This window comes from Acomys minous, assembly GCF_964271855.1.
Source record: "Acomys minous genome assembly, chromosome: 1".
Taxonomy (NCBI): domain Eukaryota; kingdom Metazoa; phylum Chordata; class Mammalia; order Rodentia; family Muridae; genus Acomys; species Acomys minous.
Window position 1 is genome coordinate 51,706,745 of NC_140483.1, and position 144,179 is coordinate 51,850,923.

Consider the following 144,179-nt stretch of genomic DNA (forward strand, 5'->3'; position numbering starts at 1 on the left):
CTAAACAAGGTAACAATTACTGCAAAGAGGGCCAAAATGTCACTGGACTAAAACTTGTAGGATCTTTGATTTCTTCAAAGAACTTAGGTAATGGTAGAGGGACAAGAAGATGACAGACGGTGATGAGGAGCATAGTAGGGTCTTGAGGCAGACAAGCATCATCTGTGAACTCTCTTGTCTTGAGAAGACCATGGTAAAAACTAGACTGAGCTGATGTCTATGAGACTGGGATGAAGGAACACGAGGACTGTGAGAGCGGGAGCTCTGATGGAATGGAACAACGATGCTAAGCCCAGTGGCAGGAAATGTTGAGGACTTTTATTGATCAAATCTTGGAATTGTTTCAGATGTATACTGATATAAACCACTGTGTTTATACCATCCAAAATCCACATACTTTTTCTAAGGTTCCTAAGATGGCATAGCTATAGAATGTTTTATATACTTTCTCCACACTTTACACTATGAAATACTATTCAGCTATTAAAAATAGGAAATCCTGAACTTTGCAGGCAAATGGATGGAACTGGAAATGATCATGCTGAGTGAGTTAATCCAGACCCAGAAAGAGGCACAGGGCATATACTAACTTATAGTTTCTCCACTTTAATATGATTACATATCATGTGCTTCTCATTGGGCCTCTGTGTTCTCAAAGACTATGAATAAGACCAAGTTAATAGAATACAACATGGCCAATTCTCAGAGCTGGTCATTACAAATGAATTTTAATAGGCTTGTATGAGTATGTCAAAGGAAGAGTTCTTATTCACAGTTGATGTGTTGTTCAACTAGGGCAATCACTGTTGAAATAAGTGTTCTTGTCTCTAATCAAGTGTGGGTGTTTGAATAAGAATGCCTCCCCATAGGTTCGTATATTTAAAGGCTTAATCACCTGAGAGTAGAACTGTTTAAAAGGATTAGAAGGATTAGAAAGTGAATCCTGTTGGAGCAGGTGTGCACTTAATGAAGAAAGACTGTACACTGGGAGTGAGCTTTGAGACTTCAAATTCATACGTCAGATCCAGTCTCTTTCTCTGGATTTCTTTTCTCTGACATACAGATCAGGTTGTCCCAGCTACTGCTCCAGTGCCTGCCTGCATGCTACCATACTCTTCACCATGAGAATAATGAACAAAACTCTATGACCAAAACTATAAACAATGCCTTTCTATCTTATTAAACGCTTTCTTAAATAAGTTGCCTTAGCAACAGTGTATCTTCATAGCGATAGAACAGGGACTAAGACATCAAGCCAGAACCGGAGCCACCACCACATGACCCAGCTATGCCACTTTTGGGCATGCATCCAAAAGAATCCAAACCCATGGAGTCCAACTTGTTCTGCCCATAACTCCTGAATGCATGGCTGTTCACTGGGACATATTTGATTTACCAGAGCCCACACTTTTAAACTAACTTTCCTTTTCTCAGTAGTCATCAGTTACCAATATCTCCTCAGCTAAAGATGGATCTTCTGCACCTGTAAATCTGCTCTCTAAACATTTGTGTCTACACCCACAGCCTCAACCCACATCCATTGGTGGAGCTCCTGAACAAGTGACCGCTACTGTTGCATGGTGACCTATTTCTTGGCCATAGGTGGTACCTTAGTCACTGTTCTACTGCTGAGAAGATACAGCATGACAAAGGCAACTCTTTCAAAAGAAAGCATTCAATTGGGGGCTTGCTTACAGTTTCCGAAGTTGAGTCCATTATCACCATGGCAAGGAAGATGGAGGCATGCAAGTGTGGAGAACTAGCTGAGAGCTACATCTTCATCCATAGGACCAGAGAAAGACTCAAGGCTTAGCATGGTTTTTGAAACCTCAAAGCCTACCCCCAGTGAGTGACACACTTCTTCCAACAAAGCAACACCTCCTAATCCTTTTCAAATTGTGCCACTCCTTGATAATTTGGCATTCAAATACATGAACCAATGGGAGGCATCCTTACTCAAACAATCACAGGTGGACATCTATAGTCATGACCTTCCAAGCCTTAGTGATCAATGTGGAAGAGAGGGCAGAAAGAATGTAAGAGTCAGAGGAAGAAGGGGTGGCATGTTTTGTAATGGTTTCTTCTGAGATTGGCACATTCCTTCCAGCAGGGAAGCTTCCTAAGCAGTAAATCAAACAACTCAAAATATCTTCAAAAATTCTCTAAAACTGACCAGATTCAAGCTTTGGTGGTGCAGCTAGCTGTCTTTGAGTCATTTCTGTTCCAGTAAACAACCCCTCACCCATACTCCTGTAAGTAACCCCAATAAAACTCATTGATTCGCAATATTGGACTTTGGTGGTATCCACACTTTGGTCTGCTGTGAGATCCCTACCTGTGTTGAGTAGACGTGTGTGTTGTGTCTCTCCGGGGGAAAAATTGTCATATAACATGTGAGAACAGCCTCATTGTCCTTTCCAGGAGCCTGTCTCACAGCAGATATCTTGGTCCTCTGGCTCTTACACTATTTCTACCCCCTTTTCTGAGACATCCCTTGAGCCTTGGCGCAGGAGTTTGTGTTGTATTCATCAAGCTTGGGCTCCCCGCGATCAATTTCTCTCTGCATTCTGACCAGTTGATGAAGCTTCTTTATTCAAGATGAGAGCTACATGTATCTAAGGATAGGTTTTAGCACACAGGAGCTAGGAACTATTTTGCTCTACTAAAGTGGTAGTAGTAGGTTGCCCTTGAAGACATATGACCTCATGTAGGCCAGGTGGTTGGCAAGGTTCCAGTCATGAGGCATAATTTCCCTCCTGATGAATGGGCCTTAAGTCCAATGATACTGCTGCTGATACCATCAGATATGAGTACCACTGTTGCATCTGGAGGGCTATCTTGCCATGTAGCTCATTATTGTGGTTCATAGGTTCCACAGCTGGCTGGTTAGGACTATTTATTGCTTCCCTCCCCAGGCAGATGGTACAGTGAAAGCTAGCCCACAGGAAGGAAGCCTTCAGATTGGATCTAGCGTTTCAGATTAGATCTGAGCCCTGTATCCAAGGTGTGTGGTACATTCAGCAGTAGGGACTTACCTTCAGCCTCTAGGAGGCAACCAAGGGTACCAGCAATAGCCTGTACTGTTCTGGGAATCACACTGACTACCCTGACCAACCCGGATGGAGAGTTCTCCACTCTTGTATTGGAAGTTTTGTGAGATAGTCTGTGGCATAGCTTATATGTATTATATATAATACATCCCTTGAGACTTTAAAAATGTCTTATCTAGAGTTTAAGTTGTCAGGTTTTCATGTAAACAAAGGGGAATGCAAAACTGATCCTGCAGCTCCTTGAAATCAAAGTAAGAGGAAAACAGGTAGGTTTTACCTATCAAAACTCTGTCTTCCGGGTGCTGGGGAGATGGCCCAGTGGGAAAGGGGCTTACTTGTGCTACCATGAGGACCTGAGCTCCCAGGCTCCCATGTAAGAGTGGCTGTGCATGTATGTAACCCCAGTGCTGGGGGCTCAGAGACAAGGGTTCACTGGCCACAGTCTACCCTGAATGGTGCTCTCAGGCTCAGTGAGAGACCCTGACTAAAAAGTGTACATGGTCAGCGATAGAGGAAGACACCCAACATTAACTTCTTGCCTTCACATGTGTACACAAGGATGAGCACAGGCACACCCCTGTACCCCACAATCCCACATACATACATTTATAAAAATACAAAACCTTATAATATTTCCTAATTAGGGATTATATAGTTGCTTTGGGGCCTCTGACTGCCTACCTGTCTTCCACACATTATCTACATATTTCAATCAATAAGTTATGAGTGTTTTATTAAGAGCAAGGAGATAGCATAATAGTACTAGATGCATTTAATAGTACTGTTGAATTCATAGTGACTCATTTTTAAGCCAATAGTCATGTTTGTATCAGCAGATTTCTTAAGGATGCCATGACAACATGAAAAATATTATATATTAAATTCCTAATTGCATTTTAAATAGAAATCTTTATACCTGCAGCTAAGTGGAGCATTCATTCATCATCAAAGATGTTTCATTTTGCAGTAGATGGAGACATTTATAGGAAGCCACAACTGGTCAAATGTAGAAAATGGCTGATCTTGAGGTGCCCAGTCGCAATCAATGAATCTGTAACGCAACATCCATACCTGAGGCTCAGGAGACCTCACAGATGAGGCAAAAGGAAGACTGTAAAAGCCAGAGGACAAAATGTCTGCTGCAAAACAGTGTCTTTTAGATATGCAGGAAAGGTATACTCATGAAACCTCAACAATGGCCTGTTTCCTTACTAAGCTCTGATCAATGACAAAGTCAGTTGACATGCTAAGGTTCATGGGGGGAAATCTCAGCCTCCCCTACCCCAGATGAGGCACTAAAGGTGGTTAACTACTACTGAGAGTGAAAGCTAGTCTTTCCCAGGATAAGCTCCCTAGTTATGCAACACCAAGTTGTAATCCCTTAGCACACATAGACAAACATAGATACACCCACACTCACCGACCCACAAACACGCACGCACACACACTGCTAAATAAACTCAGTGGGTTGTATATATCTGTGCATATGTGTGCTTATGTGCCTCTGTGCGTGTGTAACAGTATTAATAAAGGAAAAAGGCCATGAATTTGAGATGGAGCAGTGTATTGGACACAGGAGGGGCTTGGGGAAAAGAGAGAGTGGGGAGAATAATGGAAATACTGTAGACATGTGAAATTGAGCAAGGGCGTGTGTGCCAGGGCGAGAGAGAGCTGTGATCAAAAGAGACAAGTTAGCTTTGGAAAAGATAACACTTGCTCTTCATTGGTGAATAGCACAGAACAACCCAAATGTTGAGGCATTCCCGTGTAGAAGTAGAATGCACTGAGGAAGAAGGGAGATTCTCACTCCAGTGCTCACAGAGATACCTATATAAAACCAAATGAAACCACTACCCCCCAACACACACACACACACACACACACACACACACACACACACACACACACACCACACACACACACACACACACACACACACACACACTGGAAGGCTTTTTTAAGCCCAGTTGGGGTAGTTTTGCATAGGAAAGCCACATAACTGAGAAAACTGGCATATCATTTGAGTCCGAGATCCTTATGGTAAATAGCAGAAGTTGGCAGACATGAGCAGAAAGGCAGTTTGTTAGCTTGGTTCACTTGGTCACCTTAAACTGACTTCAGAGTCTCATACCAGCTTAGTCAGTGCGTTATCTTGCCAACCCCTATGTCGTTATACCCATGTGGAATCTGTTTTGTCATATCTTGGGTAAGAAAACTATTGATGACTTGTGAGGAATGTATCAATTTTGAATAAAGCTTTCTTAAAAGGAGTATATAAAGGAGCAATATGTATGTAGTTTAAGACTGTTTTCCTTTAGAGGAAACTTGAGAACTGCTAACAGTATAATTACTTGAATTAAGGAAGTAAGAAGCTATTGCACTGACTATGAACAACTTTTTTTTTTACTTCCTGCAAAGAGGACCCTTTACAGTATTTTTGGAGAAGTTAGTAAAACCGAATCTGACATCACCATTTAGCAGTGCATGCAGCTAGCAAGTGGTTTGTTCTTAGGGTAACAGAGAAGGAAGCCTGCTCCCCATCTGATAAGACAGAGTGCAAAGTATGCATTCATTTCTTTTACTTTTTGACTTAGCTTTACAGAGACAGACTTCTAGAGAGATAACCATAATTTTGCCTTTCAGGGGGACTCTCTTTCTTGGGGATCCAGCTGATCTCCAGATATGACCATGTATTTGTGGCTGAAGCTTCTGGCATTTGGCTTTGCCTTTCTGGACCGAGAAGGGTTTGTCACAGGTAAGCACAACGATACTAATTTTTACTTCCTTGTGCTTTGTTCATTTTTCAGGGAAAGCTTGTTGGAAATGGGTATTTTTTGAAAGTTGTGTGTGATGGTCGTGGACAGTAAGGAGGCTCGCTACTCCATGCTCAAGCATCTTGTGGCTCAGAGAAACAAGACCTAGTGGAGGGCGGCATGCATTGTTTTGTTCAAAAGACATAAATGTTTAGGGGGAAGCTGTCCTTGTCTCTTTATTTTCAAAATGTTCAAGGATGTTACTAAATCAATAGCCCTGACCCCACATCTGCTACAGTCAGAGGGATTGTTAAATAAGTCAACTTTTATGCTTTTGATCAAAATATGAATGGTTTCAAATCATGAGATGGCTTTGGTTGTGTGTAAGCCCGTGTCTTCAGAAAAGAAAGAGGTCGCGTCCTCCAGTGTTGATGATTATTAAAATATGGTTTAGAATGCTTGGATTCAGAAAGGCTCAAAAAAACGCATCAGGTTAGGGGCTTCTAAAAAGCGGTTGACTTTTTTACATTGTCTTATCACAGAATGTGCTTTGAATTAATTATGTTAGTTCCTCAACAAAGGTTCTTTTGAATTTCGCTGTGGAAATTCTGGTAGAGCCAACGCCCTTCCTGGGTGATGGTGTAGATAGCACCACCTTAAAGAGGCAAAAATGTTAAAATCCCTAAGATTCACACCACCACTGTGTCCTTCAGGGCAGTGTAGCCAGGAGGACTCGGGTCCAGGTCTTTCCACGCTATGGTCTGCTCAATGGCTATTTCTTGACTAGTTTCAGTTTGGCATGTGAGTTGGCTGATAGCGTTTGTCCTCTAATGTTTAATCTAAGATAACTTAAAGTAAGAAATAATTATCTTATCAGAATTCAATTTTAATTTTTTCTTATGTTTACTACTCTCCTTTTCCTCTGAAACAGAGAGCACTAACATGGCTAATGTATGTTTTGTATCATTTATGGGCCTGGAAAACAAATACAGCCTGAGATAACTTTTTCATTGATGTTATCACAATAAGTTTGTTTTGCTTTTTAATTGGAAAGATGTATCTTTAAAAATCCATTTAGATAAGTTGTGAACTTTTTTTTGGTTTAGGTTTCTAGCACAAAAAGGATTAAAAAAAAGAGCACGTAGTCACAGAATTCTGTTGCAATGCACAAATTACTTCTCATGCTGTCCTCCCTCTACTGCTTTTGTTGAAAATCTAAAGAAAATCATGAGGAAGAATTTAAGGTTGTGTATTTGTATTTTATCATAAATCAGCATATTTCCACTATAAGTCTCCTCTCACAGAAAGTTACCAATTCTTCTTAAATGAATGTAAAAAGAACATTGAGAAGTCTTCAGGTCACAGAGCAAATCACCCCCAAATTATAAATCAGGCTATTTAGTGGGGTTTTTCTTTTGCATAAGAAGCATCTTTCAATTCATTATCAAATGTGTATAAAGGAATCTAGCAAATTTTAAATCAACTTTGGCAAATGTTATTCTATAAATAAATAAATATAGATAAATAGAGAGATGATTATTAATAAATATGGGGATAGCTGATAGATAGAACAGATTTAGGAGATCGAGTTTACTACGATTGCTCTCACAATACTGAGGGCAAATATTTTTCTACAGGACACTGATAGTTTTCCTTAACATGTGTACTTATTGTTGGAAACACACATATAATCATTTGTATTTGAAAATGGTGCCTAGCCGGTAAGGACACATTTTTGATTTAGCGTTGAGAATTTATTAAAGCTTTAAATTATATACTTTTCTTTATTAAGCAATGAATGACTCAGGTCCTACATTTTGTTTTCATGTAGTAAATTAATTCACTATCTACAGGAAATAAACTTTCAGGCAGCAACTTTTTACTACATGCTTTAGAAAAAAATTGAAGCAGTATAGTAGAACACAAGGGAGACACCGATGGGAAATACACACCACTCCCAGCCGTGTATTTAGCTTCTGAAATCCACATGAGACCAACGTCAAATTCAAACGTCCAGGGCAACAGTGATGCTGTGTTCGCATTGACAAAATGTCTCTGATCCCTTTGCTCTGTGCCGTGACAGTTAGACACTGAACACATGTTTACGAGTCATAAGTAATTCCAGGGCACAGGGATGGAGCAGAGAGTGGAAGTGGAGCGCATGCTTTCCACCCAAGTCCTAATGCTAGGCCTATCTACCGCACGGCACCCAACGGCTTCATCTGTGACGCGAACAGTGTGCAGTGAGTTATGTTATGAGTCATAACAGCGAGAACCCATTTCCTGAGCACAATTCTTAATTTTTCCATCAACATTAAAATATCTCATGCAACAAGTATGTACTTGGCCTTGCATAGCACGAGCATTTGATGCAAATTATTTATTGAATTGGACAAGCACTCCCATTAAGTTCTAAAAATAACAGGAGAGCCTAGGCTATGGGAATGGCCACTTGCTACTTAAAAAAAATTTCTTTTGATTTTTTTTTTTACAACTAACACATGTTCTGTGACCTTTGTCATTGCTACAATTTTAAAAGTGCTTTGTTAAAATGTGAAAATTATTTTATTAGAGGAAAGAAAATGGGTACTGGAAATCATGTGTTCCTCTGTCTTGCTTGGCACTCTGAGTACAGGATCAGAGTGGTGAACGGCAGGCAGCTGCCTTCTCTAGTCAGCTGGGTTTCTTTCCAACAGTGACAAGCAATGAGTGTAGCATGCAGACGTTTCTACATTGTTCGTGTGCACATACATACCCATGTACGCAGGTCTGCATGTCTCTGCATACTGGACCTCTACACACACTTGCCCGTTCAATACTGCGGTTCAGTGAACACAAGTCCTTTAGCAGGTTTATTTATTTATTTATTTATTTATTTGACCTAGACTGATTACCTCTGTGCTCATGAACTTATTTTATTTCCCACCTCCATACTAATCCTCCAGAAATGGAAAAACTCTTTGCCTATGTGCAGTTGCTGACATGCTCCACAACAGCTTAAAAACAAATCTGCCGCTTCCCTCATCTCTGTGGAGATCACCTCAATTCCAGGCTTCATTACTGTCTGTCTGTGCCATTATTATAGTATCTTTTCCACCAGTCTGAATCTCATTCCTTATATAACTTAAAGCATTAAAATGGAGAGGATCCTCCTGAGATTTTCCTCAACCGCTGTATCCTCTGTTTTAAAAGGCCAGCATCCACTGCGTGCAGTTGTGACATTCATTCTGCCATGTGTGCAAATGGCGGTGTTGGTCTTACTCCCTCTCCTCTTCTCTTCCCACACTCCTCTTCCTGAACACCTCTTCGCTTTTCTTCTCTCTTTTTCTTTTTTCCATGAACAATTTAAAGGGAACAAGTGGAAAGTGGCCCAACATCCATTTTCTCTACGTCCTCCAGGCCTTTAAAGTTTTCCATGAAAATCCCGTCTCCCCTCTGACACTTTCTAGCACCTTTCCCTAGAATCTGTTAACGATTATTTCAATTATTGTGATGATGATGATGATGAAGATGAAGATAAATGAATTTGTGTTTTTAACTGCCTGCTCTCCACATGAGAGCAGAAACTATGTATTGTGCCTTTTGGAAATTCTGTGTCTGAATTTAGATCTGAGTTCTGCTTAGTTTACGGGTGTCTAATGGAACTCCTTGATAAAGCTCCAGGTAATAAAGATGATGACTTTCGAGGAAGAAGAGGGAGAAGGAATGAGAGGAAGAAGACAAGGACGAGGACAGGGAAAAATTCACAGAGGAAGGCCAGGAAGAGAACACAAACAAATAAAAACTATCAAGAGGCAAATTGGGATAGAGGAGATAGGAATTTTGTCATGGTTACATGAATTTATTTTTAATTAGTGTGGTTACAGTTTGACCCTTTTTTGTTATTTACCTCTGTTATATGCACCTCATTTCCTGTTGGGAATATTCTTCCCAACTTCTTAAGGATTCGTGGCTTTGAGAATATTGTTCTCAACGCTTCCTTGGAGGGCTCTTGATGATGTTTTAGAGGATGAGATTTGTTCTTCAGACAAAACTGCCTTTGGGAAGGGAAGTCAGGCCAGAAGAGGGAATTGCACGTACAGCACCACCAGGGCCGGATGACGAGGGGCAGCCTTCGCAAACACTGGTTTCGATGCTCGTGGCCTGTTCCCTCAGAAGTGGAACATACTGGACACACAAGATCTGCAGGAAGCCCGGGAGTCATTTCTCCCCATTTAGTGGGACAGTGAACTCTAGTCAGAATAGACAAGAAGTACATACTCATAATCAGGGTGATTCATTTTGTTGGTGAATACAATATTAATGAAGACAAAGCTTCGTGTGCAGGATGTGCATGTTGAGCTCAGGGTGGTAAAATGAAAGGGGATTTTTTTTCCATCACCTCAGACATTAATCTGTCTAGTCATCATACTATTAAATTATTTATGTAGACAGAAACTGTGATGAACTTCATTTCTGGCCAGACTTAAATTATATATGCCTTTTCAGTGCTGAACACCCAACCCCATAGCAGTTGCATGTCACTGAAGGATCAGGCACAGTTCCTGCTGACACATAGATGGAACTTTTTAGAGATGAAGCCAAACCAAAGATTAAACATTTCAGACAATTCACTTAGCAACACCATATAATATCTGTTAATAGCAAATATGCAAATACACAACACCAAATATAAAAAATAAAATTTACATATAAATTATATATAAATATACAATACCAAATATAAAAAAATAAATTTTACAGTGGTCATTGTGTTTTGTATATACAGCCTTTACCAATATTTAGATTTTAAAATATCTGATTGTTATTGAAGGACTTTAATTCATTCCTACTTACATGTTGGTGACTTACTTTGAATTTTACCTGCCAATAAATCCTTAGAGATGACAGTTATAAGCAGAAAACTACATTTGGGCACCACACAAAACAGATGAAGAGTAAATAGAGACAACATATATCATTTCTTCTTATCCAGGACTACTGAAAAATGTATACAAAGCTAATACTTGGAAAAAGAAATGAGAATTTTCAGTGTCCAACCAGAGTTCCTTCAACTGATTCATTTGTGAAAGATAATAAACAAGCTTTTCATTTTTTTATTTAATTTTTTTATTATAGACTCAAGCTCAGACAAATGGGAATGTGTGTTCTGGCACTTCCCTCTATTATATGTGTAAAATATTTGATTCTTGTTCTTTTTGTTTTTTGTTTTTGAGAGACAAAAATATAAAGAGAAAAAATATAATTTACAAACTAAATTGACCTAAGTGTATCATAGACATGATGAAAATTACAATAAAAAATAACTATTTCCCACTAAAACTGTAGCAACTGCAAAAAGAGAAAAAAACAGGAGAAAAAGAAAGAAAGAAAAAGAAACAAAGTCACCCTCTCAAATCAATCCTTAAAAACCCTGATCTGTTGCCACTAGACTGAAGGCAAGAGTGGAGAGTAACTAACCCTCCCCACTCACGTGTATTAGTTAGTTGGCTAGGGGAATGCACTGAACGCCACTGATTAAGACAACTCTCTACAACTAACTAACATTTGTCTTCCTATACAAACAGTTTAGCGACTCCTGATTAAATAACAGCTGTGCCAAGAGGCATTACCAAAGCTAAGGAGATAAAATACGCTCTGTATTTTAAGTGTCCTCATACAGAGAAAAACCCACAAGAGCTCAACTTCTGATCAGAGACATCTTGAGCACGATGTGCTGTGCACAGCAGCCACTCCACACTGAGAAATGCCCTCAGACTTGGAGAAAGGAATATTTTGAAAATTTATATAGATCCTATAATATATATATATATATAATTTTTGGACACTTTCCTCATCTATAAAGTTCCATATAAGCATTAAAGCCATACTGTTTATGAAAATGTCTTGAAAACTGTGCAACATTTTATGACCTTGTCAAGGATATCCATGTGCCAATAAAATCACAGTGAACATCTCTTTGGCCCATTCCCATGCAGCTGCCTCCAAAGTAGCAGAGAACATTAATGCCATATCACCTTGGTAGTAAGGATGCTTTAGCTTGACTTTTTTTATAAAATAAATTCTTTTAGAAAATACCAACACATTTGAATTTTCTTTAAACTACAGAAGAAATTCTCATTAAGTCAATTTAATTCCCAGGGCATTTAAAAAAATAGCCTATCTCCATAATAATCAAAATTTCCATTTTTATTTTCCTGAATCATTATTCAACAGCATAGCTTTCACCTAAACTTTACAATTTCCTGTACCATTGCATACCTGAATCAATTTTATTCACCTCAAATTGTGCCAATTGCAGCTTGTGCCTCTGGGGACTTTGCTTGGTGGCCCTTAGTTTTCTAAGTGTAATTTTGCTAATCAAGCAATAAACATAATTTAAAATGTATTTTAATTCTTTCTCTTTTAACAAGAAACACTTCTAAGGGTTGACTCATCCACTGTTTGGTTTTAAATTTTATTACTGAGTTTCAGTGTCACACAGAATATACAAAATCCAATTTTTCACTTTTGTCAAGCTTTGTTGGGGGGCAGTGCGAGCATCATGAAGCATTTGTTGTTACTTCCTGGCCATACTGTGAGGCAAGAGCTCCTTCAACCAGATTCATCTTGAGTTTTCTCTTTTTTTAATTTGTTCACTTTACAGCCCAGGTAATGAGGCCCCTCCCTCATTACCTCCCAGTCCCACCTTCCCTCCCCTATACCCTCTCCTTCCCTCCCCTAGTCTTCAGAAAGGGGAACCTTTCTCCCCTAACACCTGACCTCAGCCTATCAAGTCTCAGCTGGACTGCCTGTATCCTCTTCCTCTATGGCCAGGCAAGGCTGCCCTGGCAGGGGAAGTGATCAACATATGGAGGCCAGAGTCCATGTCAGAAGCAGTCCCTACTCCACATTTTATGGGACCCATATAGGGACACTGTGCTGCCTATCTACTGCATCTGAGCAGAGGGTCTACGTCCACACCATGCTTGGTCCGTGGGGACCTCCTCCCTGGATTTGCTGTCTTCATTGGTCTCCTTGTGGAGCTCCTGACCCCTTCAGGTCCTTCTATTCCCCAACTCTTCTTAAGACTCCCTGCGGTCCCTGTGTGTCTCAGCATCTGCTTGGACCTCCTCCTGGGTGGAGTCTTTCAGCGGACCTCCCTTCCTGTTCTTTCTCTTCAACTGCTTCCGGTGTCTAATCTATTTGTCCTTCTGAATGAGAATTAAGCTTTCTCCCTAGGGTCCTCCTTGTTATTTGTTTCTTTAGGTCTGTGTATTGTAGTGTGGTTGTCCTGTATTATGTGGCTAATATCCGCTGATAAATGAGTATATACCATGTGTGTCTCTCTGGGTCTGGGTTACCTCACTCAGATGATCGTTTCTAGTTCTATCCATATGCTTGCCTTTTTTAAAGAAAGAATTTTAATTGTTTCTTAGGTAGCTAAGGAGACCGTCATTTGTAAGACTGCTCTCAAATCAGCCAGAATTAGTTTGGTCAATGAATACTCATTTGCATAGTATTCTGAGGAGTTTTGGCACCTTAGACTACCTCCTTATTCCTCAGTGAAACAGTGACTAAAGAACAGGGTCCTGGTATAAAATGATTGGTAGGAAGCATCAAAGCCACTGTGGCTCCTTGTGCTTAGGAAAAGTGGATGCAGTTAGCATTGTGGACGTAGCTCTGGTTGAATCCGTAACCATACTATAGTTGTAAGTCGAATTTTTTTCTAAGAAATTTCCCTGCCTCTCAAAGATTGACCATGCTCCCATTTCATATGTGTGTGCTTTTCTCAAGTGAACAAATTATAACTGCTTTTCAATTTTTAGCTCAAAAGTCCTATTCCTGGAGCGGTTTCACCTCCCCACCACGCTCCATGCTATGAGCATTCTGTGCTGTAGAGAGTCTCTAGGAGAGCTCTTCCTGCCTGCCTTTCCTCCTCCCCCACCCCTCTGATCCCATTTCTACCTCTTTCTCTCCATACCCATTGTGACTCTGAATCTCACTGAATGCTTTCTTATTTACCAGTGTAGACTAAGTCCCCCTCCCCCAGTGCTCGCTTTGTGAAGGGGTGCGTAGTCTGTGAATGTCACCCTGCACCGTGGCTATAAAGCCCTTGCCAATCGTATGAATCCTGCCCATTTATTACTGTTGTTTATGTAAATTACACAAAGTGAGATTTTCTACATGGTAGCAATGTCAAGAAATAAAAGACTCTAAAATTATGGTGCCCCTCTTTTCATCACGTGCTATGAATAAAATCCTCTAACGTTTTCCCAACCAAACCATCATTGTTTTAGACATATTAAAAAGTGCGGGAATAAATAAACAGATGCAGAGTAGAGTCAAGGTGAGATTTCCCAAACAAAGAAAAGTTGTAGATTATGGGCACTCTAGGCCTGATTTATTCCTCAGTATCGCACGTGGCCATGCCAACTAAATCTACTGATTCATTTAAATTGTGAATATGATGATCAAGCATTTGGTGAGTGATTTCTCCACATAACATCCTGGACTACTGTGCGTTCCACTGTTTCACAGGAAATCTGCAATCTGCAGTATGCTGGCTAAGACGAGGTTTTTAAAGTCCTTCCGGTCCCCCCCACCCCACCCCCCCGCAGACTCAAAGGTCCCTCCTCAAAGTAGTAATGGGCTTTGCTGCAGATATGTATGGGTGGTGATGATTTTTACAATTACAATTTATTTTTAAATCACTATTTTATGACATAATTCTCCAAAAAGCAAGCAAACAAACAAAACTCACTCTATCCTTGTAAACTATCTTCAGAATGCCAGTACAACTAGGTTCCTTTTTCCTGTAGACTTTTCAATGGAAGCGGTGTAGAGGTTCCAATATATTGTGCAGATGATTGGCCAACTAAGAAAAAAAAACCAGTGGAAATCACTAAATGAAACTGGGCAATCACTGTAATTTGCTTTATTTGTTTTGTGATTTGTTCTGAGAAGAAAATACATTGAGGAGAAGCTTATAACAGACATCTGTCTATACTATCACATAACAGATCTTGCCTTAATTTGAATTCCAGAATAACGTCCCCAAACCATCAGCTAGTCACAAGTTAGGGCTAGGCCAGGGGGAGGCTCCTACTTTAACCCTGGCTTATCTGTTTTTCAGTTCTATTTATTTAGTGTTACCTCAGTCTTGCTAGCGTTCCAGCATGGTAACCAGACCTGACAATATTCATATGTAAAACACAGCAGGAAGAAATGGTAGCTGACCATCTCAGAGGTCCTCTGTGTGCATTACTCACCACAGGCTCACCCACTTGGCTCACCTCCTTCCATGTGCTCACTGAGTCTTGCACATCTTTGACAAAATCTAATTAGTGTTTTTCTGATAAAAGCACACACACACACACACCAAAACATCTTTGATTAATATGTGTTTGCTACAAATGCTAATGCCACCCAAGTGATAGAAAAGTAAGATGCTGAGAACTTAGGAGGCTGAAGAAGCACAGTCTGAGTCTGTCTTAAGGTGGTTGATGTGAGAACGCTGGATTGCCCCCACCACTTAACTAGCTTTTGATATTACACAAGGTGAAAAGCATTGAGTAATTCACTCAAGTGCCTAATTCTTTGTTGTTTTGAAGTGCAAGGGAAGTAGTTTGACCTTTGTTAAATCCTTTGATCACAGAAAACACAGGATGCTCTCATCTCACTCCAGGAAGTACAGGCACAAGCTCATCTTTCCAGTCAGCCCAAAGCATAGCAGATGCATCCCCCCAGTGGCTTTGCCCACATTTCCACTCCAGCAAAGTGTTTACTGATGCTGTAATAAGTTAAATATATATATTCAGTCAGAAAAGTTTAACTCACATATGTTGATATTTTAGACAGGGATTTCCAAATACCCTTCTAACTTGTAAGGTCATGTACTAACTTATGCCCTATGCATCTTGAATAGGTCTAGTTTACAGTGACCTGGGTTACTATGCTGTAAATTTTGTTATCGGTACTTTCGCTGTGATCAAAACATAATGGCTAAAAAACATTTAGTGATGCCCAGGCTATCAGTTTAGAGTCTTGATTGTGTGAGAAAAAGACACACACACAAGCATAGTAGATAAGCAAGTTTGACAAAGTCTGGGAGTAGAGCAAAGTAGACATTACTAATGTCAGATTCAGTCGTGTGCTGGCAAAGCCAGTCTTAAAATATAACCAAGATTCCACTCCGTGTCTGCTGCCATGAAACACTGTGGAAATTACAAATAAAAAAAAAATCTCAATTTCTTCAGATGTGAGAGGGGAATAATAACAGGAAACATGAAATCTGAATCAGTTGCTTGCTGAATCCTCCCTATGAGGTGGAAAGTGTTGTGAAGAAGAAAAGGCCCCACACTTCTATGCGAAAGGTGCTCGCGTGTGAGCGAGAAGAAATTATTGAGAAAGATTCACTGTTCCTAAGTGCTAAAGAGAAAATGAAACAGTGTAATATGGGAGAAGTTCCAGATCCAGAGGGCATGTTTATTTAAATGGAGTAACCAAGGAGAATTTTCTAGAGCACAAGTCACTGAGCCACTTGGTGACTGGCACAAAGAGGAATATGGTGTGACGGGAGTTTGGCATGTGCCTCTGTTAAAGCAAACAAGGTCCTGTGATAAAAAAGTAAGGTGTCTAAGGCACAGAAAGGTCAAGCACAGTGTCATGGTGAGCAGAAAGACTGAACAGGAGACATGTCTAGACTTTACCATAAGCTAGGCGTGGTAGCCCAGGAATGCCAGCACTTAGAAGGCAGAGACAGTCAGATATCTATGAGTTTGAAGCCAGCCTGATCTACTTAGTGAGTACTAGGACAGCCAGGGCTATGTAGTGAGACCCTGTCTCAAAAAATAAAAAATAAAAATAGAATTCATTGTACGTATAAGGAGAAGATGCTATTGGGCATCTTTAAGAAAAGGACCATTTAATCTTATTATCTATGTTAAATACACTATCCTGGCTGCTGAAAAGAAAAATAGGTTGAATGTAAATCAGTCCTAGAACATGAAGAATTGGACAAGGGGAGCTGAATGGTAAGAAAGTAGACATTTACATAGAATCAAGGAAAATAGCATGCTGAAAAGTACACAGCTGTCATAGGAAATGATGCTGAAGAGGAGTGATGGGAAGACTAGACAGCCAGTGAAGAGAAACAAATGTCTTTGCCTTACACGAGTGTGAAGGACTTAGCACACTTGCTGGTGTGCAATGAATGATAAACCATTTAAGTGCACACCAAAAATCCCAAATCCTGGCCCTTGTTAAAAGATAAGACAGAGGAGTAATTGTGATTCCCCTCTGTAGCACGTGTTTTGTCTTCATGCACTCAGATGAAAATAGTTAAAAAAAAATCTTTCACTCAACACGTGGGACTTGAACTTTGTTGTAAGGTTACTGTTTTGTTGTTACTATTGTTTTTAAAGTTTATTTCTAATCCAAAATTTAAATCTTCCATTTTGTTGAAAAAATTGAAAGCCAATTAGCTATCAAGTTGGCAGGTGTTAGGTAGAAACTAATGCCCTTGATAATTATATATTGTGCTCATGGAAATAAACTGTTTAACAGGTGACTAATGCAATACAGGTGTCATTTTGACTGAAGGCATGCTAGGTTTTTATTATTTTATTTTTGTTTCATCTTGGTTGGTCTGAAGTTTTTATTTTAGTAAAACTTGTTTTTTTTGGGGGGGGGAGTGGGGAAGAGAAAGAGTTCTTATAATATCTCCATTCTACAGTGCTACCTTATTGCTTTTAATATAAAGAATTCTTCTACTTACAGGTTCAGATATGTAGACAATGTACCAGTAGCCTATCCTAAAAGGAAATAGCTATATTTAATTTTCCTTGTTCTAATATTAAATACTAAAATTGAGGAAGAATAAATAAGGAAAGGGAAGTAGCACTGAGTGTCTGTGTGCCCGGTTCTCTACAAATCGCTTTCTGTGCATTTGCAGTCTGGCATTGCTGGGCATCAAACCCAGCTCTGTATGCACTCCTGCAAGGTTTATACCACTGAGCTAAGTTCCTAGGCCCTCGGCCACTAATTTCAATAAGGCAGCCTTCTTTAAACCAAAGAAGGAGTAATCTAGATGTTTGGGGCACTTATTTTACTTATTGTGTTTTTAAAGTTGAAAACAGACACTAAGTGCTTTGACACGTTTCTGTGATGTCTGTAGTGAGAATCATGAAATGACACTGGAGAAAGAAAGTAAGGCTGCTTTCTCTTCTTGCCTGTTTAATTTTCATATAGCCATAGAGGAGCAACCTGGGTACATCCGCTTAAGCTCCATTTGAAAGAATAGCCAGGGTACCAAATGGAAGAGGGACGGAGGGAGACAAATAACAGAGTGTTTGAGGAATAGACCATCACACATGTAGTCCTTGCCATCTGTTTACCAGAAAGTATATGATTGCTTCAAAGTCGAGAAACCTACAGCACTTAGCATAAAGTATATGTAAACTTAGGAAAGGCAAGCAATCTTTTCTCAAAAGTGTTAGCTCAGTTTACATGCACAGCATCAGTTTTTGTTTTTGTTTTTTGTTTGTTTGTTTTGTTTTGTTTCAGGGATAAGAGTGTGAGGCAGAGATATCCTTCTGTTGGGATGATAGAGGAATGCACTCTTTATAATGCGCTCTGGGTGGCCATCCTAGCACAGATGGAACCCACCAGACCATCCAGAGGCTCGGGGGAATGGGTGATGATGAAAGATACAGATTGACGTATAAGAGGAAATGACCAAAGCCTTTGCAACAGCAATTTTTCCCCTTTCTGAGCATAGACGGGCGGTTTGTGAGGGCCATTGGGAAGGCATGGAAAAACCAATACGGAGGATGGCCAGTGATAGATCAAAGGCAAAGTGGAGCCTCAAAGTTCTGGAAGTGGAACAAATCAGATACAAAATGAGGAGCACTTCAAAGATGGGGAACAAGATCATAAAAATAGTTTGAGTTGTCAAGTCTAAGATGTGTGCCAGTTTTGTCACATTCTGTTTCCGCGGGTGCTGTAAGAGTGGAGGATAATTTTATTCATGTCTATTCAATTATACATATCTTCCTGTGTATCTCAGCTAATTTATATATATATTTAAAAAAAAGGTATATACTATGCTCAAACACAAATCCCTTTCCTCATCCTTTTGATAGAAGACATTCTCAGCATCAGTTATAATACTTACACTTTAAAATTCAAGGGTGCTACAGAATATCAATGCTGAAGCATTTCTTTTTAAAAATATATTTTATTAATTTATTCATATTACATCTTAGTTGTTACCCCATCCCTTGTATCCTCCCATTCCTCCCTCCCTCCCATTTTCCCCTTACTCCCCTCCCCTATGACTGTGACTGAGGAAGACCTCCTCCCCCTGTATATGCTCATAGGGCATCAAGTCTCTTCTTGGTAACCTGCTATCCTTAATGAATGGGACAATACAGGGATAGTGCAGTATTTACATGTGTGGAAATTTGTAAAGGGCTTTGGAATTCTGTCCTAACTAATATATGCAACTTCCATTTGGTTCTTCAAGAGTCCTGGCATAAGCTGAAATCTTGATTTTAAAAACAAGCAATCGTTCATATGCTATTCTTTAAATCAGAGTATAGAAAAATGGAATGCCCAGCCATTTTAAATGCATATTCCTATCTTGAAATTAACTTGTTTTTAAAGTCATTTACATCTGCTAAAGAACAGCAGGTAAGAAAAAAAAAGACGAATACAACTCATAAAACACAGTTTTGTACAAACTTGGCTCCGGTTCATGTTTGGTCAGTGTTTAGAAGAAAGAAACTTCTCATGGATGTATCATTCATGCAGAGACTATTCGTTATAATTTAGGAGCAAGTGTTTACATAAATGTATTTGTGGCAAAAAAAAAACAAAACACAACAAGAAAAACCACACACAAGCCTACATTTTAATTCAGCTGTTACTGTATCTCATATTGTTACGCTGAAACAGAAAGTTTAGTATTTTAAAAACAAAAGTAAGACATATTTCATTTTAAAAGTCTCTTTTGGCTGTGAATTTCCTCAGACAGTCACACTGGTAGGACTGTCAGGCACCAGGATTTACATGTTACTCTAGGCCCCCATTTTATGGACTGAACACCTGGATCTGATAGAAAGGGGGCACTTCCTCCCCTGCCTTTTCTAATAACCCTTGCTTACAGATATGTGCACTTCATGCTCATTAAGAAAGTGGCCAGAGTTTAATATCTACCATTATAACACATAACTAATTGTGGCATTCTCAATGGCTTTTCAAATTAAATACATTTTTAATTTCTTTAAAAAACAATATTGAGAGTTACCCTTAAAGACATTTTAGGGCTACAGATGTTTTTCTTTATTGTGTTAATTGATTTAAGGTCCATCAAAATGTTGTTAAAATGCCCAGAGGTTTACAATAATGATGACACATGGATCAGATTAAAATTCTTTTTATGCAGAAAAAAAAAAAACAAATCAATAACAAGAAGAAAATAATTTAGTCTTCTCTGTTCAAATAAATTTGGTGAGTGGATTCCAACAGTCAAGTCATAGTTAAGCTTTTATTCTTAATTATTTATTCTCTTAATTCATAATAAATAAACGATATAAGGGGACATATAATACACCATAAACTAATGCAGTTTCTCAGTACAAGTTTGGTTTTGTGAAGACACACAGCTATACGTTTTCTGTTATAATTTGTCTTTGTGTCTTAGAACTGTCCAATTGCTAACTTTTTTTTGTTACTTCTTTTAATTTTGAGATGATAATACAATTACATCATTTCCATCTTTACCTTCTCCCTCCCATCTTCCCATAAATCCATCATCGCTTTTTTTTCCTAATTCATGGCCCCCCTTTTTTTGGTCATGAATTGCTATTACATGCATCTATGTACATACCCATGAAACGCTATATAAATCCTGCTCTGTCTTTGTAATGTTACTTGTGCGTTTGTTTTCAGGGATGAGCGTTTAGTTTTGCATAACCTATTGCTGGGCTTGTCCCTGGGGAAGACTGTTTCTCCTGCTCTCACATTCCTTAGTGGCCTGCAGTGCCTTGTGCATGGTGGCTGAGGCCTTGTGCCTTCCACGCCATCTATTTGGCCTGTCTGTTGTTTTCCTTGTTCATCGCACGTTAAGGCTGTTATGTTGGTGATACTTTGTGAATCTACTTTCAACTGATAAAATACAGTGCTATTTTTCAGTCCCTTGGCTGGCCCCCTCTCTAAAGATATTTTAATTTCCTCTTACCATGCTTCTGTGGTATCAGAGAATAAGTGATATGCCCTGCAGCCTGAGAAAACCAGGTGAAGGGAGGCCTCACCAAGTTCACACGTGTGTGTATAATCGTAGTGTTTTAAATGTGAATTTTTATAGAAAATCATGAATATTAAAATGAAAATTTTTAATACTTAGTTCTAAGTTAAAGTTATGATGAGTTACAGATGTGATGCATGAGTGCTGAAGAAAATTTATCTAAGGAAAAATTGCAATGGACCGGATCCATCAAAACAATTCAGTTAATTCAGTATAGTAGTGTTTTGTTTTCATGACCTATTTCTCTTTTATTTGCATGGAGTTTATATTATGTCTATGTAGTCAAAATAAGGTTTTTATTTTCTTTTTTCATATAAAATATAATAGGATAGGAAGGAATGGGAATGCCCTTTATTAGTATCATTATTTTTAAATGGCAAATTTGCATGAAGTCTGTTGGGTACTGTGTACAGTGTTCAAAGGGTACATCATACCATTTATGAAAACTTCAAGAGATCAAATACATTCACAGGTGAGAAATATTGTCAGTTGCAATGATATATTAACTGTTTAAAAAGTAAAAGGAGGGCTAACAAATCAGTACTGATATTCATTCGCTGTGAGAATTTATACATCTACCCATAACTGTGTGTTCTAAAGACAGTTTGCTTGTTGTTTCAGAGAGAGAGACTCTAAGTCATAGGTATCCATTAGGCTGTGTTCTCCTTTCAAAGAGACCCCTGCAACTATGGAGCTAATGACGTCAGATAAGGTTTTTTAGGGAACGTAAACAGTAAGGGTTACAGACACAGTTCTACTTTTTGCAAATGGAAGAAGTGGGATCTGACATTTTCAGTTTTTACACTAAAGATATTGTTGCTTTTATTTCTTTCCTACCTCTGCTTTTCCTACTTCCTGTCTCTTCCTGGTTCTGGTCCCTGTTGCTAGAAGATGAGGGTCCGTGACAGAGGCAGTGGACTGTGAAGGGGCTATGGAGGCATACATATTAGCTACTCTACTAGCAGCTAAGGCCAGAGCAAAGAGCCTGTCAGACCTCTGTTAGCCAGCACAGGGCTGTCTTCTCATGGGTTGCTTCACCTTCCTTAAGGAAGTTAGCTGACTTTGTGTTTTGCAAGAAAGTCACGTCATGGAGACGGGGTCGGGAGTGGGTACGTAAGGGGAGTTTAGTTTCTGTGAGGTGGGAGTTGAGAGCTCAGACATTGTTCACACTCTTCTAGAAAGACATCACAACCAAGGCACCCCAACCCGTGACTAAGACTTGTTAAAGGGAGCGATCATGTTTCTCAGAATAACAGAAAAGAACATTATGCAAAAAGATGAAATCTGAAAAGGGAAAAAAGCCAATTTTTCTTAAAGTGGAAGTTCTCTTGTTTGTGTTTATAGGATTGTAAAGTCTACCATGAGATGAAATGAGACTGTTTACTCAGATTTCATGTATGTGTGTATGCATGTCCTTGTTAAATGCCTTGGTTTACCTTTTATTATAGAGCAAAGTTATGCACTAATCTAAAACATATAGTTTCCAGAGCAGTGAAAATTACCCACGTGTTCTTGTTAATCAATTATTCTTATTTAACTATAAATAAATTTCTTGTAGACGTTGCCTGAAAGTCGTACACATACCCAGGAAGAAGGTGTGTGAGTGTACCTCCCATTTACTGGGAAAAATCACTTATAATTTCAATAAATAGTGTTTTCATTTCACACTCTCTTGCTGCTTCTGGATTCTAGCTAAATCCAGAAACAGAAGTTACGAAATATTATGAGAAATCTTTTTGCTTCTATTTTTTTTCTCAATTCCCACCAAAATAGCAGAAGTCTGTAGACATTCACTCTGGTTGAGCTCTGGCCCTGAGGCTCCTTCTCTGCTGTAGATCTCCAGGCACGGGTTCACAGGGAACCTCTGGCCAGTTTCAATGGCTATTTGACAGCCATCATCCCTCAGCTCTGCCCTCTCCCTGAATGGGCACAGATGCCCCTGGCTTTCCCCTACCATTGGGTCTTGTATACCAATTAAATGTGTATGGTAGCATTTCTTTTACAATTAGACAGACATAGCCCAGCGATTGTAGCTTAATTTAAATTAAATTCTAGGTGGTGTGTGTGTGTGTGTGTGTGTGTGTGTGTGTGTGTGTGTGTGTGTGTGTGTGTGTGTAATTTATAAGACAGTGTTCTAGATCTGGAAAATTTGTGGCAGCAACTAGAAAATTTTGAGTCTTCTTCATACCTAATAGCAGATAGCTTTCTAAAAAGCTGTTTCCCTTTGTCTGTCTGGCATAAACCTGAATTGCCCTTCACATACAATTTCATCTTCTCAAACAAGTTACTTTCATAGGCAAGACTACTGCTATTTGTTTAATAAATTCTTTTGCAGGTAGTTTCCCCTGAGTTTTTGTTGAATCCCACTGTGTTGTAGATGTTTCCAGTTTGGGGTGATGTTGCCTGAGTCCAAGGCCTCCCGTTTGCTGAGCACACACTCTGGTCGGAGCTGTTTCCCCAGCTGCAGATATATTTTTAAACCATGCATTGTCCCTTATCATTTACATTTTCTCTTCTGTGAACATGTTCCATGTTATGGTAAAACTTTCTTAGGACGCTGTGTAAAAGATGGACATGCATCTGAGGACCAGGTAAGACAGACCCACCATAATGACCAGAGGACACAAGGTGTTCTGCTGGGTCAAAGCCTTAGGCAGCTTGTTCCAGCCTCCATTTTCAGAGAAAACTCTTGAGGCTAACCTAAGACTCCATTGTCCTTCCTAAGAAGCGAGCCCACTCTAACAGCCTAGATGACATTTGCCCTGGAGCATCAACAAGGCTGTCAATCTCGCATCTTCTGCCGGGGGAGTGATTCAGAATGTGTTCCACCGCACCCGAGCCCTGCACCTGCTGCTCCACCCTCTAACTCACACCTCTAACCACACTCTTGCTCACTACCTCTCACACCAGGCAGCTGAGAACAGCACATTCGGTAAACTCCCCTGCTTTCTTGATTCCTTTCATGAGGCCCGCATTAGGGCCTACAAACATCCTCAGATCCACCTGCACTCATTTTTTAAAGGCTGTTTTAAAAGGCCTGGATTCCACCCTCCAACCGCTCAAAGGAACTGAAATTTGTCTTCAAAATCGAATGCTGTAACTAAGCCCGAGGATGCTCTCAGCCTCTCGTCAGTATTCCTTGAGCAGCCTTCAAGATAGTTTCACCATCAAAGACAATTTGGACTTTGTTTCCACGTGCACTATGTGTGCTTTTATCATAAGGATAACAGTTAAGATATGTATTTTGATACTAAAATATGTGCTAATAAAAATGAAAAAACACTCAGTAGAAATAGTTTAACAGTTCTTACAAGTCTTTGGGTTTTTGTTTTTGTTTTTGTTTTCCACAACAGGGGTTCTTTCTGTATTTCCTAACAGTTCTGGGGTAGTTCTGTAGACCAGGCTGGCCTTGAGCTCACAGAGATCTTCCTGCCTCTTCCTCCTGAGTGCTGGGATTAAGGGCATACACCACCACATCTATCATTCTTATGAGCTCTTTTAAAGTCGGCCTACTCAGAGAAGTGCCAGGGTCTCTCACTTGTTTTGTATCCAGCTTGCTGCAATGGGTGATGCTTTCCAGTCTACGGAGTGAGAGATTGTGAATGAGAGAGACAAAAGTGATTTTTTGGTATTGTCACGAAAACAATACCACAAATACTACACAATAATCTTTTTTTTTTTTCCAATTCAGACATTCCAGGAGAGGCTCCTTGGGGCACCATGAGTGTCCAGGACATGTTTTGAAAGCACTGACTTTAGCCAACAGGGAAGGGTTTTCCCCTCAGAGCAACATGGGATACAGCTCCTTCTTCCTTATGACAATACCGAAAGCATTTTTGCCATGTTTATGACATCCTCACCAATCCTGTACTTTCCGAGAATAAAACATCCTAGTTTCCTTTTATTTTCTATTCACTCGGTATCACATCTTCTATGCCTACTTCCCCTTTCCCCATTAAGCTACCTCTACTTGCTAGATTTCATTTTCCTTGCCAGTGAGTGTCACACTGCACTAGAAATTGTACTTTTAGGACCTGGTAATTTGACTCAAAAAAGCAAAAACAAACAAACATGTGTCTTTCCCAAACTGGCTATTGAAAAGTTACCATGTCCATATGGGTTGGTTATTCATTGTATACATGTAATTATGAGACACATTTATGGAATGCAGTGGGATGGTTTGACTCATGCATAAGTCATATAGTTATAAAATAAGAGGAAGTAGCATATACACCAGCTCATACAACTATCTTATTTTACGAGATGATCACTTCCAAAACTCTCTTCTGCTTATTTGGAAATATGGAAGGGAGGCATTGCCATTAGTTATAATCACCTCCTTGTGTAACAGAACACTGATCTTTAGTCTCATCCCATGTACTTGTAACCTTGTGCCTGTCAATCAGCCTCGTTTCTTTCCCCGTCATCAGTATTCTACTCTATCCTTTTATAAGGTCAACTTTTTAAAAGTGCCGTATATGAATGAGACCATGTGTCATTTTTGTGCCTGGCTTATCACCCAATAGGTCAATCCATGTTGCCATAAACCATAAAATTTCATCCTTTACTGAATTTGTATAACAAACCAGTGATGCCACGATCAGTTTATGCATAGTTAAGCATATGCTTATTCCATGAAATATTGGCTGTTTTAATAATAGTAATGACATAAAAATAGTTATCAAAACATTTGATAATAATAAGCATTTACTGTACTAGAAGATGCTTTTTTAATGAGTATATTAACCCATTCACATAATCTTACAATATCTCTATGATGAATACACTGTTTTTCTTCCTGTGTTCTATAATATGTAGTTCATAAAAACTACACATTTGAAAATATATAACTAATAAGAGATGAAGATTTGATCCCAAAACACTTTAATTAAAGAATAATCATCAGTCTGAAAAGCTTTGTAAGATTGTATTTTGATATGTGTGTGTACATACGTAAGTGTAAAAGTGAATATTTGCATAATTTTATAAAATATTTTATAAAAGTGAATGGATTGTCTACCGAAATGTCATAATTGGACTAGAGTTTTCATAGAAATGAGAAACATGGAGGGAAATGGAAAGAGACAGAAGAAAGGAGAAATTAATTATAACTATTGAAATCCATAAAGTGTAATTCCCTTCTTGTATAGGTCTGGCTTTCAGTGTTCAACCTAGATAACGTGACACAGACCACTGTTTTCTTCTCTCCTTTCAGGACAATGTTACAGCCTCAGCTGACACCTCTAGCTACTTGTCAGTTATGTTTCTACTCTTTTAAAAGTCTGTCTGTGGAAGCATAGCATCAAACTACTTCAGTAGGGAACTGTGCAATTTAAGGTTTCATCCTCAATTTTGAAGGGTGCATCTCAAGCCCTCATTCTAGGCCAATGACTCTCCTTGTGCAGCTGGTGCCGCTGGGCAGCATGGTCATTGTGTACACTTGTGAGGGACAGTTTGAATGAGCCTAGCCTCGGGCCAGAGCAAGAACTGCTTGCCAAGAGGTGTGTGTGTTATGGGGAGGGAAGAAGAGGGGAAGAGAGGGAGGGAGGGAAGGAGGGAGGGGAAGGGAGAAACAGAAAATATGTGTGTGTGTATATATATTTATACATGTGTATACATATATCCCTGTATCTGGAGAGAGAGAGAGAGAGAGAGAGAGAGAGAGAGAGAGAGAGAGAGAGAGAGAGAGAGAGAGAGAGAGAGAAAGAGAACACACCTGTGTCCTACCTTCCAAGTCCCTGTACTTCTGGAGTGTGACAGACCCCTGAGCCCAGGATCACCTTACCCATGAATGAAGACACTCTGCGGGTACAATGGCACTGCAGGCAACACTGAACTTACCCGGCTTCTTTTGTGTCCTTGTGCAGTACCTGGGCCTGAGCCCCGCTGAGTACACCTGCTCCTTTCCATACCTAGCTGAATTCTGTTCTTTTCAGGCTATTAGCAAAGCCAAAGCAAGCTGCCAGTGGTTACAATTTGAATAATAATGGTCTTTAACTTTTTTCTGTTTTTTTTTTTTTAAATGTAGAGCTGTCAGGAGCACTTAAGCTATTATCTAATTAAGCAAGCTTTAAAGTGCTCGAAATATAAAAGGGCACAGATGGGTTTGCTGAAATAGAGTCACTCAGTCTTCAGTCTGAGTAATTCCAGGTACTAGCAAGCATCTGGGAAGAGCTGAAGGAATCAGTCACCTTAGAAGCTTGGGCTAATGACCGTTAGAGACACCGGGCCCTTCCAGCTGTGCTCAACCCAGATCTGGCGTGGTGACCGTAGTATATAATTTTCTTATGCAAACTAGTTTGTGGCCATTGAAACAGCAGATTTTAATGGCCAGAAATCTTGAATCAGATCTCAACTCTGTCTCTTCCTTTCTTTGGGGGAAGTTAGTTCAAGGCTTTATGTCCCAGTCACACTAGCTGTAAATGGGAATTATTTGACAGTCTACCTCACAAGTACTAAAAAGTAAAAGTGTTTGGCCATGACAACTATTGAATAAATGTTACAAATTATTATAACAATAGTATATATTATTATTCCTTTAAGTGCAGCAACATGTTACCTAACTAATAACACACACACACACACACACACACACACACACACACACACAAATTGTTTGTTTGAGAGCATGACAGCACAAGAAATAGAAAAGGTTTCTGTTTTACTGACCACAGTAAGCAATAAGTATTGTCAAAATCCACATTGTTTACACTGCACATGTTCTCCTGTCAAATAAGAAAATGTTTGTGTAACAACAGGAATACATGGGGGCAACCAAAAAAGTGAAATAAAATCACTTAAGGTCTTTTCTACTACAGACTTTATATATCTGTATGAAAGTAAAGGCATATAAATATACACAGATACTGTCAGAGGATTGTCTGTGGATCTTTTAGTTCTATCTGTGGGCAGCGGTGAGAAATACGGAACAGGCTGTGTTCCCATATTTAGAGGGAACTGTACGGAGAAGAGAAGTGTTTGCCTGAAATACAGGCTTGCAATCAACTCTGCCAAGTGAATAAACAAATACATTCATGTAAAAAAAAAATGAACTCTGCCATAATCGTGAAGCACGTTTATAGCAATAACATTTGTTTTAACAGGAAGAATAGATCTAAACATGCTGTGAGTGAGGAAAGTTAGGTCTCTTTAGAGAGCAAGTCTGTGTGTTCTTGTAAGTTTGTAACCATGCCGTGAGGGCAAAAGGCAGGCCCTGCTTGCCACTCACCTTTCATGGGGAAACAACTGCTTTACCCTCTTTTTACAATTAGTGTTTTTAATAGTAGTTAAGATGTGGACACGCTGAAAAATCATCACATGACTTGACACTGTCTGTTTTAAAAAAAAGAATAAATGTATATTTATTTAAAAGAAAGAAATGTTTTAGTACGGAAAATGGAGTATACTTGTGTCTCCTGAAAGGGTAGCGACCTCGCTGACTCGTGACTAACTTACATCCTGTGGGCACCTTTATCCACGCTGAGAGTCATTTGATGTAGACACTGTCAGTCTTTATGTTGCTTGTTCAGAGAGCCCAGGACGTTCTGAGCTCCATGCGCAGAGCTGCGCTCATCTGCCCCTGAGATGTCTCCTGCAGCCATGCCTGTATGGAAGACAGTGAGCTTCCTCGCCCCGCGCTCCCCCCCCCCCCCCCCCCGCTTCCCCGCCGCCCCTGTCCCGCCCCCTGTCGCCCCCCCCCCCAATACCCGCTGTTGCCTTTGGCCCTGGTGCTTAGCTTGAGAATCAACACCCCTTGTTCGCTCTGCTCCTGCCTTGAACTCCTCATAGACTCTAACACATTCTGGAGTGGTTCTTTCAGTTGTGTGTAACGCATATCCGTTGTGAAGAGAAGAGCCCTCTGAGGATTGACTTAGACCTCTCATTTGGAAAATATATTTCAGATCTGAGGGGGTTAGAGACATACCAAGGAGATTTTTTTTCTAGAGAAATACATTTTGTTATTCAATATAATTTTAATGAATGTCATTTGGTGTTGTGGGAACTCTGCGGGTTAGGTATGTAGGACATGAGGGAGAGCTAAGCAGCGGAATCGGAAGCTCCCCCATGCAGCAGATTCCTCTGGAGTCCGCAGCTCCCTGAAGCCGGACCCCACCTGCAGGCACACTGTGTGACTACAGTCATGACCTCTCATGAAATGTGTCTCTGAGAACAAATGAATCATCTTCCTAGTGGATGTAACCCTATTCCCTGGTTCCTCACTGTCTGAATGGTAAACACAACAGGAGCGTTCAAGGGTGATTATGGCTCAGCAACAGATACTACAGCACAGATGGTTATGTATATTTGGCAATGTGAGGTAAAAAGTTCTGACTGACATTTAATGAGGATAAACTCACAGAAGGCACAGCCAGAGGATTGTCTATATATTAGCCAGTCTAGGCTAAGATAATGATATCTTCTCTTTAAAATAAGATAAAATTATACTATGAGGTAATATGGATTAATCTTTTCCTTGCCTAGAGGTGAGTGTGTGTGTGTGTGTGTGTGTGTGTGTGTGTGTGTGTGTGTGTGTGTTTGTGTGTTTATCTACATATGTCTCTTCACTTTGTAGGAACAAGCCCTGTGGACATGTGTACAAACCACAATGCACAGCACACCATAAACTATATAAGAGTGTTGATAAGAACTACAGTATCCAAGGAATAATATAACTTAACTGAGGTTGCAAGGATTACCTAGTCACAGGCATTGTAGACATTAGCCAGCACGAGAAAACACAGAAAGGAAATGGATGCTAGAGAAGTGGAGCTATCGGGCTTATATCTGTGTGCAGAATAAGGAAAGGGGGTGTTCGAACACACTGCATAGGAAGTAGCTTTGTTGCTGAGCCTTAATGCAAATGTGAGTGTTAAAATATATTGCCCTAAGAGTAGACCATTGACTGCTAAGCTGGTCAGGGATGACCTTAAGAGGAAACATTAAGCAAAACCAGACTGATATCATAGTGTGACATTTATAAAAATATATGGACAAAGTGTTATAGTGGTTAAAATTATTGACATGTAACAGGGCTTTTAAGACTGTGTCAGAATTTGCTTCATACACAGAGAGAAAGGGTCTAGGTTACAGCGGAAAAAAGTGAGGCATCACGAGTGCAGACTTTTGTACAGAGTGAAAGGCTCTCTATTAGGCAGAGACAGTGAGTTGGGACAGAGTGCTTTACAGAGGCCCCTGGGCTTGGAAAGTAATGGATAATGAATCTCATCACACAGTTTGGGAGAAAGACAGATGATCAAAGTTAAGGTGAGGATGGATCATGAGGAATTAGGAAGGCTTGTACCAGGAGAGGGGGTAGAATAGGAGGAGGAGGAGGAGGAAGGAAGGAAATAAGAAAAAAGAAGAAGAGGAAGAAGAAAAGGAGGAGGAGGAAGAGAAGGAGAAGGAGGGGAAGGAGGAGAAAGAGAAGGGGAAGAAGAAGAAGAAGAAGAAGAAGAAGAAGAAGAAGAAGAAGAAGAAGAAGAAGAAGAAGAAGAAGAAAGAGAGTTTCCTGAATATTCAAATACTTTTCAGGTTAGATGACAAGTGTGCATGGCTGAGGGTGAAACAGGTAAGGCAGAGAAAAGCAATGTATGGAAAGAAAGGAAGGGGAGGCCTCTGGTTCAGACTCCCAGACTATCTAGAACTATATTTTTTTTTGTATGAAACAATTAAGAATGTCCCAAAGGGAAATTAAGAGAACAGAGAGGAAAACAACCATCTGTGTATGAGAACAGCAGAAAGAGCACCAGAGAGCTCTGGCACATTTCACTGGGAGCTGTTTCCATAGGTACAGTAGACAACACAGAGCATACAAGCTGAAGAACATGGATTCTTGATCAGTGGCCTTCTACACAAAGGTCTGTGCCTTGTGGCTTCACCTGACTACGTGGGCTTCAGAAGGGTGTGCATAAGCCAAGAAGTGGAAAAGGAAAGGTGGTACTTTGGGGAAAGCGGTTCCGTCACTATTTATGAGAATAACTAAGAAAGTGATGGTTTATATTTTAAAATACCTTTTAAAAATTATGCACGTCATCTGATGAGTTGCAGATTCAGCCTTGTGGCGGAGCACGTTTTAAGAGAAAAGAGGACAGATATCCTAAAAGGAAGGCACTGGGTGTAGGTGGGTGGGTGTGAGCCCAGAAAAGGCCAGCCAGCAATCAGAGCCAACACATCCAATGACAGAGGAAGAATCTTCAGCATCAGCAGTAAGAATTAGTCATTGCCAAACAAACTCGCAAATCAACCATAATTTGAACCTTGATAATGAGCTTATTCATTTCTGTGGTTACTATGTAACCATTTGCATATTTCTTTGTAACATCTGCCTAGTGTGCCAGTTTGGGATGCTATCTCAAACATGGTATTGGAAGCAGAACCTATTTCTAATCCAGGGTTTTTCTCCACAAAGCAAATGATCAGCATGCTTCTTTTGTATTTGCTCAAATAGTCACAACCAAGATAGAGCTGAAAATGTCAGGGTTCATTTTAATGAACACAAGGCTCTTCATTGTATTTGAATCTTAAAGCCTACTAAATGACTACACTTCTTTATCCAAAGTGCCCCCTCTTCCCCCTCACTTCTTATGCTCATCATCCTGAGAGTCTTATTGGTACAAAAAGTGCATTGTAATCAGGTATGCACTTGGACTTTCTTCCAGACTTTACTGAAAGGATGCTAGCCATGCTCCAGTAGATGACCTTATATCCAGGCACACACTGGCAGCACCAAGTCAGTTGGGTGGGTTTTAAAGCAAAACAGATAACACATGAAATTGTGAGGGAGGTGTAGAGAGAGAAACTGGGAAGGAAGGAAAAGGGAGTGGACCTGATCAAACAGTTAGTATGCATGTAAGGAATTCTCAAACAATAAAAATAATTCCCCCAACCCCTTCCAGATCCTCCCCATGTCCACATCCACGTAAGTCTACACTCTTTCTTTCTCTCTCTCTCATTAGGATAAAAAATAGTTACTAAAAAAAAAATTATAAGAGAAAATAAAAACAAACCAGAACAGGACTTTCTAATTACTACCTTGAGCTTTTTCTTGTGTGTCACAGAATTTTAAGAGCTCTTTTGTTCAGTTGGGTACAGTGGCACATTCCTATAATGCTAGCAGCTGACAGGCAGAGACGAGAGGATCTCTTGTGTAGACCAAGGCCAGGGTGGTCTACACAGAGTGCCAGGCCTGTGGGAGGTTCTGAGGGAGACTCTGTTAGGTGCCTGCTCTGTAGCTCCTCCTGGCAGGACCCTGAGAGCCCACAGCAACAGCATCTCACCTGGATCCTTTCTTTAGTGCATTAAATCCATGAGACCAAGCTCAAGCATCTACCTGACATCACCTTTCAAAGGGGTTTGACCTTACCAGTAACTTCCTTTCTGAAAGTCTGCGCTCTCCCAGCTTCTGCCCAGAACCTTAGCTTATTTACCTCTAGCTCATGGGCTTTGTGTTGCTATGATTCTCCATTCCAGGGGCCCGTGCCCTCCTCTCCTTCTACACTGCGAGAAGGACATCGTGCACTCCACTGCTTAAATTTGTTTTCTCTAAGCTGGCTGCCCTGTCTGTCTCCGGCTCTACTCTTTCTTCTATAGCAAAGAAAGACGTGTTTTTCCAGTGGTATACTTGACACCTCCAACACATGTCCCATTGATACCACGGATTCAGTTTTATCAAAATTGAACTCAAAACTTGTGTTAACCTGCCTTTCTCTATTGGATTCCACCCACTCGCTAGAGCTGAAAACTCAGGCCATCTTCTGAATTGTTACACCTTCCGTAACGCTGTTTTCAGCTGTAAAGTACTAACTTTTTTTTTTTCTTTGAGCATGTCCACCTCTACTTTCACTGCCACAACTCTGACTTAAACCACTTACATTTCCACAGCTGTCTCTGGGCTCGTCCTACCCCACAGATCTGTTCTTATTGCTAAGGAAGCGCCAAATTACAAATGAGAACTACTTGTGTCCCTCCTCTTGCGAAATTCTAGTTGGGTCTCACTGTTTCCTTGGAACCTGAGTTTCAGTTCTGATTGGTCAGAATCAATCCTGAGGAGTTTACATTCTTTAGGGCAATGAAGCTGCATAGCCCAACAAGACATAAAAGCATCTTAGGAAAACTGTTCCTTCGTTTTAAAAACAGATAAATCCCCAGGCTAGATTGATGTGTCCTATCTCTAGTGCTGTTCTTTGAGAACGTAACACTCAGTCATCTCGAGATCAAGCAAGTGGCTAGACCATTTGCCCTGTAGATGTCAGAACAAAGCTAAAGGTGGAATATTTGTTTCATTAATTAATTAATTAATTTTTAAATTTATTCATATTACATCTCAATGGTTATCCTATCCCTTGTATCCTCCCATTCCTCCCTCACTCCCATTTTCTCCTTACTCCCCTCCCCTATGACTTTGGTTGAGGGTGACCTCCTCCCCCTGTATATGCTCATAGGTTATCAAGTCTCTTCTTGGTAACCTGCTGTCCTCCCTCTGAGTGCCACCAGGCTTCCCCATCCAGGGGACATGGTCAAATATGGGGCACCAGGGTTTGTGTGAAAGTCAGTCCCCACTCTCCATTCAACTGTGGAGAATGTCCTGTCCATTGGCTAGATCTGGGTCAGGGTTTGAAGTTTTCGGCCTGTATTGTCTAAGGGTTGAATCTTAAGTTGGATATTATGGGTTAGGATGACATTAACCAAGATTTGTGAGACAATAAATTCCTTAGAGTTTAATCCATGAATTCTTTTTATTTCACCTGCTAATTGCAGTAGGAACTATTTCATACCATTTAAAACCATTTTACAGCCTCTTGATCCACAGCCTCGTGTCTAACCTTGTACTCCTGACTTCCTCTTTACCCAAAACCCGGATGTTCACCTACTTCCTGGCAGCCCATGGCTGATACTCAGACTTTTTAGTGTGGAGGCTTTTTGTCATCAGAATGTCATTTTCTTGCCTACAATTTGACAAGGCCTCTTTGATCTCAAGGCCCGCCTCATGTTTAGGACCCAGCACAGAGGCTCAAGCCCACCTCTTTAGTCAAGTCATCAGTATGGACCGGCCATAAAGAGGATGGCAAGCTTCTACTGCCACCATTAAAAAATGAACTCACAAACCGTGAGTGGGGATCTTGTAAAACGGTCTGGAGTGTGGCAGATAGAAGAGACAGCATTACTATGCTTTAATCAAGATGGTTCTCTTTCCTTCAGTTCCGGTATATGACATGGTGTCTTCTGCAGTCGATTCCTGCCATGCTTGTGGCTGTTGTAATGATGGGCAAGGCCACAAGCACTTTACCAATGTTCTATGGAGAATTCCTAATCTCAAAAAAAAAAAAATTAGCTCAAAAGATAAAAAGTAAATTGTTTTAGATTTCCTGGAAGTCAAGAAGACCTACAGAGTCAACTAACCTGGGCCCCCAGGGGCTCAGAGAGACTGAACCACTAACCAAAGAGCATGCATGGACTGGTCCTAGATTCCCCTGCACATATGGAGCAGAAGCACAGGTTGGTCTTCATGTGGATCCCCCAACAAGTGGAACAGAGGCCCTCTCTGATTCTGATGACTCCCTTTGGATCCTGTTCCCCTAACCAGGCTGCCTTGTCTAACCTTAGTGGGAGAGGATGCACCTAGTCCTGCATCAAGTTAATGTGCCAGGGTGGGTTGGTGCATATGGGGGACCTCCCTCTTTTCTGAGGAGATGGAGAGGGGAGAATAGCGGGGGAGGTATGTGTGTGAGAGAGGACTGGGAGGAGAGGAGGCAGGTTGTGATCAAGAAAGTAAATAAATTGATTAAAACAAAAAGCACGTGCACATGTGTGCACATACACACGCACACATACACACACACACACACACTCCTCTAATTTGGAAATGACTTTAGATGTACAGATGCACTTCAGAGGAAGTGTGTACTCCTCATGCATTGTCTGCTCAGAACCTGCTGATAGTAATGGTTTTCAAAATGTACACTTGTTGAAAGCACCAATCAGTGATACAATGTTGCCAACTAAACCTTAGTCTTTATGGTCTAGATGAATGCCCTTTTCTAGTATAGCATCCATCACCGGACTCCCAGGCCACATGTGATAATGACGCTTCCTCTGGGCTTCTCTGATCCGCAGAGATAGAGGCTCTGGCTTCACTTCCCATAACCTTGAAACATTCATTCCCCAGCAGAAGTGCAGAATATTCTTGAATGTTCTTGAATGTTTAAGTTGTTTTTCTTGATCATAGATACTAATTGCAAATAAATTTTAGGATACTTTTGATATTAAAACTAGCATGCAGCCGGGCGTGGTTGCACATGCCTGTGATCCCAGCACTCAGGAGACAGAGGCAGGCGGATCACTGTGAGTTCAAGGCCAGCCTGGTCTACAAAATGAGTCCAGGACAGCCAAGGCTAACACAGAGAGACCTTGTCTGGAAAAACCAAACCAAACCAAACCAAACAGAACAAAAAACTAGCATGCTTCTTAGGATTACATAATTTCCCATCAACAACATATTGCTGAATGCTCACCACCTCCCTGAAACTCAGATAGTTGTGCTTTCTCTACTACAACTCCAAGAGCACAGGGACTCCTCCACATCCCACACCACACAACGGAGGTAGTTGAATGTATATTGCAATCTGCACTCACAAGTGTTAGTGCGTACAGAATTCCTCATAAAAACAACTTTTCATCGGATGTGCATGGCATCCTTTCTGTGAGTGGCCATTTTCTGCTTTCAGTTTGCCTTCCTGGCCTTGACAGTCACAACCTATCACCCTGGAGGGGCGAAGCAGTGGCTGATTCGCTGTAAAATTTGTCTCTGATGCTCACCGCGCCATGGCAAGATAGGCCTTCTTCACCTATCCAGTGCTCTCATAAAACGGAAAACACACCGTTAGGATCTAGTCCAAGCAGGGCTCACAGACAGAGTCTGGTCTAAAGCTTAAGTGTCCCAGCTCTCTGCAATTTAAACAGCCTATATAGTCTCATAAGACATCTATTACAGAAACGGTAACTTGGAAATAGTAACAGGCTGGCATGGTGGGTAGGAATAATGGGAAAAGCGTTATAATATATTAGCAGAACCTGCAAACAGTGGTGTGATGCTATGTAAAAGGACAGTGTATTCATGTGAACATAATACTGTAACATTACTGCCATGAATATAATTACTACCACAGGTTGACAAGCAGACAAATCAATAGTTGCTACATCTTTCCAAGTGTTCATCAGTAACAGCCATTGTTTCTACTATTGTCAGGGCCTCAACACAACCCTACTACTTACATACTTGATTCTGACATTTCATCCTTTATATTTTTGAGGGTGTCACTGGTCTTTGCAGTGTTAGAGATGGCCATTCCATTTTATTAAAGTGTGTCTACTTGTTATGTAAGCATCTTCAAACTGTGCATATTGTGTACAATCTTGCTTTAACGGCAACATATAAGATTACTCTGTTATTCAGTCCCAGTTATATGAAGACACAGATAAAATATGGCTCCAAATAAATTTAGTTTAGAAGCAATCAGCATTAATTCATAAGTAAAGTGATAGATTTATGACAACAATTTAAATAATAGAAATACAGGAGTTCACTGGATGGCCCTAATGAACAGTAGATAACAGTTAACACCAATCAGATGACAAGTGTTCTCCAGCTTATTATACTAGAGTTTCTGTGTTTAGCTCACAAAATGCCTCCCATGTCATAATCTGCGCTGCTATACTACACTTTTGAGATAGGTATTGCTTGTTTTAAAAAAATTATCAGCAGACAAATAACAGGAATTTCATCTGTTATAACTAAAATATTTCTGTCATGAGAAGACCCAAGTTTAGTGATTAAAGATTAAAGGTAATATTTCAGCATCATCCTTGACAGTTCTAAAGTGTTTCTCAGTCTCAGATACCTTATGAAACAGTAGAGTTTCACCTTATAAATCTGCCTTTACTTTGGGACCAACATAAAGCATTTATTCTTTTGAAAAGCATGTGTCATTCATCAAATCTCATTAATAAGAAGAATCTAACTAGTTCCAACCCACTTCCCTCCTCGCTTGGAATAATCCAGTTAGCTTATCACAAGACAGAATGGTGACAAAAGGAAAAGAAAAATCCATGAGTCTTTCATAAGCATCTCCATAAAAAGCCTTTCCCAAACAAATCTGTTGGTTTTGTTTTTTTTAAAGATTTATTTATTTATTATGTATACAGCATTCTGCCTACAGGCCAGAAGAGATGGTTATGAGCCACCATGTGGTTGCTGGGAATTGAACTCATGACCTTTGGAAGAACAGTCAGTGCTCTTAACCTCTGAGCCATCTCTCCAGCCTCCCAAATCCATTGTTTTATGTCAGGAGATGACAAGCTGTGTCAAGACCTGGATTACTGTTGTAATATACCACACAAGATGGCTTTCCGTATCAGGAAGCTACGTTGAGCCAGAATACATTGGTAAATTTTTAATTTGAACAGGATTGCGGTTTCCTTCTTCCCTCCTTCTTTCTTCCCTTCCTGGCTTCCTCCCTCCCCCACCCCCCCCCGCCCCTCATTCCTTCCACCTCTCAGTTGGTTTTTGAGACAGGCTGTTGCCATGTAGCACAGGCTGACGCATGTTCTTCATCCTCACACAGCACCCCCCCCCTTGGGCTTCAGGTCAGGACCATTCTACCACCATGGCCAAAGGATGCATTCTCCTCATAGACTTCATTATGTATAAAGGAAGGGGAGATGTTTGTTTCTTCTTATACAGCTTTATTACACCAGTGGATGCTCTTCTGCAATGGGTTGGGGGTTTCTGTGCAAAGTGCTGATTTCATTTGAAAGGGCAGGTGGGGGAGGCTGGGGGAATTGTTTCAGAAGTCCACAATGACAAGGACACCACTCCCCCCTTAGTGACACATCTGACCGTGGCTGAGGATGTGATTTGTGATTCACATGTGGATGCTGGGGTGAACAATCAGTGAAGGAAAGATGTGAATCAAAAATAGACAGGGTATGAGCAACTGTGCCTACTTTACCCTCCCAATGACTCTGACAGACAAGGGACGGCCATGGCTGTTTCAGTCACTCAGTCCAGTCCACACAGGCATTGATGGGGAAAGTTGATCCTGGGTGCCAAGAGGCCTAAAGGAGTCACGCTTCTGAGGTTTTAGTGTAGCTCTCTCATGATAGGCTCAACGTAAACACTGTGTCCTCTGACATTTGAAAATGCCTTGGCCAGTCAGAAGAATAATTAGTCAAATGAGCACGGACCTTACAAAGAGGCCTTTACTTTTCCCACTCAGCTGTGAAAATGGTATTGGACAGTTATTCAACATAAAAAACCAGTGGCTGATGAGTGTCAGTAAGTGAGGGAAGGTCCCTGATGACCCACAGTTCCAGAGCCTACCTGGCCTGGCACTGCGCTGAGGACATACAGGGATCTGGGATCCGAAGTGCTTCCCGGAGGTTAACAGGTCCCAATGCACAGAGACACACCTGCATGTGACTGGCCCCTTGAAAAATCAGGCATCTTGCAGAGCTGATGGCTTTGTTGTCACTCAACAGTGTCATTTTGGATAATGTGTCTTTAAAGCCTTCCACAGAATGACAGGGCATACGAAAGGCATGTGATAACATGCAACACTGGATGTGACAACTGTGTTCAGGCTGCAGACCACACTGTGCACTCTAATCTGGGCATATCAGGTTGTGTTTTTGTTCAGTCTGAGGAAATTAATGTTGCAGAAATTAGGAGAGTTTTGTGGAAATCTTATTCAAGAAAGCAAGCATTTAGATGCCTGGCCCGTAACAATAACAGAGAGTTTTGTGTGATGATTGAAAAATGACCTGTAATATATTATCATTAAACCCCTCTGTAATGCAAAATCCTCTGCTAGTGTTGCTTTAAATAATAATCACAACCCAAATCTGTATTAGATATCACGAGTTTAGGTCTGTGGGCAAAAACTGAAATATTACTCATTTTACTTTTAATTCATTAATTAATAAAACTCATACAAATTCGATACATGCATTATGTAGCATCGATCAAATCAGGGCAGTTAATGTATTTATTACCTCAGTCATTTAGAATATTCAAAACTCTTTCTAATTCGCTTGAAGCAGGTACCATTTCAAACTCTGATCACTCAGCTGCCCTGTCGAACCCTGGCTTTGTCTAATTGTGAAGCTTTTTAAGAGTCCACATATGAGGAAGGTTATGAAGTATTTGCCTGTCCTTGCCTAGCTAATTCCACTTAACCATATCCTCTGACTTCATCAGCGCTCTCACACAATAAAAGTTACACTGTTCTTCATAGTGCAGCCCATTTTCTGTAGTATTGCGTACATTGACAGACTCCTAGGTTTCCATTTCCTGGCTACTGTCAGCAGAGCCGTGATGAGCAGGGATGCTCAGATGTCCACAGCACACAGTGATTTCATTCCCTGTGTGTCTGTACCCAGTAGACCAAGATTGAGATTGGTGGGTTTGAAACCAGCACGAGATCCTGATCGTCTCAGGCCGGGATCAAAGCCAGGTTAGCTGTACACAATACAAAGTGCAGCTCACCCCTCAAGGCACGTATTGATAGTTGGGGGTGTCGGTTTGCATTTTGTTCTCCGCTGCATGAATGTAAGTGTAGATAAGTATGGAAATTCACAAGGGCATGAAAATGTCAAGAGCGAACATGGTGGTGTCTGAAAGAAAGGAAAACCCACACTGCCCTTTCTCACAGTGTGTTTCATCATACCATTGCTGCAGTGTTTTCTTTTGTTTTGTTTGTTTGTTTGTTTGTTTGTTTTTTATTGCTGCAGTGTTTGTGCTACAGGACCAAAGGTACAAACAGAAGTCTACCCCAGGACCATTGACTCTTTTCCTTTCATAAACCCGACACTCTACAGGACATAAAGAATGCTGATGCTACCAGCTTTTTTTCCAGAGACACATGTGGAGAAGTCAGAATGGTGCAAGATAACAATGACTAAGACTTGTTGACTTCCTACTTGTGGAGGCCCTCAAACAGCTTCCCAGTACGGGGTCAAAGCTCATGAGTAGATATGGAACCTTTAGGTAACCGAAGATGAACTGATGTAAAGTAAGCAGCAAGGAGTGTAGAAGTGTAGAAGTTGCTACTAAAAATATTTTAATAGGAAAGACAAGACACATACCAGGATTCTTCAGAGTTTGGCTGGTGCTGAAGTCTGAAGTGTGTGTGTATGTGTGTGTGTGTGTGTGTGTGTGTGTGTATGAGAGAGAGAGAGAGAGAGAGAGAGAGAGAGAGAGAGAGAGAGAGAGAGAGAGAGAGAGGGGAACGCCAGGGAAGTTGATGGCAAAGAAATGCACATAAAGGTTGGGGGTTGGATGGGGAAATGCCTGACCTAGGGGAGAGGAAGACAAAGAGAAGGAAGTGGCAGATCTCAGGCGTCAGGTGCTCAAGGACTTTGTCCCAAACATGAGGAAAATGATGGAGAATGGATTTTCCGAATCCTCTCCTACTAAGTGAATCATTTTGGAGCTTTAAGGAAATCAGATTCTTTGGATTCTGGATTTAGGTTTGGTGCTGTCACTATTATGAAGCAGTTTGCTTAAGCCATCGGTGTCCTCCTTTCTCATTTAGTAAACCATGATTCATCAAACAAGGCAGTGGGTCTCGCCCTTCCTAACACCCTTTAATACAGTTTCTCCTATTGTGGTGACTCTGACCATAAAATTATTCTTTCTGCTCCTTCATAACTCTAATTTTTCTACTGTTACAAATTGTAATCTGAATATCTGCATTTTTAATTGTTTAAAGCGACCCTGTAAAAGAGTTGTTTGATCGCCAAAGAGTTGCTACCCATAGGTTGAGAACTGCTCATCTAGAGCTTGTCTTTAAGTAGCTTACAGACCTAATGAAAGAGAATGTTTCCTCAACCCTCAAGGACAACAACTCCCAGACCTGGGAACGTAGCTCAGTTAGTAGAGTGCTTGTCCAGCATGTATAAAGACCTGGGTTTGATTCCCAGCCCCACGCAAGGTGGTGCATACCAGTGATGCAGGCACTAGAGAAGTGGAGGGAGAAGGATAGTAAATTAAAGACCATCCTTGGCTACAAAAAGAGTTTGAGGGCAGCTTGGGCCGTGTGCAATCCTGTCTCAAACACATGAACAAATCAAAAGAAGGTCTGAGAATTGGAGGCCTAGAGGTGAAGATAGGAGACCAGAGAAGATCCGGGAGGGGACCTGAAGTTTTGTTGATTTTTTCAGGGTCTCCTTAGGCAAGGCTGGCCTTGAATTCTCTGTGTAGCAGAGAATGAGCATGACCTTCAACTTCCCTGTCTCTTATTTCCGCTTCCTGGTTATTGGGGTTACAGGCAGAAGCCATCACACCCGTTTAGGGCACTGCTGGGGATTCATGACATGGGTCCCTGGATGTAAGGGAAGGGCCCAGCAAACTGAATTGCAGTGCTAGCCCCAGGCAAGAAACTTGAAATGGCTTCCTAGAGAAAGAGTGACGACTCCTCTACCACTTAGACCAGTGGTTCTCAGCTTTTCTAAATGCTTTGACCCTTTAATACACTTCCTCATGCTGTGGCGACACCCCAACCATAATATTATTTCTGTGGCACTTTACAATTATAATTTGCTGCTTTTATGAATTATAATGTAAATGTTTGATATGTAGACTCTCTGATAGCAGACTCCTCCAGGGGTCACGGCTCCCAAGTTGAGAACCACTAAAATAAGGCTGTCATGAAGACTGCTTAAGATTCTGAGATGGAGAGTGAGGTCTGACTTTCACACAAACTCTGGTGCCCCATATTTGACCACATCCCCTGGATGGGGAGGCCTGGTGGCACTCAGAGACTACCAAGAAGAGACTTGACACCCTGTGAGCATATACAGGGGGAAGAGGTCCCCCTCAGTTACAGTCATAGGGAAAGGGAATAAGGGGAAAATGGGAGGGAGGGAGGAATGGGAGGATACAGGGGATGGGATAACCATTGAGATGTAATTTGAATAAATTAATAAAATATATTTAAAAAAAGATTCCGAGATGGCAGGATTCGGTATGTTACTTTACTCTAGACAGACAATACTTTTCTGCTGACAATAAATAAATAAATAAATAAATAAATAAATAAAATAAAAGCTGAAGAACTGGAACAGTAATTATAGAAAGTATCTCATAATCTGAATAGTATTTATGAACATGGTTAGGCTATTTTAATATTTTTCTCTATCGTGGAACAACGATGTAGTCAACATGTATGCACACCGGTAAAAATTCTCACCACGGAAAAGATGTTTCCGCACAGGGCAAATGGGTGCCTGTTAATGTGGACGGGCAAAGAAATGCGCCAGCACACAGGTGTCTTTCAGGCCTTGCTTTCATGGTACTAGCAAGGGCAACACTAAGAAGTTATCCAACTGAAGTAGCTCAGCCCATTGGCTCCCAAAGATTGTGATATGGTGTTCCCTAATGGTAGGTATTTTTGTACACATAATCGAGGATTCTTCACAAACATGGGAAAAATCTTTGCCTTTTTATCTTTGATTATTTCATAAGCTTGAACAGAAAGGAACATCTTCTATTTTCTACTAGAGTTTTTGTTTTTTAATCTTTTCACTGCAAGTTTCCTTACACAATTCCTCGGTGGAATGTAAATGCGGACCAAAGAAATGGCAGCTGTTTGTATTTTTAAATATAAGATGGGATTTAATGTTTTGACATTAAAGTGTCATTTGTAAGTGCCTTGCACTGTGGAGTGCTTCTGAAATTAACCCAGGCATTACATAAACTTAGCCTCCTCGTTGAAATACGATTTCACTAAAGCAAAGCCAAGTCAACCTGAAATTCAGTATTTTGTAGCAGTTAAAATGTACAGCCAGGCAGCTTCAACACGAACTAGAGAAGTTGCGGTTTTACCCCGAGATAGGGTTGATTATGCTGGCGCTATGGCAACCGGTTGCACCATTTGGAAGCTCTTGTGTGCTTAACCGCATGAGCTGCGCCTCTTCCTTTCCTATAAAGACTCAGAATGAGAAAAACAGAAGTGTGCGAGGAGGAGAAACCACAAGAGCAGTAGAGACACTGCTGTGAGCCTTTAGCTTTTGCAAACAGCAGAGTGACAAGAGCAGCACACCAGAATCCTCTGCTGTTTGAAAGCTGCCTTTCTCTTGCTTTCCCCACGTTGCCTTCTCTTTAATGATTTTGAAAGTAAGCCAAGTGTTTCTGTTCAGCATTTTCACGACTGAGAGATGAGAAGAAATTAGTTGGGCATTTATCAACCTCCGCTTTGATTATCCACAGCTTTGCCGAGGTTGGGAGACTTGGTGCAGCATCTAATGCTGTTCATGAGCGGGAGCACAGTTTGGTAGACTTCCTGCAGTGGATCATTCATTTACTGTTTATTTCTTATTTGAAATCGCGTCCCCCACCCCCTACCCCTCCACACACAGTCTCCTGGTGTTCAGAAAGATACATAGATACTACTGTGAAAAGAGATCTGGGCAAACTCACCCTGCTCACCATGCAATACTTTGACCCATGGCTTACAAGCTACCAAAGTTATGGCTCAGTCTTTGTTGCTTTGTCTTTGTTTTGTTTTTAAATCTTGAAAATACTAATAAGAAAACATCTTCAAACTTGATTTTCTGTTTTTCTCTTTGAGGATTTGGGTAAAAGGGCAGACGAGCTGCTGCTTTCTCTCCAGCTTATTTCTTGGCCTTCCATTTTGTGTTCTGTTTTCCCTAAACAATGAAAATTTTCCTTTTTTTTTTCTTCCTTTTTTTTTTTCTTTTTACTATCGCTGTCTAGCAATTTGCAGTTTTATTTTATTTTATTTTATTTTTTTAGTTAGAGCATTCAAAATGATGGGCGTCATTGGTGCATTTTTATACGCATGCACCATTGTACTTGTTCCTTCCCCACGGTGCCGCCCTTCTCGCCTGTCCTCTTACTGATATCCTTCCTCCCCTAATAGCCTTTCCTTCTGTTTTCATGCCTTATTCAGTCCATTAGCCTTTTATATTCTCCGCATTTCCTCTTACAGTGCTTTTTCCACCTCACTGTCCACTTTTTTATTTTTATGCCATTTATATGTACAGACACACACATACACATATACACACACACACACACAGAGGTACACATATAGACAGATACAGTTCCACATAAGAAGAAACTGTGATACTTTTCTTACCAAAGCTATCTTATTTCACTGAACATTTCTAATATGATCTACTTTCCTGTGAACGTTGCGACTTACTCTTCTTGCACCGTGTATGTGTGTTTTGTGTAGAGTGCTTGGATAGCGCTTTCATTTTTAATGATAATGACTTTTGGATGCGAGGGAACATGATTATAACTTTAGACCTGGGCAGACTGCGGCAGGAGGATCACAGCAGTGTGAGTTGGAAGCAGCTTAGCCTGCAGAGCTAGCTCAAGGCTGCCTTGGGCTACTTCACTGAACTTTGGCTCACAAAACACAAAACAACACGAAAGAAAACATTTTGATGATTCATATGAGGTATTTTGATCGCTTGTAAATTATCTCATAGCTGTTTAGCACAAATACTCAATTTAATATTAGATGTTTTTTCTTATATCATAGTGCTGACGATTAAGCCTCGGCCTTTTTATACCAGACAGATCTTCAGTTATGTTTAAACTTTACTGCCTTAAGTGCTTTAGGCCTGCATATATTTATTTATGGTTTTTAGCTCTTTCTGAGATGGGAAACAAAGTTATTTGCTTTAGAGAATTCTTTTTTTGTTGTTGTTTTTTTGAGACAGGGTTTCCCTGTGTAGCCTTGGCTGTCCTGGACTCACTTTGTAGTCCAGGCTGGCCTCGAACTCACAGCGATCCGCCTGCCTCTGCCTCCCGAGTGCTGGGATTAAAGGCGTGCGCCACCACGCCCATGTAATGTTATATAAAGTTTAATTTAAAATAATTCAGCACCGTGGCATACATCTAATATTTAAAAAAATAGTGACTATTATTTCTGGCACTAAAAACAATTTAAAAAATTTAGCCACTATTGCTAATACATCTTGGTAATTCTGTATAGTTCTTTTACTATGATCTTAGTCTATTTCAGAGGAAGCAAAGAGTTACAAAAACATACATCCTAGAACCCTAAGTAGTATAGTTAGATAACTCTTGCTGCCTGGCATGCATTCTCTACATCAGGGACATATACGCCTGGATTTAAATAATGGAAACTAGAGAGCCACATAAGACTAAAATAGATATTCTAAGTCTGAGAATAGGTCTATCACGGGAACTGTTTTAGACGGGTGAGTGGGTGGGGAATATTGCCACCAGCACTTCTTCCTCTCCTTCTCGACCCGGGTCTTTACCACAGCTTAAGAAAATAGCAAGCACCCAGGTCACCCTGCAGCCATCTCCATCAGCATTTCTCTGCAGAACCTGAACTGTCAGCCTGGTCCTCAGTCAGCTAACAATATACCTACAGCATCAGTAGTTTACATCAGCCAGGATTCTGATACTGATTAAGCAGAGGCATATACACATACACAGGTATACATAATTGATACGGTCTAGAAGGTCATAAGCTGTGGTCCCCACCTGTCTGTTGTGTTCATACTCTGGGGTGTCCAGAAGAATGTTAGGGGGATGATGAACACTTGGAGGAGGGAGGGAGGAAGAGGAGGAGGAGATGTTGGTGGTAGCGATGGTGGTGATTTTTAAAAACTGTCCCCCTTTTGTTAAAAATAAAATCTTTTCTCATACAATATATCCTGATTAAAATTCTCCCTCCCTCTACTTCTCCTAGCTCCTCCCCATCTCTCCTGCCATCTGGATCCACTCCCTTTCTCTCTCTCCTTAGAAAATAATAGGCTTCTAAGAGACAACAATAAAACCACAACAAAACCAAATATAATAAGGTAAAAACAAAAACCTTCACATCAAATTTGGGCAAAGCAGCCCAACAGAAGGAAACGAGCTCCAAGGGAAGGTACAAGAATCAACAACACACCCTTTTGCACACTCAAGGGTTCCATAAAACCACTAAACTGGAAGCTATATTATATACAGGGATCCTAGTGCAGACCCATGCTGATCCCATGCCTGCTGCATCAGTCTCTGTGAGCTCATATAAGCTTTGCCCAGTTGCTTTCGAAGGCCTTGTTTTCCTGGGGTCCTCCATCCCCTCCGGCCTATACTCCCTTTTCTCCATCTATTTTGTGGGGTGCCCTGAGCTCTAAGAATAGGGAATTGGTGGAGCCATCCTATTTAGGTGCTGTGTGTTCCAAGCTCTCTTTGTGTAATCTCTGCAGGAGAAAGTGTCTCTGATGATGGCTAAATAGGGCACTAAAAGGGTGATGATTTTCAAGAAAAGGTCTCTCCATAGCCCAAGATGGCCTCAAACTCACAATTCTCCTGCCTCAACTCTCAATGCTTTGCCAATGGGGGCATTTTAAGACATGTGCATCCAGTTCAAAGATCCTGATGTTGCCGTAATTAGACACTGATACTGCCATTATTACATAGGAAGTGCCCATCTATGTTGCTTCCCTTAAATTGTATATATGTATTTTAAGACAAGAAAAATTAAAAGGAAAACATACCATTTTTCTTATATGGATGCCTAGATTTATTTATTTTCATTTTTGTTCATTGAAAGTCTCATGCAATCTGGGATTGTCTGGCGATCGCTATGATTTATGGATGATCTTGAATTCAGGATCCCCCAGCTTTACTCTCCCAATGATGAGGGTCTCACTGTGTGACACTGTGCCCAGCTTTCGAGTCTTTACTAACTTTTTTGTTGCTTAGTGAATTAATGAACACAATTGAAATTGGTAACAGAATAATTTTAGCCAAGTATAAAAGCTTGAAAAGCACATGATACATTTAAAGAGCTGCATGTGTCTGTGTGTTATTCAGCCGTGTATAGTCACGAACAGAAGGCAGCATTTGATGGTGTGAGTGACAATTCTCTGGGTTCAGAAGACGGGTAGCCATGATTCCTGTATTGAAAAGCACTGTATATCATTGGATTGTAAAGCGCCTTCATTTACTAAACATGTTGTCGTATTCGCCATTGTATTTTGCACACTAACACCTTCCTTATTTGTAATTTGCGATTTTAGAATGGTGTGAAAGCTAGGGTTGAGTGTTTAATTGCACTATAGATGCTACACACGGCAAGATTCCACTCGACAAGATTACTACTCTTCTGCCTCCATCTTATTTCCCAACCTTGACTACTGACTGCGTCTCTGCCATCACTTGAACATGCTATTTTGCCATCTGTGAATGATATAGGAGTCCGTCGTGTGGTTTACAGAAAGATTTTAGATAGTGTCTCTTAAATCCTTTTTAAAGTTTATTTTATTATTATTATTTTTTGTTTGTTTTTGTTTTTGAAAGCCTGCTTTTTTCAACTCCTGCTCTTTGTCTCCAGACACTACTCTTTACAGGTCTGAGTTTCTGAGGTAGAATTGGTTTCCAGTTTCTCTTGCTCTTTGTGTTGCTTCTGGGATGTTCTTCGGTTCTTCCTGCTGTCTGTCTGTCTTATCTGTCTTTGATGTGTCCATTTGTGTCAATGAGCGAAGCCTGAACAAATGCATGTTGAAATTCTCTGAGCCTGGGTGCAGCTTGTAAATTCATAGGCTTCATGGGATTGAATGGTGTCAGAGAGGCATGTGCTCCTGGGTCTTAGCTCCTTTCCCATCAACTGGACTCCACGTTAATAGACACTTGGAGAGTCTTATGGTGGCCTGGGAGTGTAAGTTGCTTGGGTTATTTTCTAGAGGTAGGAACATTCTTTTATTGCACAGACTCAAGGTGTGACACTAACACAACCAGTGTTTTAACATAAAGCTGATAAAAAGAATGAGGGCAATTTTCTTTCAACACACACTATGTCAAATCTAATATGCCCTCATATGATGATAAGCAGGCCACTTTTGTTCTCTGCTTAATTCCCTATAAAATACAGAAAAGAATTGCTGCCTTGTGTAGCTTATTGGGATGACTAAATTAAAAGCAACTGTTGGTAAAGAGACATTGGCAGTGTCGGATTGTAATAGGATTTCAGTGTATTGTTTACTGTCAATCTTCACTTCTCTAAAATCATTTTTTTAGTGGTGGTACTGGGGATGGAACCCAGGGCTTCTCACATGCTAGGCAAATGTTCCAGAACCTTCACTTTGAATCCCCCTATCCTCCTCCAGAGACACAGCCTCTGCCCAGAGTCTGCAGCCCAGTCTGATTTTGAAATTATGACTCTGGCTGTAGCCTTGGGAGTAACTGGGAGTACACGTTTATGCTACCATGCACAGTTTATGTAATGTTGTTCCCAACTTGGTGGCCATTATAGAGTGGATCATATACCTAATTTATAGAGTGGATAAAACCCTTCCTTTTTACTTAGGTCCACTGGTATTCCCATGCCATGCTAAGAAGAAAGAGCATACAAACTGCTCTGGCTACTTCTTTGCTTTTGTGTTATCTGCTGGTCCCACTTTTATATAGCATTTGGGTTCATGAAAAGGAATGATGCAGATACACATTCCGAATATTCAAAACACTCCATATTCCTTTTAGATTAACACCCAGATTAAGTGTTCATTTCGTCTATTCTGCTTCTCACTTCTGTTCTTGCGAAGCAGGCAGGCTTAAATCCCTCAGACATGGTTTTCCATGGGGCTCTCTCTCTCTTTCTTTTCTTGTTTTGGAAGGGAGGTTGGAGGTAGGATGGATATTTAAAGCCCAAGTATGTCCTTTGAAATGTCATTTTCACTCAAATTGATTCCTACTTTTTCTGACGGCAGACTTAGGGGTGTGAATTCAAGGTAACTTTGATTTGCAATCATTTAAACATTTCGAGTTGTAAAGAAGCATATTGGGAAAGGTAAATTCAGTTAACAATACACGTGTTAGAATAACACAGCTTTGAAGATCAAGGGCTCTGTTATCTCCATGCTCACGTGTTTAATGTAGCTAGTCAATTCCGCTGGTAATTCACAACAGGATTATAATGGGGAAATGCTCACCAGGTGGATGATTTACAGATTTCTGGTGCTCTGGTGCCATCTACTGAGATATTGCTAAAGGGAAAAAATGCATAAAAACTGAGTAACCAGAACAGTAGAACATTCTGTAAGATATAGAAACACGAAGAAGAGAATGCCCTGATGTGTGTGTGTGTGTGTGTGTGTGTGTGTGTGTGTGTGTGTGTGTGTGTACTTGTGTTTATATATTTTAGAAAATGACTATAAAAGCCATAGTTTTAGAAAAGTGAAGCAGGGCACCGTGATGCATACTTGTAATCCCAGCACTCAGGGGACAGATGCAGGTGGATCTCTGTGAATTTGAGGCTAGCCTTGTCTACAAGGAGAGTCCTGGATATCCAAGGCTACACAGAGAAATCCTATCTCTACCCTGCCAAAAAAAATGAGTCCCCCCCCTTTACTGTCACCTACCTGGACATTTACGGCTTTTAATTTATACTGCCATTTTATGTATGATTCTTCAGCTATTTTTATTTCTTCCAAATTCCAAATTCGGTTCTCTCTCTCTCTCTCTCTCTCTCTCTCTCTCTCTCTCTCTCTCTCTCTCTCTCTCTCTGTGTGTGTGTGTATAAATGTATACGCACACACACATATAATGCTACTTTTATTAACACATTCTCATTGAACTGGTCATGAGACACTTTGCAAAGGTTTTAATTCTCAGTACCAGATGTATTGACAATAGATGTTTGCTTTCAAGTTACAGAGACTCTGCTAGCTAGTGCTTCGGAAGCACAGGGAACAGCTCAGAATAATGCCTTCACTCATGTGCTCTGCATAGCCCCAGCAGGTTAATCTGTGAACTTGTATCCACCCAAATGAGAAGGCTGTATGCTAAGTAAATGCCCCGTAAATCCAATCATTTCAGGTGTTTCTGTGTAACAGTAAGGATCCTGGAGGGTTACATCTACTTATAATTTTAGTGATAATCTATTCAGGTAATTTAGAAAGAATTCCAGAAACATGACAGAAACTTCTCTAACTGTTACAGATATTTAGTAGCACAAATCCTATAAATATTTATGTGAATTGCTCCACTGTCCAGCTTATTTGATATGTAAAGTATCCACAGAGGTAGCTGTTAGTATAGTCAAAAGATCTTAAATAACATGGGGATGAATGGCTTTAAAACTAGACTATTTCTGTAGGGCATTTATGGCATTCCTACTTTAAGATTTGTAGTGTTTCTTTTGTTTTGCTTTGTCTTGTTTTTTCCTTTGATGTAAGCACACCTGGGGGACATTTATGTGTACTTTTTGAATCTGTACTGCTGAGGAGAAACCATAGTTTCTTAAGGTGATTAGTGTGTACTTTGGATGATTTCTTTAAACAATTATTTGGAGCTATTCTAAAATACTTTTGACAGTTTTTTTCCATACTGTGTGCATCATATTGAATAAGAGTGCAAATGGTATTGAAAATCTTCATGGGAGGATACTGTGACCCAAACAAATAATTTTGGTCTTAGGCTGGCTCTACAAAGTACTAGAATTTTCTTTCAAATAGGGTTAAGGTGTGTGTGTGTGTGTGTGTGTGTGTGTACATGTGTGATTTGTCTGGCTGTTTTTTGTCTGTGTAATATTTTATGCACAAAACAAAAGGTAATATCTCAGTTTTGAATGTGCTTTACCCTGCAAGCATAAAAATCTGAGTCTAGATTCCCAGCAGCCATGTTAAACAAATAAACAGGCTGGGTGCAGTGGCGTTCATGTTTAATCCCAGCGTTGGGAAGACAGATAGCAGGCTTGCTGGCCACCAAATTAGCTGAATCAATGAACACTAGGTTCAGTGGGAGACCCTATCTCCAATACAAGATCAAGAGTGACTAAAGAGTGCTCCTAGCATTGACTAGTGACCTCCACCCAGGCATAGACACATGTGTGTCTGTGCATACATGGACACATATGTACGCTACTGCCCCATATGTAATAAAGGCGCCATCACATATGTCCCTCCATTCACTGCTAACATTTTATTATGACCGTATGATAAGCTGTAAGGCTATAGTCTTCTATCACATACTTTGGCTTTGTGTTATACATTTCAGTGGCAACAAGCTAATAAAAAGTATTACAAAGCAGAGTGGTCTCCCAAAAGAGTGGAGGAGTTACTATACACTAAAATTACTAAAATTCCTCTTTTCTGTATGGCCAAAGTTATTATTTGTTTTCTTCTCCGATATTCCTTGATCATGTGGTTTCTGTCACCTTCAGGAAAACATCCAACCCCATGTCAGAGCCTACAACATCTACTCTTAAGCTCATGTCTGAAAACTGTCATCTGGTGGCTTTGGCTTCTCCTTCACATGGACTCTGCGTTCAAAGTCATCCAAAGATCTCTCTACCACTGGTTACAAAGGCCGGGCGTGGTGGCACACGTCTTTAATCCCAGCACTCGGGAAGCAGAGGCAGGCAGATCATTGGGAGTTTGAGGCCAGCCTGGTCTACACAGCGAGTCCAGGGCACAGCCAAGACTAAACAGAGAGACCCTGTCTCGAAACCCCCCCAAAAGTAGATAATATGTACCCCACCACAGTAGCTTTCTATTCTTCTTGTCTTCATTACATTACACAGCTCTCGCCAACTATTAATCATCAGTTTAAGTAGGACACATATATTATTTAAATGTCCTTGCAAACTACTGGATCCGATTGTCTTTCGTATTGATGAATTTTCTGGATGAGGATCACGCCTTTATCATACTTGACTCTTGCTTCTAACAGCAGACCAACAAAACAATAATTATTTCTGAAACTTAAGTGAATAAAATGCTGCAAAGCTCCAAGGAACTGCACGTGGATATTGGAAGGGGCATATCAAACTAATTTTAGGTATTGAAAAGTTTACATGTCTCCCAAGAGAAGAAGGGGACACTGTTTGCTTTGGTTTCATATATTCAAAGCAACTTGAATATTTTAAACTGTATTTTAAATAGTTTAAAATATAGCATATTTCATATGCTATATTCTTCCCAATGAATACAAGTAAATTTTCAACTTATGTAAAATGTGATCTACTAATTACTGATATACTAATTCTTTGTTTCCTCTTATTATCTTCTTTGAAAACCAGCGTCATTCTTAGAAGTTAACTTGGAAGTAAATTAGAGTGGATCAGAAGACAGGAATGCTCTTAAATGGAAAATAAAAAAGATGGAACAGATATGTACAATCTGAATTAGACAAAAAATGGGACTTTTTTTGTGTTTACAAAGTGATATAGTCATAAGCCAGATAGTCATGAATGGACCTTAAGTCTGTCACCCAGTGACATTATTGATATATATATATATATATATATATATATATATATATATATATATATCTGTGAAAATATACTCTAAAATATTAGCATTATGGCAAAATCACCCTATGATATATGGCTCAAAAGATATGCACATTAATAAGCAACGTGCAATAACCCTTAAATATGAAAAATCAAGAAAAATAGAAGACAGAAAGAAATATACATAGTGTAACCTATCAGATATGTGTCTGTATCTATCCCATATATAGATGTAGGTATAGATATACGCCTAGACACATGTAAAACAAGCATGCAACTTTGATGGAACTTTTGAGGAGAGAAGAAATTTTCAGATTTATTCTACTTAAGAAATAAAAATATATCTTGACAGGAAAGTATTTTAACTACTGGCAATCTTTTCTTCCTTTTGAAGACTGATTGATTATTTTTCACAGCACCAGTCTGTCTCTTGAAAATAACTTTCTGTTGTTTTTATTAGTCCTTTAGTAAGAAACATGGCGAAGCCTGTCATTTCACTGTGGGCTGGATCTGGCTCCAGCGAACTCACACAGCTTCCCTGTACCAAGTGTGAGAACTCATGACAGACCCACCTGATCCGGGTCATTTGCACATTTATTTCAGAGAAACCTTTCTCAAAACATCTCCGTTCACATCTTTCCTCCTAAAGGGTGTACTTGACCCGCTTTGCCAGCCTCCCTCGACGATCACTTAGCCCTGCATTCGGTTTCAGCGGCAGCGCCCACCCGTGTGCTTCAGCCATGCGCAGTGTGAGCTTGCGCCTCCCCAGACAAATGCTTCTGAAGAATTTCATGCGAAAGCACCAGCAACTCAAACTCTCCTCTTTCACTTGATCTTTTTTTTTTTTTAATTCAATGAGAATGTCCACACCCTCCCTTCAGCAACTCAGTAATATGTAGAAAAACCCATGTGAGGGTTTCCTTTACTTAACTTTTCTCTCCCAAAGACACACTAAGCCCTGGGGGTCGCTCCCTGATTACATCATAGATGCTTTAGTCTCCCACTTACTCTCCCAATGTCACTTCCTTATTTAGAGCGTCATTATCTTTTGTGCTTCCTGTCGTCTTCGCTTTTCCTGCCTCTAGTTTAGCGTCCTCTTAATATTCATAGTCCATCTTACAAAAATTTCGTTTGAAGTTCAAAATATTTTCCTGTAACCGCTCTCCTTAAAGACATCACTTTACTGGCTGAATCCGGGCTGTGAGACGCGCCCCTCCATCTTCTCATTTCTCTAGGACCACACATCAAATCCGTTAGGTCAGCCTGTACTTATCCTCAAAATAGCAAAACACTGTCAGAAAAATAATAAAATGGGAACTTGTTTTCACTGAGATGAAATGTTCTGAAAATGAACATATGTCTATGATGTATAATTACATGAATGCTTTAAATCTGAGACTTTCTAAAATCTTGTTTCATTTTATTTTTTACAGGGCAAGGAAATAGTACATCTACTATTGGTAAGAATTAATATTTGACTTTTAATGTCTTATCTTTTAATGTTTATTTTTACAACATTTATGTATTTAATATAAATTTAATTTTATATTTACCACGCAAAGAAAGAAATCCGAAAGAGAAAGTTTATACTACTGTATAGTTCCCGACATTCATATGTTCTTAAAATTTTTTCTAACAGAATTTCGTGACTACTTGAACATACTTTTCAAATTATATAAATATTATTTGCTTAATTAAACTTTAACATTTCTTAAAATTGTCGCAGCAAGTTTCTAATCCCCTTAAAATTTTAACACTGTAAGTAAATACGTAAAATCTGTACAAATCAACATAGGTTAAGATTTGAATATAGAGAGGAAACTCTTATCAGGATATAGTGTGTGAAAAGAATTATTTTCAATAAAAAGAATTGAACTAAAAATGAGAAGCCTAAAAACAACCTTATGTTTATTTAAGGACTACTGCATGTTATAAATTAATTGGATCTAGAATTTGCTTATGTTTACAATTTATTATATTTTCTCTTTTAGTTAAAATTTATTTTGTAATGTTTTTCAAGAACAATTTTCCATTCTCAAAGTTATACTTGGAGATCTGACATTAAGATCGTCTGCATTAATACTTTACAAAAGTTCCTACTATAATTAAATCAATTTTCTTTACGATCTTCTGAAGTTTGAGAAAAGCAAATTTAAGGAATGATGACATTGCCAAATATTAAAACTCTTTAAGCCCCAAATCATGGAGTTGACCTACAGGTGGTTGAAGAGGAATTGAACCCTTTCCATGTTGTTGCTGCTGTAAATGTTTGTTTGCTGTCTATGCATGTGGTTGACAGTATATCTTAAGAAACTGAGTGAAACTGTACAATACAGCTGTTTTAATATTTTCAATGCACATTTCAAGTGGAACGAATCTGACATATTCTAAAATTGGATTTTTATAGGCATTATTTGTCATCAAATGAAAATATATTCTGAATTGTAAAACACTACGCAGATACTATTGAATCCCACTCCCAAGCTCATAGAAAGCATATTCTTTTAATTTCCAATGTCTGATAATAGAGGGTTATAGTCTTATTGTATGACAGAAAGGTTTGATATAGCACTCGATACACAGAAGACTGTGGATGGTTCATGCCAACTTCTTAAATGAAATTTGGCATTTTCCTTCAAAAAATATTAAGTTACTCTCAGCCTACATAACTGAGACGTTGTTGCAGAAGAGGGGTAGCTGGCTATGGGATAAAATAGTAGTCCACTCCTTACCGTGTTGAGAGATAAGTTGGAATTGTGACCCATAATGCAAAGGAGAATGGTGTTCCCAAATACCACCAATGGGAACCAATCAGTGCAAAATGCAGAACGTTCCAAGTGAGGATTCAGGGACAATACAAAATTGCCAGGCTTACAAGCATAAGTTTTACTTGTGAAACTTGGACTTAAGTGAGCACAAAGATATTAATGCTTCTACACAAGAAAGACTTCTCTGAAGACCCTCCTTCATACACTGAGGACTGCATCTGCTTTGCTGGAAAAAGTCTTGAGGAATTACACTCTTCAAAGCAGCATAGGTTTCTTATTACATAGACGGTTCAAAGTAATGCTTCGAAGGTTTTTTTGTAGTTAGTCTACTAAGTGGGAGCGTGTCCATGTGTGTGATGGAGAGCTTGCTGCAACATTCTCTCGGGGGGAGAGACCACTGCAACCCTGCCACTACTACAGTTGATCTGACCTAAAAATATGCTGTCATCAGTAAAGATGACAGTGAGAGAACAATGAGTGGACAGGGCCTAAACTCCCTCCTTCCACCTTTCTTCACCCCCTGCCTGATTCTCTGCCCCCCACTTCCTCTTTTCTTTTTATTTAATTCTCCTTTCCTTTTGTCCTATGCATAGCAGATGAGAGACAGGTTAGAACTGTGACCCTGACGAGTAGAGGTATGTTCTACCTCTAGTTCACTTTGCGAAGGTTGCTTTAATCCTTGTTCGGTAAAATACACCTAGCTGTGATTAAGTGAAGATTTTGAAATTGCACATTTTAATACTCAAAGAAGTTAATGCATATTAAGATGGAATATTTAGGTTAAAAAACAAAAACACGACTACAGGTTCAGAGAGAACGGGATGTCTTCAAAAACTAAATCTGTTGTTATTTCTCTTTTTTTTTTTTCCAAAAATAAGTACATTGCAAATAAGGGTAAGAAGAGAAGTGTCAGATTTACCACATTGTGCTAATGCCCATGCAGACAACACTCCCTGTGCATGTCCACATCCGCTGAGCAGGTTTGTCTTTCACCCCCTCCTCAGCACCATTACTTCAAAACAGTGAGCTGAACAGTTTTATTTCAGTACTATATGTCTCCGATTACAAAGTCACACACAGTTTCATAAAAGTAGATCAGTCACACTTCTCTTTATAAATTTTGCTCCAGGTTTTATTCATGTAACCCTTCCTTGTTTACATTTGATTGATTTACTTATTTGCCGAATCTACACGTATATGAAATTTTTGTTTTTTAGACAAGAGCTCCTTGTGTAGCACAAGATGCCTAGAACTTTCAGTCCCCTGCCTCAGCTCTTGAAAGATGGGGCTGCAGGCATGACGTATACAGCTGATTCATCTAGGCATTTCATTTGTTCCCCCACTTGAATCTTAACTCTCCTAGTGATGCATCTCCGGCTTTATCTTTCTCCGCTATTACTTATAATCTGCAACCCTTTTCAGATTCTCTTTAGACATTACACTCCTTGGGTTTCATTCTCCTGCAAGCAACAATTAAATGGAAAGAAAGCTAAAGGGAGTTGCTGTTGTGTCACCTTCCTCATCTTGATTTTTTAATTCTTACTGTATAATTTGTATCATCTATCTACCTATCTATCTGTCTATCTATCTATCTATCTATCTATCTATCATCTATCTATCTAATTTGTATCTATATATGTATACAGAATTAACTATATTCATATGAATATATGTATGTCTATAGTGTGTGTGTATTTCTGTGGATCTATGCATGTGTTTATATGTGCATATGCTTGTGTGCCTGAGACTAGATGTTTGTGTATATACATATATATTTCTGTCTGTCTGTCTGTATGTGTATATGCATATGTGTATGTAGGCCTGTGCATATGTGTGTGGGTGTGCAAGTATGCATGCACACTATATATCACATAAGCTTGATGTTATGTATGGGGTTGGGATGTTAGCACATGTATATAAATGGACATTTTGGGACATGATTTATATATTTCTTCTCTCCCATCACCTATCAACATAACAGGATTGAACACAACAGAGAAGGCCTTCTCTCTGCCTCAAAGTGACCCTTTACCTGCTCGCACCACTGAATTCACACCCGCAAGCATCTCTGAAAGAGGAATTGACTCCTCAGAGACCACATTTCTTCCAGGTGACCACTCAAATCAGTTCTCTCCAGAAATGGGGAGAATGCTGGTATTCTTATTATAAAAGGTTGCCACACAGAGGCTCCTAACCAAAATGATATTGGGGCTGGATTTGACTTTCAAAAGCTTTCTAAGGTGATCATTTGAGTGATGTGTGCCCTTTCCAAGCATTTGATTTTCTTCAAGCAAATGAACCTCAGTTGATAGTAAGGTTGCTTAGTTAAAACAGCCCAGCTGTGGTGCTCAGAAGACGGAAAGGGCGGGAGGGAAGAGCCTATATCACCAGGGGAAGTCCCTGTCATGTCTGTCCTTGCGTCTCCACATCTGTGACAGCTGCTTGAGGGCAGCTCGAAGCCTACTGCTGCACTAGGTTGGTCAGATTTCTCCCTTGCAGGGTGTTGACACTTTTGAACTTCCTTGCAGCTGCCCTGAAGTGGAATATTCCTGTTTCTTAGTTTCATTCTAGGTTCACCTTATCAGAAATACTAAAGATGGTCAACTAATTTTTTTTTAACAGTCCATTCAGAATTACAGATCCTGTTCTGAGATGTATAGTTTCCCCAGAGATACTTGTACTATTTCAGTTCTGAAAACAAACAAACAAACAAAACCCCAGATTGTAAAATCTGGTAGCGGAATAAAACATAATGCAACCATGTTTATGATAAATAGCAGAAGAAGTGGGAGCTGTTTTCCCAGGGAGGCCTGTGGCATTCCTTCCAACTTGAACATATTAGAAATGTTGGCTTCTCTTTGGTTCAACTTTAGATTTTCAGCATAGTCAGTACGTTCATCTGCCAACATAAGGTTGTGCACACCTTTCTGAAATAACATCTGTAGTACAGGTTTTTTTTTTTTGGTAGGCAAACAAAGTTTCCAAACACACTTTATAACTCACCTGCTTAACAGAACCATTTATCTTGGTCTAAAAAAGTAACAGGCTTGTACAGCACCAACACAGAAACGTCAGTGTTTCAAGTATAACACAGCTAAGGTATCGTCGGATAGTAAGCAGTTAAGCAGAGAGTGGTCTTCCTTTTAGCAAACTCAGGGCTCCCTGCTTCATCTTTTTTCTTGCCACCAGCAGACAAGCCACCTAGAACCCATGTAAGCCTCAAGTCTGATGCTTATAGAAGTGTAAGTAAGGGTGAAGGCCGGGAGTGTTGGGTAGGACATGGGGTAGCAGCACACATTTTTCCACTTTTAATCTCATTTCACATACACGCAGCACACACTTTGTAATGTCCTTCTTCATTCACATATTTTATTTGAGCACACTAAAACCACAGAGCTTCTGATGGGCCATCTTATGCAAAGGCTTCAGGTGGAGCCGGCGGGAGATACAGGTGAGCGATATCACAGCGGTTCTTGGCACAATTTGATGGTGAAATTTTCCTGGAAATTTTTCTTATGCGTTCAAATAAAGGAGCATATTTTCTCTTTTAGAACAGTATTGCTGTCATGACATTTTAATAGTGTGCTGGGGAAAGTTGTGAAGTTTATGTTTATGGTTGATAAGTAGTTTTGCATGTAATTATATTTTCCTTAGTTGCTGATATACTTAGGGTAAATCTTTGAATTCACTTCTCTAACGGTGTAAACTATTCAAAATTGTCCTGTTTTGAAAATCCTATCTATAAGTATTCACATGCTCACATCACACTAGAGCATCAAATACAAGAAAGTGCATGAACGTTGTAACTAAATACAGAGTGATGTCCGGATATTTATAAACACCAATACTTATGATGTATTGCACAATTAAAACACCCTCTCAAATCTTTTTTTAAAAAATAAGCCATTTGATCATTAATTTGCATACTCTAGGTCCTTGGCACTTTAGTATGTGTGAGCATGTGTGTATAAGCATGCACGCATGACTAGCTCCTCAGTGTTTCCAATACTGGATGCTAGCAATCTGTTAAAACTGCTAGTAAGGTGATTTAATAAAATGCTTTGTGTTCATTTTACATCTTTGATATTTCACAGTGATAAGAATCTTTGCATATATATATATATATATATATATATATATATATATATATTTGTGCTTTCTCTTATTCCTCCTTTGTGGTTTTGTAACCAGCACTTTGATATGTTTTAGACTTGTAGAGTTTCTCACTGTTCTGTCTATAAGGCGGTTTTTCCTCCTGTCTCAGTCAATAAAGTTGCTGCAGAATCCAATAAACTTTCAGGGACTTGGAAGCCAAAGAAGCCACCTGAACCTCCTTCCTGTCCAGGGAACTTCAAGATCGTAATACATTGGGTCATGCTACGCTGGGGCAGCCCTGCGCCACATAGTTGTCTTAGAGTCGAAATTGCCAGCAGCAGAAGAGATCGACATAACCATCTCACTTTCCAACCTCAGGGTTTTCATCCACGCTGGAGCCTCACCTGTCTACGCAGCCCGACCCGCAGACGCCCTCGACCAGAGGACCTGACACGCAAACATTCAGCAGTCACGCTCACCTTACCACACTCACGTCTGCTCCCAACGGGACTGACCCACCAGGTTTGGGGCCTCTTTAGACACGTCCAGTAATGAAGAGTATGATAAGCCACCTCCCTTTAAGAAGGGCGTGAGGAGCTGTGGCCGCTTGTTCATTACGGAGCACCTGCGGCTTGATGAATTAGTAATTTTATAGTTAACCTTAGGATGCTAGAAAAGGTGGCAAAGGTTATTCTAACAGAGATGAGCTAATACCCAGGGTCTATGTTTCTACACGTATAGCTACCGCCTAGTGAAGCTTTGTTCTCTCGCAATAAAGAATAATGTAGCGAATCCTTAAGACCTTGAACAACAAACAGCTGTGAAGAACGGAAGTTTCCCTCTCAACGAAGGGGACTGAAAACTTATTGCCACAAAGGCATTGTCATTAGAGAGGCAAATTCTCACATATCCCACGCAGACTTCTAGACTGCTTTTTCTTATCTGTTCTTATAACAATGCAACATATTCTCTCATTTCTTTTCACAAACCAGAGTCTAAATAACTTCATGGTGCCATTTTATATGGGAGAGATATAACTATGTCCTTTCTCAGGCTGTAATTCCATAATACCACACAGGCACACTCAGTGGCTTGGCTGTTTGGCAGGGAGTTAGTTAGATAAGTGACAGCAGCCTTCTGGCTGGCATGGGAGAATCTTGCTTCAGGATGAATCAAGTAAGGAGGCCAAGTCCACACATGGGATAATTATTATTTTGAAACAATAATGCTGCTCCCTTGGCCTAAAAACTAGCACAGGCAAAGATTGGCCTCACCCACTCATGTCACGCCAGCAGAGCAAAATGGATCTTGTGCTTTTAAGCGAACCCAGACTCAGAAATCAGGGAAAGCAAAAGCCACGAGCAAGGAGCATACTCCAACAGTATCCTGTCACAAAAACCAACCTGTTTTGCCATGAGCACAGAATCCTTCTTGGCATATTGGGTAATTTTGCTAATTAGAAGATCCCTTCTGTGGAATAGGCATGATTAAAATGGTAAATACCAGCCTTAACAGGAGTAGATATTACCTACTTAATAAGGAGAATGTAGTTTTCCAATGAGGAGGGAGTCAGCTGGAGACTCTGAAGAGAGTGATAGTGGTGATGTTGACTGCAGAGGCACAAGATGGCTTGGGAGAGTGAAGAGTAGAAAGAGAGATGGTGAAGGAAGGCTAGCAGGCAGAGTCAGCTGCTTTTGAGATTTCACAGGTGGCCAGTTTGTGTCTAAATGAAACTTTTTAGAAGGCTGCATTCATAACCCTTTCTACTCTCCTATTACCGTGGACCCCCACCCCTGCCATTGATTGTGTCTAAAAGGACTGAAAGAATGCCTCCTGTATTTGCTCTACCCCATGATTTACTTAAATCTGGGAGTTGAGCAACCTTTGAAGAGTGGGATGAGACCAGACTCAATCAGCAGAGAGATTCTTTCCCATTTCTCAAATGACATGCTCACGATAACTGGATTCAATGCATTTGCAGTTGGGAGATACTTGCTATACCCTCATCAAAGAGGTTTAGAGAACAGCCATGTGGGGGCCTAGGTTCACATCACTGACCCTAGTGACTTGACAGTGAAATGTCCGAACAAGCTCTTAGGGGCTAGCTCATATTTCTTTCGCTTCCTCCGCTGCATCAGGTATAATGCTAGTATGGGTAATTCATGAGCATGCCTTGATTGCCTATGCCCGAGTTTTGGCAGTGATGTACTGGGAAAACAGGTATGAAGTGCTCTGAAGCCTGTCAGTGAAATTGTAAGCAGGACATGCAGCTCTTTTAGTTATACCACTTGACTTTCTGTCAACAATTGAGAAATAAGAAGATTATATCAGCATAACGGGCAGTGTGTTGACATAGGACGGGAGCCTTCTTCATAAACGTAGTATTGTGACCATCAGCGAACAAGAAGGAAAAATCCAGGGCTCAGATGCTACACAGGCAGGAGACCATTTAGTTCAGTTTCAGGGAAATTGATGCCAAACACCTGGTCACAGATCTTCCCCACCCAGAGAGGAACACTGACCTAAGTTTCTTAGCAGGTGCCAGGCCCTAGTTCCTCCTGGGCAACCTTAACAAGGCAACCCTTTTACACTCAGAGGTGCATTTACCCTGTATGTCCTTAACACCTTTAAGACAGCATCCTTCTCTTCTCTTTGAAATATTTTTAATACTACCTAATGCAGCCCTTGACTGGAATGTTTGACCTCTTTGGGCTGTCCAAGCTATTTCCCAAGGCCAACACTTTCTCTTTTTTTTCCCCTCTGTCAACTGGTACCTGACCTGTACAAGTTTCCACGCGTCTGTTTCTGAGTTCATCTTTCTGCGAGTTCTCATGTTGGCGGCACATTCTATGGAGCTGAGATTATGGAATAGGTTAGGGTTAGGGTGTGACTATATATTGTGCTGGGGGTAGGTATACCAGATAGCTCATTGCTCTGCCTTAGTTCAGAATCACATCCATGTCAGTATGTGGCATCATGGCCTGATAGTGTTGCTGCTCCTTCTGATTGCAGGTGTGCCAGGGGAGAGGACCACACCGGAGATTTTTACTTCAGGCACAGTCCTTCCTACAGACACCCTCAGCCTTGCACGCAACAGCTCTGCTGCCTCACCTACACACACTTCCGACATCAGTGCCACAAATATCTCCTCAGGTGTGACCATATGTGACCGGTGCTTAAGGTTTTGGAGGCTCCAAACTCGAATGTAGCTCTTATTTCACTCCAGATTCTATTTTCAAATTTCCCATCTCTCTTTTTTTTTTAAATCTTGGAAAGAAGTTAGGCAAAACTTTTTGGGGAGATAAGTATGATTTTACTATTACTCTTCACTAACAAGTGGATACATTAATGGCTTGTAGTTCTGGGATTAAATCTAACTGCCTAAATTTTCTAGACAATCTAGGACATGTTCTAACTCAATTTCTTTTTAGTGAAAGTGGCCATAGTAGTCCTCATTTGATAAGATTGGTATGAAGACTGTACACGTAAAGTTTGACTTAACAGATAGAGGAAAAACAACTATCAGTCTAATTAGTATCCAAAATAAGGAGAGCTCTAAATCAAGAGAAAATGCTGGTTTGAGGAAAATTCTTTCTCAGATAAGAATCATACTAAGGCATGAATAACTTCCCTTTTTAAGTTGTGGTATAATATTTGAAATGTGTGTTATCTGAATGGATTTGGATGTAAGCCTTTGGCTCACTTTGCTAATTTGGAAACGTATCAATTTAAATGCGGAAAGAATCACTTAGCAAATTATCTTGGCTAAAGAGTTTTTCCTCATGCCTTAAGATAATAAACTCATTAACTCTTGTCCTTTTGTTCATTCCTTTGCAGGTGACAACCTTACAACCCCTGCACCATCCACTCTGGGCCTTACAAGCACTGTGCCTCCAAGCACAACAATAGGTGACAATCTTACCCCCAATCATTCAGGCACACCTCTACCACTGCTGAGGATGTCCTCACAGACTTCCTGGCTTTCACTACCTCAAGGCTTCCTTTTTTGTGCAACGTAGAGTGATAATCCTAATGGGCCTGGAGCAGAGTCTAAACACTAGTGTAGCACAGTCATAGCAGAGATCACCGGGATACAATGCCGGTGCCATGGCTACCAAGATCAGATTATAGATTATAACACAATGTCCCCGAGATGATGAAAAAATAAAAGAAATGTATCATGTGACCCTATGTCATTATTTCATAATTCCCCTTTGCTATGAAGGAGCCCAGTTTATGGTGGTGGTGTTTATGAGGACCCACACAGGCAGTAGGCAAGCCTGTTAGGATGCATTTCTTTGAAGAACGGATATACTCTGTGATAAGCCACTGGCTTTTCCATTGAGAACAGGCAGGGGACTGATGGCAGTTTCAGTCTGTCAGTGAGGGGCAGGAAGAGGAAGGTGAGGCACCTTTTGGAAGATCTGTGGCAGTGTTGTCTGTGGTCTTGAAGCCAGTGTTGCCACGGCCACCATTCTTCCCAGATCCTTTCAACTCTGAGAGGATTAGTAGAAATCCTTTTGTTTCCAGGACTCAGACTTCTCCCATTCAGTTACATCAGTGGTTCTCAACCTGGGCCCCCCATCCCCCACCCAACAACCCTTTCATAGGAGTCACCTAAGACAGCACCAGAAAACACGGATATTTACAATACTTAACAGTAGCAAAATTACAGTTATGAAGTAGCCACAAAAATAATTTTATGTTTGGGGGGGGTCGTCACTACAACATGAGGAACTATATTAAAGGGTCTCAACCTTATGAAAAGTTGGGAAACATTGAGTGAAGTGCCTTTCTTAATACAAGTTAATTTCTGTGAGATCAATTAGCTACCCTGGATCCTATGTGTGGGATCATACAGAGGTTAAACCTGGGAACAAAGCAGTCCTTATCTATTATTGTCATCTGATAAAACAAAACAAAACAAAACAAAAACCCAAAAACCACAGCATTGCTTTATAGGGGTTACAATTATGGAAATCTTGCTTGAGACCCACAAAATGAATGAAAACTTTCAATATTTTGGTAATACGTAGATTTGTTCCTGTCACCCCGCTGACAGCATGTCTGTACCCAACAGTCTACGTATTTCTAGTCACAGTCATTTTTGTTGCATAACTCAGTGAAGATAATTTATAGTTGGCTCATTAGTTTATATTATTTGCATGCTTGAGATGAAAATAAGATATTAAGCAAGCTGTAGTATGTATTAAGTATAAACAGGTAGACTTTCTAGATTGTGGAAAGTTTATGAAGCAGATGCTCAAAGTTGAACACAGCAGACACATTCTAAAATAACATTTCAATGATTTGCCTTTTTTTCTCTTTTACAGCTACCACTCCACCAACATGTGGTAAGTCTGTTGGCCCAAAGACAGCCTCTGTCACTTTGGAACCACATTTTGATCATTTCTCTCTTCCTTCCAAGATTTCAACTTTCATCCACTGTTTCTGCTTCTCATGGCAAGCTGTACATCTTAAGAGTCACTATCTTTTTCATTTTCTTCATGTCCTTGTGGTGGAAGCCAAGTCCTTCTGCATGGTCAGTGTTACTCTTCGGTATTCTTTTGGGTCTCAGCACTGCAATCAGGTCCCCATTCACCTAGAGTCAAGGTCGGCTTCCCTGTTTTGTTTTGTCAAAATGATGTCTCAGGTTCAAGTTCCTTTCCTACCCACTTGCATCACCACCTCCTCACTGACACTCCAGTCTTTGGTTATGTGATCCTGCCTGCATCTTTCTTCCTGACTGTATCTTTGCTACTTTCCTTCCTTTGTGTTTGGAGTCCTTTCATATCCTCCCTTTTTGGTGCCTGAATTTGTCTTCTGACACCTTGAAAAAAAATCAGTCCTAGTCATCTGGAGTTCTTCCTGCCCCTTCTATCTGAACAGATGCCTCTCTTTTTGCCTTATAATATTTGCTGTCTAATTTTATTTTACATCTTTGCTTGGCTCCTGTAAATCAGTCTGGGTAGTATTTCTAAAAGCCAATTTCATCTGCTTTGTCTTTGTGTTCCTAGTATTTAAGACAACATATTAAATGTAACAAAGGGGACATAGTTTTGTCAAATAAGAACAAGTAAATAGGAGTTGTGAAGATGGGAGTCAAGTGCTTGCCACACAAACAGGGGACATGAATTCTGGTCCCTCACATCAATGTCAAAACGTGAGGTTGGTAGCAGCTGCCTGCAATCCTATTGCTGGGACGAAGGTAAGAGGACTCTTGGAGGTGCTGGACTGATACTGTTTATTACCAGATCAGAGAAAGACCCCATCTCATAAAATTAGATCACAAGAAATAGAGGAAGATGCCTGACGTCAGTCTCTGACCTCCATACTCATGCGTATATGTGCATGTACACTTCCTCACATACATGCACAGATGAACACATATACACCATATACATACATACACCCAGACTATTCAAAATGCATATTAACATGTGTTTAAAAGAACATTTTACAAATCAATAGAAAAATTTACACTAAATGCAAGGGTTTATTATCATATGTAATGCTATTATATATGTAATGGAATAAGTTGGAACTTATAATAATTAGAAAGCTAAATGATTTATAAAGGCATTTACAAAAACAAGAGAAGTTATAAAGCATGATGATTTTTTTCATATGAGTTCACCAGCAGATGAACTCGTTTGTGAGTTAATTCAACAAGAATTATTGAATTCTTGCCAATAACAGGCAGCTAGATCATGGACCCGAGTTAATGATGATGATCAAAATAGACTAGTTTTGGCTCTCATGGACTTCACAGTTTATAAAGAAAGATAGATATGAATCCAGTAATCAGCTGAGCATAAACTGGAGTCCTTCATAGGAAAGGGAAATTATGAAATAGTGACCGAGAGGCACATGATACATTTTTATTTTTCATATTGTTGGGGATATTGTGTTATAATCTATAGTCTGACTTGATGATATTTTGGTGTCTTATCTGCTGCTTTTATTTACTGTGTGCTAACTGTTCTTTTACTTCTGCTTGCTGAATACTTAATAAATTCCCTCCTTTAAAACCCAAAACACAACTAGTGTAGATCATCTCCATATAGAACCATATGTTAAGGCATTCAGTCCAATGCAGTGTCATTCATTCTGAATAATGACAATATTAATTTTCTATTTTTTCCTAGACTTTATGAACACTTCTGTGGCTTACTCCTATGACGAGAAAACTAAGTATTTTAAGGCAGAGCTAAAATATGTCAAAACCCCTATGTGTGGAAATAAGACTTGTGAAGAAGAGCTTACCAACCTAACAAGATGCTTAAAGAAAAACATCAGTGTGACTGATGGCCCATGTACTCCAGCAAAAACTGTAGAATTAGATGTACCCCCAGGTGAATGCCAATTTCTTTCTATCTGTGTATTTGGATTTCATGAGTGTGTTCAATGGCTCACCTATATTGTGACATATATTGAGATATATGGGTTTTCTTTTTAAATTCAAAATGTTCTCTTTGTCATCTTTTTTTTTTTGCTGAAGTTTTTATGTATATTAGGGAAAAGAACAATGTTAAACACCTGATTTTTTTTTTAAAAAGCAAAGGGAGAGTGCTAATTATGTTAATACCAGAATTATAATCCCATGATGTGGAAGGCCAAGGCAGGAGGATTTATATATCTTCAAAGCCAGCCTAGGCTACATGGTGAGCTCCGTTCCAGCCTGAGCGACAATGTGAGATGAGACCTTGTCCGCAAAACCCAAAACGGATCAGTAAACAAGGATCAAAATCATAAGGAAATTTTTTTTATCAAATGTGAAAATTGGCTACTTTATCTAGATGCTTCTTTGAGCATCATTTATAAGAGCAGCATGGGTTTTGTTGAAAAGCAGTGTGTATCTCTGCTAGGATATGCGGTATGGAGATAATATGTTGTCTTCCCTAACGATGGCAAATGTCTGAGGGGACGGACAAACTGTAGTTGGTGACCGCACATTACGTAGATATATCCAAATGCTATATTGTACATACATTTGTATAGTTATGCGTCAACTGAAACAAAGATAGACTTAAAAAAATAGAAGTGTGAACTAGATAATCAAGAAGCCTCAAACCTTGGGGAGTTCTTCAACTTCTCCCACCGCAATCTCAGGCTCACAAGACTGGACTTCCTGGGTATGATTTCAGAGTCTCTAGCTGAGAGGCTTCACACCTTCAGCACACCAGGAACCATCACCTAATGGCACGTCTATGTTTTCTTGACAGGGCTTGAGGCGTTTGACCTACACACCTGTACAGAAGAACAAGAAGCTAATACTTCAATTTGTTTGATGTGGAAAGTGAACTCTACCTGTGGCAGGGGAAACATTTCATACAGCTTTGACTGTGGTGCAGGTACGATACCGGGCAGAGAAATTCAATCATCAGGAGTTATGTCCTGTAACTTGGCTTAAATGTTCCTTCTATACCCTTGCCTTCCTCTGCCCACCCTTAGCAGTCTGTGGTAAGTCAGAAGAAAATAGCTCCAGTACCTCTGTCACTGAAACAAATTCACAAAATAGATAAATGAAAAAACAACCCATGGACGACAAATATTGCAAAAAGAAATAGAAATTAATTTAAAGAACTTTCTTGAACACTGCTATATACCACACATTGTTGAAGGAATGACTAAAAAGGGCATCATATGTACAGTACCATGGTCTACAGAAAGGGAGCACAGTCTTACACCTGTCCAGAGCTTACTTTCTCAGACGTCCATCAACAAAAATCATTTGCAAAGTCAAGACTATGTAGGTAAGGAGGAAAACAAGCATTTCTAGGCATTACTTTGGTTTCTACAGAGGTGTGGTGTTCTGAAAGGGACACTGGGATTCAATGTGAAGGACTCTTTTCCCTCTCAGCAGCAAGCCACCTGCCAGGACACAGTTGGCGAGACAGAGAGCGGCATGTGTACCTCCGTGCACACACATGGAGGAAGAGGAGGTGGTACCCTGATTGCCAGCATCATGCTAATGGGACGATGCTGGGCTGGGCCTGCAGGCAGTATGTCCAGAGTTGGAACAATAATATAATAACAGCTATAAATTGTTAAATATAAGGCATGATACTAGTTTCTGAACAAAGTTGACTGCAGCAGTGTTATCTGTGGAATCTGGAGCATATTATTGCACCATCTGCAGAGGCGTCTCTCTAACACTAAGTCTTAAATGCATGGCACCAGAAACGTAGTCCATGCACTATGTGCCGTTTCAGATACTCATGTGCAATGCTGCTTCTTTCAGGTAATCCACAGATGATACGTTGGACAGATCCACCTGCAAAATTTCATCTACACAACCTTGCTCCCAAAACCAATTACAAATGTGATACAGAAGTTCTCTATAACAATGTAGCACTTTTCAATACAACTAAATATGTGGAGACGGATTTTGGCAGTAAGTATATATATTAAGTACATTGCTTACATTAAAAAAATAAGTAAAACTTCCATTTCTTTTATGGGCTTCCATATTTTTGAGAACCACAGAAAATAATGGCATAGAATCACAGAAAGCATATCAGTGAGGAGAATTTTTTTTAAATTAATTTTAAGGCGAAGTTATACAAGCCTAAACGATGCCCTTCTTGTTCTGTTGCTCAAATCGTGTCTGTCGCGAGGCTGCTGGCAGCAGTTGCCATGGTTTGCAGGGGTTTTTTCCCATTTCCTTCCCTTCTTCCTTTCATAACACCCTTTGCTCTGTAGTCTTACATCTCCTCCTCCAACTGTGTCCTACTCCTTATAGAACTAAAGGAACCCATAAAATTTAAGTGTCTGAACATAAAGTAGGGACCACAGTCATCAAATTTCTGGAAATATAATTAGTAACAAGATAATGCTTATTAAATGGTAAATCAAAAGGGATTCTAGAAATTAACAGCATTTGGGAAGACAGAAGTGAAAATTTCCAATTAAAATTAAAACTCGCTGCTAAACACTAACCAAAAAATGGTGATTTATGAATAATCAACTATGAAGAAGACAAAAGGTGTCCTTGCTCACAAAACATAAAAACATTTCTAGAATAAAGATTTTTATACATCAGGTGTGAAAGGAAGAGAAGAAAAGCAATAGGAAAGGGGAAAGAAGGAGAGAGGGAGGGAGGGAGGGAGGTAGAGAAAGAGAGGGACAGAGAGAGATGGAGGGAGAGGAAGGGAGACAGAGACAGACAGAGCAGACAGAGACACACAGAGGTAAAGAGAGAACATGAAGAGAGAGAGTCAGGGGGGAAAAGAGAGAGAGAGCAAGAGAGAGAGAGAGAGAGAGAGAGAGAGAGAGAGACAGACAGAGAGAGAGACAGAGACAGAGACAGAGACAGAGACAGAGACAGAGAAAGAGACAGAGACAGAGCACTAGAGCTAGGTGTGATAGCAGACACCTATTAGCCCAGCTGCTTTGGTGGGCTGAGGCATGGTGATCACAGGTTGTAGGCCTCCCTGGGCAACCTAGTAAGACCTACATAGTGTGTGCAGGCTAGCCTGAGCTACATGCCATCACGTCTTTGAAAACAACCAAAACAATAACAACAAAAACAAAAACACAAAAAACACATTGATTTCCTTGTCCTCTATCTTTTGTTGTTGTTGAATTTATTCCTGGTTTAGGTTTATTTTTGCCTCTAATGGTATTTTTTTAAATTTCATTTTCACATTGTTAGTAAATAAAAATTCAAGTGATCTTTTTTCTGTATTTATATTGCAATCTGCCATTTATTTGAACTTTTTGGTATTGTTTTTATCATAAATTTTTTTCTGACCAGACACTAGCATGACTCTAACTTGTTTTATAGCTGTGGGAAAAGGGATTCTCACATCAAAGTCTACCCCTAACCTTCCAAAAGAGCAGGGTTATTCAGCTACAGGATAAACAGAAAAGTTTAATATCATGTGGGTATCAAAAACTTTAAGGCCAGGAAGGTTGTTCAGTGGATAGAGGTGCTTTCTGTCAAGGCTGAAGGCCTGAGTGAGTGCACAGGATACACATTGTAGAATGAAAGAATAAATGTTTGCAGTGGACACACGCGCACGTGTGAATACAAACAAATATACAGATTATGATTAGCACAGCCTTTGAAAATTGGCATAACATAATAGGAATCTTAGAAATCCAATGTTTATATTTGATAAAATACAAGTCATTTCAGTTAATTGCTTTAGTATCCTTATATAAGAAGGGTACCAAGTGGACATCAGCTATTGGGGCTGAGTACAGATATATTTCTTCTGCTCTAAAAGCTAAAGTTATGAAGCACCTAATCAAAACAAGAACAGGATGCTCTTTTCATATCTTCAAAGTAGGTGCATTTTTTAAGAAATAAAAAAAATCTATAAATTTGACTTCATAGTTAAATACTTTCTTGAAGTGATCTAAGGAAACAGCCTATACATTATATACTATAGGAAAGTATCCATGATTTATTTATTTGTTTGACATGGGCAGTTTCCCAAAATATATCAAAAAACTCTTTTGGCTACAAAAGCAGGGCACCAAATATCCCAATTTAAGTATAGGAAAACATTTCTGTCTGCAAATTTCATGAAAGATATACAAACGGTGACTAAGCCTGTGGAAAACTGCTCATCCTCATTAGCCATCTGATAAATGAAAGCCAGGATAAGGTGGAGATTGTACACATCTCCACTAGCAAAAGACTGGCATTATTGATGAGGAAGTAGCAACCCACCCAAGGGTTGAAGAAAGGCTCTATGTGCAAGGTGGAGTGGATCCATGCAGATGCATCCACTCCTGGAAAGTGTTCAGACAGCTGCCAAGCGTTTCATAATAGAGAAAGCGTGAAGGAAGTCAACAAAGCACACTGCTTCTCTCCTTGCTCTACCAAGACAGTTACCAGATAAAGATTAAATATTCTTTTGGAGTGTAAGTAGGAAGGTTCACTCTAAAGCTAGGCCTCCCAGTGGCATTGGATCTCTGGTAGGAATACCAGATAACAATGGTAAGTGTGTACCTTGGAAGAAACTACTCATCCTGTGTGTCATGAAGGAGAAATAAAAGGGACGAATGGAGACTGTTGATTCCATGTGAGGGTGTGCTTGCAATGACCCAGGCCTTACCTCCCCAACAGCCCACCAATACCTGTTGTGATGTTGAACATCAAGCCATAGCCTTACTGATGACTAAAAGGACATGCTTACAATGTGGAAAAAAAATCCAACTGCTATTTTATTTTATTTTTAAATTTAAATCATTTATTCAGATTACAACTCAATTGTTGTCCCATCGCTTGTATCCTCCCGTTCCTCCCTGCTTTTATCCTATTCTCCTCCCCTATGACTGTGATGGAGGGGGACCTCCTCCTCCTGAGTATGATCCTAAGGTATCAAGTCTCTTCTTGGTAGCCTGCTATTCTTCCTCTGAGTGCCACAGTGCCTCCGCACCAAGGGGAGGTGGTCAAATATGGGGCAGCAGAGTTCATGTAAGAGTCAGTCCTCGCTCTCGACATAACTGTGGAAAATGCCCTGTCCGTTGGGTAGTTCAGAGTAAGAGTTCGATGTTTACTACTTGTATTGTCCTTGGTTAGTACAATAGTTTGAGCAAACCCTCCCTGGGCCCCGATCCACCCATCACAATGTTCTTCTTGTAGGTTTCTAGGACCCTCTGGGTCCTTTTATTTCCCCTGTCTTCTATATTTCTCTTACCTAGAGTCCCAATTGGATGTCCAATATAATCTGTTCAAAATATTACTCTTTAATTCTATGTATATATGATGAATAAAAAGTTACCACATTTTAGCAATAGAAAGTAGATCAGAGATTATATGGTTTGTCTCAAGAGGGCTCATGTTGACTGGCAAGTGGCAAGGAGGGATGATGGAAATGTTCTATATTAATTGCTTTGGTAGCACATGGAAGTATGAACTCATAACTCATTAAACTATACCTTAAGCAAGTGCCTGTGAAGATAAACTATCTCATTGATTTCATTGAAATGTTTTGGCACAGCGATATCTCAAAATACCAAAAATTCTGAACAATGATATCTATGAGAAAAGAATAAATATTCTCAGGCATTCTTCAAATCAGTGGGATGTGTAGACTTTTTATTGTTGTATGCAAGAAAAATATATTCTGTGAAAAAGTAATCTAATCTAAAGGAAACTGCATAAGTCCAAAATTTTCACTGAGATTTTATTAATTCACATTTAGTCAAAAGATGGCTGTTAACGATTCGAGCTTGTTACATAAATAGTATTTTTCAGTGTCCTTTGTTTGTTTGTTTGTTTGTTTTTAACAGTTCCAGAAAATCCCAAGAATGTTTTATGTGGGAATGCAACAAAAAACACAATATCAGTTACCTGGAATAACAGCGCAACTCATTTCCATGGATTTTTCATATGTTCTAAGAATGTATCTGACCATTCAGGTAATTTTGTAAAAATGTAATGAGGGATTTTCGTTGGAAGAGAATATGTATCACACTTATTAGATTAGTTAACACAGTCTGAGATTGGTTGCCTGTCAGTTTCTATCTGCCAGTTGCAGAGCCAGGAAAAGAAGTAACCCTTTGCCCCCAAAAGGTTTGGAACCTCAGAACAGAGGGACCATGCTCCAAGGCTGAAGGGCTAAAAGCCCCCTACAGAGTCCTTGCTGTGAGCTGTGTTCAAATCTTAAAAGGGCAGATGATAGCAGGAGAAGGAAGCAGGCTCACGCGGCAAGTGACTGAATTCCGCCCGTGACAGAGGCACCTCTACATCTCATTCACTTACCATCAGTGCGGCCACGCTAACTCCACAGCTTACCATCAGTGCGGCCACGCTAACTCCACAGCTTACCATCAGTGCGGCCACGCTAACTCCACAGCTTACCATCAGTGCGGCCACGCTAACTCCACAGCTTACCATCAGTGCGGCCACGCTAACTCCACAGCTTACCATCAGTGCAGCCACGCTAACTCCAGAGCAGATCGTTCTCGTCCATCCCACGGAGCCGTGTGCAGGCACGTCTCACAATACCTCACAGGCAACCGTAAGGCCTCTCTTAATTCAGTCAAGTTTAACCACGATGGAGCCTTTTTAACCAAGGCTTGAAATCCTTGGTAATTTGAAAGGAAAATTCCAAACATTCTAAGTACCAAAAATCTCCGGTATTTATTTTTTTAATCTATCTATCTTCTATCTATCTATCTATCTATCTATCTATCTATCTATCTATCTATGTGTGCGTGTATTTACTTATTTATTTTGGTATATATGTATATATAAAAATATGTATATATTTATTTATTTATTTTGGTTTTTCGAGATAGGGTCTTCCTGTGTTAGCCTTGGCTATCCTGCACTCGCTTTGTAGACCAGGCTGGCCTTGAAGTCACAGTGATCCTCCTGCCTCTGCCTCCCAAGTACTGGGATTAAAGAGGTGCACCACCATGCCTGGCTATTTTTCAAAGCTAAAATGAGCAATTTCAATTTGCTTACATTAGGTAAAATTCAAGTTTCATTGAACTGCATTATGAAGCCATGCTCTGATGCGGAATGCTTGTAGGTTGCATATACAAGCATATGAATTTAGGTCACTAAATAAAAGCCAAGCTGATCTGGGGATCACTATGCTTAACACCTGGATATTATCTCAGTGATGAAGGCATTATCCTAAAATCCACACACCATATAAACATGTAGCAGGAGGCATGGGTAAGAGGATGTCATCTGTGTTCACTCTTCTCAGAGAGAAGCTTCTCATTATGCATAAAGCAGACCTGAGCTAGAAGGTAACATCAGTGTGCCTCAGCTTTGAGATTTCTGAGAAATAGATGCCGTTAGAGAAAGCACCTCCCCTTACCTGCTATGGAGACTTCTTCCACTGTGATATTCCACTGTAGACATTTGGTACAAAGTACGTGTTGCATCTTTTCTGATACTGCTCCTGAAAGCCCAAAGAGACATCCAAGAGCACCAGAGATGTGTGGTCTCAAGACAAAGCTCATGTTTACCCCACTGTGGGTGTTTATGTCCTGCTTTCCTCCAGAGGGCCAGGTGGAATTGTAAAGATGCAGCTCAAATTCCACATTCCAATGCCTAAGCTCTGTCCTTGCTTCATTTCCCTGACCTATGGTCACAGACAAGTGGCTTCATATTCCTATGGCTTAGTTTTCTATAAAGCCAGATGATATGATAAATACCAACTTATTATCTGTGGTGATGGTTAAATCAATCAACTCATGCATCACCTGAAATGGTGATTGCCACATGTAGACAGCCATTGGTCACTTTGTATTGTGATTGTTATCATTGTAACTGCTGTCTAATAACATGCTGCTTAAACTTTCTTTGCTGTATTTTTTTTCTACTCAAAATGTCAATATGTGCCTAATGATTTCCCACTTAGTGCATGCTGCTCTTCAGTCTGTACCTCAAGGAACATCCATGTCTTTACTTCTCATCCTAGTCTATGTTGACAGCATCTGCTATGCCAGTCGTGTTTGTCCACAAGTTCAAAATACCTGTCCTTTCATTTCTAATGGTTTGTGCCAGTAGCATGCTTATCTAGGACGTAAAAGTCCATCCATGGATTAGACCTAAACTCCATAAAAATATCTAAAGTTTTTCCTTTCGGTCCATTCACTCATCTTTCCATGTAAAGCCTAGATTCCAGCGTCCCAATCAAGTCCTCCTCATTCTCATGGCCCCATGAATTACTACAGCCTTAAAATAGTGTGTGAAACAGTAAATGTAGTTCCTGGTGATCAGGCTTCTTGCCTAAAAGTCTGGAGCAATAGCTCATATTGATGCTCTAAGGTCAGAGTCAAGTATCAGAAAGGATATGGTAAAAACAACTATTCTAAAGCATCACAACTTAGGGATTTTGTATTATTCTCTGGGCTCTGTGTTGTGTTGGATGAGAAGGTCTTCACAAATGTGCCTAAGTTTATGAAATATTCTATTCTTCATATTAATCATATGAAATTGTAATTTTGGATAATTTGAATTTATTCAATGACTTTTTGATAATTGTCATATATATATAATTTGTTTATCATATATATAATTAAAACACATTATGTAATTTCCCACATCCTTCTCCCTCTCCTCCCTTCTATACTTCTCCTATTTCTCCTCTCCCAAATCCACAGCGTAGTCTTTTTTAAATTGTTACATATACACATAAATGAACAAACATAAAAATACAACCCACTGAGTCCATTCAGTGATGTGTGTGTGTGTGTGTGTGTGTGTGTGTGTGTGTGTGTGTGTGTGTGTGTATGTTTTAGGGCTGATCCCTTGATATCAGATAATCAATCAAAAGGACCATCCCTAGGAAAGATGCATTATCCTGATTTCAGCAGTTGTTAGTAGCTGTATCTCTTTGTTTAAGGTTGGGCCCAATGAGGTTTCTTCCTTCCAGTAGGGATATCACCTGTTGTTGGAATTGTTCAAGTCTCATTAGGTAGCCATGTCTGTAGGTTTCCTTTCATAGCTAGAAGACACAATTGCACAGCCGGCCTCCTGATCCTCTGGCTTTTACAATCTTTCTGCTCCCCCCTTACTTGATGGTCCCTGAGCCTATGGTGCAGATGCATCACCTGGAGCTGAGCATTCTACTGTAAGCTGTTTTCTGCATTTTAACCAGTTGTGGCTTTCTGTAATGGTCTTCATCAGCCACAAAAAGAAGTTTCTCTGATGATGGATGAGAGCTACATTTATTTGAGGATAACGGTACATATTTAGACCTCAGTTAGGCAGTATACTTGTTTAGGGACGTGCCAGAGATAGTACTCCTATAGACAGCATGACCAAACTAACCATATACGGTTGGCTATGGCTACAGTACCAGATGTGATTTCCTTTGTGTTAAGTGGGCCTTAAGTCCATTTATATAGCTATTTCTTACTGCCAAGGTATGAATGCTCCTCTTGGACCTTTAGGGATGGTTTGCTGTATTTGCCATTGTTTTGGTTCCTTGGTGTCACAGCTGGGTGGGATACTGATTGCTTTCCTTCCTTAATGGCTTGCATATCACCTTCACGTACTTATGAAAGCTAGTCCTCAGGGAGGAGGCTTCTGGGTCAGATCCAGCTCAAGTCCTCTGACTCCTACATGCAAAGTGTATGGTGTCTTTAGCAAAAGGGATTTACCTTCGACTTGTGGGTAATGATTACCTGTTTCTTCTTCAACCATCCTTAGTGTTATATGTACCTGTTCCCTCCCTTCTCCGTGTTGTCCTCCTCACCCCCCCCAATGAAAGCCCCTCCACACTTCCCACCTCCCCATTATAGCACCTCTATCTCACTATCCCCCTTTCTACAAACTCCCTCCCCTGTCCCTTTTGAGTGTCCTGGTTTCTGCAGTCACTCCAGGTTGTATACTCACATCTGAAGGTTTGGAGCTAGGAACACAGACGAGACACAGCATGCTGGCTTTGTCTTTTTCTGTATAAATCCACTCAACATGCGGAGTCTGCTTGGAATCATATAATGTAAAAATCAAATTATTTGCATAGGAATCCTGACTTTCATAAATGTACTAAATTAGTTTTTCTTTTTAGTTTCAGAAAACTGCAAAGAGTTGAAGAAGATTACGGACAGGTATGTGGTGACGGACCTGAAGCCTTATAAAAAGTATACCGTGTCAGTTATTCCTTATGTCAACGGAATGGTGCAGCGTAATGGGACTGCTGGGTCATGCAACACTAGGACAGAAGCAACTTGTAAGTTCTCCACTTTAATGTTTCTCTCATAAATAACAAGAAGCAACAAATTCCATTTTCACATACAATGCGTTGATCTCTCTACTTCATTTGGGAAATACATTGGCCTGGCATGTTTGCTAACATCTAAGATTTTTAAGTCATTTAAAGCAATTATTTAACAACTGCTAATCAAGGTTCCTTGTAGTCACAGGGATGAAGGAAAGAAGCTGGAGGCATCACTAGTCACTGGGCTTCCTAAGGCTTCAAGGACTTAAGTACCTCAGCAACTTAGATGAAACACTAACTGCAGCTAGACAATGACGTCCTCCAGAACAGTTAATAGGACATTTCACAATGTGCCACCTTTTTGGTACTTATTTTATGTCCCGGTTTTCACTGGAAATTTCAGTGGTCTTGCTTCCTGTGTGACCTTCACTAGGTTTGCTGAAAAAAAAAATAGCTAGATTGATATCCAAGGTTAACTGACAGTCTCCGTTAGGGGCAGGAAAGAAGAAAAAGTCTCATGGAAAGTTAGGATCTATGACTATAGGACTTAATGAACACCAGACTCCTGGAAAAAAATGATGTCTTTAGTGTAAAAACATTCTCCACATCATTAGGGCTCAGGTTTTAAATGTCCAAATCCTAAAGTCCCAGTATAGAGCAGGAAAGAGCGCAGGTAATCCCCCATTCGCTCAGGAACTGTTGGCCTTTGATAAACGAGAGAAGGAGAATCAACTTCCTTTAAAGACGTGACCCTTGATAGGCTGACCACGCACTAGGCTGGGTCCCAAGCCCAAGAAGTTGCTCAATGGAGCAAGAAGGTGAAAAGGAGAAATCTCAAAGTTGGATGGGAATGAGTGGCAGGGCAGAGCGGATGGTAAGAGAAAGGGCTGCGGTATGAAGGAAGGAATGGGATCAAATACGTGTTGGATGACGTTCTCAGAGAATTAATAAACATATTCAAAAATTTCCAGGTCCTACCACGGTATGCTTTCGTTGCCTTCCCAGGTTTCTGGGATTTCAAAGCAAACGAAAGTGGTTGTTTTGCTTGAAGAATCTCACCTTGTATTGAGTATGATACATACTCAATGTACAGGTGGGAAGAAGGACCTGTGCTAGACAGGAAACCTTACACGTTTCTCAAGCATCCTCCCCCGCACCCCTCCATCCTCCTCTTCCTCCTCCTCCTCCTCCTCCTCCTCCTCCTCCTCACTTTTCACTGTTAGTTCCACATCCTGTTCTTCAGAACTGGGCAAACCCTTAGGGCTTCAAGCACATTCTCTCTCTGTCTCTTTCTCTGTCTCTCTGTCTTGTCTTTGTCTGCCTGTCTGTCTGTCTCTCCCTTTCTTTTCCATTTTTATTTTCTTTTTATTAATTTATTTATACATTTTATATACTGGTTCTATCCCCAGGCCTCCTCACCTCCCAGTCCCACCCTCCCTCCCTCTCCCTTATCCCCCTCCCCTATTTCTCAGATAAAGGGAGCCCCACTTCCAGTCCACCCAAGCTCATTAAGTTGCATAAGGGCTGAGTGCATTCGCTTCCCCTGTGGCCTGTCAAGTCAGTTCTGCCAGAAGGAAGAGCTCAAGAAGCTGACAACAGAGTCCATGTCAGAGACAGCCTCCGCTCCCCTTACAGAGGACCCACACGAAGCCTGAGCTACACACTGGTTTTATCTTTGTAGAGGACCTAGGTCCAGTCCTTGGTCCTTGGGTGATGCTTCGATTTCAGCAAGACCCTCTAGGGGCTTGGCTAGTGGGCTTTGTTGTTTTTCTTGTGTAGCTCCTTTCTCTTGCAGGCACTCCCTCCACTATTTTCTCACAATACCTTCGACACATTGCCCAATGTTTGGCTATGAGTCTCAGCACCTTGTTTCAAACCTCTGCAGGGTGAAGCCTCTCAGAGGACAACTCTGCTAGGCTTTGTCTGCAAGCATAGCAGAGTATTGTCAATAGTGTCAGGGGTTGGCTCTCCCCCATGGGGTGGGTCTTGGCTTGGTGCAGACATTGGCTGGACATTCCCTCAATGTCTGCCCTATTTGCTCTATCTTTATCCCTGCACATCTTGTAGGCAGGGTGGATTCTAGGTTGAAGTTTTTGTGGGTGAGTTGGTGTCCTCCATCTACTAGGAGACTTTGTCCAGTTAGAGTGTGTTCTCCTCAGTCTCCATGACACATGCTACCACAGATCTCTGCTAGAGTCCCTGTCATATCCTCCCAGGAGCCTACCCTGACTTAGATTTGCAGCTTGTCACAGGGAGGCTTCTGCTCACAATTTCCCTTTTCTCTACATGAATTCTGACCCCCCTCCCTCAGTCTCCCCAGGTCTGATCTCCACCCTCATCTCTCTCTGTGCTCCTCCTACCTTGTTCTCTCTCTTCAACCACCACCTTTGTCTATTCTATTTCCACTTCTGAGTAGATTTAAACTTCTTCCCCAGGGTCCTCCTTTTTACTTGTCTTTTTTTAGGTGTGTGCAGTGTAATATATTTGTCCTGTATTATATGACTAAAATCCACTTATAACTGAGTACACACCATGTGCATCTTTCTGGGTCTGGGTTACCTCACTCAGGATGATTTTTTTTCTAATTCCATCCATTTGCCTGAAATATTCATGATTTTTTTGATAGCTGACTAATATTCCATTGTGTTTATCTGCCACATTTTCTTTATCCATTCTTTATCCATTGAGGGACATCTAGGTTATTTCCAGGTTCTGGCTATTATGAATAAAGCTGCTATGAACATAGTTGAGCAAGTGGCCTTGTATGATGGAGCGTCTTACCGATAGGTGATTTATTTTAAAATGTTTTAAAGTAGATTTTGGGTCTGTGTTCTTGTGTGCACACCAACACTGAAAATGCTTTACATTAGACTCATGTTTCAAGTTCTTTAAATTTTCACATATTAAAATAACAAATATTCCTTTGTTTTGATAGTTCCAAGCAAGGTCAAAAATATGAAAGCCCTCCGGACGTCAGAAAATATTATAAAAGTCACATGTGATCCTCCTGATGAATTGAATGGCCCTAAAGGAATTTACATTTTGGAAGTCAAAAGTGGAGGTTCCCTTTTTAAAAATTTCAGTCACAGCAGTTGCAGTTTCATTGTAGATAATCTCTACTATTCAACTACCTATATATTTCTGGTAAGGTCATTTTTTTCCTATAATCACCACTTTCCCAAGATACATTACAGTGTTTAATACTTAGTACTTATATGGCCTCAATGTCACTGCACACACAAACTTAGGAATCTCTGATGACTGCCATAGTCAGCACTTAACATTCACCAATTTGATGGCAAGCATTTTATCTCCAGGATGAAAAGCAATATTTTATAGCAAAATTTCACTAGAATATTTGCAACTTCAAGATGACCTAACTGTAAGGAAGTTATTGCTTCTGTGACTGTTAGGAGACAGTTTGTGAGTAGTAGATCTTTCCTTTGCCAAATATTCATTTTTATTGCTTATTAAGTTTTCAACTACAAAATCTAAATGCTAAGATAAATTTAAGAAACCATTCAAACAAAGAGTCTTTAAAAACCTATAGTTTCACTGTGGCTCATGTGTTCTATAGATATTCCTGTTACACTTATAATGAACTTTTCTATGCATTAAATAAGCATAACCATCTTTAAAGACAGTTTGGCATTTTTTTGTATTGTTTTATCATGGGCACCTTTCTACATTAACATTTCTTGTTAATTTCCAGCAGTTACAGGAGTTTCTATCATACAATTTTTATTATATCCTACTAATTATACCTATATTGATCTCTAATATAAACAACTTTTGGTAAATGTGTTTGTTAATAAACAGCAACTTTTATTAATGTCTTTAATAATTTCTACTCAACACATGATCAAGTCCACTTAAGAAAGAAAAATCTTATTTTGGCTTCTAGTTTGAGAGAAGGTGTCATGGCAGGAGCCTTGTAGGACTGGTTACATTGCATCTGTAGTCAGAAAACAGAGATAGATAGGTGATAGCACCCAGTTCACCCGCTTATTATTTCACTGAGGAGCCTAGACCATTGAATGGTGTTGCATTTTGGGTTGGTTTTAACCTATGCAGGTAACCCTACTCTCTCATAGACATGCCCAGAAATGTATTTCTTAGGTTATTTTATATCTGTCATGGTGATGATCAGTACTGGCCATCATAAGTCTACTTGCATATAACTTTAAGCCATAACCAGCCACCTTTTGTGCTCACCTTGTCTTCACCTTTAAACTTGCTCACACACGCTCTTTCCAGCACTTCACATTTTGTGTTTCTCTTCTCTCTTACTGGAGATCTGAGTAAGAGCAGTAAGTAGTAGCCGTGCTGGAGCCCAAAGACTGTGCTGTCTTGAGATTTCTTTCACCAAAGGAATTAATCCACTTCCTTACTCAATTTCTCAGCCATGGACACAATCTTAGCCAGATTCTTTGTCAAAATGTATCATGTAGTTGACACATTCATCCCTGGACTCTGTCCATCCCCTAAGACCACATGAACTGAACCCTGACTATCTGCCCTTCTCTTGCCACTCTGGTCTTCAGATTTCTACTAGAATTGTATATTATGCTCTTCTTACAAGCATTCTACACTTTCTCTAGAATGAAGCTCCAGGCTCTTCCACCTTCTTTGCACAAAGCAGTTCTAATGGACTAAGAAGCATGTGCTCGGGTGTATCACAATAGTGGCCCCATTCCTTGGAGGCAAATTTCTTTGTAATTTTTTAATTTATTTATGAAGACATATGTGTGTGTGAATGTGGGTACATAAGTGCTATTGTGCACATACATGGAAGCTGGAGGACATCTCTGGGAAGTCAATTTTCTCCTTCTCCCATGAGTTCAAAGGATTGAATCAGGTTGCCAGGCATGTGTAGCAAGCAGTTTTAGCTGATGGGCCATCTCTTTAGTCTCTGGCTTTCTGCATTAACTACATGTCTTGTTGCTATGATGGAAACAGCTGACAAATTAACTTAAGGATGAAAGGACGTACTTTTGCTCACAGTTGGAGGGAGTATAGTGCATCATGGTGGGAAGGGATGATGACAGGAAAATGAGGCAGCTGGCCACATTTTATCCACAGCTACAAACCAAAAAAGTCATGTTGAGCGTACTTTCTTTTTATTACTTAGCATATGCCAGAATCCTGAAGAAATTGGCTCTAATGCCAGTGACAGAATGGCTTGCCAGCAAGAGGGAAGGCAAGGAGGAAAAGAGCAAATGCTTCCTTCTTTCATGTCCTTTATATTAGCTTCCACAAAACGGTGTGGCCCAGATTTAAGGTGGATCTTACCACCTCCAAAAATTTGGATTTAAATTGGGTTTTTCCATTTCAAATCATTCAATCAAGGAAAAAAAAATCCCTCACAAGTATACCTAGCTTTTTGGATTTTAGTTCATTCCAGATGTAGTCAAGTTGATAACCAATAGTCATCACAAGTAGTTTGGAATTTATAAAAAAAGTATTGTGCTATAGTGGTGTTTTCATAGTCTGACTTATTCACATGGTGAATTATAGTAATGGATTTTTCTAATGCAAAACACTCTTTATATTCTAAGAGGCAAAATATTGTTTCCTTTCATAGTACATTATCTTTTGATGTATTATTAAATAACTATGTTAATATTTTTATTAATTCCAAGGGTAGATTCACAGAGATTATTCAATAAATAGGTAGAGACAGGTTTGACATCTATGTGACATACATAACTTTTGTTGCATTTTGAAAATATTTTACTATTTTTGGTGTTGTGTAACTTTCAATAGTATAAGGGTTATTTGTTCCCTAGAAATCCCTTTGACCTTTAACACGGAGATATTCTTTGAGAATCATTTATTTACATTGTCATTCACAATTATTGGTTCTTGCAGATATCTTTTTGAGTCAGTGTGCCATTTCTTCCTGAAAGGTGTTCCAATATGGAGAAACAATGTGCTGCTACTAAGCTGTATACTGGTCCACTGTGTGCAGCTTACCCAGTGGCCACAAAGCTCTTCGCACAGTGTTCTATTTAGTCTCACACACAATGAGTGTTTATTTTGTTGATACCTTGTTCCATGTCTTTGGCTTTCTTTCTAGGATTCTCTTCTTCCACTCTTCAAACATTATAAATTATTTGGGGATATATGAATGGACATTATTAACATAAAATTCAAATTATGAGATAATTTTCATTTAGCTATTCCTTCTCATACTGCACAAATAACTATCTTGCTTTCTTCATCTCACTCACTATAACTTATTTCCATATGTATTTATGTCCCTAGGACAACACGCACACTTTCATGAGGGTGTAATCATTTAATCTTTATTCAATATCACCATCTCCACTAAAGATATTTATACTTCCTTTGCTATTAATACTTTATTTCTAGTAACTCATTCTGATGTGTTTTTCTCATTGTATCTTCTTATCTTATGAAAAAATGATTATGATGATTATTACTGTGGTGTTGAAAAGCCATATTCTCCCATGGCTTGTTAGTTATATCTAAAAGCCTGCATGCAGAATTTAATCAATTCTTAAAGTAGATTGTTTGTTCTGGTAATTTCTACCTTGATAACTTCTCAAGAGTCTATGATGGAAGATTTTATAATGTCATATATTTAGATTTGTGAAGCTTAAAATTTTATTGCTGTGAATGTTATTGCTTTATAAGAGTTAATTGACACAATTTTGTTTATGAATATTGGAAAAAACCTATATTCATGTGTTTGGAGAGTAAAAGCTTTCATGCATATTTGTTACCACATCATGTTAATTTCTCATAATGACATTATTCACATCTCTTTTTTTATATAGTTTATGTGGTACCAGTAGACTTGTTTCTACACCCCTTTCAGTTTTCTTTTATATCAAGTTGATTTTTTTTGTATTAAATGTTATGAGCCCTTGGTGTTTATGATAATTATTTCTACACTGCCTATTTAATGTTGTTTACTCTTAAAAATTAAAATATGTGCATTCTACAACCAACTCTTATAAGCAGATTTACATTAAAAATAAAATGTGAGCATACTAGCATATTAATAGCTTTAGTTTTTGTTTACTTACAATACCTTAAAATTATTAACCCTAGGTTTCAGTTTGTGAGCTTTTTCATTTGTTCTTCCATTTCTATTTGTTAATGATGTCAATCCTAAGGTATGTAAACCTTTTTTTTCTATTTTTTGATTGTATACAGTAAAATAACATTAAAGTTTCAGCATTAATTCAGAAGTTTTTAATGAAAACAAGCAATATTATAAAATTAATATATATTTTATAACATGCCACGCATTTTTATGCCATACACATTTATAAATTCTTTTTCTTTTCTTTTAACTGAAATTTAGGTCTATTTTTACAATGGAATGTTTAAGGGAGAGGCATTTATAAAAACTGAATCAACATCTTGTAAGTCATCCTGGCCTATTTTTCCTACCTTTATATGTATGCATCCATTTGTTTAAACGAAACTGTGTTATCTTGCATCCATAGACTGACTCATAAGCGGCTGACATGTATTTTATAAATACCTGCAATTTTCAAAAATGTCTGGCTAAAAACGCAGTATCATAAAAATCAAATTAATAGAGTTGATCACTTAGCCGCTAAGTGAACATTGCATTTGTTACAAACCTAAGGATTTCTTTGCACAAATATTTTTGAAGACTCTTTCACATGGGACCACTTTCTTGACTCTGACACTTACCATATATCTGTGCTACTGATGTCTATGCTGGTTGTCTTCTGATTTCAAAGATAGCCTAAGTATCCAGAGCATTAGCATTGACAACAAAACACAAAAGGCAGACTGGTTACTTTTCTCTGTGTTCTACACACTTTATCATGTATTGGGATCAAACTATTTAGCCTCATCTCATGAATTAAGGAACTAAAGGGCAAAGGTAATAGGTTTCTGGCCAAATTCCATTCCAGGAAGTAGCAACTATGGTGGGAAACTCAACAGCCTGGCTCTGGGGCTCAAGCTTTGATGTCCTTGCATGGCTTTACTGCATTTCCATCATGTGCACAGAGATGATATCATGTAAAGAGATCGCCAACACTGCTTAGTTCTGTTTTCCCTATAAGTGTGATTCACATTGGCTCTTAGTGAAAACTCAGGCTAGGAAAGGTGTCAATCCTCACTGTCAAATGGAATAAATTTTGTTTCTTGGTTAATTGGTTTTATTCCCCAGTGAACACGGAAGAGATTTGTCTTTGTAAGGAAGAAGCTTTTATGAATCCCTTAGGAGGCTACCCACTTCTGTGCTCAGGGGTAAACTATGAGCTTCTTTCTGAAAACTATAATAAGTACATTACTTCATTGATCCCTCTAAAAATGAGTCTCTGAAAGGGAATTAAATCTAAATGATAGTTTTCTACAAAAGAACATTATATAATGAAAAGAAATGGAAGTCCTCATCTACACTCTAATTAGTCACTTTAAATATAAATGCCTTGGGAATGCTTGAAATAACAGAGCCCAAAATTGCAAACTCAAGATGTTAGTGTAATTCATCATCTTCTAAAATTTTACCTGCAAGTCTTCACAGTAAATGAAAAATATTAAAACTTAGTTCATGGAGGTTAATTGTGTTACCAGGCAAAATATTAGAACTAATAAGCTCTTGTGTGTCATTTTATTTCTAGATAATGCTAAAGCACTGATTATATTCCTGGTCTTTCTGATTATTGTGACATCAATAGCCCTGCTTGTTGTTTTGTATAAGATCTATGAGCTGCGTAAGAAAAGAACCAGGTAAGAGAAATTAATTACGAATCAGGAGGCACTAGTTGTAGTAATGGTACAATCTGGTGTCCAAAGCTTATTGCCTGAGCAGCGGACTAGAGAAAGCAGGATGGACTTCAATTCACAGAGGCTTAACAAGGAATTACTGGTTTACTGTAAGTGCATGTATGCTCTACCTTTGTCAATGACGCTGTAGACTTGTTTGAATAATAGTCAGTGTAAAGAATGTGTAACTTCTCCCTTAATCCTAAATGGATGAACGCAATCTGGAGACAGCGGGTGCAAAGGAGAGAAGTTCTGGGATGTGTGTGCTTATTTCTTCGCCTAAGAAGATAAATATTTATGAAAAAATGGAAAGATTCACTTAACTTTCTCTTACTCTTCTGAAATTTGCAAGCAACTCTTGGGGTGCTTTCTTCTTTCTCTCCCAAGTCCCTGTTTCATGAGCCTGGTTTTCCATCCTTTGATTAACCCCTTCTTCTCTCCCTCTCCCTTCTTTTCTCCTCATCTCTATTTCTCCCTCCATTAAGTACATCTATTTTTTTTTCTTTTTTGTTTTTCAAGACAGGGTTTCTCTGTGTAGCCTTGACTATCCTGGACTCCCTTTGTAGACCAGGCTGGCCTCGAACTCACAGAGATCCAGCTGTCTCTGCCTCCTGAGTGCTGGGATTAAAGGCGTGCGCCACCACACCCAGCTCCATTTAGTACATCTATAAAATGATGTTTGCTCAGTTTAGCTGAATGCCAAATATAAAAAGTCATGTCTTTTTTTCCACAGCAACTTCGATGAACAACAGGAACTTGTTCCTGTAAGGGGTGAGTTTGAATAATTTTTACTGACAAATATTTCTCTTAATTTGAGTCAACTTATTTTAAAACACAGGCTGTGCCCTTTTAATTAAACCTGAGACAAAGGTCCATTGACACATGATGAAACAAATTTATTTATTCCACAAGTAACCATCTAGGTGAAATCTTCAGTGTATCACAACTATTGTTCATGGCACAAGGCCACAGTCTCTGCCCTTCAAGGCTTGGGAATATAATAGAGGAGGCCAGATGTTTTGATGAGTAAGAACAATTTGGTTAATTTTATAGCTGTGCAATGTGCGTAGCTCTGTATAGGGATAAAAGACAGAACACTGCCTGTGGAGAGTCCAAGGAATTTGCCAGGAAAATATCAGACCAGCTAGTGAAGACAGAAGAAAGGGAGAGCAGAATGGATTTCACAGTGGTGCTGTGGTATGGAGCATCTTCGGGTTTTCCAGGGTTCGTGATGGTGGGCCCTCCCATTGGGGCACTGTGATGAGGAAGATACACACTATGTGAAGAAGAGACATGCCTTCTTACAATTGTTATATACTCTCTTGAGCTTTTAAAGACAAAATGCCGTTTAAAAGTCATTCAATATATTTAAACTGGGCTTGCAATAATTAAAGTAGCATACTTTTCTCTTATCTTAAGACAGAATTTCAAAACACCTCCCTGTCTTGTGTTACCTCCTGTGTCAACAGTTTCCTGCTGACAATAGGAGATATAAAATGTGTGTGTGTGTGTGTGTGTGTGTGTGTGTGTGTGTGTGTGTGTGTGTGTAGCAACTTTGGACTGGTTCTTTGGAGATCCTTAAGTTTAGCCTCCTTTACAGACTGTATCACAACCTAACACTGTTGTATTTGTTTCCATCTTTGTGTATTCGCCTCCCATAAGTAGGGTGCAGATTTTGAGAAGGCAGGGAGGTTCCTCTTATTTCAGTGTCTTCTCCTCCGTGCCTGGGTGAGAATATAAAACTCAGTACAGGTCAACGATGTGGATGAAGTCAACAAGATCACATGTGTAGAGTGATAGTTCTGTTAGGCTAAGGGAAGAAGGAGGAACAAATAGGTGGCCATATCTGGGCGGAGGGTAGAATACACTTCCCAGGATTAAGGTGGATGGGAAGTATCAGGTGGTTTATCTTATCATTTGTACTAATTGCAACTAGCAATACTTTAGATTTTGCCTACTCTAAACACAGCCCAGTTCAGTGTGGATGAGTTTTAGGCATTGCTTGCTATCCAAGGGAGCTGCTGCACCTAGCCAAAATGATAATTATGTTTGGAAAAAAGAGTTTTTGTGAATAGGAAGATAACTAAGCCATATTTGTGGACAAATTATTTCTTCATTTGACAATGGGAACAGTTACCCATGACACCTGAAGCAAGAACCAGAAACAGGAGATGAGAGTGCAGGAGAAATATTTGCATGTGTGATGGTACTAATTTCCGTAGTTTAAAACCATGGTGAAGGGGTGAAGCACATGGGCTGTTCTCGAAGAGGACCTGCGTTAATTCCTAGCCTCTTGGTTGCTCACAACTGCCCTCAACTCCAGTTCCAGTAGGTCAGATACCCTCTTCCGGCCCATGTGAGCATTGCATGCAAGTGGTGCATATGAATACATGCAGGAAAAAGTTTATACACCTAATATAATCGTTACAAATACAACTTGTAAGACACTATGTATTGTCAAGTTCCATATATAAGTACAGATCATAAGGAAAGTTTTCACGCAGGATATTATCTAATGGGAAAAAGGGGAGTTTTATGTACCCATCTATTTTTTTTTCTCACAGAAAATCATCTCACAATATATGTATAATTTTTTTTCTCTTTTATTCTGGAGGTACAACAGATGAATATAGTTTGACAGTATAGTGTAACCAAATCAAGATGAATTGTGGGTAGAATACTACTGATCATTTTATTTTATCATCCATACAATTACAAAAGTTAAGAATGGAGGCTGGGATAGAGTTCCTGGGTGGGAAGTTTGTCTAGCACGTGTGGGGCTGTCGGTGAGAGAAGAGAGAGCAAAGTGGGGGAAAGGTAAAAGAAAATAATAACAATGGCTCATAGACATCAGTCAGTTACTATAAATTTCATATAATCAAGCAAAAACTTAGATGTCAATCAGTGACAATATCTGGTCAGGACTTATATCTAGAGAAGCACATTCTAGTAGAGGGAACAGTATAAAGCTGGAAAAAGACTAAAGTAAAAGATTTAGAAGTCATTAATTTATAGACAAATGCTTACATAAGAAGGCAATCTCCACCACAGATAGGGAGAAGGGAAACAGCTGAGCTATGAACTCTATGAACACATGCGTGTCTGACAGACAGACAGACAGACACAGCACCAGCCTTGACTTTAACTTGTTTGCAGATGATGACAAGCAGCTGATGGACGTGGAGCCAATTCATGCTGACATTTTGTTGGAAACATATAAAAGAAAGATTGCTGATGAGGGTAGACTTTTTCTGGCTGAATTTCAGGTATGTGCCATCCTTGATATAGGGTAAAAAGTTCCACGTACTCATCAAGATGATTCCATTTTATGTATATTTGCATAACCATTTACCTTAATAGTTTATCTACAGAGCACAGGCATATACAGGCATAATACAGGCACATCTTACTGAAATATTTATAGATGACAGACTCATAGAGGGTGACAAGGTCATTCACAATGTGACACTGGCAAACACTGTAGCGTAATGCTTTACAGCACTGATTCTGATTATGAAGTCCTGTCACAAACATATTTGACTCAGTTTGTACTTGTGTTCTAGTGACTATCTAATAATTCAGTCACTAAGTAAAGTTTTAAAGCGACATCTATTATTTTATATTTTTCATTTAACATTAATTTGTTCAGAAATTATTATTTTTAAATATATGTTATTGATTTATTCATATTATATCTCAATTGTTATCCCATCCCTTGTATCCTCCGATTCCTCCCTCCCTCCCATTTTCCCCTTACTCCCCTCCCCTATGACTGTGACTGAGGGGCACCTCCTTCCCATGTATATGCTCATAGGGTATCAAGTCTCTTCTTGGTAGCCTGCTATCCTTCCTCTGACTGCCACCAGGCCTCCCCATCCAGGGGATGTGGTCAAATATGGGGCACCAGAGTTCATGTGAAAGTCAGACCGCAATCTAAACTGTGGAGAATGTCCTGTCCATTGGCTAGATCTGGATAGGAGTTCAAAGTTTACTGCACATATTGTCCTTGGCTGGTGCCATAGTTTGAGCAGGACTCCTGGGCCCAGTTAATCGTTCTGTCATCATTTTTTAAGTACTTTTTTTCCCAATAATTTGTAGTAAAGTTAATTCCAGCCACTTAATGCACAATCTTGTTCAGTATAAAGGATGTATTTATAAGTTAACTTATTTACCCTCAGTGGGGACTGATAAAGAAAATATCTTTGTTTTTTCCTTCCTTCCTCTTTCTTTCCTTCCTTCCTTCCTTCCTTCTTTTTTTCTTCCTTCCTTTCTTCCTTTTTCTTCCTTCCTTCCTTCCTTCCTTCCTTCCTTTCTTTCTTTCATCTTCCTTCCTTCCTCTTTTTCTTTCTTTCTTTCTTTCTTCCTTCCTTCTCTTTCCTTTCTTCTTCTTTCTTACTCTTTCTTTCTTTTTTCCCTTTCTTTCTTTCCTTCCTTCCTTCCCTCCTTCCTTTCTTCTCACTTTCTCTTTCATTCTGTCATTCTTCTTACTTTTTGGAATGTTCTGTAACCCAGAGAATAATTGTATCTTGCAGAGCATCCCACGGGTATTCAGCAAGTTTCCTATCAAAGACGCCCGAAAGCCCAATAACCAGAATAAAAACCGTTATGTTGACATCCTTCCCTGTGAGTGCATATTGGGACTGAATTTCTGTACACTGGCACTGTATGGCTACTCTTCAGTTCAATATTTAAGTTTTCTTTTCTTTATACAGATGATTATAACCGTGTTGAACTCTCTGAAATAAATGGAGATGCAGGGTCCACTTACATAAATGCCAGCTACATTGATGTGAGTAAATATGCTGGCTTACCTTATAGCTTCTTTTGATTATTGGAAATGGTCATTTTCTTTGTATCTATGTGTTCCCTTTAGTACCTTCACTGCTTTTGCCAAAATTTAGAGAAGTTATCATAAGTATTTTAAGTAACGCTTATAACATCACTGATACCATCATGCAAAAATCATTAGCGTTTACAAAATATATGTATTCTTGTTGGTTCTAGGTGTAAGTTAGGACTTTCTTTTTAGTGGAAATAAAGATCTACTCTTTGCTGTGCATTAAACTGAAGGATCCCTGCATGTATTTCTCATAAGAACTCTGAATTTGTTCCATGTGAGCACACTATACCCAATATATACATGAGAAGTGGGAGGCTCAGGTTCTTTAGTTATGATGAAGCTAATGAACTTAGTAAAAGTTTTAACCGAGATGCCATCAGGTCTGCCTGACCTCAAACTCTTGTGCTTCTGTTACACAGTGCTCTACAGTCATTTCTTTCTCCATCAGTGCTGTTCATCTCACTCACTCACTATAGTTATCCAAATTGAAAATACCAAGACAAAATTAGCTGACAATGTTTAAAATTTTAGCATATAATTATTTATTTAAATAGAGTTAAGGAATTTTACACAGTAGAAAAACACATATAAGCTGAGAACACCTCCTAACCAATCTACCCCATATCTCTTTCTGCCAGGAAAGTCTTCATGTCTACATAGAATTTCTTAATAGAAAAGTAAAACTCCAACATTCACTAAGACTCTCTTATTATAAATATTATACTCACATTATTGTGTATCCTGTGTTATTTTCTAAATATACATCTGTAAACATATATACCTTAGATATGCATAGCTGTACATTTATACAACTATGCATAGTACAGATATAAAATGTATAGCTACTTAAAAATTTTACACAATATAATTCATCTTTCTATACATGGAACACATATAATAGTCCTCTGAAGGAAAGGATTACAGACTCTTCCTCTAAAAGCCAAGAGAACACAGTCATTCAACCTCTCAGAGCAGACTTTATCACAAATGCCCAGACCTCCTGTGAGTGGCCAAGCGTCACCCGGCAGTATGCACATCATACAGCTAAGTAACAGAGGCGCTTTGGGTATGAAGTCAGATTTTGTGGACTTGTTCACAGGCCCGTATATATCTTTCTTGTTCCTGTTACAAAACACCTGACCAAAACAGCTCAAGCAAGGGTGGGTTTCTTCTGGTTCATGTATGTATCATGTATCATGATGAGAAAACTATGACTTCAGGAGTGTGAGTGGCCAGTCACATTGCATCTGCATTCAGGAAGCAGAGAGACACAGATGCTGTGCTAGGACTCCTCGTGTTCTCACTTTCATTCAGTGTAGGACCTCTGTCAAGGGAACGAAGTGTTGCCTACAATCAAGGTGGATCTTTCTACCTCACTTAAACATTTGTGGATGATCTCCAACATACATATGCTGAAGTTTGTCCCCTTAGGTGATCTTAAATACTCTTATGCTGGCAATCAAATTAAACATCAGGCTACAGGGTAAGGGAAGCTGGAGAGATGGCTCAGCAGATAAGAGAACTGGCTGCTCTTGCAGAGGATCCAGGTTTGGTTCTCACCACCCTCTCGAGGTAGCTCACCACCACTGGTAGCATCAGGGGAACTGATGCCCTCTTATGGCCTCTGCAGGCGCCTGAACATATGAGGTGCATGTACACATATCTAAAATATACAATACTTAAAAAGAGCTTAAGCATCACAATCTACAGTGTGCTAACTCCAGATCCAGAAATTTTTTTGTATCTTTTTATTTTTATGGTAATTCATGGCATAATTAATGAATATTAAATGTGCTTAATAATTCCTGCGACTACAAAGAAACGTGCAATGTGCCATCTTGATTTATATTATTGTACTGTGGGTTTTAATATCTCTATAGAGTAAATTTCTAAAATAGGAATTACAGGACTAAGGAATCTATATAACTATAATTTTTAAAATTTCCATATGGCACTTGCTCCAACTTATAATCCATCTATAACATATGAAAGTGGGTTTGCTCATAATTCTTTTTAAAATATACTATTGAAACCTAACAGAATTATCAAGTATGTGACAAAGCATATGTTATATGTTGATTTGTTGTTCAATTCTCAAACTTTTCCTAAAGGGTGGGCAGTTGAAACTGAGATCTTTTTTATCATTATTTTGTCATGCTTACATGAACGTGCAAATTTTTATTGAAGTAGACACCTGTTAGTTCAAGGCCAGCCTGGTCTACAAAGCGAGTCCAGGACAGCCAAGGCTTCACAGAGAAACCCTGTCTTGAAAAACCAAAAAAAAAAAAAAGAAAAAAAGAAAAGAAAATCAAATTTCACCTTATCACAATTTACATATAATTTATAGGCATTAGTTTCTGAGATCTGGTGTAATAATATATCACAAACTAGTATCATGAAAATAATATGAATGTATTATTTTATTTTGGGGGGGACTAGATATCTCAAAACAAGATGCCAACATAACCATGTTCTTCGGAGGTCTCATGGGAAAGTTCCTATTTTGCCACTCTCTGGCTTCTGGAAGCTTCGATCCTTGTTTGTGCCAGTTAATGGCTGCCGTTCTGCAGTCTCTCCGCCATCTCATGGCATTCTTCCCTCTTTAAGCCCCCGCATTTTATACTCAGCCCCTTTCACTTGTATCGACATTGATCACTGCACTCATAACATCGCATTGGCTCTCAGCTCCACAAAGACACCACTCTCATTTAAAGGCACATTCCGGGCAAATATAAAAAGTTAAGGCAATAATTCAGTCACCTACATACAGTCTTTTCAAAAGCATGAACTAATTTAGAAATATTTCCTAGTTGAATCACTTGTGAAACATACACCTTCAACCTCTGTGTATTAATCATTAATGAAGTTACTCTTTGAGATATCTTATGGTTTTTTCAGAGACAAATTATTCACAGAATGAGTGTGGCTATTTTTTTTTAACATACTATAATCTGTTAAATGTACTTGCTGTTTATCAGTCATCATTTTTAGTGATTTTCATGTATAAGTTAACTAACTCTCACAACTCACTGTGAAATATTCCCAGTCAGTTTCTCTGGGATAATCAAAACTGGGATTCTGCAAGAGGTAGTCTCTGAAGATACCACTTGAAGTCCATCTCTTACCAAATACTTTTGTTATCTAACATTTTTATATTCTTACTTAAAACATCCCCTGAAATCTGAGTTGACATATTTTTTTCCTACATGTGCCAATGGCCTCTGTAGTACAAACTCCTATTTCTGCTTTGCATGTTCTCTGCAAAGCTTCTTTCCAGGAACAAGCAACACTTTCAGATGTGAGGGGTGGTGCCCCAAAACAACTTAGGACTTGGTTGTAATTTTCACTCCATCTTAACTAACATTGTCAAGTGACCTCTGCAAGCCAGGACAATTAGTGGTGATCAAGTTTTGTTTTAGAGTCCACAAGTTTGTTTTCCAGATGCCTTGTCCTTCAGAGGAATGTAATTAAGAGCAGACGTGGCAGTGCCAAGAGCTTTTGTGAGAATTTGGTGTAGATGCTAGAAGTAAATAGCCTATGTATTCTGTCCAAATATGGTGATAACTATGGGAACAAGTTATAATTATGTTTCTCCAGCTGAGCTCCAACCCCCTGGAAAGTAGATTTCCTCATCCCTAGATAGGTGTTTGACAGACTGTAGTTGCTCAGCAGGCACTCAATGAATAGATGCATGCACATGCTGGATGACATCATGTGACTTACTAAAATTAACTAAGGATTCACATAGCCAATGTGCAAAGTTTCCATCAGTGGCAAAGCTATGTCTTCTTGTGGAATTTCCCCCATTGCTAAAGTAAATTTAAGGTATTTGAGAGAATTTTGTAAGGAATTAGCACATTTTGTCCACATCCGCACTGCTTCCTTAGCTTAGGCAGTGGAGCTGAGAAAGCAGCCAACACATATAATCAATGTTTTCATTTTTCATATCAGGAATGGCATAAAGGAACTCTAGGGAATCCACCATATGTTCCATAAATAGTAAATATGGGGAAATATAGGTGTGCTCCCAATTGTATTTATTGCAAGAAATTGAGTGAAACTCTGAAAAGGAACTGCATAGCTGGCAAAAAGGTTTGAGTAGCAGGAGGTACTGGGGAACAGGCAGTTTATAAACAAAGAAAGCCTAGGTTCATCTTGTTAACTGCTGCACCATCTCAGATGAGATAGAGTGTGGTTATGAAAGCTGTTTGGAATGCTACATGGCAAAAATGCATGCAGGTCGCGAATACTGTTTGCAAATGGTAACTAACCTGTTCACCACCATTCAAGGCCTTGCTGCACATTAATACCCTCCCCTTGTAATGACCTGTAGATAGGCAGACATGTTTACAATCATGACAGAGCTATAATCCACCTCTTCTGACTCAGCCTTTTACGTTAATGACCAAGTGCTCCAGAAATGACTCTTCTCTTTTTGTATTTTGATCAGGGCTTCAAAGAACCCAGGAAGTACATTGCTGCACAAGGTAATATATTTTATATCCTGCAGTTTCTCCTGGAAACTTGTCTTATGGCTCTTCTGAGAAAGCATTGCACAACTTCTCCTTACCTTCCAGGACCCCGGGATGAAACGGTTGATGACTTCTGGAGGATGATCTGGGAACAAAAAGCCACAGTCATTGTCATGGTCACACGATGTGAAGAAGGAAACAGGGTGAGAGCTCAAAAGGCTGGAGGTTGGGTCTGGGGAAAAGAACTGCTGAGCAGCATCTGGTATGTTTCATGCAGACAATGCTCTGTTTTAACCTTGTTGACATTTTATTTACATTTTCATGCATGTTGAAAACCTAAATCTGCACACAAAGTGTGTGTGTGTGTGTGTGTGTGTGTGTGTGTGTGTGCATAATTCAAGTGAATTGATTTTGAAGCTCCATACATTGTGATGTATGTACGTTCCCTACATTGTGATGTGCCAACTTCATGGGCATTTGTGAATAGCCATAGCAAAAGTTGATCCTGGGGAGACAGTGGACACTCACATAATTCAATGTTGGGAAAAGTAAAAGCCTATGGGTTCCTGAGCCTGAAAGCAACCTCTGGCAAGCATGTCACTTACGCTAATCATTTTTGCAGTCTCCCTGTGATAGGTGGCCAAGCTGGACAGGTCATCCTTCTGCTGACTGGCTAAGAGACACCCACCCATCCAGAGACATTAGTGGAAAGTAGAACACATTTCAATTTGAGGTGTACATGTTATTTAAAAAGAATATGCAAGTGTTTGGAGGAATGCCAATTGAATACTTTTTTGATTGTTGGTGTTTTAGAAGTAAACAAAAAATGTCTTATGGTAGACTGGAGCCATTAATGTTTCTTTTAAACTGTAGAACAAGTGTGCAGAATACTGGCCATGTATGGACGAAGGCACTCGGGCTTTCAGAGATGTTGTTGTAACAATCAATGAACACAAACGATGTCCCGATTACATCATTCAGAAGCTGAATATTACACATGTGAGTTTATCTCATTATGTAACTTTTGGATTGGTATAGCTCTTTATAAAAGTACAAATAAGGAGTGTTAAATGTGAGGAACCAAAACACATCTGGGAAAAATTATTTTTAACATTCTTTAGGAGAAAGAGCCAGGTTAAAACAATCATGAAAACTGATGGGATAAAATTTGAATCACTGATTGATGTGTTGTTTGTCTACACCAATCACAAGTGCCTCTTGTGCTGGACCTTTGAAGTAGTAGCAAGGGGGTCCACAGGACTGCTGAGTCAGCGATGTGATTATTAAGGAGAAAAACAAACAATCCTGGTTGTCAGTAGTCTCTCCGCATTATGGAAAGCTTATTTTTGAAACTGGCACATCTCATGAGCATTTAAAGAAGTACTAAGTTATGACTATACAGCTGAGATGGAGGGAGAGAGGGAGGGAGGGAGGGAAGGAGGGAGAGAGGGAGAGAGAGAGAGAGAGACAGAGAGACAGAGACAGAGACACAGAGACACAGAACAAAGAGAGAAAATTTAGTTCAACCAAGAGAGAGGTCAGTGTGGCCTTGGTAAGATTTAAATTGGAAGTCATCTCTTATTATGCAATTCCATTTTCAGGAAAATTCCATCTGGAGGAGCCCGGGGATGCAGAAAATAGATTAGTGGTTGCCTTAGGCTGAGGGTGTAAGACTAGGGAGTCAGATGGGTTCAGGTGTTCACTTTACAGTGACAACAAAGCTCTGCAATCAGAGAGTGAGTGGCGGTGGCCCTACTCTTGATGTAACCAACACACCTCAAATATGTGCACTCTGGGACTTACCACGCATATCTTAATAGTTGCAACTTATACTTGCGCATCTTATTTGAGTTTAACTTTTCTTTGGAACATTTTTTTATTTTTTATTTGGAGGCTTTGGTAATCTGAACCTTATTAACACAAAACTCAGATACATTCTCTGCTGGAAAACAAAATGAAACAAACAAACAAAAATCAGGAAAAAAAAAGATTTGGGGGGAATTTCTCCTAAAGCCCTTTGCTCTGACAGCATCACTCCCTGATCTGCTTTTGGGGATTAACAATCCTTTTTATGGCCAATAGAGAAATGCATACTTGACAAGGGGCCCAATACACACACACACACACACACACACACACACACACACACACTCACTCACACACACACACTCACACACACACACACACTCACACACACACACTCACTCACACACACACACTCACACACACACACACACACACACACACACACACACACACACACACACACATAGGGGCTGTGTAGAGGCTGATGCCTATCTGGTCACTGTGACTATTCAGAGGTATCTATCTTAATTAATTTATTTGCTTTCTATTGGAAACTTACAAAAATATTATTTTATTAGTTATCTTTTTTGAAAGATAATAATTCTCTGTATGAGGATCCATAGAACAGAATGCAAAGCAAATAATTAAGCACACTTTGTCCTGTGGGAAATAGTCCCACTTGCTGGGAAACCAAGCAGGTTCTAAAAAGCTATGTGATAGTATTTACTCAGGACCCAAACCTCCATCTACAAGTCTCAGCTCCCTGTTTTAGTGTCTCATTTTTAGTTTATCTGTTTTTAAACTTTGACTTCCTAGTACAGAAGGTCCAAGGAGTTTCGACTGTCCTTACTCTTCCTTGATCTGCTTATCAGTGCTTTACTGGGTAGTGTGTGAGAGTCTTAGGGTGACTTCTCATGAACAGTTAGTAATTGGACAGGAAATTTAGTCCTGAAAAGTCAAGGAAGGGAATGTCTGAAGCAAGGGTTTGAGGATATTTACACGAGAAGCCTATTGTACATATATATATATCACTGAGTTTGCTTTGAAAGAAACTGTCTCAACAATGCATTATCTCTTGAGTAGAAAAAAGAAAAGGCAACTGGAAGAGAAGTGACTCATATTCAATTTACCAGCTGGCCAGATCATGGGGTTCCTGAAGACCCCCACCTGCTCCTCAAACTTCGACGGAGAGTCAATGCTTTTAGCAACTTCTTCAGCGGTCCCATTGTGGTGCACTGCAGGTGAAGACTCTGTAGAGCAAGAGAGCCTATGTTTCTATCTGTACAACCCTTCTGTTGGGTAGTTAGGGACATTCTTATTGCTTAATGCTATTTTATCAACAATCTGCTAAGATAAACTTATATTTATTTCTCAAACAGTTGTCATTGCAAATTGATATTTTATAATTGTGTACATTTATGGGGGCATAAACTGATGTTATGATTTGTGAATTAAATTGTAAGGACCTGAAAGTAAATATGTAAATAATTCTTAAGATAAACTTGCCAAGCCAGCTGGAATGGGGAACCCATGTGATCCCAGCACTCAAGGAGGCAGAGGAAGATGGGTCTTTGTGAGTTTGAGGCCAGCCTGGTCTACAAAGCAAGTCCAGGACAGCCAAGGCTACCCAGAGAAACCGTGTCTGATTAACAACAACAAAAAAAAGACTTTCTCTATTTTTCCCCTTGATGACTATTCTACTTGTTCCTTGTGAACATTGCTTATATGTATCTTCCTTTAAAATAAATTTATGTATGTATGCATGTGGTGGTGATGGTGGTAGTAGGACAGAGCTTTGGACAACTTTATGCATTCAGTTCTCTCCTTCCACTTTTAAGTGTAATTCAGGATGAAGCTCAGGTCAGCAGCTTGTTGGATAGGTTACTTCACCCACTGAGCCATCTGGTATACCTCACACCTCACATTTCTGTTTGTTCCCTCAGCGCTGGTGTTGGGCGCACGGGCACCTACATCGGAATCGATGCCATGCTGGAAGGCCTGGAAGCAGAGGGCAAAGTGGATGTCTACGGTTATGTCGTCAAGCTGAGGCGACAGAGGTGTCTGATGGTTCAAGTGGAGGTACAGTCTAAGCTTGCTATTGTTTGAAGACTTAAATCTCCTGACGGCAGATGTGAGGAGCATAAAAGAAATACATATCATTTACAACTTCGAATGCTGGAAGAAGAAGATATTGTTTCTATTTCTGGGAGCTAAACCAAGCTAATCTTCAGAAGCACTTTGTCCTTGGGTTGAAACATCCTGTGGAAGCAATGTGAACTTAAGATATTTCCAAACAATGAAGTCATTTGCATGCCTGAGCCTTAAGACAAAGAGAAAGCAGCGTTGACAGCTTTTGTAATACTGAGCAGACAGAATAGAAGAGGGGTTAAGCATATCTTTTGTTTTGCTTGTTTTTCCAGACAGGGTCTCAGTATGCAGACTGCCTGGCCTTGAATTTGCCACAGAATGCCTGCCTCAGCCTCCCATGTGCTAGGCTAAGAGTCAGGAAACACCACACTCTGTAAGAACCTGGCTCTTTGGACTGAACTTCAGAAGTTCAAGTACAGGCCTTGAGTTGCTCATTTTATACATTGTTGGACTCTTCTTTTAATCTTTCTATGCCTCGGGTCAACCATCCATAAAGTAGAAATAGTGCTGAGACAAAGTCAGAATTTATTCCCTATAACAACAATAACAGCGAAAATGGGTAAAAAGGAAATATAAGTTGAAGCACTAAGACATCTTTGGGGCATGTGCTGTGGCATTTGCTAATTGGAAGGAATAGTTATTACAAAAAATGTCTGTATGCAACAGTAGATGCTTGCCTGTGTGAATGGTCATAACAAGAAACAGGTGCAAGAATGCTCCTTGAATTTAGTGTAGTTAGAAAAACAAAATACTGGAAATCCTCTAACTACCTATGAGTGGAAAATAAAAAACAAGTCACTTGTGGTGCTGGCGAGAACAATCTAGTGTGTGTCTCCGTATGTGATCAGATGAGGAGATAGAAAGCACAGGGGAGTCAGTATCAGTGAAATGTGTGTGCTTGTGTGTCTGTAGATAAACAAGCATGAGTGCAGATTTATAAAAATGGAATGATACCCAGAAATAATCAGAGTCAACAGATATGCCAAACTAGAGATGGCAGTTTAAAAGGCTTTCAAAAATATACGTTTTCCTTGAAAAGAAAGAAAAAAGAAAAAAAAGGACTCAAATGAAATAACAAAAGCATTTGGAATTGCTAAATTTAGGTTTGGCGTCCTAGATCTTAAATAGTTTTCTAAATTGTAGAAAAATGCTATTAAAAACTTTGACCAATATATTAATCTGTTTTTCTGACATACTTTGAAATGTATTGTAATTTTAAATAATATTAATTTTCATCCCAACATTAATCACTGAGGGAAGTAGAAGCCATGTTATAATTACAAAATCCAAGAATAAAATGAAAGCCACATAAAATGGATACTTTGACAAGCTACCCTTTCTGTGGAATTGTAGTCCAAAACGCAATTTGTTCACATTATAGACAATTGTGACTCACTTTCCAGAATATTTCTATGTTACAAATATCAATATTCTCTTATCACACAACTCCCCAAAGTGTGAAAATATCTATGCATGCATATTTTAGTTCAGTGTGACATATAGGGCTCTATAGCACATGCAAGTTATTTGTTTGTTTGTTTGTTTTTGCAGGCCCAGTACATCTTGATCCATCAGGCTTTAGTGGAATACAATCAGTTTGGGGAAACAGAAGTGAACTTGTCCGAGTTACATTCCTGTCTGCAGAACATGAAGAAAAGAGATCCACCAAGTGACCCCTCTCCTCTGGAGGCTGAGTACCAGGTAGCAATTGGCACAGCTATGTCAATGGTTCTAAGTAACTTTAAGGAATGTGGCACGCTTTTCAGGTCCTTGCCAATCACTTGCCTACAAAGCAGTGGGGTGCAGATGAGGAAGTTATGACTCTGGGAGGTTTTTTTTTAGATGCTTGCATTTATACAACCGTTATGTAAGAGGCTTGTTACATCCAGAAGTCCGAGACTACAACTAACACTGTGGCTTCACTAGGCTTATATGAAAAGTATCAAAATAATCACAGTAGCCACAGAACGGTCTGCCACAGGCAACATAGCATCTCACCCTTAAACACGACATCTGGTTTTGGTTTCAAAGGAAATAATAAGAAGGATTTATGACTGATTAGGAAGTTGAACTGGCTGCAACTGGTAGACAGAGCATAAAGGGTAAAGATTCGTGTCTCCACCTTTTTATTGAGTGATTATTCTGAAAGCCAACTGGGGCTACAGTTCGCTGTGGTTTCAGTGTGTTGACAGAGCCATTTTCAAGCAACTTCATTGGTAAAAAGCGGTGTGAATTTTCCCTTCCTTCTGCATTTTCCAGTTTACTGAGACTTTCAGTTTCATAAGAGAATGGACTCGCTTTAAAAAAAAAAATCAGATGCAAGCCACGTGACTGTTTAGGATGAAAGTGGGCTGAGCTTGGAGGACAGCGGCAGCATCTAATGATTCCAAGATCCACCATCCTCCAAAGACCTGACCTAGAGTGTGTGACTAGCAGACACAGCATGGAATTGAACATCAGGGAGTTTTAGCATCACATTCTTGCCCTTTGAGCAGCTGAGCTGACCATAAGCCCACTAAGTCCATACATGAATACTTGTTTGGTGATGCTGGTATACTTCAAGTGAACATTTGTATATGTAGAGTCACTGAAAGAAAAAGGGATTTGTTTTTCAACTGAGCAGGCAAGATTGGAGTTCTGCTGGGTTCCAAGGACAGGTTTAGGCACAAGAGTGAAAGTTCCTTGCGAGTAGACTTGAGAGAGGCCTGAGAGAGGGTCATCTGGCCCTCGCCGGCTATAACATGTTGAGACTGGAGACATTACTCCATCTAAGCAGTCAGAAAGAGAATGGGAGTAGAGATGCCAAGTGGCTGGTGAATGTGGCGATTTGGGTGTCAGAAAGCGGCTGTAGCTCTTTTATGGCTCTCCTTCTTTGATAATAATATATTTAAAATGTTTCATTGACACAACTGTACATACTTGTGGGGGAGAGTAGGATGCTCCAAAACATGTTTACTATATATGATAATCAGATCAAAGTAACTGTCATTACATTACATCAACCTCAATTGCCTTTAATTTATGGAGGAATTATAAAGCAAAGTCATCAGTGGAGACTTGAAGGAAATGGGGGGGGGGGACCTTAATGCTTGAGTCTGAAGAAAGGGTTGGAAATAATTAATTTGAAGATAATAAGATGGTTAGAAAATCTTTTTTTTTCTTTCAGAAATTCTTATATGATCATTTGGCACTTATGGCCATGAATTGAAAGAATATCATTTGGTTGTTTTTATTGAGCTCTCTGGGGAAACAGGTTGTGTAAACCCATGTAGACCTGAAAAGTGGTTATGGATAAGAAGATCAGCAAAGGAGTTGATGGTCTGTGCAAATGAATGTTTATAGTAGTGGATGATGATATATAAAGGGGTCACATAGAAATCAAGAAAGAAAGGCATAAGAACAGTATGTTGGCAAGGTTGATAAAAACACACATTTCTAAGAGAAAGTTTCTAGAATAAATGACTAGGAAGAAGAGTAATTTTCAGTAACATAGATGACTCAAGTCATTAGTTTAGATGTGATGTCACATTTGTAATGAAATTGACAAAGTCAGAATGGCGGGACTGCATTGGTGAGGGATAGAATGGTCCTGGGATGAGAGAAAGACATCAAGCTGCAGCAAGGCTACATAGATCATTTCATCACTGTTGGTGAAACGAAGGAGAAGAGCATCTTGTGGGACAGAGCTCATTACTAGCCAGGTCTAAAAATAATGAGATCAGATGATCTTGAAATGGGTAGCTGATGCCTCTGACTGAATGACACTAAATAATGGATGCTATAATAGGAGAGAAAGAAAGAAAATGAAATCCATTGGGCTTTGTGAGTAAGGAATTAGTAGAAATGACTTGCAAGAGGAAGACAGGAGCAAAGAGAATGCGTAATTCTTATTCAAACTATGAGGCAAAAAAAAAAAATGTTAAGATTGAAAATGGTTTGGACCTTGGTGGTATCAAGTGAAATCTATTTGGTGTAAAAGGGAAAGGAAAGGAAAGAAATAGTTGGGCAAAGAGGATCAGGATGGATTTTTTTTTTCTGAGGACAGATCATGGACATTAGAGGGTTGACAGAAAGCTGTTTGCTGAGATGCCACAGTGCTGCATCAGCTTTTCCTATGCAGAGATGAACAGACTTCTGTTCTTTCTGGATAGGACACAGCAGCTATGACCTAAGAGGTCCAGGCTGCATCTCTAGTTGGCAAAGGGACCAGACATTGTGCATGTGATGCTGACTTTTCAGGCATGAAAGATGCAAGATGTTACAGAGATTTACAGTAAGGTTCCAAAATGCCACTGAGGCTAGTCAATGTGTATTGGGGCTAGTTGCCCTGTATGGGAATCAGGAGTGACACATGTGTGAAGCTGTGATGGTGAAAACTAAGCTGCACTTGGAGACACCAGGATATCGAAGATGCTAAGACTAGGGAACATTTGGGAAGGAAATGTGCAGCAGCCCCATGCTCCTGGTAATGCAGTCCAATCATAAAGAAGAACAGCGGGTTGGTTTGGTGAAGTAGCAGACGCCAAATTACTCTGCAGAAAGAGCTTTATTAGGAGAGAGACCCTTGAGGCTATGGTGGGCAGTGCATTTAGTGGGCCTTGAAATGGAAGAGCAATTTGTAGGAATATAACATCATACCTGAGATAGCATGATGGGGCTTGAGAGCCTTTGCTTTAAACACAGAAAACGCCAGCAATAGGAGACATAGACACCATATCTAACATGTGGGGGTTTCTTAAAATAGAGTCAGGCCCTTTGGTTCCCTAAGAAGCAAAGGTCAGTTCTTACTTTTATAGGTTTTCTGATGTGGGAGGAAATTCTATATTAGTTATTTAATCTGGCTTAGTCTGTATGCCAAGGAGGTATTGGTTAACATCATGAATGATCTTGCAGGTGCAAGGGGTAGAGCTGGGTGTGCTTTTCTACTCTTATAACCCTGGCCTGACTTCCATGGCAGGCAGGGGCTATCAGTTCTCTCTAAACAACTGACTGCAAGGAGAGGACTATGGCCTGATGTGGAATCTGTGAGTCAAGTCTGAGAACAACCTCTTTCATCGTGATTTCTCCTCCATCAAACCAGGAGGCATAGTAAACATTTCCTTCTTTACTCTCTCCTGATTTTTCTCAACTTTAAGTGGTCTTTTTATTGGTACCTGGTCAGAGTAACACAGAAAACCAGCTACCTTGGAAAACACCACAGCTTGTTGCCAGAAGTCACTGAACAACCACTGTCCCTCCAGTAGCAAGAACCTAGAATTCTAAGTGGAGTTGGTGGATCTTCTCCCACTAGTGGGATATGGAGAATTATTTGTTCTTCGATCCCTGCATCTTTTAAGTGCCCACAAGTCTAAGCCTTCCACTGAAGCTGTACTGCGTGACAGTGTAGTTGCAGCTAGGTCCATGGTTTCAAGGCCACTGAGACTTCTTAGTAGAGAGGACAGGGTCCCAGGGCCAAATGAATGAGATCTCGAGTAACGCTAGAGTATATAAGAAATGAAAGTTTAGCTGAGAAGGGGGCGCTATGATGCAGCTTTCTTGAGGTCATTATCCATGATGCTATAGAATTTTCCATGGATCCATCCAGTTAAAGACATCTGTATTATTGTAACTACCCCATTACCGGTACTCTGCAAGTAAGCCCAGTACACTAACTCTGCTCTGACTGAACTCTGATCGATTTCCAAATAATAAAAATATTATGTTGGGGGAAAATAAAAAATAAAATTTAAACAAACAAAGAAACAAACAAAAAACTTGCCACCCATGGAGAGTTACACACATGTCTCAGGCATTGATAATGTGCCTCTCTTTAGATGATATTTCAGGCTACAATAATTACGGACATACAAGATTTTAAAAGAAGCTTTTTGTTTGTTTGTTTCCCTTAGAGACTTCCTTCATACAGGAGCTGGAGGACACAGCATATTGGAAATCAAGAAGAAAACAAGAAGAAAAACAGAAATTCAAATGTTGTTCCATGTATGTAATGTACTTTTATTTCTTGTATCTGATAAAGTTAAGCTATTTTTGGACTCATTTAATGTAAGATATGGACGATGAAGGGACACTTGATAGACAACAGATAAGAAATTTGTGGGCTATCTAAACCTTAATTATTTAGATACCAAGTATTGTCGATGAACTTTAGAGGATGGATATTATTTAGTGGATCCCCTCTTCCAGCCCCACACAGACACATTTGAAAGAACAAAATGCAGAAATGAGTTAGAGAAGATGAAACCTGTGAGTTGGGGCAAAAAAGGCTTCATCTCCTTTGATAGTTTTATCTTATCTTAGCATACGTCAAGGTACTCACCAAACAGCAGGGGGCGTCACAGTCTCTTCTTCTCTTTATCACTGGCAGCTGAGTGGTTGGGGAAAGCTGGCAATGTTCGATAAGTTGCTAGTCACTAAATATACCACACTCAAAATACAAACAATATTCTTAAGCTTTAAGGATATTAATAGACCACACCTGATGCTGCTTTGAATGCATCCAGGTGCATATCCCAAAATTAGCATGGGTAAAATATAAGCCAAGCTAATAAAGAAGACAACCAGGTGAATTGAATCAGAGCATGGTTGACCTAGTTAATTTCTGCAGAAGTCCTGGTTGATACTGTTAAAATATGGAATTGATAATAATGTAGTACTAAGTACATCAACAGCCAGGTTATTATTGAGAAACAAGGAATGCTTTATCACTAAAGAAAATTTAGATTAAAAATGAATTAATCTGAAGAAAGTACTTAGGAGGAATGTTAATTTAATGTTAATTGAATAATATTGAAAAGAAAAGTCTCTGTGAATTCTTAAGTTATATTAACCAGAGCAGTAATAGTCTATGAACAATCAAGGTGTGCATATCAAATACTGAAATATCAGTTGGAGCATAATGATGCTACTTGGCTTTTTCCTTTCTTCTTTTTGTTTGTTTTTGTTTGTTTGTTTGTTTTTGAGACAGGGTCTTTCTGTGTAGCCTTGGCTGTGCTGTACTCACTTTGTAGACCAGGCTGGCCTTGAACTCAGAGTGATACACCTGCCTCAATGATGCTATTTTTATGACATGTTTTTCTTACTGTAATCTTTTGAGTACTTACTTTCTTAATTTTTAGACTTTCAAAACTAATTTTAATCATTAACTGCTGAATTTTACCTAGACTCGTATTGCAGTTAATTCTGAATAGTTGCTCTTCATTTCCATGTGTCTGTCAGGAGAAAAGTTGATTCATTTGCACTAGGTATTTTGATTGAGCCCTGGAATGTGATCATTCTGCGAGAACTCCCTGCAGGTGAGCACAGTCCTCAGCCCTGAGTACTTGTCTAGGGAGACTTGCTACTGTTTTGTTTTCTGCAGATGACTTTAACCGAGTGCCACTTAAGCATGAACTGGAAACGAGCAAGGAGAGTGAGCCTGACTCCGACGAGTCTTCAGATGACGACAGTGACTCTGAGGAAACCAGCAAATACATCAATGCATCTTTTGTGATGGTAGATATCCACACTCCAAAGCCAGAGTCTGGCCCTTTTGAGTTCATGTCTGTGTTATTAGGTCTATTTCTTAGGCAATATTATATAGAGCTGATGAGCTTGATGATATCCACATATTCATAGGTTCCACCTGATGATAATCGTTGAAAACATATCAAACTACCTGAAAGGGTTAAAACTTAAGCGGTTGATTCAGGACAAGACAGTGCTACTGCTTATATTTTATGTTAAATATGATAACATGCTAATTTAAGTAATAAAATTAGAACCAATGCAACTATTAGAAAGCATTAGTTATTCAAATCTGTAAACTTTTATGAATTTTTATGGTGATGCAATGAAATCTTCTTACTCAGATAATTGAATTAGTTATTATTTTTGGCACCACTCCAGAACTGGTCTGGTTAGCATCGGTAGTCACATGTCAGCATTTTGAAAGTCTCTCAGATTAATTTATTTCATACACACCCCTTTGGAAAAAGAAAAAACAAAAACAAAAAAAGGAAAACTAAGTAGGAGATTCAGTAAAAACTCAGGTGTGCCAGATCTTCCTTCACCCGTCAGTGAGTTTTAGCTTAATACTTCCGGAGAAGACTGTAGGCACAAGTTAAGGAAGAAGAATGAGAAGGATGATTTTAAATATTTACATGGATTCATTTATTTTAATAATGAAAGCAACCACCAGAGAAAAAAGATGTTTATAAAAATTATTTGTCACAGGTGGCATTGCATATATACACCTGTAATTTCACAGTATCAGCTGAGCATTAAATATTTTATGAATAGACGCTGCACTTTTCTTGGACTTGAGGATCTCAACTGCTCCTATTAATGGCAAGGACACCAGATCAACCATTTTTCTAAATGTTTAGGAGTCTACTGCTCTCCCTTTGATAGCAGCACTAACAAACTCCCACCTTTGTGATTTTTAGAGTTACTGGAAACCAGAAATGCTGATTGCTGCTCAGGGGCCACTAAAAGAGACTGTTGGCGACTTCTGGCAATTGATATTTCAAAGAAAAGTCAAAGTTATTGTGATGTTGACGGAGCTGATGAGTGGAGATCAGGTTTGTGCTTTGGAGAACGCTGGCTTCTGACACTCTCTCAATTCCTGGGTGTGTGGAGTAGGGGGACCTACACCGTGGAAGTTATGCCTTTCCACGTCCCTCTTATATTTATATGTTGAAATCCACCTTCCACTCTATACAAGTATGTCTGTGTACAGAGGGTTGGCAGCCCCACCAGGCATTCTCAACACACAAATATCCTTTGTACCCAAATGCGCCCCCAGCCCCCTCCTAACTACATTCTTATAGAAAGACAAAACTCTGAAATATTCAGCTGTATCCTTCCTTCTTCATTCTCATGTGATATTATTGCCATAAAAATCTGTAGAGGCAAACTTAAGATGTGCTTTTACGCCAGGCGGTGGTGGCACACGCCTTTGATCCTAGCACTTGGGAGGCAGAGGCAGGCAGATCGCTGTGAGTTCGAGGCCAACCTGGTCTACAAAGCGAGTCCAGAACAGTCAAGGCTACACAGAGAAACCCAGTTTCAAAAAACCAAAAATAAATAAATAAATAAATAAATAAATAAATAAATAAATAAAATTAAAAATTAAAAAAATTAAAAAAGGAAGATGTACTTTACTTTTTACTTAACTCATGTGATATACGTTTGGTATTTTCCTTAGTACCATGAGACACCATTAAAAATTCCCAGAGTAGGCCACTTAGTACAGGTTTAGGTCTGCCATATGATAAGGCTTATTTAGTGAAATCTTCATAAGCAGGCACCACGATCCCTTGCTGTCTCTGTCTTCCTCTCCCCTTGCTCTCCTCCTACCTCTCTCTCCTCTACAGATCTTCTCTGCTCACTCCCCCGTTTCTCTCTCTTCTCTGTCTTTGCCTTTCATTCTTCTCTCTCTCCACTTCCGTCTCCAGTTTCTTCCCTCTACCCCTTGTCCCCTGTCAGTGGCTCTGTGCATCCTCAGCAACGATGGAGTATTAGCTAGTAGGGGCCTGTGGTCCCCCTTGCTCCACAGTCTGACTTTTCACTTACATGCTGCCTCAATGTAGCTTCTCTCAGAGCTTGCCATCGTGATGCTGGGTGGAATCTTGAAGCAACACAAACTCTGTTCTCCAGGACCGGTGGAGGAACAGTGGAGGCCAAGCTGTTGGAAGTCATGGCTGGTTCTCAGCTCATTCTGTAGATTCTGAAGAGGTTAGACAGTCAGGGTTTTTAAAAAGGGACAAATCCCAAAGATGATATCCAGAGCTGATAAGTCCCGCCCCCCCTGCCCCCGAGTTATCTTGATCACTTTCAAGCAGCCGCCTTGCAGTGAAAGGACCTACACTGTATTTGAAGTAGATTTTAGATTTTTATAGGTGTGTCCGTTTTAGACTACAGTCATTTCCATTTAATAAAAAAAAAAAGTAACAGGTATGAAGAGAGAAGGGGTTTGGAATATTTTAATAGAGCAATGGTGACACCCTGGAGGAACATGGTAAGCGTGATATTTGTTTTTTTAGGAGGTCTGTGCTCAGTACTGGGGAGAAGGGAAGCAGGTGCATGGAGACATGGAGGTGGTGCTGAAAGACACAGATAAGTCCTCAGCCTACACTCTGCGCACATTTGAACTGAGACACTCCAAGGTAGGCGAACACTTTTGAAAGTGCTTTTTTTTTTAATGATATAATTGATCTAATAGCAAATTAAAACAAACTATTTCACGCCAATTGGTAGGAACTAAATCAAGGCCACTGTCTTTCTAATGGTTCGGAGTAAAAATTGTAAGTTATTTGAATGAAAGCAACTGCGAAGAAAATTCAGCTACTGACGCTGTGATAAACTGTACCGAGCTTCATCCGAGCTAACGTTCCCTTCCCTTTCCTGTTGATTGCAGAGGAAGGAGCCCAGAACTGTGTACCAGTACCAGTGTACCACGTGGAATGGGGAGGAACTTCCTGCAGAACCCAAAGAACTAGTGTCTATGATTCGGAACCTCAAACAGAAGCTTCCCAAGAGCTGCCCTGAAGGGATGAAGTACCACAAACATGCACCAATCCTGGTCCACTGCAGGTCGGGCCTGATAGGATGTGTTTTCAAGTCGGGAGGCTTCTTCTTCATTTCTGTTGAATTCAGTATATATCAGAATCCTGATAATATAAAACACGTGACCCATTGAAAAGCCCTATGAAGCCATTCACTCTCCTGTTATGTATATGAACCACAGCTACACTAATAATATTAACAATGAAGATTGTAAAGCAATGGTTTTAGGCTGGTAGCTGTTTTATATAATCTCATGTCACCTTTGACTCTGCATCACCCAGCGTTAGACCTGGAATGTTGAATGTGGTAAAGGAAAGAGTGAATAGCAGAAAAAATGTATGCATGGATTGGCTGATAGATTTCATTATGGATAGATAGACTTCGTGCGTTGCATTCACTCTACTGGGTATTACAGGACCTGAGTGCTAAATGCTTTGCTTCCACTAGACATACCTTAATATATTTATATGTAAACTTTTATGAAATTGTGTGTGTGTGTGTGTGTGTGTGTGTGTGTGTGTGTGTGTGATGCATGAGGAAGTCAGAGAACAGTTGTCGGACCCATGTCCATCCTGTCACACTGTGGGTTCTAAGAATCAACTCAAGTCAATAGAACCGAGTGCAATGCAAGCACCCATATGTGATGAGCCAACTCAAGTGCCATTAACTTGAAAATGAACTGCAATTTCCTCGTTGCTTGGCAACTTAGCTTTAAACCCACTTAAAAAGCATTCATACAAACAACATTATTTAATTGTATTAGTCCTTGCTGTGCAGACACTTAAGTGTCACCTGTAACAGATAGCTATATAACCTCCTCAAGACCTATTGAAAAAGATGCATAATATGAAAAGCTTAGAGAAAAAAGTATTAAAATAAGTGACAACTTAGGAAAAAACCCACAAGACAGGCACTGTACATCTTATGAAATGCTTTCAGAAGTTGCAAAGGTCCCTCATCCTTATATCACCGCAGAAAAAAGAATGAGCCCTAGAGGGTATATATATATTTTTCCCAGGGTTATGTGCATTTTTAAAGGTGAAATTTATGTTGAAAGAAAATTGAGGAACAGAAGTTTAGGCTTGAATTTCTTGCATAAGGTGTAACTGTAGCGTGTGTGTGTGTGTGAGAAGTCTAACACACAGTCCCTGCTGATTACATGAGGTCTAAAATGAAGCTGTCTTTCTCCTCCTGTGGTTGCTAAATTATTTGGTTGGCCTTGCTTTAGTGACTAACTCTGTCAGGCATGGTTTCCCCTCTGACGTCGATGTGGAACACTGTTAAGAAGTAGAGGGAGAAACGGAGCAGGGAGCAGCACAGGGCTGGTCCTTGGACTTCACGTGCTTCGGAACATGCTCTGATGCTTCCTACATCTTGGTTTCCTCATCTGTCAAATTGACCTTTTTATATTAGTCCTAATTACTCAGGACATTAATAAACACGTATTTAAAAACACGAAGCACTAAATGGAAGAAAGTATTATTTTTAAGGTCAAATCGAAAACTCATTAAACCACAGAATCGGCAAGTCAAAGTCATATATTAGAAAAAGTCTGTCCCCAAATAAATTCACAGAAACTCCTTTGGCCTCTAAAAACTATGAGCAAGATGCCTGCACTAGATGTAAAATCAAAACAAAACAAAAATCCCATCTCCCTGTGTTTATGCCAATAGCCCTTTCTCTCTCTCTAAAAAAAAAAAAAAGCTGACATTTCATTTTTTGCTTTTAAGAAAGTCTCTTGTTCTTTTGGCAGAGATGGGTCCCAGCAGACCGGGTTGTTCTGTGCTTTGTTCAATCTCCTGGAAAGTGCAGAAACAGAAGATGTGGTTGATGTTTTTCAAGTGGTCAAGTCTCTACGCAAAGCGCGGCCAGGGATGGTGGCCACCTATGTAAGTGTCCCTCCATGTCACTTCACGGTGTCTGTGTTTGGAGGGGGTTGTTTCGCCTTCTCCTCTCCTCTCTTCACTTTTCCTTCCCTTCTCTTTTTCTTCTTCCTTTGTCTGTTTTTTCTCCATTCATTTTTACATTCTAAAGGATGATCAGTCTAAGTAAGACCTTCTTAGAGTTTGTCATCAACTTGTCATGGCAGGTTATATAGTCACATCCTCGAATGTCCACTCACTGCTTATCTTCCCTTTCTTTAGTCATTTATCATCTAGTCTTGTATAACAAACCAGCCCCAATTACAGTGACTTCAATAACATCGTGATATACCGGCGATATTCTGTTGATCTACTGAGCTCCCAGGCTTAGCCGATGAGACCCAGGTGTATCTACTTGTGTCTGATGGCCTAAAATGATCTCTGATGCCAGTAAATTGGCAAGTGGCTGTTGCTTACCTTTGACGTCAGGCAGGAGTTTCCGGTGGCCTCATGTCTCTGCTCATCCAGAAGGCTAGCCCAAGCTTATAAAATGGCAGAACATCAAGAGCACAGACAGGAAGAGGCCTGGAACTGTCACACTATGGCTTCCAACCAAAGCAATCCTGAGGCTAGCTCAGAATCTAGAGGCCTGTAGCTGACAATGCACATGCTGTGTGCACAATGGAAAGCAGTATGTATTATATTTGTGCAATCAGTGTATCCTCTGTCTGCAACAATAACATACTTGAACATCGGTGATTTATTAATTATTCTCAATATAAGTTCTCGTTGAAATACGCAAAGCTTTCATGTACACATGAATTGAGCTTACACGTATGAATTTTAAGAAGTATTTGAATATCTGATAAATTCATTGGCTGTAAAGAGACTCAAAGGCAGAGAAGTATTAAATAAACACATGATTTAAATGTCATAGAAGACGTAAGAAGAATGGGGTGCATCACTTTAATTTACGGAGATTTGAGTAAGTCTCTAGGATGAGGTGATTCCTGCTTGCATTCATAAATGATGGGTGCATACTAGCTAGGAACATAGGGACAAAAATGACATTTTGGTAGAAGTCTGGGCTCAAATATCCAGTGATGTGTAGCATGGAGTTACCTGTTTGGTGTTGCTCACAAGGTACCTTGCCTCTGATCATAGGGAGCTATAAGTCATTTAGAAAGCTCCTGATGAGAATATGTCAGCAAACGTGTTCTAGATCTGTAAAAGGAAATGGTTAGTGCTTGGGCATCTCTTCTGGACATAAGACCTTTCTCCATGCAAGTTTGCACTGCTTTCTTTCTTTTTTTAAAATTATATTTTATTAATTTATTCATATTACATCTCAATGGTTATCCCATCCCTTGTATCCTCCCATTCCTCCCTCCCTCCCATTTTCCCCTTACTCCTCTCCCCTATGACTGTGACTGAGGGGGACCTCTTCCCCCTGTATATGTTCATAGGGTATCAAGTCTCTTCTTGGTAATCTGCTATCCTTCCTCTGAGTGCCACCAGGCCTCCGCATCCAGGGGACGTGGTCAAATATGGGGTACCAGTGTTCATGTGAAAGTCAGACCCCACTTTCCACTCAACTGTGGAGAATGTCCTGTCCATTGGCTAGATCTGGGTATGGGCTCAAAGTTTACTGCACGTATTGTCGTTGGCTGGTGCCATAGTTTGAGCGGGACCCCTGGGCAGAAAGAGTCAAATGGTATATACTCACTTATATCTGCACGGCTTCCTTTCCCCAGGAGCAATACCAGTTCCTCTATGACACCATTGCCAGCATCTTTCCCGCCCAGAATGGACAAGTGAAGACATCAAACAGCCAAGACAAAATTGAATTCCATAACGAAGTAGAGGGAGCCAAGCAGGATGCTAACTGTGTCCATCCAACTGGTGCCCTGGACAAAACGCAGGAAGACAAGAGTGAGGTGGAAGCTTTGGAGCCTGCCAGTGGTACCGAGGAGCCAGAACATTCTGCCAATGGTCCTGCGAGCCCAGCTCTAACTCAGAGTTCATAGGAAAGTACTGGAGTGGGTCAACTCAAAATCTCAAATTAGTTGTTTCTATTTTTTTTTTAGACATAGGAAAAGAAAATGGCTGTGCAGTGGTTCATGGAATCTGTGTTCCCCTTTGCCACTGTATAAAAATATTTAAGTTTTGTCTAAAGGTTTTTGTACAGTTTTATGCTTATTTTTAAATGTATCTATACCATTACGCAAGAACTTGTGTATGAGAGTGTATCTGTGTGTGAACATGTGTGTCTGTGTGTAAGTGAGTATGTGTGTGGATGTGTTTGTGTGTGTGTGTTTACATGTGAGTTTCACTCTGTGTGTATGTGTGTGAGTGACTCTGTGTGTGTGTGTGTGTGAGTGAGTGACAGCCAGGTGACATTAGAAAGAGAGTGCTTTCAAGCCATTCTAACTGCTTTTGAGAAACATTGTCTTTTCACCCCCCGCCCCCCGAAGAAACTATACATTTTATAGTTAACTGTCAATTTGTGTGAAGGGTCTATTTTTCTAAACACCAATTGAGTCTGGACCCAGTTGTGAAAATACCAATGTGTATATTTCTGGAATGACCTCAAGATGTCCCCCTTGGCCTGCTTATGATCTTGTAGTTAAGATGCTATTTCTGGAGATACGTAAAAGTATATAAGAGTGCTGTGAGTGTGTGTAGCTACTGCAGGGAACTTAACTAAATTAATATTTGAGGATTTATGCTCCATATACTGTTATTTCATCACTATCTCTTAATGCATATTTAATCAAACATGAAGATCTCAAGGAAGCCTATTTTTGTATCCACACGGGAAACAGAACTTTGCAATTGGGCTGTTGCCTACATGATAAGTGAAAAGTACTACTTGATGCTCTTGATCCTATCTATACATGTTATGACTGAACCTAAATAATTGTCCTTAATCAAATCCCATGTATGTTTTAAAACCTATAGAATAAACACAGAAGCATGAAAGTTTGTTTGTACTGAATATTTACACATGAAACTTCATAAAGGTATCTTATAGAATTCAAGATTCATAAAAATATAAACTTGTACAATTGTATTTCCTATACTTAAGAGCGTCTTTGATTTTTATGAAAGTGCATTTATTTTTAATTTCTTAAATGTTTACTTGTACCAAGATAGAATATTGATAACCATAATAAATTTCAATTGCTACCTTCCTTGCTGATATGAAGTGTGTTGCATGTTCACTGACAGTGAAACAACTTCTTTGAGCTGAGGGTAGTTTTTCTGTTTCGTTCACTGGTGAGAAAAAAATGAAGAACAGTGTCTGGGCTAAGCTTTCTACCGAGAATATGGAGAATTCGTAAAAATGTGAAGCTCTGCTACTTACTAAATATTTTAGGATTTTAATAAAGTATAAAATTATCCAAAAATTATTTATGAGTGAAATGTTCCTTCAGAGATTTCAACTGCACACAATATCTTCCAAATGAGGATGTTGCGCCAAAATATGTATTTCCCTTTTGAGGCTATTCATTTGAATATACAAAATAAAGACTTAGAAAATAGAGTCATGGTAACTTGTATTATTGTAAAAAGCAAGCTAGGAGCAATTTTCTTTTGCCAGTGGGGTAGGATGAGCAAGAAAAAGGCAGACAATGACTCTGGTTGTTCTGTGAAACTAAGCTCCAAGTGAAAGGAGAGCCTCCTGTACAGCAGTGTTGAATTCTACGCCTGATTTTTAGCTGAAAAAATTAATTTGTATGTGAGCTACCAAGTTATATCTTTGGACATTAGTTATATTTATAGGGAGCATGAAAATGGATTTGCTGAAGCTAATTCTCACTGTTACTAATTGTAAGACCTTGCCAGGAAAACAACAACAACAACAACAACAATACAAAAAAGTTCCTACTTTTGAAAAAGATTAGTCCAGTTCTGGACTACAATACTGAAAGGCCTGCTATATTTTTGCTGGGCAGAAGGAGATTTTTTTTCCCACTGTTTATTTCTGGCGTCAGAATTCATTCAGAGTAATGATTCATTTAGCAGCCTTAAAATTCAACGCTTCATAATTTTGTACATAAGTGACACATAAGTAGCTGTAGAAAGGATGCATTTTCATATCTTCTTGCAAAAGTTAAGCTATGAGAAGTTGTCAGCCAAGAATGTCTTTGCAATGTAATTTCAAAACTGTAAATTTAGATGATGAGAGGGGGGAGTGCTTACTCGCAAGCATAAATACCAGGGTTCAAATCCCAAACACAACCCCGAGAACCTGCTGGGTAGGTGGTAGCATGCAGCTATGTGCCCAGGGCTGCGGCCTAGAGACATGTGCATATCAGAAACCAGAGGGCCAGCCAGTCTAGACAATATGGCAGAGAAACTCTGATTCGAAAAAGTAAAGTACAGACGTAACTAAGGAAGCTATCCTCAACATCAACCTCATGTGTCCTTACACGTAAGTGCACTCTTGTGGCACACACACACACATACACACACACACACCAGACACACACACACACACACACACACCAGACACACACACACACACACACACACACACACACACACACACACACACACACACACTCTAGCTCCATCCATTTTTCTGCAAATTTCAAGATTTCCTTGTTTTGATAGCTGAGTAGTATTCCATTGTGTAAATGTACTACGGTTTCTTTGTTCATTCTTCAGGTGAGGGACATCTAGGTTGTTTCCAAGTCCTGGCTATTATGAATAAAGCGGCTATGAATATAGTCAAGTAAATGTCCTTGTTGTATGATGGAGCATCTTTAGGGTATATGCCCAGGAGTCGTATGGCTGGGTCTTGAGTTAGCTCTATTCCCAATTTTCTGAGAAAGCACCAGATTTATTTCCAAAGTGGTTGTAGAAGTTTGCATTCCCACCAGCAATGAAGAAGGTGTGTTCCCTTTTCTCCACATCCTCGCCAGCATGTGCTGTCACTTGAGTTTTTCAACTTAGCCATTCTGATGGGTATAAGATGGAATCTCAGAGTTGTTTTGATTTGCATTTCCCTGATGACCAAGGATGTAGAGCATTTCTTTAAGTGTTTTTCAGCCATTCAATATGCCTTTGTTGAGAATTATCTGTTTAGCTCCATACCCCATTTTAATTGGATTATTTAGTTTGGTGGTATTTAATTTCTTGAGTTCTTTGTGTATTTTTGGACATATAAAGCCCTTTGTTAGATGGAGGGTTGATGAAAATCTTCTGCCAGTATGTAGGTTGTTGTTTGTTCTGTTGAAAGTGTCCTTTGCTTTATAGAAGCTTTTCAGTTTCATGAGGTTCCATTTATTAATTGTTGACCTTAGATCCTGAGCTATTAGTGTTCTGTCTAGGAAGTTGTCTTCTGTGCCAATGAGTTCAAGGCACTTCTCCACTTTTTCTTCTAGCAGATTTAGTGTTTCTGGGTTTCTGTTGAGGTCTTTAATTCACTGGGACTTTAGCTTGTTCAGGGTGATAGAGAGGGACAATTTGCCTTTTTCTACATGTAAACATCCAGTTAGACCAGTACCATTTGTTGAAAATGATATTATTTTTCCCTTGTATAGTTTTGGCTTCTTTACAAAAAGTCAAGTTTCCATACGTGTATGGGTTTATTTGTGGGTCTTTGACTCAATTCCATTGATCAACCATCTTATTTCTATGCCAGTACCATGCTGTTTTTATTACTGTTGCTCTATTGTACAGCTTGAGATCAGGAATGGAGATTCCTCCAGAAGACCTTTGATTGTTCAGGATTGTTTTACCTATTCTGGGTTTTTTGTTTTTCTATATAAAGTTGAGAATTGGTCTTTCAAGGTGTGTAAAAACTTGTACAGGTATTTTGGCGAGGATTGCATTGGATCTGTAGATTGCTTTTACTAAAATAGCGTTTTTTACTATGTTGATTCTCCCAACCCATGAGCATGGGAGATCTTTCCTTTTTCTGATGTCTTCTTCAATTTCTTTCTTCAAAGAACTTTTTTCATAGAAGCCTTTCACTTGCTTGAATAGAGTTACACCAATATACTTTATGGGTTTTTCTTGTGTGGCTATTGTGAAGGGTGTAGTTTCCTTAATTTATTTTTCAGCTTGTTTATCATTTGTATACACCCTGCATTTGTTTCTATAGACAAATTTTGCACTACATGTCTACTTTCTATTCCTATTTCACAGACGGGCACTGAGCTTTTGACAAGTTCACCTTTTGCTGCATTATATCCAGTCAATGGCCCAGCTGACATCTGAGCCAGCTCTTGTTGGCACTGCACTTCTTTAGAGTATCAATGGCCTGGCCATTGAGGAGAATGACAACTTCAACTTACCTTTCTGTTTTTATTTATTTTATTATCCAAACAAAACCGAGTGACATGTGTCCTCCACAAAACTACGCAGGAAGTAAGCTTAGCTTAACTCTTCCACAAAACAAGTTATTGTACAAAAGTAAACACACTTAGACATCCATGGGAAATTTTGTTGCCATATTATTGCCCTGTGATTAAAGTGAGTGTCATGGAATAAAGGAAATATCAATCACAAACATCATCATTCCATTATCCCATCATTTGGACATCAGAAATTATTTTTACTGTTTAGATAAGTGGTTTCTAACCTTTCTAATGCTATGACCCTTTAACATGATTCCTAATGTAATGGTGAACCGCAACCATAAAATTACTTTTGTTGCTACCTCATGTAGTAGATGTAAACATATTTTTGTTTTGATCCCAAGGGTGGGATAGGTATTGGATGTACACATGTTTTTGTTTTGATCTCAAGTACGGGAGGGGGAACAGAATTGTGAGAGAACAGGTGATATTTATCCACTTAGAAGTCAAACCTCTTCATCAGGGGGCTTGGTTTCTGCCAGACGAAATACAGCCTAGTACAGATGCTGAGAGAGAATGTACACACACACACACATACATACACACACACACACACACACACACACACACACACACACACACACACAGACACACACACACACCCGTAACAGGAGACTGGGGCTTTTTTTAGCTTGGTATTATTTGGCTGTTCATCTCTCTACTTCGAGATGCTCCTAGAGAGACTGCTGCAGCAAAGGCTTCAAGGCTTTGAGCTCTGGCTGCTGTTGCAGGTTCCAGCAATGACTTTGATGGAATTGCCGGTCTGCTGAAATCTTGCTGACTACGCCAGGGGACTCGCTCCCAGGAACTGAATCCAACAAGGTCTACTTCCCCTTTTCCCATAAACCTCCTTTCTCTTCTATCTAGGGTAGGTGGGTTGGAAGGGAGGTATAAGCATTTAAAGAACCCCAAATAAAGTAGGCTTGGATAAGGTCATAGCCTACAAGCTCAGAACTAACTTTGGTACTGTTTTGAATCATAATGTAAGTATATGTGTTTTCCAATGGTATTAGTCAACCCCTGTGAAAGGTCATTCAACTCCCAAAGTGATCATGACCCACAGTTCAAGAATCGCCATTTTTTATCATATTTTTCTGTTTGTCAGCTACTTATCAATCAGCATTCAAAACTAATGATCAGAGGCACCGTGAAACACAAGCCGGGCCTACACAAAGTGAGCCTCATTCACTCTATGTTGAGTGCTACAGGGAGCTTTGAGGACATAGGGGGTCTCTGAACTTACAAGGAAGGCCAGGGAAGCTGAATGAATGGTTAGTGCACAACAGCACCTGTGAGCTAGTGAAATGGCTTCCGTGGGTAAGGGCACTTGATACTGAGCCTAAAATCCTGAGTTTAACCCCTACAATCAACATGGTTTATCCTTTGACTTCTCTACATACACTGCTGCATTCGTATCCCCTCACACAGTCTCTCTGCACAAACTAACTAAATAAATAAGTAAATAAAATGTGCTTCAATGGTTCACTGTGTCCTCTCCTTTTCTATATTAAAAATAAGATGTCTAATTTACCTATATATTCTGGAAAAGGCAGACTTACTGGACTTAATAACATTTCCCTCATGTAGGAGGCAAATCAGATCCAAAGAACCTTGTATCCTATCAAAGAACAGAAATATAGTCAGATTATTATTATTATTATTATTATTATTATTATTATTATTATTATTATTATTATTATTATTATTATTATTTTAGGTTGTAGCCAGGTGTGGTGGACTCACTCTTAAATGCTCAAAATTTGGAAGGCTGAAGAATCTTGCATTTTCCCCAGCCCATGCTAAACAAGCGGAGCCTCCTAAAAATTAAAAAGGCTAAACAGCCTTATGTGATTTTTTTTATGGGTCCTGTGTAACACGGGAGGATACGCCCCCTCACAGAGTCTAGCTGGCTGTCCCCATGGGCTGACTCCATCTGAACGCAGTGTATCCTCACAGTGCTCCTAGGCTGAGAACTTGACACGGTGTCAAACAAATCAGATGTCTCATCCGTTCATGTTGGAGTTGTCACTGTATATTGCAATTCATGGATTTTGCTCCACACAGTAAGTCATAAAATTGGAAAATAGACTATTATAGACGTTGACATGTTTTACAAAGGAGTTTTCATTTATATTTAATTACTTGTTTTCATTGCACCCACTACTTAAAGATAGAAATAGGAAAATTAAAATGCAAAGGAATGAAAGCTAAGAGCATTTGATATTCTTGTCATAATTAGCAGAAAGAAAAAAGCTGAACTTTCACAATGACCATCTGGTGTCTTCGTTAAGAGTTCACTTTGCCAATTAATCACCCAGAATTTTCCACACCTGTGGTGGTGCCTCCTTTGAAGCAGCAGCCGTGTTGCTAGTTGTTATCAGGAATCTCCAATTGTGTAGAAACCATCTTTTGAGTCATCTTCTTAAAGCCACCAAAGACCCCCCCACTGTGTGTGTTCTGATACGGTTGTCAACTCTTGGTCATCCATTGGGCTTTCGTGACACAGTCTGGTTCTTGACCTTCACTTCCAACCCACCCACCCCCATCCCCCACCCCCGGCAGCAGCTTGAAAGCCCAAATGAGGTCTGGTCCATCTTGAAGGACAAGTGCACTGTGAGGTGCATCTGGGTGCTTTTCACATATAGGGAACACCTGCTGTTCAGCCTTGATGAGAAGTCCTATCTGTGGTGTGACCCTTCCGCCATAGAATAGATGTCTCAGGTTTCTTCTGCAGTGGCCTGCTGCTTCTTCTCTCGACTCCCAGTCAGTTTAAGCCTTACAAAGTGACTCCTTAAGCAAAATGAGTTAATTCTGTACATAAAACATGTTTTGGCAGATTTCTCTCCGTGTGGATCATGGATGTCAAAGCTCTCTGTGATGAGACTCTGGGAGAAATAAATTAGACTGCATTGTTCACAAGGTAGAAAAAAAACCATGCTTACAATATTTGTTCAAGAGATACATGGATGTTTTAAAAATGTCAAACTCAGCCAAGCCAATTACAACTCAGAAAATGTAATTGCAAAAACTCATGAAGTCTCCTTCCATAATGTTTATAGTGTATTTTAATCCAATGTCCTATAGTCACTTAAAGTACATAAATTTCAAAAATAAAATCAACTCTATATAATGTTGAAAAAGAAAAATGTGTATCAATATCGCAGATGGTACGTTTTAGGGCATTTTTGATTTATTATAACGTTTTACATATTTACATACAGGCCATCTCTTTAGGAATCTGTGACATATGTATTTTGATATTTCTTGCAGATATAATACTTGTTATAAGTGTTATAAAGTTAATTTGAACACAGAGGAAAAACCCTACATATTCAAGAATTTTAAATCGTTCCCTACAATATTCTCCTACTTTTACTATTACCCATTTCAGCAAATCCACCCGCTCTTTTACATGGTAGTGGGAGGAGACGGGGGGGGGGGGCGAGGTGGAGGAGGAACAGCAGAGAAGATGAAGAAGGCATTCATTTGAATTTGTTCCTCCTCATACTCTCCTAGGCTAGCAGTTCTCAACCTACGGTTAGGAACCCTCTTGGAGTAGCATATCAGATATGTTGCATCGCAGCATATAACTGTAGAAAAATGACAGTTATAAAGTAGCAACAAAAGTAATTTCATAGCGGGGGGTCACCACACCATGAGGAACTGTACTGAAGGATCCCAGCAGTAGGATGGCTGAGAACTACTGACCTAGACAAACTCTTCACCTATGTTTTAATGCTTCTTTTGCTTTTTACTTAAAATTAAAAATAATATGTGTCTGGCTGTCTTGCTTCCATGTATATACATACATGCACCGCATGGGTGCCATGTGCTTACAGAGGTCAAAAGAGGGCACAGGATGCCGAGAGACTGGAATTATGAATGGTTATCAGCCTCCATTTGGGTGCTGGGGAGTGAACCTTTGTCTTCTGCAAGAGCAAGGAGGAACAAGTGCTCTTAGCTGCCTAGACATCACTCCAGCCCTATAAGTACTGCTCTTTGAAATGGATAAATTTTTATATAAAAGCAGTACAGGAAAGAGCCAGTAAGAAAATTAAAGGTTATTCTAAATCCAGTTGAAAAGCAGTCACCGATGGCTCGAGGTCACCGAGAAGAACTAGGAAAAGCCCTTGTGTGAGGCAGAGGCCACTCACGTGAGAGAGATGCAGCGTGGAACTGCCCAGATGCAACTGCTCTTGATTGCAAACACATAGGTGCTCATCCATGGAATAGTATATCTTCACCAAGACTGGAAGAAAGGGTCGTGTGGAAAGGAATGTGTGCCTTGTAAACATAGTCTTTCTTTTCTTTTTTTTTTAAAAATTTTAAAAAATTTATTATAATTTATTCAGATTGCATCCTGATTGTTATCCCCTCACTTGTATCTTGCCTTTCCCACCCTCCCTCCCTCTTCAGCCCTATTCCCCTCCCCTAGACCTCTGACAGAAGGGGACCTCCTCCCCCACCACATGACCACAGCCTATCAGGTCTCATTAGGACAGGTTGCTTCGCCTTCCTCTGTGTGCTCACCAGACCTCCCCACCAAGGGGAAGTGATCAAATCTAACCCACACTCAGAAAGACACGCATGGTATATACTCACTTACATGTGGATATTAGCCCAACATAGATGTCCTCTGAGAGACTTCACCCAGTAGGGAATCAGGACAGATGCTGGGACTTGCTGCTGGACTCCTGGTGGAGCATTGACAGTGGTATGGAAGAATGGGGTGATGAAAGTACCCAGAGAGTTCAGGAGCCCCACAAGGAGTCCATCAAGATTGGCAGATCTGGACCCGGGAGGGAGATCGCACAAACAGTTTCACCAACCAAGGACAATGCATGCAGTAAGCCTAGACTACTTGTTCAGATAAAGCCAATGGACAGTTCATTGTCCATGGCTGTGAGGAAAGTGGGACTGCCTCTGATATCCTTTACAATTTTAACCTCTGAATTTATTTTCTGGTTTAAAACAAATATACTTTAAATTCTTGAGCAGAAGTTCAGATAAATTATTACAGTTTGATGAACATTTTTCTTATCTCTGTCACTGTATCTCTATCTCTGTCTCACACATATACACATATGTGTGTATAACATACACACAATACACATGTATATGGAAGGATAAATAGAATCAAAGAAGGAAGGGAGAGATTGGAGGTGGTTAAATAAATTAAGTCTGGGAAAGAAAAGGTTAAAAAGAATTTTTTTTAAGACTTGACAAAGCCAGGAAAAATTCAGAATGACAATACTTTATAAAATGCAAATTATAATACAAATGCTTCTTTAATTTTTAATTTTTAAACAATTATTTAAGCCCTGAGAATTTGTTTAAAAATACAATTGTAAGGAGTTGAGTTTTAACAATAGGAAATTTTCCTTTTAATATCATAGTCAGCTTTAAAATAATGACTTTACAATGCACTTAATGCGAACAATCATAAAAATGACAAACTGTCACACCCAGACTTTCTCCAGCATTGTCTTCCTCACCTTTTAGTCCCCTTTCTTGTTGATGTTGCTGGGTTAGGACTCTTGGTGCTGACACGCCATATTAGAGTGTTAGAGCGCTCTTGAAATTCAGTCTAGAGTCCTCTCTGAGGCTTTGCAATTTCTGAGTTCCTTCCTGCACTCACCTCCTGACAACATGCTTTCATCCCTGGGTGGATCCTACAAATGTTTCCCATGGCACTTGTGTCTGGTCCTGGGTCCTCCCGGGGATTTGTGCAGCTGCTGCGACAGTGGAAGAACAGAGTTGAAGGCACAGTAGATACAGAAATTCTGTTTCTGATCTTAAACAATGTTTCATGTATTATTCCACTGAATTCTGCCATTCTGGTGTAGGATGTCAGAGCTGACTTGGAGCTTTTCCTCCTGGAAATACTGTGTTTTCTTCTGGATAACTCAGTAACTCCTTCCTGATGGGTGACACGTACAAAGTCCTCATGACCCAACTTGTCTGAACATTTTTTTTTTTCTTGCATTACATTTTCTGGTACACACTTACATTTTGGCTCTAATTATTTCCTGATTCTATTTACTTACTATGACTTCAGTCTCTCCCTATATGCGTGACCTCCCTCAGTGACATGTACTTTTCCTCTTCGCACCTTTGGTCTCTGGAATGTGGAGGCCATTTCTCTTTTCCTTGTCACCTTGGAGACGAATGACACTGGCTTCTGACCTCTCTATTGTCAGAGCTTTCAGCTCCTACACTTGATCGTTAATTTTAAACATTTCACAAACAGTGTTTGATGAGGTGGGGTTTTCAAATCTTTCCGATTTAGTTGCTCATCAGTTATTTCTGTGGTTGTTGCCTCCTTCCTTCCCTTCTATCTCCATTTTTCTTCCTCTTTTATCACTCCCACACACACATTTGTTTTAAGAGGGGACGGGTAGATGTTTATTCCTTTTTTATCAAACATCCAAGCTCACTTAATTCTCTTACATTTACTTTACTGTTGTTTTAACTCTCATGGGGGCATTTTGCTCTCCTATTTAACAACAACAACAACAAAACCTTCAAAATTTTTTTTCTACCTTTTAATCAATAAGTTAGAAATTAAAACATAAATCTGAGTCATATGGATCCCTCCATGCTTTTGTTTATTTTCTGGAGTTCCCTCTTGAGCAGATACTGGATGAAGGGAACAGGTCTCTGAACACTCTGTTCCAGGGACCACCACTGTGCTTATCTGCCTTCACTGCCAGACTCCAGACATCTATCCCGACGACAGGGTTAGAAACCATCTGAAGACATACCAATTCCCATGGACAGCGTGGCTGCTGTCTACACCAAGCCAGGGTTGGCGCCCCAACCTTTGCATGCACAGCACTCGATAGCTCGCCTGTACTCCATGTGTCTGAACCCTTTTAGCCAGGAGAACGCGCCTCAGCATGAGAACCCCATCTGAGTGCAAGTGCACCCTCCTGTAGCACTTTGCAGTAGGAAGAACACAGAAGAGGTCAACAGGCATCATTGTGGTTACTGGAGAAATGGGTCACCTGGATGTTAGTCATAAATAGGAACTTTTAAAGTTTAGGTTTCGGGGTTGCATTAGTGTGTGAATGTGCGCATTAGTGGGAGCATGCCTGGAGGTGTGCCTGTGTGTGGAGCTCAAATGCCAACATTGAGTGTCTTCCTCAGTAGTTATTCTCTCTCTCCCCCCTCCCTCCCTCCCTCCCTCCCTCCCTCTCTTCCCCTCTCCCTGTCCTTCTCCCTCCCCTATCTCTTTCTTGTTCTTGTTGTGCAAGTGTTGATGCCTCTCCTTGAAATAGGGTCTTTCACTAAACTGTAGCTCTTCAGCTGTCTTGACTGGCTGGCTGGCAAGTCACAGGGACCTTCCTGCCTCTGCCTCTTGGAGCTAGGTTTACAGGCGCACACCTCAATGCCTGGCTTTTTATGGGATAATGGAAATCTGGGCTCAGGGGCTCATGCCTACAGAGCAATCACATTGCCCTTGGAGCCAGATCCTCAGCCCCAAGAGTGTATTTTTGAAGGGGTTTAGGTTCATAACAAATGAAAAGAATGATCCAAGCATCTAACATGCCTCTGGCTCTGAGCACCCAATTGCCACCCTCCTAATTCTATTTTTAAAATTTCTTTTATCCTTTTGCTATTATAATGTAATGAATTCACTTCTCACTTGCCTTTTATTCCCTCCAAATTCTCCCAAGTACCCCTCCTTATTCTTTCAAATTCATCCCATATAAATAATACATATAATATAATAATATATTCGCACACACATAACTATGAGCCGCTCGGATCTGTATGAAGTTACTTGTATGTATGTTTTGGGGGATGACCACTCTTTTTGGTTTTGGTTAACCAATTATGTGCTTTCCCTGGGGAAGATGATGCTAATGTAGATGTGGGAAAACCCAGAAGGCCTCAACTAAACTCAAGAGCTACGGGCAAATAAGGGATGCTTTGAGTGGGAAAAATAATATTCCTCATGTCTTTAAGTATAAGTTTTATGGAACTCAGTGAAAACACATACTATATAAGCAGTCCTCAGCTTCATCCTTATTCTTCTCAAGCAACTCACTCGCCCTGTATTTCTAGGTTTTAGAAAAGCACGTTGAGCTTCCTTTCTGCTCTAGAACCCTTTGTTGATTTGTGTCTTCACTACCATTGCCCTTTCCCAGCATTTCCTCCATAGCGTCCTGTAACCTCAGTGCCTGGCTTCACCTTAGCAGAGGCCATGCTCAGTGAGCATGCTACGACACAGATTAGGCCATTTTATTGGAGATCTTTAAAAATGCAAAGACGAAATTGGACTCAGTGATGTACCCTAACTGCTGGCTACTGAGTAGAGCTTACCTGATCATAAGGCACCGTCCTAGACAATGAGAGCACCTCCTGCCATGAAGAGAAGGTGAGGAGAGTTCAGAGAAAAACTCGAGCCAAAGATTAATGAAGCTCCGGATAGTTAGCCCTGTTCAGCGGCAGCCTCATGCTGTTGAAGACGTTCATCTGAAGGAAGCAACTGGTTTTCCATCCATTCCATATATATACATTTTTGTACCCACCAAGTTTTAAGATAAGTGGGATTACTTAAAATCAGCTAATAAAGTATGGCACCTCACAAGATGCTGTAAGTGTTTTGTTCCATTTAACGTGCATGTGACTACACATTAAGGACTTCTACCCCAGCCAAACAATTAAGAGGTTCCGTCAAACACAACACCTACTACAAAGGTAATGCTTCCCGAGTTAAAGGACTTTGTCACTGAGTGGACTCTTAATACATGAGCAACATTCTGTTTTATGAGCAACTGCATTTTGAACAAAAGAGGCAACGTTTATACATCCTAGTTTCAAAAGGCAACAACAGACCAAACCAAGCATTCTGATTAAGTCCATCCTGGTAAATCAGAATTTATCAGGACCACCTGTACAGCATAGGTGACTATAGGGAGCTGCTTGGCCAAGAAGTCACACCACAGGCAATTGCACACCTCCTTTATGGTAGAAATTGGAATTGTGGCAACTAGGGGTACCTTGAAAGGAACTCATGAGAGTCTCAGGACTCCCCCAAGTCTCAAGGGCTCTCATCCAGGAGGGATGTTAATAGGAGTCTTTAAGACTTTCATAGGGCTCAGCCCAACTGCTCTGCTTCATGCAGGAGCCTCATGCCCTGCCAAGAGAAAGGCCCATTTTTCAACAGCCACTCATTTTGATTGAAATAATGTTCTCAATACATGAGACCCAAGAGATGATAAGCAAAATATAATTTCTATGTAGGATTAAAAAGAGAACATCTTTTCACACACATAAACTTCTTTCATGTCAGGATAGCCCATCACACAGTACAGTAAATGCTCTAATCCCATTTCAATTAAAGAACATGAAGCTAACATTTTTCTTGAAGATACATATCTGAGTTGAAATTAGGAATTCAAAAAGAAGCACTAATTTATTAATTAAAAATGAAAGCAGCGTTTCATCTCTGAAAGTTCTGTACTATAGGACATGTAAAGACTGCCAGGATTACAGCTAAACGGCCATGATGAATGCAATACAGAAACTCTGGGCTTGTTTTTACACTTGCTTCACAAATTTCTTTAGGGAATACAAAGGAAATCTTGGAAGAAGATTAAAAATTCTTAAATAAGTCTGACCTTACTAAATTATAAACTAAAATGTCAGAGGAAACCCATCTCTGATTGTTCCTGGGGAGGAAAATCGCCATTGAGCTGGCCGCTGATTCGCATGGCAAGCAAGGTAGAAGCAGACCTTTTGCTTGGGACGTGATAACAAAAGTTGGCTAGTCCTACTGAGAATCACATGAATTAAGAGAATTAAAGAAGAAGCTCATAAACATTTTATGTAACAAATAACAAAGTCGGCCCTGTTTGCTTGTGACTATAGACATCAGATGAGCAGGTTATGTAATTATCTCAGACTTTCTACTACTTTAAATGGGCTATGCACAAATAGAGGAAAGTATCATGATTATTCAGTTTTTTAATTTGGGTTTGAGAGTCTTGTTACGTAAACAAGTGATAACATACTTTTAAACACACTTTTATTCAAAATGAGGTTGTTATCATTTCGAATCATTTTCAAGTGAATTATGTAGAAATAGCTTTCCAAGCCCACAATAAGTACAATAAGATTGGATTTTTAGTCCAGGACTCTTTTTCTTTGGAAACAGTATTTCCTGCTGAATGAATATAAGTTAGAAATAACATTTAATCCTACTGGTATATGTTTCTAGATTAATGTGAGGTGACACAAGATAGTAAATTTCACAGAAACAATATGTATCTTCCTAGAAATAATCTTGTAATGAAACATTTTTTTTGCGAAGCTGTATTTACTGTTCCTCACCTTGCACAAATGACCACCAGGGTGCGCTAAAGCCTTTACAATCGTTTTCTTCTCCTGGTGGGTGGGGCTTCTGCGTGCTCCTTTGTGGATCACTCTGAGGTGTTTTTCATGTGCGCACTTCTATATTGTATCACTGATACCGCTGCCAAAAATGACACTCTAAAATAAATTAATATTATTCCTGGGGGGAGCACAGTCTTCCCCCAAAGGAACAGCCTGGAATTCCCAGTTACGTCTCATGGGAACCAACTGCGGGATTGCTCTCTGATACTAGCACCCCAAGAGAGAGAGAGTGACACTAATTCACTGTGGCTGGGGTTTCCTCACAAAGGCTTCCTACCTGCCATTACATCATATAGTATTAGACTCCTAAAAGGTATGCGTGCATGTGTGCGTGTGCAACTGTGTGTGTATATGAATGTGTACAAGTGTGTGTGTGCAATATGAGTATGTAGTGAGTGTTTGAGTGTGTATGAATGTGTATGAGAGTTTATGTGTGTGTGTGAGTGCAAGAGCGTGCATATGGATGTGTATGAGTGTGTGTGTGTGTGCGTGTTTGGATGTCTGTGAGCGCGGGTTTGTGTAAGAGTGTGTGGGCGAGTGTGTATGTGAGTGTGCGTGAGTGTGAATGTATATCAGTGTGTGTGTGTGAACGTGTGTGAGTCCCACATCCCCACATGAGGTCATCTTCTCTGATGCAAATCTTCCAACACTATAAAGTCCTTGCGTAACTAACAGGCTGAGGATTACAGCAGCAGCAGCGTCTCTGTGTCTAATCTATCTCTTGCTACTTGGAGACTTGATCAGGCCTTCCCTGTAAGAATATTTAGGTATCTACGGGATGGCAGGATGAGTCCATGGAACACTAGTGACACTCCTCTTTGGGTGACTTTAGAGACAGAAGAGTCACTTGGGGCAAAGTACAATGGTAAATAAAGATGAAGGATGATGTGGAGTTTAGAGAAGTCTGTGTTCAAGCTACTGTGCGTACCTAGAATTGTCACCATGGTGTGACTTCTGGGAGGTCCCCTGTAACCGAGTGTCTGTCTCCTGCTGTCTCAGGATTGCTTATTGTTTCTCTGTTGTACTGAAGACCAATAGAAGTTGTGCCTCAGTATGCTGACAAATAAGTCTTTTTTGTAAGTATTAAAAAAAAATTACATTTTACCAGCTCAAGTATCTCCATAGCTTAGAAAATAGCAAAAATGGGTGAAAAGGAGGTGATAAAGTATTAATTGGTGACAGCTCCAAAACACATGGACAACACACTGCACTGAACCCACTCAGGTTTGCTTACTTAACTCTAGCCTGCACAGCCCACTGGCAGCCTGCTCATTTGCATTGCTGGTCTTTTGTGACCCTGCTGCTGTCTTTTCCCTGGGGGGGGGGGGGGAGGGTTGTGTGAGTATGTGAGGAGGCTGTTTTCTATGTGCTTGTTTCTTTGCTCTGTGTGAGGAAGAAAGGCATAGTGTCTCCTCCTCAAGGAAACTGCTTGTTTTTTTGCTACTCTGTGCTTTGTTGGCAACCCCCCTTTAAAATGTGTGAGGCTCATTTTCTGGGTGTCACACTTGGCTGGAGTTTCTACTTAACCTTGGTTTTTGCTCATGTGATTTGCTCTTACCGTGTGATTCCCCGCATCTAAGGTAATTATCCCAGGAGATCTCAAAGTATTCCTTAAGGTAAAGCTTCCTGGCAAGGGGAGATGGGCATCTCTGTGTCTGTAGGTTTTGATTTCCACAGACTCCACAGCATTCTGAGAGCCACAGGCTGGCAATGCAATGCAATGCAAATAGCAAGCCTCAGGCAAGACCCAAGTCTCCTGTTTGCCCTTGAATCCAAAAACACATTTGAGCTATTTTTTATTTATTTATTTATTTATTTATTTGTTTACTTCATGTTCACAATGTGAACAAGTTTGAGGGGAGCAGACTTACAAGGAAATGTGACTCCTCGGCCACGGTTTCAGCTGTCACTTTGGTCAAGTGTTTGTGGTCTGCAGGCATCTTAACAGGATCAATCAGTCTGTCCTTGTGACCTGTATTGATTTCAGACTCACTACTGCGTGCCCTTGGCCTCTGAGTTATAGATCGCGGAACACATAGGCTGCATCGCAGAGCTTCTCGTCTTCACTGGGTATGCGGAGGGCTCACTCTACCTTCCTCGGGCTGCAGGATGGATGTGCCCCCCGGAAGGTGGACTGGTCTCTGAGGTCTGATTGTTTCCCTATTTCCCTATTAGCTTCGCTCTCTCTATCACTCTCTCTGGTCACAACTTCAGGACAAGATACAAAAGTGGCCTCGAGTTTTTCATACAAACACTTTTTCTGTTTTTTCAGAGTGGTCCTGTCTCTGGTGCTTAAAACTCTGCTTCAGCTGTAAGGACCTTATGCCTGGATGCCACTGGCAGCTGACACTGGTTCTTTCCCTACCTCTGAGTCTGTACATTCACTGCCCCTCGGCTCAGCTGGTTGGCTTCACAGTTTCCTTCCCTCAGCCAGTTCTCCACTCCTAGCTCCATGCACTAGCATCTTTCTTGCTTAAAAAAATCTTTCATATAAAAATTTTATCTAGCATACTTTGATCATGTCCTCCTCCAAGTTCTCCCGGCTCCCTCCTCTCTCCCCACCCAACTCTTGTATTTGAGAAAGAGAGAGAGAGAGAGAGAGAGAGAGAGAGAGAGAGAGAGAGAGAGAGAGAAGACAAAAGGACCACAACAAAATAAAACCTGACAAAACAAACCACAGAGTCCGGTCCTTGACCTCACGTGGAGCCTCCATCTTGTCTTGTCTTTCCAGGACTACCTCCTCAGACCTTGCTTCCACTACGGAATAGCTGATCTTTCACTGACTTCCCGGATCCCCAGCCCCAGCATCCACCTGGATCTCACTTCTTCTAACAGTTAGCTGTGCTGATGGCACTGAAACGACTATGCGGTGCACTGGCTCCTGACCTCTCTATTGTTTTTCATCTGAAAAATAAATCCAGCACAGTAATGATTCCATTTATTTTCCTCTCTGCTCTGGCCAAAGGCTCCCATTTGACGTGTCAGTAAGAAGGAAATGCCCGTACCTTGCTCATCTCTTCCCCGTCGCAGGGACTCTGGAGGACACAGGCGCTTCTGCCTCCAGCTCTGAGCACTCATTAAGAGTAATTTATATTAATGCACCTTCTAATGGGAAAATCAGTCAGGTGGCATAAAATTTATTAAGCAAAAGAATATATAAGGTGATTCTATGTCCTTAGGATTTTTTTTTTCCAAATGGGTCCAACAACCCAGGTTCTTTCAAAAAGAACTGCATGCAAGTAATGGTTTTTAAAAGAATGGAAGTGAGGCATTTTACATGTATAACCATAATTTTAAAGGCTTATTGATTTTTTTCCTCTTGTACATATAAGACTTTTCTATCTATATTACTGAGATACACATGCATTGATTGAGAGAAGCTGTCTGACTTTACCTCTCACCTTTGACTAGAAATATAAATAAATAAAGAGTTACTCCAGTCTTTTCATGGATTTTTCTTTTATCCTAAGTACTGTATTGACTAGCTTGTTACCCAACAGTACCCCACACAAGACAGAAAAAAAAAAAAATCAGAGAGGGAGAAGCCTGCTGTTTTGTCTGCTTTTGTGACTCACAGTAACTAATCAGATGAAACCGCGCTCCGCGTGTTCATTTCACAAACTAAACACGCCGCCTAGGAGTCATCTCGGCATCTTCCCTTTCACCAAGTTTATTTAAGGTCCTTTGGCAGGAGCCAGTGCTGGAACGGGCAGCTCCTTGAATGTTCTGCTCGTGCAACTTGACACTTAATGGTTTTCCCTTGGCTGAGAAACTTAGCAAGCAGAACTCAGGGAGAAATCCAGTGAACCGAACTCAGGCGCTGGACTTTGGGTCTTTGGGAGGGAAGGAGGGGTAGGGAGCCGTGTGGGGGAGTGACAAGACTGCGGCTGGGCTGGCTGCTCTGTTGAAGAAGCGTCAAGCAACAAAAACATCCTCTGCAGGAGGATGAAGGTCCTGCCCTTCCAGTACAGCCAGGCCCTTTGAAAGGTGGGTGGGCAGCAGATGCCCCAGCTTGCCCGAGGCTGAAGCTCCCAAAGACCTGGATTCCCTGGCTTTGCAAGGCAGACTCTAGAGGTGGGTGAATCAACCTTATGGAATTAATTTTTCGAGACTTGTCCTGTTGACACAGTTGCATGACTTGAGAAAAATTCCTTAGCTGCTCTGACCTTCATTTTTCTCATCTCTAAAATTGAGACGGTATTACTAATTTTTGAGGGCAGCACTTGTCACGTTCACACCTTCTCATTTAATGTTAAACCCAAAGGCAGTGTAGCTGTTGAATTTGTGGCCCTATTTTCTGAACTGTATTCTTTTTGAGCCAGGGTCTCATTATGTGGCTGTGGCTGGCCAGGAACTCACAGAGATTCATCTGCCTTTGTTTCCCAAGCACTGAGATTAAAAGTATGAGCCACCATGCCTACCCTTATTTTATGGCGTTTTAAGCCTTAATTCTCTTATGAGTCATTACTGCTCAGGGCTGGCATAAAACCTGAGTGAAACAATGTAAAAAAATATCTATTACAAAAATTATTGATTCAAGGGGCCAGGAAGAATGATTGCCATGCAAACATTAGGAAGGATGTTTGGGATCCATATAACAAGGCAAGGATGTTATAAATCTAGCCATGGTAAGATGGGATGCAGCAAGAGGTAGTTCCCTGGCCAGCTTATCTAACCTACCGGGTAAAAGTCTAGTGCAGTGAGAGATACTTTTACAAATAAAAGTTGGAAGATGCCTGAAGAATGATGCCTGATGTATTCTTCTGACCTCCACAAACACGTTAACACAGATGTAAACATACTCACACAAGACTATACACACACACACACACACACACACACACACACACACACACACCCCACTAGCAGCAGCAATAAGAAAACAATGACAGATCACATTGGGAATCCTGAATGAGTCCTACAGTTAGCTGCCTTGACCAGGTAGCTAATACCCCAGTCAGAAGATACAGAGTTTGGTACCAATAAAAGCTGCGAAACATCAGGCTGTGGATTCAGGCTTTGGTGCCTTCCTTCTTAACTCAGCTTGACCACGAGGCTAGTAAGAGCTCATGCTATCAGAACCCAACTTGCTCGCTCTATTTGTCTCTTTTCCCATCCACCTTTGATCTCAGCGTATGACACAGGCTTAGTTCTCACTGACTGGTTCCCAGGCCAATCCCCACTTCAGAGAGGAAGTTTCAAAGCAGACTCAGCTTCTCCATCCTTACAGGCAGGATGTTGAGTCACTCTTCCTGTTACTGTTGATTCAGGACAAAGAGTCCCTGCATTAACCACAGACTCCTGTCTTATTCACAAGGAACCCCCCAAGGTGGCCTCAAGAAGATGAGCCTGACGATTCTGGCTATTGCATCTGCTGGCCACTCCCTTAGTCATGTCTCTGCCTCTGTTTTCTGGTCTTTTGTATTCAGACGTTTAGAAAAACAGGCGCGGCGCTGCTTGGTATGAAAGTGAGGTCACCGGCGATCAGAATTTTATATACAACCCCTCCAGTATTTATTATATCTCTCATGGAAACTTCTAGGGCCTTCCTTGCCTGTGAGTTGTGAAGGAAATCTAGAACATTACATAAAGTGCCCCAGGTCACACAAACATTTACGTTGATAATGAAAATGCTCATCTTGGCCATTTATTACTCATTGGCCTGTCTGACTCCACTATACACAGGCTTTCTCTACCCCAGCAAATGTGAGAGAGAGAGGTAGTGGGAGAGACCCCACTCTCTCCTTTTTCATGGTAGCAGTTGCATGCATAAACACACCCACTCCTTACCGCCATTCTTATAATACTAGCCAGAATTTAAAATATGACCACATCTGGCTACAAGAAAGGCTGAGACAGTGGTGTTCCTACAAATATCAAAGATTCCATTATTATAAAAGACAAAAATAAAAATCACTTTTTTTATCAGAGTGCTTCAAGATGCTTTCATGAATATTAATTACATTAAAATGTATGAGTTTGGGCTAGAAAGATGGCTCCATAGTTAAGCACAATCCTCTTGCAGAAGATCCAAGTTCAATTTCCAGCACTCAGTTCAGGTTACTTACAACTAGCTGCAATTCTGATACCCTATTCTGGCTTCAGAGAGAACCTATGACAGACAGACAGACAGACAGACAGACAGACAGACACACACACACACACACACACACACACACACACACACACACACGCATGCGCGCGCTCACACACACACACAGAGGGAGAGAGAGGCGTACACAGAGGAATACACACGTGTATAAATAAAAAATAATTATTTTAAATGTTTTTGTGAATGTCTTAAATAAACTCTGAACTAGCATTCTTGGACATATTTTTAGGGAAACCTTTGTGTCACACAGGTCTGGATATTTTACCTGCCTGTGTAGGCACCTCTGTATAGCAGCAAGCACAGCACACAGGCTAAGTTTCCCTGGGTGCAGGCTGAATCTCCCTGGGTGCCTGGTGCTGCTGGAGCTGAGCGTTTGGTTTCGGCTGTTGAGTAAATCACAAAATGGTCTCAGAAATCATGGACTTGACAGATTTGGCCATTAGCTGTCCTGTCCTTTAGCTTTATCTTCCTGTTTCTCACCTTTGTAAAGACTGAAGCTAAAGAGCAACAACAAATCCTTCCCGTTTGCAGTGGGTCTCCTCTTAGCGCAGCCACCAAAGTAGGCTGCAGATTAGAACTCATCGCAAAGGGCCTTGGATTTGAGGATTCTGTCTGTCAGGTATTACACTAATCTGCTTTGACAAAGCCAAATTTTACGTGCAGTCTTCACTTTCCACATCTGCAAAACTAAGAGGAGGGATGAGGCAGTCTCCAAATCCTACATTGTAGCAGCAGTGGCTCTAAGGCTTGCTTTTCAGAGTCGCGCATACAAGTCAGGACGGGAAGCTGGGATCCTTCTCAGGGATCTGAATAATCTTCTGTGGACTGCACAGCAGCCAGCCCCAGCCTGGCACTCTTGGTTTAGCTGAGGTCCAGGCATAACAGGTCCACCCCGCTACCTCAGACCAGGCGCATTGAGGAGAACATATGTGGATGTTTACACAGGACCAGTGAGCTTGGGCCTGGCTCAAGCTGTGCTTGGCTTCTCACTTCTCTGAGAACTGGAATTCCCCAGAATTTCCCCCCAAATTGAAAGCGCCAACAAACTGTATTACAAATACAAACAGAATTTGTTTTTTCTTTTAACAACTAAAAGCGAATTTATGCTAAAGCTTTGTTGCCTGAGTCAAACCAAGCCCGTGATCGACTGCCAATGCTTCTCTGTGTTAACGTCTCAAGTTCGTCAGGATTAAACACTGCTGGAAAAAGTATATGGTTTTCAAGCCACTAATTGGCCTAAAATGCTCCTCTATTTTATATAAATACATGAGATAGTACCAAAAATAGAGTTGTGTTTGCTAGTCTGAAAGTTCAGCTTCCATGTGAGGTCACTTCTTTTTATTCCTCAATATGTAGGTCTGCCTGTAGAGTGAAGGGGTAACTTGTCTTTTGAAAGTGTACACTATAATTTCACATAAATAAAGAGGCAGCTTTGATTTCTATTTTTGACTGTTAAAAAATATTTTCTAGGTAGTAAGGCAGAAAATAAAAGTCAGCCCCTCAACTATTCATTTCATTTCATATATATATACATATATATATGTATATATATATGTGTGTGTGTGTTTATACTCATATATGTATATATATATGTGTGTGTGTGTTTGTATCACACACACACACACACACACACACACACACACACACACACAAATATATGAAACTAGGCAGGACTGTGACCATGACAATGACAAGAATAATCCAGATTTATTCACTCATGGTTGGCAAAAAGGGAACATGGTGTGCATGGAACATATATTGCCAATATTTTTGCATCCCTGGTTGCATCCTCAGGCTTCTGTTTATCTCATCACTGCCAAGCCAAGATATTGAGGGAATGGCAGGAGGCTCAGCCTGGTGGTAGGGTAACAAGGGAGGATCTGTACTTTCGGTGTCTTACACTGCAGGAATAAGGCATTGATAACTTTGAAAAAGCCGGCAGTTATTACGAAACACGGGAAGAATAGCCACAGTAAAGAGTTTGGAGTTCTACCATAGATTTTTAAAGACCTAACAGGAAAGCAATGCTTGGAGAAATATAGACAGCTTATTTACAGTATCATTTTCAGGGAAATGCCAACAATTTGGAGTTGACAAGGAGCATGAAGAAACAAGAAGTTGAGAGTAATGGCAATAGCTTGAATTTGGGAAGGGAAAATAGTCTGTGGAGCTCTGAAAGGTCACGAGAAGCGACAAAATCGGTGACGTAGCAGCTGACAGCTTTGAGGAGTGGATAAACTACTGTGGGGTAAAAGCACAGTTGGAAAGGACACACTTGCAGCCAGAATGATGCCTCACACGCAGTGTGGTGGTTTTCATGAGAATGTCCTCCATAGGCTCCAGCATTTGACACCTGTGCCCAGTTGGTGCCAGTGTTGGGGAGGTTTAGGAGTGATGGCCTTGCTGGAGGGAGTATGTCACCAGTGGTAGCTTTTGAGAGCTCAAGGCCTTGTTTTACCTCTCTCTGCTTCCTACTCACATTTCAAGATGTCAGCCCTCAGCTTTCTGCCACCAAACCTGCTGTTTGCCACATGCCTCCCTGCCATGCCAAACCCTTATCCCCCTAGAACCATTAGTCCAATTACACTCTCTCTTCTGTAAGGTTCCTCGATCTTAGGGTTTTATCATAGCAACAGAAAAGTATGTAATATATGGGGGCAGAGGAGAGAAACAGAGCCAAGAAATTAGGATGCAGAGGAGTGTATAGGTAAGAAAAGCCCTGCCGTGGAGATACAGTAAAACAGAAGGAAGAATCTTTTACTGAGAGTGATGAGAGTACGAGATTCTTGCTGTCTTGGCCCCAGAACAAGTCCTAAATACTTCTTACCTGAACCAGGACCATTTCATGGCCCCTGAACTCAATTGCTTTCTTCTAGGGCACATAAAACATTTGACTGTTGATATGTCTACTTCCACTGTCCAGCGGCCCACAAGGGAACACCATGAAAGCCTCTTAGTTTTGCTGAAGGAAGCTTCTCCCCACGTGTGCTCTATGCACCCACTGAACTGTTTACACTAAGAAGCTTTTGTGTTGTTGTGTTCTTAGAACTTCTGACAGCCTGTACCTCCTACTTGGAAGACCTTGACCTTGGAGTTGGGCACTCTAAATTCTTGTTCTTTTAAGTCCCAGTGAAGATAACTATCTCTTCCAGGAAGCATTTCAGGATCCCTGTTCAACTCCTCTTCGGATTTTTCCCTCGTAGGAGTGAGGTTTTCTGAATTGAAATCTCACATGTTTGTCTCACACTCACCTACAGTTTATCTGAGAGTTAAGCACTTCTTAGTCATTTCAAAAATACATCCATGGGTAGGGATTCTGAAAGTTAAGTTTGGAAAGAGAAATGGGAGGTAAAGAAATGCATCGAGGGTAAGAAAGCAGAGCTGTATTGGAAAAGGGAAGGACAAATGTTACACAGAGTATCAGTAAACTCGGAGGAAGGAGCAGGACTGTGGGAGGACAAAGGCCTCACAGGACAAGGTGTGCCAATAGACCTTACAATACGGATCAACAGGGAAAGCTGCTGGAACAGCTGACAGATGGAGAGAAGTGCAATAGAACAAATTTATATGATTACAAACACGACTTTCTCCTTTTTAAAAAGGAGGAGAGGGTTGGAGAGATGACTCAGCCCTTAAAGGCTAGGCTCACAACCAAAAACATAAAAGGGATGAGAAATTTGAAAATAATATACATTTAACACAATTAGTAATGGAAACTTTTTTTTATCCATTCCATTATTTTAAAAGTACAAATTTCTACTTATTGAAAAATAGAATATTAGGAATAAAATATAGGCTGTAAATTTGGAATCCATACTTTTAGCATACAAAACAAAATAAAATCAATATATAACTACAAACATATACATATTACATTTTAAGAAAATTATTTCAATAAAAACCCATAAAAGGACATGGTGTGATTGATACATGGATTCCAGTCAGTAAAATAAAAATTTTAAAGAAAGAAACAGAACAAGACAGATAATGCTGCTGTGATGGAGAGCACCCCTGACTTATTACTTGGAACAACAGTGGAAAGTATTGTCTTCTGTAGGAGGAGCCAGAGAAGGATCAGGGAGGAGGGAAGGAGAGACGGTGAGAGACTGCAGTCGATGCAGGGAGAAGGCACATTCTCTATGCACAACTAAGGAATAGAGTGCAAAATACAGGAAGCATTTTGTGCAGCTTACTCACAACTATTTTCAATAGTACAATAAATATTATATGTATTAGCTGAAAAATAAATGTAAAATTTACCTAAATGAACCTTCACATACATAGAGATAAAACTCTGTATGGTCTGCTGAGCACAGAATGAATTTTGTGAAACCCTGATGCTTTCATTACAACATTCTTGCAAAAGTCGATGATAGTCTAATTTGTACATAGACAACCTTGGAATTCAACAACATCATGGAGCTTCAGCCAAACCCAAGCAGCCAACTTCCAGCCGCTCTCCCATAGCCAGCAGATGAGACATGCTCCCCCAAGGCAAACGCAGAGCTGTAACTCATCACGGCTGTTTCTGTACTTCTCTCGTCCACATTGAAGGTGCTCCTCACTGGCGTGGCCCACTGGAGCTCTAAACTGTCCCATAGTTCCAAACTGCTCTTTGTTCAAACCAATTGTGTAAAATTTAATTTGTTCAAAGTCCTTCTTTTAACAGAAAGACATTACTCACCCAAGCAAAGAAAAAATAGCAAAAGAAAGCTGTGGGTTGTTATCATCTAGTCAATGGACAGGACATTCTCCACAGTTGAGTGGACAGTGGGGTCTGACTTTCACATGAACTCTGGTGCCCCATAATTGACCACATCCCCTGGATAGGGAGACCTGGTGGCACTCAGAGGAAGGATAGCAGGCTACCAAGAAGAGACTTGATACCTTATGAGTGTGTACAGGGGGAAATGGGAGGGAGGAAGGAATGGGAGGACACAAGAGATGGGATAACCATTGAAATGAGATGTAATATGAATAAATTAATAAAAGAAAAAAAGAAAAAAGAAAAGAAAAGAAAGTTGTGGGACATAGCTATGAAAAGTAAAACTCGGAAGAAGTACATGGGTCATGATCCAGGATTTTTCTCCAAACTCATAGGACTTTAATGAAAATTTCAGTAAGAGATCTTTTTTTGACATTTCTATTAATTCATTGAAAATTTCATACAATATGTTTCAACATATTGTCCTGCCTCCCCAACTCTTCCCTGTTTCACTCTTTCATTACATACCCAATTTGTCTCTCCAGCTTTTTTAATTCTTAAAGACCAGTTTGTGCTGTCCAAATATTCTTGGGTGTGTTGTATTCCACCAGAGAGTGATTGGCTTTCCAGGGACGGCACTCTTAGAGAAAATTGTTATTCCCTCTCCCAGAAGCTAACAATTGCAATGACTTCATGGCTTCACGTGGCCTTGTGTGCCCAACTACACCCTTCCTCTTGTCGCAGCCATTGTGACTACATATTTATGCTCAGCTGTTCTGCTTTGTACAAAATATAATGTTACCTCTTCTCACTCTCACTCAATGTGAGGAGATTATTACGGAAGAGGTGGAGCAAAGTGTGTGTGTGTGTGTGTGTGTGTGTGTGTGTGTGTGTGTGTGTGGGTGTGTATGTTAAGAGGTTTATTTATTTTCATTTTGTGTGCATGGGTGTCCTTGTCTGTTCTCCCTCTGTGCACTCCATTGGAAGGCTCTTAAAGACTGAGGACAGTTTCAGTTTACACTTATAAATAAAAATATTGTCAACAGGAAGGTTTCAAGAACTTAATGAACTACTTTTCTCCCATGTTCTTACTTTTCTTTTCAAGTCTTAATTAATTGCCTTATTCTCTCTAGGGATAAGTATAGATACATACATGCATATACATATGCTCACACACACATATTGATTCACACCCACTCAGATTATATGTTCATTCAAGAAACAATCACATCCAATAATTCTTTATTTATTTACAATATCACCTATGTATTGATGATTCTCAGGCTTGAATAAGCATATCACCCTTTTTAATATTACAAGCTCACCTAGTCAATTGCTCAGTAGACATTACCTACTTGTTAAATACAAGGCCTTGGGTATGTCACTGCACTCAATCCACATTATCCCTTAAGCCTTTTCCCAATGAGATGCTGGTGAAGTGTAACAGAGAATGTAACACAACAAAACTAATAAAGCCCAAACACACTCCTGGGACTCAAGATAGAGAGCGTCTGTTGGCTTGAGGTTGTTTTAATTACTTAGTTTAACTTATTTATATTAACATAAAAGATTTCAGCATTTTCTGAACTGATATTAACCTGAACTATAACCAGTTTCTTATTTTAAGGGCCTTTGTAGGTATTTCCAGAAAAAAAAATGTTCATTTTGACTTTTTTTTTTTGAGCCAGTGTTTCTCTGTGTAGCCATGGCTATTATGGACTCACTTTGCACACCAGGCTAGCCTTGAACTCACAGTGATACACCTGCTTCTGCCCCCTGAGTGTTGGCATTAAAGGCTTGCACCAATGCACCCGGCCCTTTTAATAATCACTTATGTCCAGTGCACTTGCTCACTGTCCATGACTGAATCATTTTTGTTCAAGTAGATCTGCTGAAGACCTGTCAATATTTTTTTATTTTTTACATATTTATATTATTACACATATGTACAATAAACTACCTATAGCAAGAAGAAGCATGACACAATCAGGAATTATGTAAGTGTTACATTCTTAGTGTTTTGGTTATTTGTATTTGGCAGCCTTGAAGAGAACATCTTTCCTATCTTGGTGCATCTAAAATTCTGAATGTAGATCAATCTCCATCACATATTGTCATTATTAACTTAAAACATCTATTTAGTCATAAAAACATCTTAACCCCTAAACAACTAAGCTTAATTGTAAAACTAAACTATCTGGTCTTCAACCCTATCAAAGACTTGAAAAGGAATAAAATTAATTACCTGAGTATGGGGGGGGGGTTGCAGGTTAGTGGCTTCCCAAATGAGAAGATGACAGAGACAATTTGCTACCTGAGCAGTCACCAGAAAATCTCTATAATATTGGAGCATCTTCTTCAGGCTTCTGGCCCATTATATCTGACAGACATATTTGTGAGGCAGAAACTATTGAGGACTTGCTTACCCTGTCTTGGCAGGTTTGGCTGTCAACTCTGCCTGCATCCAAGCTTGCCCTTTGTTAGCCAGAATTCTGTCTGTGGCAGAAATGAGGACATTTTTCCCAGTGGCTTGTTTGCCACATTTGAAGTCATCTCCATAAAGAAGTTCTTTGATGTTCATCATCCTCTTTGAGGTAGGCTCGGTGTTGCCAGGAGTTAACCTGTCTCATTGTCAATGAATCTTTAAAATAATAAAAACATTTTTAAATGCCTCGTTCTATATGTCTCTGAGGTTTTTGAAGACCTTATTTAACTATTTTACCTTATCTTTCTATAGAATCATATCTATCTGTTGCACCTAAGATGTATATTCTTGTGATAAAAACAGACTAATAATTGATATGACCATGATTTGATCAACTAATAATTAACCTATATAACTTACTTATCCTAAACAGTCTGCAATAGCACTTTCAAAGTATTGGAAATAAACCTTGTATTATAATTGAGTTATATGGGTACAATATCACATATAGAAATATATGAAATATATATATAATGTGTGTGAAGAATAATCTTAAATTTGAATTCTACATCACTGTATCTAAAATCAAACTTATTTTGCATCTATATACAGAATTCTATACCAGTGAATTAAAAATAACCTTGTGAGTGACAGTTAAGGCCTTGGGTTGAGTAGTAGATTCACTAATCAACTTTTTGTTCTATCTTTCCTATGTATTTCTCTATCCCCCTTATTTCTTTTCAACCCCTATCTCCAAACCTAAGAATGGAAGATAAAGGTAAAGAGTGACACCACATGGCGAGGATGTGGAGAAAGAGGAACACTTGTTCATTGCTGGTGGGAATGCAAAGTGGTACAACCACTTTGGAAATCTTTCTGGTGCTTTCTCAGAAAACTGGGAATAGGGCGTCCTCAAGACCAAGCTATTCCACTCCTTGGAATATATTCAGAAAATGCTCCTCCACACAACAAGGACATATGCTCAACCATGTTCATAGCTGCCTTATTCATAGTAGCCAGAACCTGGAAACAACCTAAATATCCCTGCCTTTGCTTTTCATCTTTTGACTACGCAGATTCCTGACGGGTTCCACTTCATTTGAAATGGGTTTTGCTTTGTCTTAGCTTTTCAGGGAGAATTAATGTGGACCTGAGATTAAGAGGCATAGGTGTGAGGAGACTGGGCATTTGCAGCCCCATCGAGTTTGAAGGACTTGCTTCCTGTTTGCAGTTTGGAGTGAAGGTTAGTGAGGGTGTAAAGTACAAAGTGGCTCTTCTGAGGTCACACAGGGGAAGGAGGACCACGGAAATCAAGGAAGAAGCAACATTTGGAGTACATTTAGAATTTTCCCAGAAACAGATAAAAAGGTCACCGGGGATGCCCTTAGCCCTCGCAGTAGCTGTGGCTTTCCTCCGGTTGCCAGGGTGATGTATTGAAGGCAAACACAAGTCTGGCTGCAAGATCTTCAGAAACTTTACTGACCTCCTGATATACACTGGCCACACGCTAGGAAGCAGTGTAACAGCTCGAGCTCATCACAAAGGAAGCCATTTTCACAAAAGTTTACAGGGGTTAAGGGCTCCTGACACTGCAACAGCTGTCACAGTTCCCGCCCTGCTCAGAAGCCCCCTGTTATAACCATAGCAACCTGCAAGCCACAGTCAGCTGCTGGCTGGTCTCGGCAGAAAGTCAGCACCACCAGTTCTCCAGGCAAATCCAGCTCCTTCTTGTAGAGGTTTTCCTCTAAGGCTGTACACAAGAGTTAATGACAATAAAGTGGGAATCACTGAATACACAGCTCATGTCGTGCTTGTGTCTTTTGTACCTAGGAACACACTTCTGCCCTATGTAGTCTTGTCCCAAATGCAGGAGAAGTTTTTAACATGGCGACTTGTTCAAAGAAACAGTTCGGACTCCGTTGGACACCTAGCTCTCCGGAGAAAGCTATGCAGAAAACATTCCCCAGTATTTCCCCGTGTCAAGCCTGGATCTTTCTGCTTTTCCTCTTCTCCTCAGCTGTTTTCCAATATGCACAGACAGCTTTCTGAAATTCTTGAAGGCCTCTCAAGGAATGCTGAGGGTGCAGGAGGGAGCTGAGAAACGAGTGAGGCAGCAACTAGGAAAGTGGGTGAATCTACAAAGCCAGGTGAAACTGAAATGAAGACGATGCTTGCCACACAACAGAAAAGAATGAGTTCGGCTTCTTTAATTCTGGTCACTGAGCTTGATGATTTCCGAATAAGAAGCATACCCACCCAGAGTTCTGTATGGCTCGTGGTCTTCAACTATCAGGTTTGATCAGCACTAGAAGTCTCTGTCTTCTTTGATGAATAAGTCTGATTTGTACTTATGCCTTCAGATGTAAAATTCTTCAAACTAAGCCTCACCCTGCTAGGCCATCCTACCATCCACCAACAGAAGTGACAGGTCCATGCTTTAAAAAGAAAAGAAAATCAAGGTAATATAAGAGAAACGTGGAGTGAATCAATAGGAGACTAAAAAAAAAATCAATAATACTAAGAAGAAATGACTGCCCAGATGTAATACCTACTCAAGAAACGACTATTTAGCATAAGCTTGTCTTAGAAGAGTATATACTTGCTTTAGAATCAACAAACTATAATAACAGGTCTCTAACTAAACAGTCTGCCCAGTAGAGGAAAAAAAAAAAAAAAAGGAATATTACTGGCTTTACTTTTATTTCCCAAACTTTTTTGCATTTGTTCCTGAAAAGTTTGTGAACCGATTTTTCATGATTTGGGGATGTGCCTCATCACGTGATCAACTTATCAAAAACTCCAGTTATTTGTGTTTCCCTGGA

General features: G+C 40.0%; 1 protein-coding gene across 3 annotated transcripts; it reads left to right on the plus strand.

The window, feature by feature from the left end:
* The first annotated feature begins 5,585 nt into the window (after positions 1-5,585).
* On the plus strand, positions 5,586-114,534 carry PTPRC (protein tyrosine phosphatase receptor type C). 3 transcript variants are annotated; one of them, XM_084787149.1, is made up of 33 exons: positions 5,586-5,611; positions 5,694-5,805; positions 53,809-53,835; positions 57,125-57,253; positions 59,617-59,760; positions 62,251-62,391; positions 63,076-63,147; positions 64,572-64,592; positions 66,387-66,593; positions 67,464-67,592; positions 68,483-68,635; positions 72,490-72,618; positions 76,737-76,898; positions 79,822-80,030; positions 84,223-84,283; positions 85,523-85,631; positions 86,401-86,438; positions 88,824-88,933; positions 90,200-90,290; positions 90,380-90,456; positions 94,958-94,994; positions 95,085-95,182; positions 95,853-95,978; positions 97,869-98,026; positions 98,729-98,864; positions 100,485-100,634; positions 104,822-104,912; positions 106,291-106,424; positions 107,357-107,491; positions 108,956-109,078; positions 109,330-109,505; positions 111,232-111,367; positions 113,095-114,534. In XM_084787149.1, exons 2-33 carry the CDS (start codon positions 5,733-5,735, stop codon positions 113,365-113,367), a joined length of 3,855 nt encoding a protein of 1,284 aa, XP_084643275.1. In that variant the 5' UTR covers positions 5,586-5,611; positions 5,694-5,732; the 3' UTR covers positions 113,368-114,534. The 3 variants fall into 3 exon arrangements, with proteins under 3 accessions (XP_084643275.1, XP_084643276.1, XP_084643277.1); XM_084787150.1 differs by having other exon boundaries at positions 67,464-67,586; XM_084787151.1 differs by lacking the exons at positions 5,586-5,611; positions 57,125-57,253; positions 59,617-59,760; positions 62,251-62,391.
* Positions 114,535-144,179: the final 29,645 nt, after the last annotated feature.

Excerpts from the sequence above, each read along its gene's own strand:
- PTPRC (XM_084787149.1), top strand. The coding sequence starts at position 5,733 with ATGACCATGTATTTGTGGCTGAAGCTTCTGGCATTTGGCTTTGCCTTT. Across the intron at positions 80,031-84,222 it reads CAACTACCTATATATTTCTG|GTCTATTTTTACAATGGAAT; the intron begins GTAAGGTCATTT and ends ACTGAAATTTAG. Across the intron at positions 98,027-98,728 it reads CCCATTGTGGTGCACTGCAG|CGCTGGTGTTGGGCGCACGG; the intron begins GTGAAGACTCTG and ends TTGTTCCCTCAG.